The 104,625-nt window shown below is 41.1% G+C and overlaps 2 protein-coding genes across 5 annotated transcripts; one reads left to right on the top strand and one right to left on the bottom strand.

Annotated features, from left to right (window-relative positions):
- Nucleotides 1–41,411: 41,411 nt before the first annotated feature.
- Nucleotides 41,412–81,799, top strand: NSMAF (neutral sphingomyelinase activation associated factor). Of its 4 annotated transcripts, none has more exons than XM_075416107.1 (32): nt 41,412–41,470; nt 52,809–52,898; nt 52,997–53,075; nt 53,168–53,235; nt 53,325–53,361; nt 55,287–55,301; nt 55,963–56,013; nt 59,374–59,445; nt 59,798–59,845; nt 59,966–60,018; nt 60,525–60,654; nt 61,643–61,714; nt 62,559–62,667; nt 65,051–65,227; nt 66,158–66,237; nt 67,648–67,738; nt 67,831–67,894; nt 68,001–68,052; nt 69,076–69,196; nt 69,487–69,618; nt 70,078–70,120; nt 70,574–70,737; nt 72,188–72,296; nt 73,545–73,603; nt 74,688–74,755; nt 76,414–76,481; nt 76,711–76,834; nt 77,576–77,659; nt 78,692–78,842; nt 79,222–79,324; nt 80,339–80,448; nt 81,433–81,799. In XM_075416107.1, exons 1-32 carry the CDS (start codon nt 41,436–41,438, stop codon nt 81,525–81,527), a joined length of 2,754 nt encoding a protein of 917 aa, XP_075272222.1. In that variant the 5' UTR covers nt 41,412–41,435; the 3' UTR covers nt 81,528–81,799. The 4 variants fall into 4 exon arrangements, with proteins under 4 accessions (XP_075272222.1, XP_075272220.1, XP_075272224.1 ...); XM_075416105.1 differs by lacking the exon at nt 41,412–41,470 and adding an exon at nt 41,621–42,069; XM_075416109.1 differs by lacking the exon at nt 41,412–41,470 and adding an exon at nt 41,621–42,069 and having other exon boundaries at nt 67,648–67,708.
- A 2,251-nt stretch (nt 81,800–84,050) lies between these two features.
- Nucleotides 84,051–100,525, bottom strand: SDCBP (syndecan binding protein). Its single transcript, XM_075416104.1, has 9 exons — nt 100,414–100,525; nt 96,543–96,608; nt 93,234–93,312; nt 89,483–89,592; nt 89,010–89,168; nt 87,636–87,811; nt 86,253–86,424; nt 85,604–85,695; nt 84,051–84,777 (listed from the first exon to the last, which is right to left on the bottom strand). The coding sequence occupies exons 2-9, from the start codon at nt 96,591–96,593 to the stop codon at nt 84,723–84,725; spliced, it is 894 nt and encodes a 297-aa protein (XP_075272219.1). The 5' UTR covers nt 96,594–96,608; nt 100,414–100,525; the 3' UTR covers nt 84,051–84,722.
- Nucleotides 100,526–104,625: the final 4,100 nt, after the last annotated feature.

Here is a 104,625-nt window from a genome sequence, read left to right on the forward strand (position 1 = left end):
AAAAAAAGTGCATTAAAATTACTTCATAAATTTGATTTATGCATCTTTTCATACAACTTTTACGTGTTTGCAGTTTTCCATAAGCTTAGTTATGATTACTTCAATCTCTGCAAAAGTAGTGTATATGTTCTGTCAAACATAATGATGCAGGCCCTTTATCTTCCTTTTTTGTCTTGATGTCATTACTTTGGAGAATACATTCAGTGTGTGAAAACTGGAGAGGGTTCACTACTGGAAACCCTAATTGCTGTTACAGGCAAATCCACTCCCATTTCTGGAGGTAAGGAATTCCCCCTAGCAATGAAATTAATGTGGCTCTGCTATGCACATGCTGAGGGGATGTTAGGAGGGCATACATGAGTAATTTTAATCCTGTGAGGTCTTTATCATTCAAAGAGCTCGCTTGGAACCAAGCGGAGCAGGACACGGGAAATGCCAGAATCTCTTCATTAACACGGTCGTCATGGCTGATCCAGAACTGTCCCTATCTGCCATTTTCTCTTATTTCAGTAGAGCTCTCCGGGTGCCCAGGGGTGTCCAGAACCCAGCCAGTTGGTCATGCAGAGCACTAGGACCTAACTCCAGCACCCGATGGAAGCATGCTGTTAGGAACCTGATCCCGCTGGCCTCCTCCGCAGTCAGAAGAGAAGGATCAGCACCTCCAAGGTACATATTACGTAGGAAAAAAACTCCTCTCTCCTTCGCGTAGTTCTCAACAGCATTTGGAGAGCCTAAAAACCTGTGTCTGCACTACGCTAGGAAGTAAATCCACCTATTAGGAGATGATCAGCTGGCTGAAGAAGTGCAGGGGACTAAAGCTCCGACAGCTGCACTGCACCAAGTTCAGGGGTTTCACTTAGGACTAAATTTACTGTCCTCCCCTGCACTGTATCTTATCACCAGTTAACTCAGCAATTCACACACCAGAAGTTACGTGGCTGAACTCATATTTAGATCCTGACAGGTATTTAGCAAGTTAAAGGCATTAACTGTTGACACAGAGATTTAAAACAAACAAATAAACCTTATACGTGTTTTCCTGGATTGGGTACTTCAGCTACTGTGCCAGAAAAAACATTGGCAAGTAGCTATGGGAAGAAAGAAGGTAAGGGAGTCAAACACAAGAAAAGAAGGGGGAAAAGAAAGGAAATAACATCCCCATGTGTCTTCAAGATGAGGATTTGTGCAATATCACATTCTGTTGGACATTCAGAGAACCTGAGCATATGTTAATAGAAACCACTCCAAAGAACAAAACTCTCCACGCAAAAAGGGGATTTACAGTCATGAGTATATTGCTTGCAGGATTTACACCACAGGGTCAATACACTGACAGACTGTGACTTCATATATACATCACTGTATTATTATAGCTGTTAGGATGTTCAGGAGGTTGTAATTAGTGAGCATCAGGGTGTGTAAGTCCCCTGTGTGTGCTGCCAAGGCTAATCCATGTCAGTGCCTACAGGAAATGGTGGAAAATAAAACATTTCAATGAACAGCACCAGGAAAATCTAAGCCGGGCCAAGACAGCCACAAGGCCCTGTGATATGAAACAAAAGCAAACATAATCCATGGGTCTGAAATAACTGCTGATCCAAGGCTCATTTTTGTGGTGCAGCTCCTGCATCAAGAGAGAAATTTGGATAGGAAAATGGCAAATGAGATTGTTGTGTTGTTGGGGGTTTTTTCCTCCCAGAATAATCCAAACATATACCAGCACATCACTTAGAGCCATGGGCTGTAGCTGGGGCATAGGTGTTTGCATCTGTGGGCACTCAGGGCTGGATGAAGAGCTCTCTGCCCCGGAGCGGCTGTTAGACCAAAAGTGGGTAACTGCCACATCTGATGCTCCTCAATGGACTTTGAGATATGGATCCGTTTGCCCAGGTCAGAAGTTATTGATTTCCTTTTGTCATTGATGACACCTTCAGCTTTCCGTTTGACAGCAGCTACAGGTTGCACTTCCCATAAGGTCAGAGCCTGTCCCTTCCTCAGCAGCCCTGCTCCACCATAATGCCTTGGCCCGGCTCTCTGCCCTCCCAGAGATCAGTCCTGGGAGCACAGCACTATGGGAGATACCTCACACAGGCTGATAAGAAGTCTAATCATTGCCTTTTGGGGATTTCCACACTCAGAATGCTGCATCAACACGCCAACATAGCAGCAGGTGGGCAGGCAAAGGTACCAACCCACCTCTTCATTTATCCATCTCCCCCAGCATCTTCCTGCTCTTATCTCCACTCCCTTCTCTGTGCTCTGAAGCCAGCTGGGTCATCAGCCTTTGAAACAGGGTCATCAGCCATTGCCAGCTATTTCAGCCACACTTGAGAAACTGACCCTTATATGACTTGCAAAACATCTGAGATGGAGCAAGAACCATCACCACAGCTAAGATTGTATGGAACTGTGTTCCAGTTGTACGGACTTATGTTCCAATTGTATGGAAGTTTTTCAGCACCTTGCATTGGGTGAGCAGACCTTCCCTTCCACCATGCTCTAAGGAAAGGAATTGTCATCATAGCAGCAAATAATCATGACCATTATTTTGTCATAATGGATATTCATACAAGGGAGACAGATTCTAAAAGAATAATGTGCATCCAGTCAGGGAAAATGGACCCAAACCATGACCCATGTGCCTCAAAAGAGTTATGACTTGAATTACAATGAACCATTCATGAATAAGCTGCACAACAAGAAACAGCTAGTTCATCTCTCTAAACATCAGACTCATGGTGCATATTTGCAAACAGAAAAAAATGGAATTTGTCGTATGAAGAATTTTTTGTAATTGATTTGCCTGCATTGGTTACTTTCCATATGGTTCCTTTTATCTTGTTTGTGGGAAGAAATTTATTTCAAGATTTTCATGCCTTTCTCAAAATGAATCAGAAAATTTCTTCTTGAGAGACACATGCAAGTCAAGAAGCCTAAGAAGGTGTTCCTCCAGTAAGACCTGATCCTCTGCCATTAAGACTAAAGGAACTTTTTCCATTGTTTTGAATACAACTGAATTAAAAAGTAGAAAAACAATTTAGACCGCAGAAATACATGAGTGAAGCCAAGCACAGAATAGTGTTGAAAAAATGCTTTAATTCCATGCTATGCTTTTTTGCGAGAGAAAACAGATAAAATAGGTAAAAGCACAGAAGCAAACACTTAAAATGAATTAAGCTGTGTTTCAAGAGAGGGTTGAAATTCCCCTTTGTCCTAAAAACAGAGTCTTCTTTCCTTGTCCTCAGACAAGCCAGAGATTTAATTTGCCTCACACAAAGGAAGTGCTCCCAAAGGAATAAGCATCCAATTTGCAATATGACATGTGAATGCTCCACCTGCTTTGGGCCATGCAGAGAACCCAGCTTTCTCCCGAGGACACTGCTGCAGCAACTTCTCTGTGGAGATTTAAAAAATTACAGCCTGTGATGACTTCTGGATAAGAGCAAGTTTGGCTTGATCGGTGGTAAAAAAAACACAGGTAAATAAACTGTATTGCCTTTCAGCACACATTTGGGATTTAAATGGTATATCAGCACTGCCAAATATCTTAGTCCACCAGTCCACTCTAGGGCCTGATATCTGTGTTGTGTAAGCGGTAGCTCACTCCTGGGCTCTCTCTTGGAATACAGTTCCTCTTCACTCCAGACCTGTGTGTGGTTTAAAGATCGTTTCCCCATGGAAACCCCTTACTTTTGTCCTTGAGGATCTCCGTGGTTCAGCCTGGAGAAGAGAAGGCTGCGGGGAGACCTTAGAGCAGCCTTTCAGTTCCTGAAGGGAGCCTATAGGAAAGGTGGAGAAAATCTATTCAGCAGGGCCTGTTGCGATAGGACAAGGAGCGATGACTTTAGACAAAGGGAGGGCAGATTTAGACTAGATACAAGGAAGAAATTTTTTACCATGAGGGTGGTGAAACACTGGAACAGGTTGCCCAGAGAGGTAGTGGAGGCCCCATCCCTGGAAACATTCAAGGCCAGGTTGGACAGGGCTCTGAGCAACCTGGTCTGGTTGAAGATGTCCCTGCTGACTGCAAGGGGGTTGGACTAGATGACCTCTAAAGGTCCCTTCCAACCCAAAGCATTCCATGATTCTACAATTCTGTTCTGCACCAGCACTATACCTGAATGCCCGTCACCACAAAAAAGCCCACTCAAACACCCACGTAGAGGCTCTCTTTCCTGCTGTATGCTCCAAAGGGCTAAAAACCCTTCATCGCAGGTTTTGAGAAAAACCCTTTCATGCAAACTGATCTGTGCACTGCAGCTCCAGGGTACTACGGGAGCACCCAGGACACCGGGACGAGGGGACGCTGGCCCTGGGCAGGGGGGCTGGACCACAATAACCTGCCTGGTCTGGGGGCTGACCCGCTACACTGGGGTCAGCCACAGCATAGCTAAAGAGACATGGCCATCCCTTGCACCTTTTCCGTGCCTCACTCAGGGAATCATCAGGACCAAATGGCCCTACAGACACGCTGGTCAGCACTGTGAGCAAGGCATCAGCCACACAGCAGTGCTGGTACCACACAGGAAAGACTACTGAAATTTTTCTTGCTCATCCAGTTATGCTCTGGTCCTTGCCTATTCTGGAATTGTACGTGCATGTGAGGGGAAAGGAGTTTTAATTTCGAGTTTGCAAGCTATCTCTCTGAGACAGTAAAAATCATTTTGCAAATACAATAGCACTTTTTTAATGTAGCCTATGCTAAACATATTGTACAAGCTAAAGCAAACTCTAGATGGAATAAAATAGAACAGCTAATGGGAGAATATAATAGATAAACAGTGAGGCTAAACATTTGACAGTTTCCCACTGCTGAGCATTATTATCAGTAGCACTATATTCAGCCATGTGAATTATCATCACATGAGCCATGTTTCATCTCATAATATGAAAAAGGTCACTTTTGAAAACTCTGATCAACATAAATTATGCAGCTCATAAGTAATTTTTAATTCATGTTTTGTTTCATTTTGTGACTCATGGCTGTAGTGATATCTTGATCCCAAAGCACTGAAGAGTCTGCTGTATGCCAACCAGGAACACAGCAATTCTGCAAGCAGAAAATGGACTGCGGTGGGCAGGGAGGGCACTCCAGCACCCTGCTGCACTGGCTCATGTTACCAAATCACAGAATGTTTGGGATTGGAAGGAAACTCTGCGGATCATCTAGTCCAACCCCCCTGCCAAAGCAGGGTCACCTACAGCAGGCTGCACAGGACTTCATCCAGGCAGGTTTTGAATATCTCCAGAGAAGGAGACTCCACAACCCCTCATGGCAGCCTCTTCCAGTGCTGTCACCCTCAAAGTAACAAAGTCCTTCTTCATGTTCAGATGGAACTTCCTAGGCTTCAGTTTGTGCCCATTGTCCCCTGTCCCGTTGCTGGGCACCACTGAAAAGAGTCTGGCCCCATCCTCTTGACACCCACTCTTCAGATATTTATAGGCATTTATAAGATTCCCTCTGAGCCTTCTCTTCTTCAGGCTAGACAAGCCCAGCTCCCTCAGCCTTTCCTTGTAGGAGAGATGTTCCAGTCCCCTCATCATCTTTGTAGCCCTCCACTGGACTCTCTCCAGTAGGAGCCAGAACTGGACCTGACTGAGAGGTGAAAAGGTTTGCTACTAAGTCATACTCCTGTCATTATCCATAGATGTCTGAATAACAGGAGGAGAGTTTATACTCTTCGGGGACATTATCTGGACACCAGATAGGCATGTGTTATAGAGTGATCTGAGAAGATGATCATTTGGGAACAATGACCATTGCTCACTTTGGGGGTGAAACCAGTTGTTTAATTGTTGCCCACAGCTGGGTATCACAGCATACAACGCTGAGTGATACTCTCCTGACGATGGGTTTCTTTTCAAGCTTCCATACCTAGGATATGTGGCACCACCACAGGCCTTTGCTATCTTCAAGCCATGGCAATTTAGCCCAAAGCAGAAGAGTTGGCCTTTCCCATACAGAATGAGCCAGAGAAGCAGCTGCAGGGAGTGACCTACTGTCACAGAGCAAGACATTACCATAATAGCAGCCAGATGGTCAGGCTTTGCCTTTATTATTGGAATTATTATTCATATCACAGGAGTGCTGACATTCCCCAGCCAAGATTGGCATTCAACAGACTCATGATAAAATGCATCCTTTGCCCTACCCACGTTCCCATCTAAAACGTTGGGACAGGTAAAAAGGAAGGAACAGGTACACAGTGAAGTTAATGGTTGGCCGGTGACTCCACAGCAGAGCAGCAGCAGAGCCGGAGAGCAGGCGGGCGCAGACACCATGCTAGCCCTGGTGCCACGCCGCCTTCCTGGCCACACCGACAACCCCACAGCTGCGAGGGCTCACGGCTATCCCGCCTGCCAGAGACCCACACAGGTCCCAGTGTAAAAGGTCCCAGTAACTGCCCAGGCACTCCTGTGGCACAGTAATAAATGCTAGTGTGGTAATACCAGAGGGCAAAGTGAAGTTTTGACATGTTAAAGACAGATTGTTTCTGGAAAACATCCTATCCTGGCCACCCCTGGATCAAATACCATGACAAAATAATCTCACCAGCGTTTCCGTGCTATGTTACTGATACAAACTGGTTGGTTTTATCTTTGCCCACTCCGTTCGGAGGAAAAATATCTCAGTAGTTAGTAAGAGTGTAGAGAAAGATCCATCATAAGATAGCATGTGTGGTCTGGCTTTGTTTATTGTAAACCCACAAGGAGTCACATGCCATTTTGTTTTTAATTTTGCCAAGATCAGAAAAATCAGTTTAACAGAAACACCAAGAACTTACCCACAGAGGTAAAAGCCCTAGGGCAAGAGATAACCATATGGGATTTTATCAAGGTAGGTCACATTTTTTTCTGAAGTTGAGTAAACTCCTAGAATTGATAAAATCTTGCAGCCATACTTCATCTGATATGAGAAAGCATTTGTGGGAGGGAAGCATCTGTTCATTATCACTCATGGGCTTAATTGTATGCTTCTTATCACCCAGTGGTGTTTTCATACTTACCACATGCACTACCGTATGTCCAACTTCAAAGAGAGAAAAGAATACTGCAGCGCTGAGTGACTTGTTTCAAAAAGGAAGATAGTTTCAAACAACCTGGTTTTCTTCTAAGAAAAGGGAAAAGGGCATAATCTGGGGAGTGCTCTCTCCTGTAGGAATTAAACTGATACCCTGGAGAACAGCCGACTGTTCTGAAAGACTGTGCGGCTCCAGTAAGTTAGTTATCACTCTGCCTAGTGCTCACAGGAGCTAGTGTGATTCATTTTTCCCTGGAGAGGAAGACTTACCCTTTTGCCTTCCTTAAAAATAAAATATATAAGCAAAACAAAACAAAACAAAACCAGTTGCTATTTCTCTTGAAAATGCATATCGCAGCTCAGAAACAGAAGTGAATGAAGGGGAAGAGGCAAAAAGCAGTAGGAATACAGAAAAGAAATAAGAAAGGAGAGCAAATTGATATGAGGGGTTGATACTCAAGAGATTTTGTCCATTCTTGCTTGAAGTATTGCCCTCCCCTCCATGTCACCTCTCACTTCCTGCTCTGCTCCCAGACTCAGGTCTGCGGTTCGAGCTCTGGCTTCCACTCAAAACCTTCAATATCAGAAAATGGAAAAGAAGGCTCACCAGATTCTTTTCAAATAGCTTTTCCTACTTTCCCATGAAAAAAATAAATAATCATTGCAGGCCGCAGTAGTCCTCTCGGTGTGAGTTTAATTAATTGAAGCAAGAGAGTCCCCAGGAACCCTGTCATAATTCCCATCAAAAGCACTGTAGTAAGTAACCCCATAGCTATAGATGAGGGATTTTTTTCATTACTGTTTCAGTCCCAACTCTTCAGAAATCCTTTTTGCATTTCAGCCGTGACTCAGCTGATTTAGCCATTTTAATTCCTCCTTTCTTCCTTCATGCTTTCCATATTGTTCTGTATTTCCAAACCATAAGGACATGAAATTCATGCTGTGAAAGATGAGAGGTAATCTCTGATAGCTACTTGAAAGATCAAGTTTGAAATAAACTTGTGGCACAAAGGGCTGCTTTTTCTTGTTCTGTAGATTTATGCTCAATATTGGTCACATGCCAAGGAGTTTATTAAGATGTTTATTTCCCCACGTACGGCCAGCTCAGTGTGCTTGTCTATTGAACTACACTCAAGAATAGCCATCCGCTGCACTTCTATCACATACTGTGTTAAAAAAAAAAATAAGCAGACATATTACAGTGACATCTGAGGATTTCTTCTCCCTAATGCTCTAAGAAGTTTAACTTCCCAAAACTGTTTGTTTATCCAAAACCTCATTATCACAGACACTGAGAATTAGGTGGTTCAATCTCTCTCCCTTCTTTCTTCATTTGGAAACGCCTAGATTTGACTGGCTGTGGTCAAGGCAGTATGATGGAGAGTTTTGAATGTTCAGCTACTGTTGACTTGCCCTTCCCGGCCTCTTTCCTGCGCCCTCAGTCCTGCTGTTCCTGTCTGCTCCCAGAGATGCTTTTGTTTCTCCCCAGCAGCGAGGCATCATCTCTGCCTCTCCATCTCCCTTTCAGCCCCTGCTGCAGGCAGGGAGCTGGGCAGACTACACACAAGCTGGTCTGGGGAGCTTTTTTCTCCTCTTTCCTTTCCAGGATCAGTCCACCCCCAAGCTCACCATGTTTAGGCTACCTTGACTAAAGCTACTACAAATCCATCAGATTTTGGACCTGAGGAAGAAATTCTCTAAAATCTACTGGAGTATCCACTGTAATCAACACCTTCTTGTTGAGACGCTACCTTCATTTTCCTCTTTTCTCTGTCCTCTGAGTACAGCAGGACAGTGTCTCCTGCATATACTGACACTGGCTCGGACATAGACCTCCATGACCCAAGCCATCCCCCTCCTCTCCCACCAACCATAATTTCTTGCTGCTGGAATTATCAGAGATGAGTGTCCTTTAAGGACATTTCATTTGCTTGCTGGCCCTGGCTCCAGTGGTACTTCCAAGCTCACAATTAAGATAAAATCCCCAAACCAGGATTTTATAATCCCATGCTCCCTAACTTCTTCGTATTTCCTTTGTCTGTAAACTAGACCAGCATCACTTACAGGGCTTTGGCACAACTCATTTGATTCTGTGTCACTCCAGATCTTTATTAAATCCAAACAGCTGTAGTAATATTATGCTATGTTTCCACAGTTCAAATTTAAAAAAAAAAATAATCAGGGAATACAAAAGTGAAGCTGGTCCCTCGCTGACAGTTCTTGGTTCTCAAAGAAAGAGGGCAAAAATTTTGCTTGGGAAAATTTTCCTCTACTTCTCATCGAAGGGCAAAATCCAACGACCACCAGCTGATGGTCATTCAAACGATGGATCTCATTTACTTCATGGACCATGCAGTCCAGTGGGCTGTACCTCCACTCCATCTGAACACAGAATGAAAAAGACGTTCAGTCCCCATTGATAGTGCTTCAACAGGGGATAAATCCCCACATCTACCACACAAATCTGTTTCTTTATGCTTTTTAGAAACATAATGCAAATGAGAAAGCAGTCCCCCCAACAGCTGCTTAGAAGCACTAACTGGAAGCACAGAGAAGCAGTTCTCCTACTGACATTTAAAGCCACTCTCAGCGTTGGGAAAGCACAGCAGGGAGGCAGCAGTTGACACCATCGTTATACAGTTAAGGTACCAATGCCCCAACCAAGAGTATTAATAATTGTATTCTTCCGAATTAAAAAAATAATAAAAACTATCAAATCAAATGATGAAGGTAAACATGGAGCTAATCAGGAAGGAGATTTAGGAGTTACAGTATAATTCGTCCAAAGCCCATAGCCTAATTAGTGAAGAAGATAAACTGGTTGACAGATTGTACAGCTAGAAAAACATAAAGCAAAGAAGGTTATAATATTTATTATTACTATATAAGACAGTGATTAGACCCCCAACCTATGTACAGATCTAATCACCATCCCCTGGAAAGGATAATAGCCAGCGCTGTGAGTCTGGTTTGACAAATTAATCCAAGCCTGATCCAGATAAAGAGATTTGTAGTTTTCAATGAAAAATTAACTCCCTGGCTGTGCAGCAGGGACATCGCTGCATGCACTAATGGTATTGTTACCCAGAGACAGTGCTGCACCGTGTCTGTGCTCAAGGGTCTGTCAAACAGCACACAGTTCTGTGTTGCAGCAAGGGCAAAGAATTAATGTAGAAATTTGTTTATTTGCATTAGTCATCATAGGACATAAAACCTAATCCCAGGATGCAGACAGTAGTCTTCAAGGGGTGTGTCGACAAAGCCGGTCATTCTTTAATCCTTAGCCTTCTCAAAGGACATCCATATAACTCAGAAAGGTTAGGGTGACGAAATTGCTCACACTCAGTATCCCATAGTGTAGGAAAAAAATCACACAAGATATTGTTACATATTTGTATACTGATTTGTATACTGATAGCAACATGAGAAAGAAGCAACATGATTAGTAAGTGAGACAGCATATTGACACCTGTGTTTTGTCCATAAAAAGAAAGAGAGTACAGAGCTCGCGGAACTCAGGAAGCCTCAGAAAACTGCTGGAACAAAAAGCAAAATTGGAGCAAAGGATATATCCAGCAAAACAACAGTGGGGAAAGGGCAGGCCTGAATTCTTTTCCATGTAATGAATTAGCTTTCCTAGTTTGTGTTCTACAAGAGCTCTAAGGATTTCAAGCCCTTTGATATATTTGAGGAAATGGCATGGCCATTCATGTCAAGGCCATGGCCAGCATGGCACTGCCTCACAGAATATTAAGAAATGTTGTCCATATTATAGGCTTTATTTTATTCACCTAAACAGTACAAAACCTACCTGCTGATATCTCAAGCAAGCATGATTTCTGCTACAGTACTTTTAATGAGGTATAGAGGGAGACTGAGGCTACAAAGCTCAGCAGCTTGCCAAAGTGGATTTCTACTTTTTATGTGTCTAGACTCCTGAAATGAAAGCCTTTGTGTAGAGTTAGGCAGCTAAGCACTCTGTGCAATTGCAGGGCAAGTTAGGTGTCTCAGAACAGCTTTCACAGCAGTTGGCAACCTGAGAGAGTTCAGATAGTTACTCTGAGAAGCTGAGGACAGAGGTGGGTCTGAAGTCCTGCCCATCTCCTGCCCTGTGGCACATGCTGCCAGGAGACACTCCCCAACTTCCCTGGATTTTTCTCCAAACCACTTTCTAAAAGCACTCAGGTGAGACCAATCCCTCTTTTCAGGCAACAACAGCAGCAGCAGTCTTCTGGCCAGAAAGTGGAAAACCTGATTTCATTTTCTGCCATTTCCAAAGAAGACACCAACTCATTGTCCCACCCCATGGCACAATGTCCCAACCACAGGAATAAAACATTTTCCTCAGTAGAAGTAGTGGAGATGATGCCCCTGAATTGAAGCTCTAGCTCTGAAGATCTACTTTCGTAAAATGTGTAGGTGCCCTTGGGATTAGATGACACTATCACAATATTTGACTTCAGTGTTTAACATAGAAATTAGGCTGGAGTGGGTATCTAACACAATTTTCTACCTATATCTAATCTTCCCTTCCCAAATTGTGCAGAATTCAGTGTAATCTTCTTTTTCAATTTTCAGTCTGAAAGCTTTTTCCAGTTTTGGCCAAAAAGTAGAACTTTTCAAGAGGTCTTTTTGCACCTTTCTGAGATTAAAGTATCTACTAAAGCAATGTGGTGTGTTTACCATCCTTTGTGCCTGTATCCGAGTGATTTAGAGAAGCAACACTATGTTATTTTCCAGCTGTATTTTGAACGGCTGGCCTTTAAAACAGTACAGACAAATAGCTAAGGAGAATACAGGCATTTATAAAATCATGAACACAATATTCAGAAAACAGAAATCATGAAAGAATCTTCTTTTATTCCAACAGCTAAGTGTTTAGCTGAAATTAATATCTGATGGGACTAGATAACTAGCAGCAAGACTTTAATGTAACTGCCCAAAACACTGTTATGCTTGTGCTATACAAAGATTATATGTGGTGATAACTAGATACAGACACTGAGAGAGGAAAATAAATTCTCATAAAACACTTTCTGGAACTAGTCAGTAAAGAAAAATACAACAGAAGTATAAAGATAAAAGTGAAGGAGAGTTAAAGGTAGTTTTTTTCCCAGAAAGGGTCTGTCCACTGAATCTAAATCATCTCCTAAGCTACAGTTAAGGAAAAATTATCAGGAAAAATGTTGTTGGGGCTAAGTCTGGTAAGGTCATCTAAGGCCCACTGGTGCACTCAGAGTGCACTCTGATAAATATGAAGTAAATGTTTCATTGCATGTAAGGTTGTTCTGCTCTTAGGCTGTCTAAATGAGGCTGCCTTTGGTGCTACTAACTAAACAGACTTTAGTGTGCCATCCACAGTCCTGATAAAGAACAATACTAAATAAAGTCACACAGTCTTGTTTAACTAGACTCAAAGATTACGTAGAGAGAAGATAACATTGTGATCACTTAACCTGCTTTCCTTCCTGTACTGTACAAGCCTATCTGCTTTACGCTCCAATGCAGGTGCAGGCACAGTCCTAAGTGCTGAGCCGTGAGCAGATGGCAGAGGAGAGATGACTCCAGTACTAATTGCTTATCTCATGCAAATATAACAGCTCCTGGCTCTAAGAGGCTCTCTGTGTGCGCAGGAGAAGATACCAAAATGGTTGGTTTTCATCTCCTGCCAGACAGTGAAATAAATACAGTGGACTGGAAGGAAGCGTGTTGTGGGCAGGATTTGACTCACAACTCAGCGTTCAGATACTGGCCATAGGACTTCACTGTGTTGATTCCTGCCTAAAATGAAAAACACTTTAAAGAACATGTGATCTTAACTGAGATATTTCCAGATGACTTCACCACAGATTTTGGTAAACAATTGAAGTGTTTGACTGCCACAGAGTGTGTGTGTCCTCAACTTCTCGATGCTGGATCTTGTTACGCATTTACCTCAAGACCGAAGAACCCTCTGCTCTGACCTATTTTCCCCCCACAGTGAGCTGTGGACCCTGACCAAAGGCATCCTCCTGTCTGCTCCTTGTTGAGCTAAACAGAGAGAGCTCTTGCATTCCCTTTCTCTCTCCAAGGTATGTTTACTTGTCCTTTTGTATCTGTCATGGCTGTTCCCTGAATCCTCTCCAAATTGTAAACATCTTCCTCAGGCTGCAGAGAAAACAGTAACACAGGATTGCAGTAACAGTCAGATTCATGCCAGATGAAGAGGGAATATAATTTTTCAGCTCTTGAGATCACTCTGTTTACAGTACAAGGATCCCATCAGCACCGCAGCCCACTGCCACACGATAAGCACTTGTACTGAGCTGAGCTATTTCTTTACAACTCGGTGACTCCCTTTGCAGAAAGAGGGCTAACTCGAGTGATGTTGTATGTGACTGTCTGAAAAAGAAGACTTGCTTACACTGAGGAGCTCACCCTTTCCTCTTCATTAGTCGCCTTTTGCACCCTCTCCCTGTCATCTGCATACCCAACCATCAATGACAGAGGTAAGAAATGTTTCCAGATCCTCTGTCAGTGGAAAGAAATAACTCTGCCCAGCATGTTCCCCACATTGGCAAGGAGTGATTAGTAAGTTTTCTATCACTTATATGTGCCACGCTACTTTTCATCATTCCAGCTTTCACCTTGAACGTTGTGCTGAACTCTGTCAAAAACTTCAAAAAGTCAAGCATCATTATGTTTATCAGCCAACTTCACTGAAAAAACCTATCAGGTGGGTCAGACAGGATCTGTTTGCCATCTGTGCATGCGAATTGTCATTAACTAGATTAGTACTATATTAGCACTTAAAAGGAACTGTAGCACAGAACTATATTAGCTCTTAGGTTTGCTTATTTCATGTTAGCTGTTTATTATTTGAACAGGAAGAGGCTGATAGGCCCATAATTGCCTGGACTATTCCTCTTATCTATTAAAATACAATGGTGACTTTTAAAGACGTCTAACAGAATTTCTTTAGTGCTCTGAGACCAACTAAATTTCAGCATTAATGATCACTGAGTTCCTTTGCCAGCTCTTTTAAAACTCATTGCTATGGGATGACCAGATTGCTGATTTGAAAATATCTTCTTCTGCAGCTGTTCTCTAACATATCCTTCAGTTACAACTGGAGAGTACATATTTGACACTGACATATTCAACACTATATGCTTTACATGCATACAAATAGAAATGTTTCCCTTTTCTTACAATACTGTTGGACTGAAATAACTTACTATTTTTGCATTAATAACCTTCTGAAATAATCGTCTCTTTCTTTGATTTGTGGCTGTTCAAAAAATTCTCAGTTATGATTAATATTTATTACTAGCAATTTCTCCTTTCTTCCAATAAATAGAGGGACAATTTTAATCCTTTCTTTACACAAGTTTGTTTGAGTGAGATAGGCTTTTCTTTTTCGTTTGGGAAATGTGACTTCTGGGCTACTTCATAAAGTGTTCATAAACATTTGCAATTAATAATTCACATCAATTATTTACCACAATTATTTTTACAAATTTTTAGTAATTACTTAGTTCCATGTTTCTGGCTTCCTCAAACTGTACATTTACACAGTCATGCAATACAACAGGCAATGTGCAACATAACAAATTATTGGAATCAGGATCCATTTATTCATGACCTTAAAAAGAAGAGAATTTGGAGGGAGTTAGGAACACAAATAAAAGTATCTTATGTCCAAAATAATTAAAAAAAAAAAGTTGAGCCAGTGCAGCTATGCAAGAGGTACATGTATTTGAAATGCTATGTCAAGAAAGCCATTTTTGCACTCTGACTAGATATTAGTTGATCAGAAGTAGTTTCAGCAAACAGAACTTCTGAATGAAGCTGAATGCCTCTTCAGAACTGAAGATGATTTTCAGAAAAAAAATCTCCAAAATAACTCCCAGCCCAATACTGAGACTGCCTCTGGGAAGAGGTCATCTAGTCATTACATCCTCACACTATTAGTGTAGAAGATTTGGTCACTGTAAAGAAGGCATTATGGCTATCTCATCACCATTTATGGTCATGAACACATGGATACAAAAATTTTTAAAGGATTACAATTACTTTGTGTTGAAACCTTGCTGGCTTCCTGACACCAGCTCCTAGATGTTTCTAGATGTCATACGCTGGCCAAGGAAAGACCATCTGAAAGTATTCTCAGAAATTAGGTATTTTTCTGAATGCTCAGAATGACAATTTTTGATGACAAATGTTGTTAAGATTTAATTACACTGTCATTTTCAGTTAGACTTTACCATTGTAAAGCAATGATAATACTGACATAATTCATGAATGGCATGTTTTATAGCTCTTCTGGTACTATCTATTTGACTTTTCTTAGTCCAATTTTAATTATTTAGCTTGCAGTTTTCGCCATGGAATGTTGTCTATAAGCAAATAATTTCTTTTTAGCTTACATAACTGTTCTGCAATCTGTTTGACATCACAAGAAGAAAGGCTATTTTTTTTCTTTGTGCTAGTCAAAGCATAGAAATGAAATTATTTAAATGTTTATTTGGTTCAACATTTTCAGCTGGGCAGATGTTTGTATTTTTTCCTCTGCCTTTGTGTACAGGGGAACAAATTCTTTTTGTGATGGGAGAGAGAAAGCAGTAATACTGTCTTTGCTGATACTTTTCACATGTACATAAACACCTGTTATATGTTTATACATGTATATATATGTGCATATATACACATGTGATATACATTTATATATATGCATGTGTATAAATGCACACATACACAGACACATAATCCTTATTCGTGTGTTACAACTTTATGTGAGAACAGACAAAATAACGAGGTTCTTCTTCAAACAGGTGCTTTGGGATTGATAGCTGGCACCATGGATCCCACAATCATGTGCAAACACTGGATCATATTAAAACCAGTGATAAACAAGCATAAATGGAATCTGTGATAAAATATTTCATCTGTTGGATTTAAGTTAAGATTTTGCATCCAGATGGCTCATGGGCTATGGGTGTAAAAATGTCATCTCTCTTTTTACGAGGTAGGAGAGAAGAGCAGAGAGAAGATATTAAAAATCCAGCTGGCAGACCCTTGGGCAACCTGTTCTAGCTGACCCTGCTTGAGCAGGCGGGGGTTGGACTAGACAGTCCCCAGAGATGCCTTCCAAACTCAGCTAATCTTGTGATTCTGCGATTTTAAAAAATATAACGGTGACTTCAATTATTAAGCATGAGAAGGGTGGACAACAAGGGAGAAAATACGTCATGAAAAAGTTGGGATACTCTTGAAATGTAACATAAACTCCTAGCTTGTTGCAGGAGTAGTAAGCCTTATAAATCTTGATTTATCCTCTGAGATATGCTTTTCCAAACAGCTAAAGATCCTTAACCTCTTTTTGCCAAGAACCAGTCTTGATGACAAATTCATTGCTTGGGTTTGCTTTTTTCAGACAATATAGCAAGCAGCGAAATTGCACAACACTGCTATGTTAGCCTTAAATCAAAATAGGCAACACGGTAGAGCCCATTTTCTCAGTGCCTAAAATCTGCAGAGTATTAACCACACTTTCCTTTAAGCCCAGTGTACTGCTGATCGTTTGCATCTCACCACAGATCACTGATGTGTCCGAGCCACACGCGTACAGCAGCCTGTCTCCCGATCCTGTGCCAGACCAGGGCATCCTTGCTTTCAAGTGCTAAACTACTGTTATTTAGTTTCATCTGCCAGTATTGTCATTAATCCAGCTGTAGGACCTGTAGGCTACAGTTTTATTAATTGTCAGATGAAATTTTTGCTGACATTTAGACCCAGGCTTATGGTGTGCAGCTTGAACTTCTACTAATGATGCTCTCATTAACTTCAGCGGTGCAGGGTTAGATGCCAGTGTGAGACAAGACAACAAAGAGCACTGGAGGGCCTGTGAAACTTTAAATATCGGCTTAGCCCTCTGCCTAACCAAGCAAAGCCTCACAGCACATGTGTGAGCACCGTTGTCTTCATTCAACCAGTGGTGAAATAAGAGTACAAACACCCTACAAGATGCTGAAGGTCGCATTTTGGACGTGAGATCTGGCTCCCACTGTGAAGAGACAAGAACTGAGCATGCTGAAGAGTGAAGAGACAAGAAGCCTGTTTGCTGAGTCTTGCAAACGCAGGAAAGAGATGACAGCTAAGGCAGTTATTAAGAGTGGAGATCAGGGATAGCACTCACCGGCTGGAAAAACAAAGATCACAGGACAGCAAGTAGTATTCCCTGCTCCGCTTCATGCAGGTGTGCTACTCCCCATATTGCTAATTGAAGAAAAGAGACCCCATAGTGGGCTTTATGGTAAGAGACAGATTTCCAAAATTAAAAATGTAGTGATTTTAATGACCTGTGGGGATGGACTGTAATTAAGTGGCGACAGCAACGGTGAGACATGCAGGGAGAGGAAGGGCTGGTGTAAGTTCAGCATCAATGGCAACACTCTGATGTCCACAATGGTGTGAGAGGAGGGATGCCCAGAACTGAGTCATTAAAATGAAGGGGTGAGTAAAAAAGTGCTAATTATCCATCTGTAATTATGAAGCCTTTTAAGTGGGCTGGGGTCTTGCGGTCTGTGAGACCTGTCTGACAGTCTCAGACTGTGCAGGACTTCTCTACAGTGCCTTTTGCACAATGGGATTATCGTACAGTCCTAAAGTCTGGATTCATCCCTTCGGTATTCACCTACAGACTTTGACTTTGGACTGATTGCAGACCTGACGTATTTTTGAATAGGACTGTTTGCATGGTGATTTAAGGTAGTGGTTGTAATAGTGCTTATAAAGCTTGTTATTATCTATGATTGTCATCAACTTATTCATTAGATTTTTATGTATTCTTTTATGGTTTTAACTTATCAAATGAGCACTGAAATGTAGCGATATTCATATAAAACTATGACAAGCACTCAGTCTTTCTCTATTCCAAAATATGAGAAGAGGTTATATGGTGTAATTAATGGCAGTTAAATGAAGAACAAATTCAAGGAAACATTATTTCATGCAAAATACGGGATTTGCAGCCCCAAGAGACCTTTTGAGTGAAATAGCGAGTTCAGTGATTGGATTTTAAAAAGATCTAGACAATTATGTGACCGTTAGCATTTATAATTACACTAAAATAATTAAGTATAATGAAACCTCATGCTTCTTGGTATAAATGGATTACTTACAGAAGTCAGGAAGGAATAGGTTTTAGGAAATCAGCATTTCTCAGCTGGCCAGGTGTATTTTGATTTTGTCGTGCAGACTCTTTTTTTTTAAAACTTTTCCAATCAGACAACGAACACACCTGTAGGCAGAATGACAGATTGAATGGGGGAGCCATCTATTTTACTCTAGAATACCCTATCTCCTTACCAGTTGAAGATAATAAAGTTTCACTGTCTATTTGTGAAACTCTTTATAAGTGTTCAAAATTGACTATTCAAAATTGCCACGGAGGAAATCCTATTTGGAGATATGTCAGTAACCTTATCTGTTATATCACCTTCTTGTTGCTCTTTCACAGTCAGGAATTTCATTGATGGACACTGTAGTCTCAGAAGCCAGATGCATTTTTCAAAGGAAATGTCATTGGTGTAATAGAGGGCAGGCTTTTGGCAGAAGACAAAAAGTTGCTGTATGAATATTTTTAACCTAGACAAGATCTTAAAAGATTTTTTTCTTTTAATAAAAATAAGTGTGAATCAGAGACATGTCACTGTTGTTTACAAAGTCAAAAATCTGTCTTAATGTATTGCACAGTCTGGTTCTTATTTATTCATTCATTTTAAATAAGACAGTTACAACATTTTGCTGGTGAATATCTTTGCTTACAAGTAGCATGCCTGATTTATATAACCCTGCATGTTGCATAGATATCTAGAGGACCACGAAGTGAATGTGGTTTGACTGAAATTCCATTCTATTTCGGTTGTGTTTGGCATTTGCTTTCACATCATGCGGTCACAAAGAACAAACCCGATGTAGCCTAGGTACTTCTTGCCCATTTTGTCTATTACATGATAAGCAATACTATTTTGCACAGGTTGAGGTACAAATCTATAGCCATCTGTTGTTCTGAAAGAGACTGTATTTAAACTACTGAAGAGAAGTTTAAAAATTAGCTGGAAGTCAACAGACATGGCACATATTGCTGGTTTAAACAAAGACCTTCTTTGTCGGCAAGTTATGCAATACTTCAGTATGTTGCTTTCCTTAGCTGTAAAACAACAATAGCAGCATTTATTTCAACCACTCTGGAACTGCAAAGATTTATGAAGTTCCTTGAGACCCATCTGTCAAATGTTTAAAGGACAATGCTTAGACATTCAGAACTGTGGACGCTTGTAGGAATTATTTTTAAAAAAACCCCACAACTCCAGCAGTACACCTAATGCACTCCAGTCACTGACAGGTATTCAGCCTGTATGACCACAACAGAATTTGCCCAAAGGAACACCTTCTGAAATGCATATAATATGCATGTGTGCAGATTTGGTAATGTAGGCATAACCAAAGAGCTTTGCAGGTCAAAGGACAGTGTGAGTTATTTCAAAAAATAGGCAAATGCAAGAATTTTTTTGCACATACATGGTACAGAAAATAAAAATATCATTATAACATTTGCTCATTTAAGTTTCTGCTTAGATTATTTTTTCCAAGTAGAGACTGAAACAGAACACATTGCTATATATTGCATATATATGCATATATGTGTATCTGTATTTGTATGGGCATAACAAACTGTTCTAAGAGCTGAAAGGAAAAGTTACATTCCCATGACAATGGACCACCATAGTAGTTTATTCCCGTAGCTAGAGCTAAGGTACCAGTAACTGGACAGATTTCCCACTTCATTTCCAATGGCTATAGAAAAGCATAGCTCAGATTTCACCTCCCTTATGCTCTTCAGGACTTGCTCTTATCCAGTGAACATCCAGCCGCTCTGTTATTCGAGCCTGATCCAAGCAATCCCTTATCCAGACCACAAGCTGAGGGGAGGTTCACCTACATCAAATTGATGTCATACGCATTCTGATGGTATCAACTTTTGAGGGTCTTTTTTAGGTTCTGAGAACATTCCTATGTTTATCTGTCTGCATATCCATCTCTCAGACTTATACAATTCATATCATTGTAGTACCTGTAACTTTGCAATACATGAGCAAACATTCAACTCAAATTTCTATGTACTCTGAAGAGAAGGGAATCTGCAGCCATTTTAATAGGTTCAATGATCAATGGTGTCAGAGCAGCTGATGGGCCAGAATTGATTCAGATGGACTTCCCTTGTTTCTAAGAAAAAAGTCTGTGCAGCCATGAAATAGTGCTTTCTAGTCCTCATAATGTCCCTTGGAAGTTTCAGAAGAGTAACACACTACTGAAGTGTCAACACACAGGATCTTTAAAGACTCATTTCTTGTTAAACTGTCTCAGCTTCAGCCTGCCAACCGAGTCAGCCCAGCTTGGGTTATATTTCACTCACTTTTTCAAAATGCACTACTGCTGAGTCCTGGATTATCCCTGTCTAAAAATTCAGTCCCCCTGTGCCTGAATGTGAAATTTGGTTTAGCAGCGGGAAGGTGTTAACACAACTGCATCGTGGTGATTAATGTTATAGCAAATCATCAAAAGAACCAGAAATATGCAACACACTCAAGATATCTATTTTTGATGAAAGCTTCCAAGAAGTAATAAGAGAACAGGGTTTTACAGTAGGTTAGTTACTAATTTTTCTTGGAACACCAACAAGAGCTTGGCAAGAAGCAACATGTCTGCAATATAATTTTACTTTTATTTAATAAGAAGTTCCATAGACCATGTAACTTTCTTTGCTCAAACTAAGTATTTATTGTTTCACCTGCTTTGAACTAGGAACTGTGATCTCATTAACAGAAGGTTAGAAATCGTGCTCAGTTTTATTGTAGTTCCCGTAAGTATCCCTGTGTTAGTGCTGAAAAAGGAGCATGTGATACCTAGCAGCAGCATTCATGATGATTCTCAACTCATGGCCCTCCCAAGTCAAGAGCTTTATAACTACTCATGCACACAAGAGTGAGAAAGAGTGAAGAGGCTCTCCCTTTTCTGTGCTCAGGTCCTAAGAGGGGACACAACTTCTATCTTGCCACCTTTGAGCAGTGAAGATGCTCCTGGTTGTACTTGTTAACCTGCAAAGAGAGTAAGAGAGCCATAGAAGGTGGTAGAACCACCCCCTTCCTGGCCAGCCTCTCCAACAGAATGGCCACTATGCCAAAAAAATTGTTGCGCCCATCGTTCATGTGTAAAATGCACTAGATCTTGTGGTGTGACAGCATGGCAACATGACGGTACGATTATAGAAGGACTAGCCTTACTCACATTAGCATTAATGTAATAAAAGCTAAGGTAAAAAGAGCTGTGTTGATACCTTATCAGTGTTTGCAACTCAGCAGCGCAAGAGCTCATTTCAGACAAGAGTCTATGCCATATCTCGTGAAGCACGGTCCTCCTCGTTCTGCTAACATGTCCTGTGCTGCTACTCCACTACAGCTCTGTCTGCTCAGCCTTCTGGCAATACCTAGTTCTCACAAAGCTTGCTTAGTCCTTCACCATGCTAACAACATGTGCTAAAAGTGGTTTTAGCATAGACTATTGCCCCGGCTGATTTGGGATGTGTGAAGTTCCATTTCACCAGCAGTGACTCTGGAAGTGTTTTCAGGGGACTTCTGTAAATATTTTAAAGAACCAGTGGTTCCATCATCTTTCTAGCCATTTGTAACTATGCCATTTAAAGTCTGGTAGTCTAAAACAAACCACCAGACGTATACACTAGATGTAAGTGGATATAATTCTGGGAAAAGTAGTGAGCAACTGATAGAAAATGCATGATTTATTAAGGGTTTGCCAGCTATGATGTCTGTTACCCTAATCATTGATCCATATGGTTAAAACAGAACAAAACATTCGTATCCATCAACTACAGACTGCTTAGCTCACGTTGGCCCCACTTCAAGAGCATGTTCATGCTGTAGAATTACTACTTTTCCTATTTAATCTGTCAGATCTACATGAGGTAGATTGGAGGGGAAAAGATCGTGCATCAACTGCTAGACAGGAGCCCAAACAAATGGCTGTGCAAAGTGAAGTGGACTTGCTCATCTAAGGTTTCAGACACATATTTCATTGGTATCTAAACTTCACCAGTCTATGAATACATAGTCATTCATTTTGAAAATTTTCCCATCTGAGCTCAAAGATTTCACCCTAATACTTCTGTTACTGTAAGAAATCAAAGCGGGAAAGAAAAACACCCTTTTCCCTAAAGCCTCTTGCAGAGCTATCATTGCTGCCTCAGACACAGCAACAAAAGAAACTAAGATGTGTTTGGAACCACTGACTTAAAATCTGCAGTATGCGCACTCGAGTACGGGTGCTAGTCATGCATGTGCATAATCATGTTAAAACTGCAAACCCATGAGCCTAAGCTCAGACTCAAATCACAGTTCTCTGAAATGACTCGGACAACACAGGGAAGAGATTTTCCTGAGTAGCTTCTAGCTTTTCTACATCGTATCCACATATACTGTGTTGGGGGATGAAGAAGAGAAATATGATTAAGGTATTTCAAGCCTGACATGAATATTTTTCCAGTGGAGAGAGTTTTGATAATGTAGGCTTGTGGAGTGAATTTGGCATTTGCTTTGCTTCTGTAATTGGGCTTCTAATGCTGGCAGAAGAATCAAGGCCTGAGAAGCAAACTAAAAATATATTTTAAGGGAATGCACACATCTGTGGTACGGTAAAACTATTAGGCTACTGAATGCCTGTTTTGAATTACATCAAATCACCTGAAGACCATATGGCAAATGGAAATTTTTTAAGTTAATATTTGCTGCCTTGTACAGTATCAAGAAAGTTTTTTTTTATTATTTTAGCTAAACCTATACATATAAACTCTTGCTTTCAACTTTTGTAATCAATAACTGAAGGCCAAATGCAACCTGCTACAAATGCATAATCTGCAGAACAGTGAGCCATGCTCCAGTGAAGAAGCGTGTCTGCATTTTTAAAAATGCAGTGAATAAAGGACCAGTCACCTAAGCCTTAGACAGTATCACTAATTTTTCTTAAATTCACTGGAGGAACCAGGACTAAGAATCTTAAAATTAGATGCAGAACTGGGAACCCATACGCCTATGTTTAGGAGCCAATATTTGAAAACATTGACCTATTTGTCCCTAAAATGAGAAAACAGTCCAGCAAATTTACTTTCCTGGTGCGCTTTCCCACATACATCCCATACTGTATGTGGGTTGCAGATGAAGGGAGCAAACAGCAGTCCTAAGAACAGGTTTCTTGCAACGTGGCAGAAGATTTTTGATAAAATGTCAAAAACAATTTTGTCATTTTCTAAGCACATTTCCATATATACATGCAGCAACTAGCCAAATTATTGCCCAAACCAGTTATCTAACACAGCTAGCGAGCCTTCGCCTTTGTCCTTACATTGGCAGAATGTGACTTTGGCTCTGCATTAATGTCAAAACCATTTCATCAGACTTGTACCGTGGGGAGCAGTCCCATGGTCTCAGGTTGTTTCCCAGTTCCTAAGAAAATCTGAACCTTTTCGACTAGAATGTCCATCACGATAGAAACTAATTTCAAGTTCATATTGTATCTTAAGGCCATTCTGAATATATATTTCTCATTGCTGGGATGTTTTATGTCTCTCCTGGCCCAGGATTTGTAATATGCGTTCAGATATGCTTGAAGTGGGTTTTCTGTAGTAAGTCTTGAGCGATCTGTCTCAAGAATATTTATTCTCCATAACTGAATATGAATATGTAAGTGTTGTAGCATACAGATCAGCACTAAATACACACTTAAGACAATAGGAATTGAGCGAGCTTGCTGAGTAACAGCTACCTGGACATGAATGTCCTTGCACCTAATGTTTTCAAAAATAGCCATCTCTCACTTGCAAGATGCTTTTCCTGTATTCTGTCTTTCTAACTTCCATGAGAGAAAGAGCACTGATCTCTTAGAATTACCACTTAGTTTATTATTTATATTGTTACTTCATCCCAGTCCATCACCTCTTTAGATGGAAAAGGTTGCACTACACATTCTGTCCAATAAAACATGGGGCTGTATTATTGTTGTGTTCCTGTTTGTTAGATGCAATACAGCATATCAACGAGTTGCACTTGTCTAAAAATTGAGGACATTTTTTCGAAGAGACATGATTTAAAGAATTATTGTAATGAAAAACACATCACACTGATTTATACTTTGATATTTTATTTTTACATGCTTACATTAATATGCTTACCTAAAGCATGTATAGGATAAAGGCCTTTCCTGTGCTTGTACCTGCTATGTTCTGTGAGGTGACATTTCAATTCACAGAAATAAGTTACTCTGCAGCACTAACATTCATTATTTGAACCCGATACTGCAGTCATCATGACTATGGCTGTGCTGCTAAATAACACTTAGCCAGGCACCTGTCTCTAGCCTTGAAGCAATGTGGCCTGGCCTGATCCTGTCTACGCTAGGTACCACCTGTCCTTCAGGTCTCCTTCAGGCTCAGAGCAGCACCCCTGAGGCTCTAACATATAATGTCTCTGTGTGTGTGCTCATAATGTTCGCAGCAGTACAAAAGCACATTGCTTCTTACCAAAACGGTGCTTCTGCACATGAAAACAAAATCATAGAATCATAGAATCATAGAATCATAAAATGCTTTGGGTTGGAAGGGACCCTTAGAGGTCATCTAGCCCAAACCCCTGCAGTGAGCAGGGGCATCTTCAACCAGACCAGGTTGCTCAGAGCCCCATCCAACCTGGCCTTGAATGTTTCCAGGGATGGGGCCTCCACTACCTCTCTGGGCAACCTGTTCCAGTGTTTCACCACCCTCATGGTAAAAAAATTTCTTCCTTATCTCTAGTCTAAATCTACTCTCCCTTAGTTTAAAGCCATTACTACTTGTCCTATCGCAACGAGCCCTGCTGAAAATATTTTCCCCACCATTCCTATAGCCCCCTTCAGGTACCGTAAGGCTGCAGTAAGGTCTCCCCGCAGCCTTCTCTTCTCCAGGCTGAACAAGCCCAACTCTCTCAGCCTGTCCTCACAGGAGAGGTGCTCCAGCCCTTGGATCATCTTCGTGGCCTCCTCTGGACCAACTACAACAGCTCCATGTCTTTCCTGTGCTGGGGTCTCCAGAGCTGGACTCAGGCCTCCAGGTGGGGTCTCACCAGAGCGGAGTAGAGGGGCAGAATCACCTCTCTCGACCTGCTGGCCATGCTTCTCTTGATGCAGCCCAGGGTACTGCTGGCCTTCTGGGCTGCAAGCACACATTGTCAGCTCATGTCCAGCTTTTCATCCACCAGCACCCCCAAGTCCTTCTCAGCAGGGCTGCTCTCAATCCCTTCATCCCCCAGCCTGTATTGATACCAGGGATTACCCCGACCCAGGTACAGGACCTTGCACCTGGCCTTGTTGAACCTCCTGAGGTTCACACAGGCCCATTTCTCCAGCTTGTCCAGGTCCCTCTGGATGGCATCCCATCCTTCTGGTGTGTCAACTGCACCACTCAGCTTGGTGTCATCTGCAAACCTGCTGAGGGTGCACTTGATCTCTCTGTTTAAGTCCTTGATGAAAATGTTAAACTGCACCGATCCCAGTATGGACCCCTGATGGACTTGTCACCGGCATCCATTTGGACATCGAGCCATTGACCACTACCCTGTGGCTGTGACCTTCCAACCAATTCCTCATCCACCGAACAGTCAACCCATCAAATCCATATTTTCCCAATTTAGAGAGAAGGGTGTTGTGAGGGACTGTGTCTAGATAGACCACATCCATAGCTCTTCCCTTGTCCACTGATGTAGTCACTCCATTATAGAAGGCCACTAGGTTGGTCAGGCAGGACTTGCCCTTGGTGAAGCCATGCTGGCTGTGTCGAATCACCTCTCTGTCCTCCATGTGCCTTAGCATAGCTTCTAGGAGGACCTGTTCCATGATCTTCCCAGGCACAGAGGTGAGGCTGACGGGTTGGGAGTTCCCAGGGCCCTCCTTCCCACCCTTTATAAAAATGGGCAGAATGTTTCCCTTCCTCCAGTCACCAGGGACTTCACCTGACTGCCATGACTTTTCAAATATCATGGAGAGTGGCTTGGCAATGACATCAGCCAATTGCCTCAGGACTCTGGGATGCATCTCGTCAGGTCCCTTAGACTTATGTACGTTCAGGTACCTCAGGTGGTCCCTTACATTGGGAGGGGCTTTGCCCCTGTAGTCCCCATCTTGCAGTCCATCAACTGGGGAGGGGCAAGCAGAGAGGTTGTCAGTGAAGACTAAGGCAAAAAAGTTGTTGAGAGGCTGAGGCAAAACAATTATGGTTGCATGCCTTGGGTTTGATATGCTGACGTGATTGAGGGTACAAAAGCTGCTGGTACAATTTCAGAGAACTGACAAGTGTGGAGGGAGCCAAGTCTTCTCATTCTTGTTCAAACTGCCCTTTTGGGAATGGTCCTTAATGCCTCCAGACCCCAAATCTGAATCTCACCGTAGTGGCAGAGCATGCTAGCTGACAGAGGACAAAATCGTGCCAGCAGGTTACAGAGTAATCAAACAGCAGGGTGATCAGAGCATGAGTTTCCTCCATGACTCCTGTTACGTAGCCAGGCAGGCATGTGTTAAACGCCTCCATGGCTTCCTGTGGCTGAAGAGTGCAGGATTCTGGTGTGTATGTTTATCTGGGTATGTATATCTTCTGTTCGTTTTCCACTTGAGACCATTAACTTCAATTATTCCTGATTTCCACTGCTGACTGAAAAGTCAAAACTCCCATTTTGTCATGCTCAACCCATGATAACTGGAAAACCACCTTTTTTCAGCTCTGAGTTACAGGGCTATGCATGACATCATAGACGTGTCCAATTCATGACCCATGGCCTGGCAGGTGAGTTCATATTATCTGCGTGACATTTCCAGGGATATATTCTTCAGAGAGCTATCATGGCAGCCTGCCCTTAGCGCCAGCCTCTGCTGGGACCCTGCAGCCTCCCGCGCAGCTGGTACATGGGGATGCAGAGGGTGGGGGATCCCTCAGCAGGCAGAGGAGCTGCAAGGGCAGAAACGATGGGTATCGAGAAGGTACCACACAGTCAACAGACCCAACTCTTCAGTAAAGACAAAGCCTTTCCAAAATTGCTTAGACTATTCAGGGCTGGAATTAAGAGATTAAAAGGGAAATTAACAGTTAGCAAAGAGGGGGAAAAGTCTTTGCTACTGTTACCACACTAATTTGTGAGTGAAGACAGCTAAATTAAGGCTGACTTCTTGATCAGACCTTCATGAACAGAGCTGTTAATATGGGGTGCAGGAATGCACTTTGTGTGAACTCCACAGCTGCCCTTATTTTACTCATTTTTTAAAACTGTTCTATTATTTTTTCTCTTGACTTCACAACATATTTCTGTTTCTTTCAGGGAATAATATGAGCACTTTCCAGTGGCCAAAAATAATATGTCTAAATACCAGTGGATTTTAACCAAAGACTGCACAGACCTGTGGATAAAGTGTCTGCCTTATATTTAAAAGTGCAAAGTTCAAATTTTGTAGGTACTTATAGTTTTATTTTTAAATTTTAACTGGCCAGATTCTCAGGTTGGGTAAATCAGCAGAGCTCCACTGATGTTAGGGGAACTATGCCAAGCTGCATTAGCTTAGTATCTGGCTTCATAACATTTTCTCTCTTTGTATTGAATTCAGCTTTCAGTACTCATGCACTAATAAGTTGTTTGAAGTCTGTAATTAAATGGTTTTTTTCTTTCATTGTAAGTAAAAACATAGTCTGGGAATTTGTGAAAATGAGTAGACTCTGTAAAGGGAAGGCTGTGGGCACAAAAATATATTAGAGCTGGGCTTCCCCAATTTAGACTTCTATTGAAGTCAGTGGAAATGTTGACAGAGTAAAGAATGAGCAAGATCATACGGACAGAGTCTCTTCGGTCTCTACAAGGCAGAAGAGGATGCAACAATTTCCTTCCTTCTTTTACACTCAGACACAAGGTTGTTCACAATTAGAAGGTAACAGCAACATGATTTTTGCCATCAATCTCAACGCCCATGTCTTTCAAGAGGAGCCTGAGGCCACACCAAACTCCCTGATCTGGCCATTCCCTAAGTGTTGACATCTATGGATTGGTTTCCTTGCTGATCCAATTGCCATCCACTTCCTTGAATCTAATGATTAATTAAATCCTTGTATTTAATTGTGTTTACTGTTTGCATCTAACAAGCCACCAAGTATGATACAAGGTCGTGTGTATTCTTCATGAGCCACTGCTGGGGCCAGGTTTGCTGGATGGATGAGCTGCAAACTTGAGCCTTGCTAGGGCTCTCCCTCAAGATTCAACAGAAACCACTGAGACCAAGATTTTATCTTTTAGTTTTACTATGAAACTCTGACAATACATTCTCCAACTAGGAAGGTCTATAACTAAAATTGTTACCAAAGAGGAGTTAGTTAGGCTAAATATCTGTCAGATGCATAAATCTTAGTGCATCTGAATGTAAATAATTATAAGAGAGAAGACAGAACTGAATACAGCAGAGTTGTGGGTCTGCCCTGTTGGGTAGCTAATGGCTGATCAAGGCTAAAAGGGAGAAGTAGTGGAGGGAGTGGACGTGAGAGGTCTCCCTAGGAGTCTCCAGGAGTGTTTTTGATTAAGTCACTGTCATCTCTGTATTTTATTCTATTTTATTCAGGTAGAAATGTAATGCAAATCTGTTTGAATAGGGCTCATGAGGTTCCACGAAGACACAGAGGGGGAAGGCAGCCGTGCCCATGCCATTCAGGCAGCAAACTCGCCCCTCAGCCAGGCAGACCCATTGAGTCTCCCTGTGCCCATCTCCCTGAAAGTCCCTCTACTCACCCTTTCAGATGCTAGATTTTTGATTCAAATCTTTACAGACTGATTACTTTTGCAATGTTTTTAAAAGCCTTGAGAAATCTACAAAAGAAGAAATAACTCAGTTTAGGCTGTATGACCAAAAGACAATTTTGAAAATGATCACAGTTCAGCAACGTGTGGAGAGGGCAGTTTCTGAACTACATACAACCATAATCAAACCTTCACATGTAATTAAAATGACGATCATTTTTTACCAGGCCTACAAAGAAATTAGGCTTTGTGTTATGTGATTCCAGCTCATGTGCGGGGTGCATAAGAGACTAAGACATGTAATAGTGCAAAACTTGTATGACAGTGTGTGATATTGAAAGGACGATTTATTGAGCTTTTCTTCATTTCTTTGTTTCTCTGGCAATGATTTTGTGAGTTTGAATTTAGACTTAAGATCCTATGCTTTTATCTATCATGTAATAAATAGATCTGTGCCTAAAAACTAGACCCGCATCTATTATTTTTGAGAAGATTTTCATATATATTTCTGTATTTCTATATAGTTTTTAAATATTGTTTGACTGGTAGCATGCAGAGCAGCATGGTTTTTCACATGGTTTATATTAGCTTAGCTCACATTTATCCAACTTCACAAACAGAATCAGTTTGTTGTAGCTGGATTAAATTTGGTGAGTACATAATCAGATAACCATGAAAGCAAGATATTTTTAAGCCAAGAAGGCCAAATTTGTCCTCCCTTACCTCCTGTGGAAAACCATTAACATTCATGAATAGAAGGGAGGGCAGAAATTGTCTTTGCATACTGTGGAAATCACTGTAATGCTTTGGCCAACCCTTTTCCTCAAGCTTAACATGGTTAAGGACACATGACATGACAAACCCAACTGAAATTTTGACAATGGATTCACTGGCTGGCAAGTTGCAAATCTCCCACTTAACCAAAGACACTGTAAAGTCTGCAAAACTCCCAGAAAGAATCATACTTCTCAATAGCTGCAGAATCATTGAAGGTAAGAAAGTAGGAGGATATGAAAAAGTGAAGACCATCGTGAACCTCCCTCTGCAGCAGTTAGAAAATGAGAACATGAAAAAACCTGCAGATAAATGCTCCAGTGCTCCAAAAGTGGTGAAGTCTCGGAGGTTTTTTCCCCTCATCCAACCAAGCCTCCCATATTGCAAGTAAGTAAAAGTGTAATAGATAATAAAAGAAGAATTGAAACACATTAAAAAAGGCTCTAACTGTAAAAATTAACAAAAGTAAAAACATTGCCTTAAGATACAATGACCGTATTTCCTTCCCCTTGAGCTAGGACAGGCACATGCGACGTCATGGGATTTCCCATACTCAGCCCTATGAAAGTCCCCCTGTGCAAGCACCGTTCCGTCCGTTGGTCACAACTGCTCTTTCAGGAGTGCCGCGAGAAAGGGGGAGAGCGGCGGAAATCTGCAGCGTCATTTCTAGAGCTGCCTGGGAATTTTGTGCCACAAATTGTTGTGTTTATTGATTCACTAAAACCTATTTACGGGAAAGGCTTGAATGCAATCCCCGTTTGAAAAAGAAAAAAAAATTCCGCTCCCCGCCTTTTCAACTTGCTGAAATAACCTGCTTTAGGTTTCCAAAATAAGAGGTTGTCTTTGGAGGTTGTAAAGAAATCTTTCAGAACTGTTGGAACTTTTGAAATCTAAGTAACTTCCTGTTGAAAGAGAAGTTGAAAACATCCAGAGAAAAGGCATTATTGGAATAAAATACGTTGTCTGATCCCACAAAAGCATTTTTGATTGCTGATCTGTGAAGATTTTCAAAATTTTGTTTTTCCTCCCCTTATATGAGGGGAAAATATTTTGAAAGTTCAAAACCTCTGACAATCAAATAAAAATGTTCCCTTACTACTCTGATCACATCCTGAAAAGTCCCCCAAAAGGCTCCATTTAGCCAAGAATTTCTCAGTTCTCAGATTTCTAAGTACAAATAAAGACAATACAGATGTTCTGCTGGACAGCACATGACAAGGAGCCTTTACTGGGAGACATGGTGGGCTTCAACCCTTTCTTCAGCCATCTATCACACCAGGAGCTTTGGTGGAAGCACCACTGTGCAGTTTGCAGATATTTCGCTCAGATTTAAAGCTGGCAGGCTTGGTTTGGTATTTGGTGTGTTATGTTGGAAAATTGACTTTTGTTTTGCTCGGAAATGCTATGTATTCCACTACAACGTGGCATTTGTAGTATGTCATGAACTTTAATAAGACAGACTGAACACAGTCAGCCAGATTTCACAACTGTTTCTTGGTTTTATGTTTGTTTATTTTTTAATCTCTTTTATGTCTGAAATCTGCCCTCAGCAAAACAAAGCACTTTCATCAGGCCAAGCCTTAAAAAAAATTACACTGGCTCAGAAATATTCTTATACAGTTGGTGATTAATATGTATACAGTGTTAGTTTAGTGCCATCAAGTGACCAAAAATGTGAAATAGCACTTCTATTTTTGGTGGTTTTTTTCAGATTTGCTTTTTAATCCAAGGAAAGCTAACCTGTTATCCTTTTAATATAAGCACAGTGAAATAGCTTCACAGGCTTTTGATGGTCTGCTTCTAGAGCATTTCTATTAAGAATCCCAAAGTTAGCTTCAAAGTTGCTTGCATACATTGATAAATCAAGGCTGCCTCTGTTTTCAAGGTTTCTTCAAGGTTTGAAGAACTTGACCCACCTCTCTTGGCTGAAATATTTGCTGCGTAGAATTCAATAGGAGATCATACTTAGGTGAAAACTCACAACAATTTCTATCGCGAGGTATTATCCTCAGGGTCTGATAGAGGGTTTTCTTAATGAAGAACATCATAAACTGGGTAAATAAATCCTTCTTTCGGTTTCTGAAATGCAGAAGCTAGCTCTGTCAGAAACAAGCTTCCTAAATGGATTGACATGGATACACATCGAAAAAGTTTAGGCTTTCGTACATCCACTCATTATACTGTCAAACATTGCACAAACAACCATAGGTAATGTAAATGTCTAAGGAAACATTACTACAAATTATTTTCCAGATTTTATCTATGTAAAATATATGTTAATACATTTCAAAACACCCATTAATGTGAAGGCTAAATACAAGAGAAGTTTTTGACTCGTTAGGGTGGAACCACTCTCAGAAGGGCCATCCTCTCTCTGAGGCGAGCGGTTTCCTCCAGACTCTGACTGATTTCTTACCAGCAGACGGAGCTCTGCATCAGCCGCCAGGTAAACGCAAGCCCTGCGAACTGGCAGAGAAGCAATGCAAACACTACAGAACACACCTGAGAGCGAAGGGAGAGGTTGGCAGGGCTGAGCATCCGCGGACAGGACGCTAAACACAAGTATTTTAAAAATCCCAGGTCACGCCTTGGTGAGTAATATGCAAGCTTCAAGAATACTGGTCTGCCATGGCTTGCTGTGGTCGAGCGCAGAGTGGAGTATCACTGCAAATTATGCTCGTTATCTGGCAGTCCCAAAAGCAGAATAATATCACAGGTGATTTTGTAAAAGTCTTTTCTTTATAGTTCACCACATCCCTCCCTTTATAAATGAATTCCTATATCGTGTAGTCAGCTAGCACTTGTGGTTATAGCTTCTGACGAACTATACGGAAGAACGAACCTTTGCGGCGTTGCTATTTTACAAGAGCCTGTGGTTCACAGTTGGATCTATTTTGTGAAAAGCCAGCAAGAATTGAAAGCTCTGTACATACCTCCTAGCTTTTAAAGTGGTTTCATGTGTCGGCTGGGAGTTTCCTAAGCACATTGGGAGCTCTGTAATCAGTATCCATCTATTTAGACCCTATCTATGTTTTAAATGCATATTTAAATGCGTGATAACTTCCTGCCTTTCATTATACTTCCTCATCTTTGTTTCTCACTTTCCCATGAAGTTATAAAAATTTATAATTTAAAAACTATTTGCATCTTAATAAAGTTTCTAAATCTTTCTAGAGAAAGGCAGTGAAGAAAATAGCTTTTAGAGACATGTAACAGTGACAAGAGGACAGCTAGCAGCAGAGATGAGCCAGAAAAACATCTGTACCAGTTGCAAAGAGCAAGGCTTTTGCTGGCAAAAATTAAAAAACATTTTTGAAGAGACAAATTGACTTAAACATCACCCCTAAATTACAAGGTTTCAAATTCTGGATGGGTTTGGATGCTGCTCTAATGATTGACTGAGAATCAGCGCTCAGAGTAGAGGAGAACATGAATGTCAACCAAATGCTGTCAGTAATTTACAGGTAGAATTTAACCTTGTCCATCAAATGTTTCCTTTTGCTAATAGCATCTGCTTATGGTCTCATAACTTCATTAGACTTTTGGGGTCTTGCTGGTTTCCTTGATTTTCTTACGGTCCAGTTGCCATCATCATCCACAACTAATGTAGCTCTATTGTTTTAATTGATATAGCATCAAAGACCACAATATCCTGCTACATATTGTACAAACACAATCAAAAGCTGCTCCCTTTCACAAAGAATTTACTATTTACTTACATAAAGGCTTAACAAATCCTCATGGTCAGAGGAAGTAAAATAACCAGAGTCAAAACCATCCAACTCACAGGTACAGCTGGCTAGAAGAATGCATCCCACTTGTTGGACACAGATGTGGTGATCCACATAGTGATCACAAACCATACTCTTGGCTTTCTTATCTTCTGTTTCCTTCTTCCCAAACCACCACAGCTCATTACTTAAGTTGTCAACCAAAGTGCCGCATCCTTCATTGCCTGACCATTACAGATGCTGAGCACACAGGATCCTTTGAAGCAACGGAATTCAAGTTCAAAACCTAAGAAGAGTAGATGCCTTTCGCTTTAGACTTTTAAAAGTTCTTAGTACTTAGGAAATACTTAGTATGCCGTTGCAGCACATGAACTCTTTAATCTTTACCACCCAAGAATGACAAGCCAAATACTGCTTCAGTGTCTAAACCATCTTTCCAATATCCTTTTAAAAGAAGTGATCAGGTACCTTGCCGTTGAACAGTTTCTTCCATTAATGGTCTTTCCCTTTAGGAATTTTTAAAACATGTTTAAATATTGGAAGGCATATAGCACGAGGAGCTGTTCAAATTTTTTTCTGCATATTGCTGAGTGATGTAGTCCTAAGTAGCTTTTCACACCCTATTCTGTTCCAATTCTTTGAACAGCAGGCTATTGAAGTCACGCTGTTATAATGAGGCAGCAATATCAAATACTGGATTTTTCTCTTTCATGTCATACCAAGTGGGAACTCTATATGTGATACTGTAAAAATTACTATATGCTTATGAGTACTGAGTAGAAGCGCTAGCTTGGTTTTGGAAATTTTTCAGAGCACACAAGAACCCAGAATTTCACCTCTGCTCCTGAATTAAAAGCAGTCCTCTTAAAATGCAAAAGACTGCTTCTCCTCTCTCCTTCTAACCAGTCAGCTGATAGTAGCTGTGTTTCCATCACAATTAAAAGCACAACTTACAAACCAGCTACAAGAGCAGTGTGCTTCACATCCGGTGAACCCTCCCTCTACGATGCTGCCTGGTGGACAGGCTGTGCAGGCACGCCTGATCATTATAACTCATGAGATCAGCATGGCCACAGAGATTTTGACCTGCTTAAAATGTGCTGGAAGTTACTCCTGCATGCATGTGATATGACCATCTGTGAGTTTAATCTTTGGGGCAATTTTGGGGTGGCTGTTAATGAATAATGTAACATAACCTGTGACTTTTCTTATAAAGCACCTCCGGGCACATGGCTCTTTGTACCCAGCTGTAGTTACCTTAAAATTGAATGTCTAATTTAAGACAGTCATCTGGACTCTCTTTATAGTGAACGGAGATCCTACACGAAGCAATTCACTCTCCTTAGCTGTAATATCTGAGCTAAGAATGGTGAATCACCCACCTTTCTCCATGATGTACAGTAGAAACATGGAAGACTATCAAATAATTTGTTTATTTAGGCTTTGGCTGAGCTGATCTTGTATCTCCCCAGTTCATCACACAGTATTAGCTTTTATACAGAACTTATGTTATCATAGGTTTTTCTTTATCTTTGCTGAACTGGTTTCTGATTTATGGAAAGCAGAATACAGTCAACCAATAATTTAGAATATATATCAAAGAAATATTACATGCTTGCACATATGTCTGAAAATTAATCTAAATTATGGATTTATTTTACTGGAATAAAACAGAAGCGTGAATATTATTCTATCACAGCTCTTCTTTGCAGCAAGCATGCTGTTGGATACAGAATAGAAGTAGTTAATAAATAAATGGCCTAACATACCTGGGACTATTTACCTATGGAAAAAATACAGGCATTTAAAATATTTTTAGCTGAAATTTTAAAAAATATTTAAAGGTAACCTACCTATGCAAATTAAACAGTTTAGCCCTGCAACTCAGTTCTTCTTTTGCTTTCTCTTCCCCCTCCCACATCCAAGCAAACCACCCCCTGCCAGGGAAGGTACTTCCCAGCAGAATGCTGAACCTGTTGACCAAAAAAGGGGGACTCGTGATTTTAGCATTTCCAGAGTGGGATTTATACTTCCCTTTGCCATAGATTTTTATACATATATATTCTTAAACAGATAGTCACATGCATTTGCTCACAAGGAAAGAAATAAAACAATGTATGAATCTGCAAATTAATGTTCTGTCAAAAAATCAACTTTGCCCATACAAAAATAGGGAAAACACAAAGACATTACAAGTTACTTTTTAAATTTCTGTTTAAGTGATATATTATGGTTGCAGATAAAATGGAAATCAGAGTTTGATCTGTAAGGCTGTAGTTGTATACTACTTTTGAATAACGTATCTGTCCTCAAAAGATGCTCCCTCTCTCCCCGAAACTTTTTGGGTTTTCTCTCACTATGACTATCCATATTTATTTTCATTACTATTATATGAAATACAGCTCTACTGCCCTGTGGAATATATGTAACAAGTTTACTAAAAGGCCTTTCCTTAAAACACTGGCTATACAGAGACACGATTCAACCACTCATCCACTTTTCAAATCAACATTTGTGGTACCACATTCAGTAGCTACACAACAGAGCAGAGTGACTCTTATGCATCTAGTGACATGAAGTACGTATGGGTGTTGGAGGGGAGCCAGGTCATCAGCTTCAGGCAGTAGCTGGGACACCGAAGGTGTGAGGAAGGATCTTACTCGATGAACATAATCAGCTGGTTTTTTTCCAGTATAGTTAGTATGAGTTCTAAACCTGTTTTAATAAAGTAAATATACTATTTTCTGTTAAAATTTTGCCTCTGATCTTTAAATCTTTAAAAAAACTAAGTTAGCATTCCCCAGCAGGGTGGACACATAGAAGTGTACCAGATCATTTCTGGATTACCATACACCCTGCACTATTTTACGAGTCCTCTTCAGGACATGGGCATAATGAAGTGCAGCAATCTGTCTGAGCAGTGTATACCAAACCAGAGGCTGCGAATCCAGTCCTCAAATTCTACACGGCTTAACCTATGAAAAAGAGCTGTTGGTAACGTTACCAAAGGAATAGAGGGATCTAAAGGAGATGTATTAACTACCTAATACTTCAATGAGTACTAAAATCACAACAATTTGTAGTTAAGTACTCCATTTATTCATGAGTGTAGTTCAGAGGGATTTCACTAGAAACACTACTTTTGCATAAAATCATTAATTTAAATTGCCATGTAAAATACTTGTATAAAATTCTTTCTTCCTTCCCTTCATGGTTTTACTTACAGAACAGCTTTAAATGCTGACACTGCAAATCTGCCTCTAGGATTGTTTTGTTCTGGGTAAAATGGTAAATTAGGTATTTGTTTATTGACAAAAATTGGTTTAATTAAAATTGATTTAAAATCAGTTAAACACTTACAAACATCTTTGTGTACACATACAAACTGATTTACAACTAGCTCTAAAAAATTTAGCAGAATTTAATACGAATAAGCTGATTACAAACTAGTGTAAATGTGTTCACACCTGAGCTTGCAATGGTATAGTCAGGGCAAAATTTATATGATTACTTTTAAATTAGTGGAATTTCTGCATGTACCTCCAAGTCATCAATCAGATCAGAGCAACAGGTAAGCCATGACACATGTCATTATTGTTGTTGACGATGTTGTGGCTTCTGTTACTGTTACTGTGGTAGAAGCAAGAAGTACCAGTTAAGGATCTATTATTCTAGGCTGCAAGTACACACACAACGAAAAAACAGCGTATGTCATGAAGAACTTAGAGCTAGCATCTGCTTTGCAGAATTTAGCCTCCCCTATACCTTTGCTGAAAGCAAAACTATTTGCTTGTATCTTTTAAAAAATGCTAACTTTACAAAACTACAAACTTATTTCAAACAGTTTAAATGTCACTGAAAAACAGTGAAAGGTAACTATGCTATTTTCCATGAAAAAAACCATGCTTCTGTTTCCTCACTAGCTGTAGTAACAATAAGCTGAAGTATTCTTTACTGGCTTTGCTTTTGGTTAATGTGTCATGGGTTGGCCATTGACATGCCTTGCAGAATAAATATATTATTGGATGAATCCTTGAAATACACTCAGGAGTCTTTTATGCTCCCAATAATTCAGTGGGAACTTCACCACTGACTTCAATAGTTGAGGTTAAGCCTATCCTGAACATGTCAAAAAATTCTCAATATAATAGAACGGGCTAACGTGGAACACTTGAGCATTGTATTTCGTGACGCTTTTTAGATACCTGAAAGACAAAGCTTTACCGGATAAATACCCTGAAGAATATCTGCCAGAAACCCACTATTGTAAAAACCTTCCCTAATAAAACTGTTGGCACAGTAAGTATAGTACACCTGAGACAAGAATCTTGTATTCACAATTACATTAATATGTATGTTGGGCAGTATACATTCATATGTGCTCCCCCATTCCTGAAAGAAAAATCTATGTACTTCTTTAAGCTTGTGCCATTGCCTGAATTGAACCCTTTATTCATTTAAAGTGGCACTACCAGTGTGAAAATACAATAGAATCACAGAATTGTTTAGGTTGGAAAAGACCTTTAAGACCATCGAGTCCAACCATTAACTGATGGTTCTAGGTCTTGTCATTCTTATTCTTTCAATTATTTCCTCTGCACCAGTTTCTTCAGGAAAAGGAAAACAAGCAGGAGTGCTTACCTGAAAAATACAAGCCAAGACCAGGACATCATTAGCAAGCTGCTGGCACGAATCTACAATGGAGGAAACTAGCCAGATTGACAGGATTATGACACCACTTTGACAGAAGAAAAACTAATACCTATCTGGGGAGGACTGAGTTTTGGCCACTCCGTAACAAATACTGGGGTTAACAGCACAGTTTTGTGGATGGTTTGGCAAAGGGTCTGAACTACTTCACCATGGGGTATTGTTCCGTAAGTATTACTGGGAAGAAATTATGTCCATCCAACAGACAGGAAGAAGCATTTGAGGACAATGGCTCACAGACACGGGGAGGTGACCTTTTAACAATACTAGAAAGGGGCTTTGAAAGAGGCCAGTTATAAAGAGTTAGAAATAAAGAATCTTAGAGAGGAAGAGAGAAGAAAGAAGTATGCATTAAGAAAGAAAAGAAAGTCATGAAAAACATCTTGGGATAGTTGAAGTCAAACGCCAGGGATCTGGTGAACCTACGGAAAAAATACACTTTTAGTAGCATCCCAGAGATATCCTGGCACACTTCAGTGACAGTTGTATATAAGAATGATAAGGAAAATGGGTGCAGGAAATCAGAGGAGGATGATTCATTTTGTATCGAATACAGGAGGAGAAAAAAGATGGTGTTCTTGGTGAAAATGAAAAGGAGGAAGTCAAAGTATGTCATGATTGGGTTTATTTTTCATAATAGACTATAGCTGTATTCAAAAGGAGGAAGCTGAGGTTTAGGTATTCAAAAAGTTTGCCTATGAGATAACAGTGGATTTCAATTACTTCAGTACCATTTAGAAAAACAATCTTGCAGGACATAAGAGGTCCATCAACTTCTTGTAATATTTTAGGGACGATCTTTTGCTTCATGTGACAGAGGAAGTTATACGAGGCATCACCAACTCGAACTGCATGACAAGTAGGGAGGAGCTCGCTTTGGTTTTAAAGGCAGAAGGTAAACTGGGCGAAAGTGATCATGACGCATTTTACCAAAATAGGCTTCCCTACTCTAAGAAAAAGAGGAAGAAAAAGCACGCCTGCACTGCCAACTGTGGATTGCACTGTTATGGAGAAATAGTTAAGCTAGCTTTAGACAAGCTAGTCTGGGTACTAAAAGCAGCCTCATCATAACAGTATGCCATTCTATATGAGTTAATTAACCTCCTTTCTGTATGGTCTAGGCCTGAGCTCAGTCATTTAAAGCTAACCTAGATTTTTCACAGAGAACAATGGACTCATTTTTAATTAAACATACAACAGCAAGCTATCTTGATGTGAACAAAAGGAAGCAGGGGAAGCTTAAGTAGACTGTGCTAACATCACATAAAGAGCCCTATCAAGGATTTGAAAAAAAAGTCACAATACGGGGATAAAACTGAAGAGTAACATAAAAGAATATGAATAAAAGAATAAAATCACAAAGCCCACAGTACAAAATGAGTGACAGGTAAAAAGAGGTATAAAGAACAAGAAAATGTTCTGGAAATATATTAGAAGTGCCCAGATGCTCACTTACATTAATCTTCCTATAGAATTTAGAGAAGGAATGGGTTAAAAAATGTTTAGGTTATATGTATTCAAGTTAATAGGGCCTGAAGAATTTTACTTAATTATACAGCAAAAATTGAATTGCTAGAACACTATTTAGGCCCAAGGTGACTAGAAAAGCATAAAATGTGTCTACCTATAGAAAGCAGGCCCACAGCTATTCAAATCAATTTTGATCCCGAGGGATATTCTAGAAGAAATTCCATGATGAAGAGGTTAACCTAAGTGTGTCAGGAACAGCTGCTTTCACACTAATCTAATGCCCTTTTTTACAACCAATTTCACCAATTCAGTAGAAAAAGAGAAGCAGTAAGTATCATAGATCTTGAGTTCAGTATAATTTAGACATTGTCCCGTGACAGTTTTCTTCAAACAAAAAGCAAAGGAAATATCGTTTTCATGAGAACACCAACCAAGTTTTTTGCTGCTTGGAAATGGAGAGCATTTGCAGTGAGATCTCATAAGCATCTGTTATCATTTCAGTTCTATTCAGTATTTCCATTCATGACCTGCAAGGTGCAACAGAATATATATGTATATATATTTTAAAAATCTTGGTTTCCGACAACCTGGGAGCTAGAAGACAGGATCAGATTTCAAAACCAGTTTCCTGACTTTGATAAATGTCTAAAGTTAGCAGGATGAAATCGCCAAAGCTAAGGCAAAATATTACACCTGAGAACAACTCAAACGTACAAAATAAGATGGGGAAAACTGGGGGGCAGTATGTTAGAAAAGGTTCTGAGCAGAAGTAATTTTCTGTCACAAGCAGAAAAGCAAATTATTTCTGGGAGTTATTTATAGATGTTCCTCTCGTGTAAAACACCGGACATAATGACTGCACGTTTCTTAGTCTTGATGTCTCAACTGGACTGCTATAAGGGGCCTTATACCTTAAGATAAATACAAAAGTCATGCTGGAAAGAAGCCAGAGTAAAGCTGTGAGAATAAACCGTTTACGAGTACAGTCTATGAGAAAAGTGAACAAAATTGTTTAGTCTATGAGAAGATGAGACACATATATGCACCAATAAACAATTGTATAAATAAATATATATACTTGTTTATTAAAACACATGTGAATAACATAACAAGTATTGTCCATTGCCACTGGGAGTATGACAACAAGGAATGCAGCAAAGAAAATTCAGGCTGTATATTGGACAAATACATATTCATAAATGCTGTTAGAAATTGGTACAAGCTACATGCAAGTGTTGCAGGTTTCCTTCGAATAAGTGCTTTTACACATCGATCAGACAAATAGTTCTTGTGGACAGTATCACTGCTTTTCAGACTGTGATCTGTCACCTTGGAGCCTGTGAACTACTCGTAAGAGGCCCCTGAAAGACAATTAGCAAAAGCTAACTTCTCCTCAGCACATACGCTTCTCATTTTTATGGGTCCACAACTTGAATATGTTTCAGTAACACTGATCAACATATACCCGATTCAGCCTCAGCACAGAGATTAGATTAGGAAATCTCTTGAGGCCTACAAGCCTGTAATTCTTTTTATTCCTATGTGAAAAATTACATCCCCTCTGTGAATCAATTTTTTTACTTATAAAAATGCAGATAGCAGTGTTTTTCTACCTCACAAGACATCGTGTCAGTAAACACATTATAAATTGTTCGGATATAATGGCAGTTACACGAACTAAAGCGTTTTATATGAACTAAGGGATTTTATTTACCTCCCGCTTCCAAGGAGGATTTTTTAGAGAAAAAAACCGGGGGAAATTCTCCTCCAGCTGGGGCGGCACCTATGCCACACATTCTGGGCAGAAAGAATCTGACTGCAATGGCATTGTATGGACAATTTTTATTTAAACGCAGGTAAGTGGAGTCCTTCGCCCTGTAACAAAGCGGGCGTTTCCCTCCGTGCGCGCACGACGACGGCTCCGGGCCCCGCACCGCACTCCCGGGAGGCGGCCGGGCCCACCCCCGGCCCCCGCGGCCGCGGGTGGCATCTCCGTGCCAGCAACAGTGAAAATGAAGCGGCGGAAGCTTCAAGGAAAGGGACAGAGGGAGGGAGTGTGGGTGGATGGGCGAGCGGCCGCGCTCCCGTGGTGAGGGCCCCTACCGAGACCCCCTGAGCAGCCCGGGGGCCCCGGCCCGGCCCACCCCAGCCCCGCCGCCCCGGAGGCCCTGACGGGCCGCAGAGCCGCCGCAGCCCGGTGCCGAGGGTCTCCGTTCCCCGACCGCTTGTGCCGCCTTCCCCCGCCTCTCCGGCGCTATAAACGGGGCGGGCGCCCCCGGCCGGGCCCGCCAGACCGGCTGCCTGCCTGCGGCCGCGGGCCGGCCCGCTCTCCCCGCCTCCCTGAGGCGCGGCCTGGCCAGGCTAGGCCTGCTGTGGCGGCAGCACCGAGGCCGGGCGACTCCATGGCTTTCATCCGCAAGCGGCGGCTGGAGCGGGAGCTGTACTCCAAGGAGAGGTGAGCGGCCCTGCCCCGCCGGCCCCGGACACCCCCGCTCGGCCTCCGCCCCCGCGGCGGGGGCTGGGGACGCCTCCCGCGGGGTTGAGCCGGCCTCACCCGCTCCCTCGCCGGCGAGAGGGGCCCGGTACTGCCGTGCCCCGGCCTGCACCCCCTGCGGCCTGCCCCCTCCGCCGGGGCGGGAGCAGCGGGACCCCCGGGGCGGTGAGGCGGGGGGACCGGCGCAGCGCCGGGATCAGAGGGCGACTGCTGCGCTGGGCTTCGCCCTCCTCGTTGTTAGTGCTTTGATCAGGTGGCTGATGATTCCCGGGAGTCAAGGCTGAGGAGGCTGTAGGACAGACCCGGGAGAACGTGAATGCCGCTCGCCTCGCGTAAATTGCATGAAAATCGCGTCTGCAGAGCTTTATTTATTTGTTCTCAGTTGTGTGAGTGGCGGGGAGTCGCAGCTCTGCATCGCTATAGATGGAGATTTTTTTTTTTTGTCAACATTATAATTGGCTTATTGTCAGCCCTTAAATTACAGACTCTGTGACAGCTCTTTAAAGCGTTAAATTCAATTTCCCCGTTCCTGCTTTCTGACTAATCTCTGTTTCGTGTTCCTGTGGCTAACTGAACATTCAAAAAAGGCTCATCGCACGTGCTTGGGTATATCCTGAATTTACTATCTTGTTTTCAGCTAGTGTCCTGCTTTCTTTTATGTGGCTTATTTGTATTTGGCTTGTCACCAAGTTTCAAAACCCTCTGCAGTCTTAATATTGCCATGTAGGAAATCCCTATAAGGTGAGAGCAATGAGACAGCGTGGGTCACGCAGCGGAGGGATGTGGGTGTTTTCTCGGGGGCGAGCAGGGCCCCCCGATTGCCTCCCGCTGCAGGAACCGGGGGGCCAGCAGGCACAGGGGCCAGACGGCAAACTGCTCCCCTGCGAGCCCTGTGCCAGTTTCCGATGCGCCTCACTGCCAGTTGCACAGCCCTGGGTGCTGTTGGTGAGAAAACCCCATGACAAAGAGGTCGGCTCACTTTGTCCGTATAAATTCTGATTCATAGCTATTCAGCCCATGAAGCTGCTGCAACTCTTGGAAGAGTTTTTGAAGTACAGACATATTCTAGATGACTTTTTGTATTCTCATGTATCTCCTCCGTGTTGCTTTTGGGGGCTGCTGTGGTTTCAGTTGTGTATGAGGGGCTACAGGGAGAATGGGCAAACTTCCTGCGTCGAAGGAAAAGAGAAGGATTTTTAGTTTTGAAGTAGAAGATCTTCAGTATGGGAAAAGCCAGAAGAATGACTGTATTAGCCCTGTTAAGGATTTAATGCAAATAATCTCTTTTTTTGTGAAGCTGAGAAAAAGGCCAAAACTCATCAGACTTGTCCAAAGAACGCAAGTGGGATGTAAATCTCTTCTAAAAAGCCCTGAAAACAAACCCAACATATAAATGTCTGTGAGCATTACTGATCTGTAGTTCTTAAAAGTCTCTAATGAGAAATATTTTTCTTTGCTCATATTTGAAAGCATTTCAGGATCATCTGAGTTGGTAATTTGAGCACTGCATGAAAAGATGCCTCTTGTTCTCATTTGCACTGGTAGCTTTTCCTATCTAAATATGTGCAAACTCATTTCTCTGTTTCTTCTCCTTGCCTAACAGTTGATCTTTGTGTAAAATAAAAGTAAATTTGTCTGTATCTTGTACCCTGTCTTTTCCCCTCCCTCTCTTCCAGTTCTTTTCTGAATTAGGAAATCTTAAAAATATTTAGTGATTTAAAAGTTTGTTTGGGCTCTGAAATGTCAGATGAGAAATACCAAATTTTGTCTCCTGTTTTCCTTGTAGTCCTGCTTTAAAACAGCAGCAGCAAAAAAAAAAAAGCTGTTTATCACTTAATTGAAGGGGTAGCATTTAAGAGCTTTTCTTTTTGCCTTCTTGCTGGGTAGTTGTTACAGGGACACCAACTCCTCCTTCAAAGCTTCTCTTGATTTACATAATCCTGGTGTAGATATTTCCTAGTGAGATGACCAGGACTTTTTGGGACTTTGTGGCAACGGCAATTCATGTGTGGTGTTTTTTTTTTTCTTTGGTTTGTTTAGGTTTTTTGTTGTTATTTGTACATTGCGTTCTACAAAACTGTAAGCTATGAAAGTTCTGGTTATGAGTACTGTGAGATGTAATAGGTAAAAAGTTAATCTTATGCAGTTGCTTTGAAAGGAAGGAAGATCAGATTGGTTTGAAGTGATCTGAAAAAATTATTTACTCTTAACTAATTAGTTGGGCTGCTTTAAAATCTGGTTACATAAACCTGCTTTTCTGACTGTATGCAGTTTTCTAGAAGAAAATGAGAAAATATTGAAATGCCCTGTGTGCATACACAGAGGGCAAGTAACGGGTTTTACTTCACATTTGATTAAACAAATCCACATCCCTGCTGAGCAGGGTTCATTCTGGCAGGAATTTTCCCTTCAGATTCATTGGTATTATATCTCTGTTTCATCTGTGTTCACCTCTGTCTTCACTTTGCCCAGGTGTTCAGAGTAAAGAAAGCTGAGACATTGTGTTCTTTTTAATTAGCATTGTGTGCATGCTCACCCATTTTATTTAATCCCTAAAATATTCAGCATTCATGAACAGGAATCGTTTTTTACAAACAATTTCAGTTACAAACTCTCAAACTAAATGGTGCGGTGTTTGGTTCAGATTGTTGCTCTGTTTAGAAATTGAGTTCTCGGTTCTGCTGGCAGTGTGCCCAAATGTGGGCAAGTCTAACGCTCCGTGCAGAGGCTCGGTAGATGGAGTTCTGCTGGTTTGTCTCGCGCGCTGCTCGGCTTCCTGTTCGAGGGGTTCATCTCTGCTGCTGGGAACGTCACTCATGCAAGGCAGCGCACTGGCAGCATGCAGGTCCTTCGGATGGATCTTTGTGATCTGTGTGATGGTTCCTGGGGCATTTGGGTGGGTTTTTTAAAATCTTACTCTGTTGGGACAAAATATACCCAACGAAGGCTTTTATTCAAACATCAGCAAATGGGTCCTACAGTTGGCCTATAGATACTTTGCTCTTGTTAGGAGGAGGTTGAATTTCAGAATTGATTTTATGTAGCTGTGGGCTGCTGCTGATTGGGGCTGGCCTGCTTTTTCATCCCTGGCCGTGTCCTGATGTTATCAGGATTGTACTTCCAGTATTGGGTCAAGAGATTGTACAAGGTGTGTCGGATCAACCACTTGAAGCCCTGGTGTCGCAGCAGATTTCCAGCATGTACTGTTCTGATTAAGTGATGGAAATAATAAAAATTCAATCACAGATTAAGAATTTAAAGCAGGATCAATGGGGTGCCTTCTCTTCTGGGTGGTGTAAATGGGATTTTGCCAACACACATTAATTCCAATGTCTCATTTGAACAGGTCCAGTGCTTCCATTGGTAGGTGACATTAGTACATAAAATAAGTTGTGGGTTTGTTGGGCTTTTTGTTTTGTTCCCCTCCCCCCCACCCCATGTTGTTGGATCCCAGACGAGATCTTTTGAAACTGAAGTGTAGAGGGGCATGCAAATCAAGCAAAGTAACAGTAAAGTTCTCAAGTAGACTAAGCCTGATACAACACACTCTTTATTTGGAGGATATTTTATAGCATCTTGGCAGGACTTAAAAATACCAGGTTGTAGTTTGTAAAGTGTGATTTGCTTCTTTGTTGCATACTGTGAACAACACTAGGAACGTTTGGGTGCTATTTGTGTTGCCAAACCTTGTGTATAGGGGGTGACACCGAATGAGGTGAAGTTTTATAAGTGTTTTCCTACTATTTGGTGCCGTGCCTGGTTTTGCTGTGCATCTTGGGTGTGTTCTTGACTCATATTCCTCAGCCCTCTTCTGAGTGACAATTATATGGAAGCTTTCTGAGAAAGGCAAAAATAAACAAGATGCTTTCAACTTTGTATTTAGAAAAGAGCAACCAGAGTTCTTCACTGCTTTGTTCATTTTCCAGCCTTACCTGTGTCACCCCTTTCTGCTGCTGTACATTGAGTTCTGGTTTTCTTGGCCAGGTGTCTGCTTTTTTAGCCTTCCCCCCCCAGCTGCTTCTCAGACCAGTACTGGTTCCCTTCACAAGAAAATACCTCCCACATCACTTCCATATGTTTTTTTCAGATTTTCGTAATATAATTTTTCTGGGGCAATACAAAGACAATTTGAACTAAACCTTCAAGGAAAATTATATTCCCATAGTTTAATTTACCTCTCCCCTTAAGTGTAGGTGCTTACCTTTTAAGCTCAAACAGCTCGGTCGTACACTATTAAAAGATTAACTCTTTAATCTACGAAGTTGTGTATACTTCTAACACTGTGTGGGTGTTGAAGATGTTGCAACAGAGAAGCTTTTAGGCCCTTCATTAAATTTATTGGAGGATGGTCGTGTGACTGCTTTATACTGCTTATCCACAGCCTGCCCTTGCAGCATACACCCCCCAGAGAGACAACACACAAAAGCTGAACAATCTTCTTTCTTTCAGGCCTTGGAAAGTCCTTGTGTTCTTTAAAGTTGTCTGTTTTTTTTCCAGCTGTGTGAGTTGTTATAATGGAGTTCCCTTAGCGAGTGTGTTCTTCCCCCTGACCCCAGCTGCTTCTGCTGTTGCTTTCAGATACAGGGTTTGCATTAAACCTGAGCTGTTAACAGTTTAATTGCCTTTCCACCCACTCTAAAACTTAAGGCTTTGCCTTGGTGGCACTGCCAATTAATTTCATCCCAGAAACTGAAACTGCTGCTTACTCAGCATCTCTGACAGCGGAGCTGCTGTGCAGGCTTGCTGCCCTCCAAGGGATAAGGCCTTGTTCTTGCCCCTGACCCCTTTGTGTTGTACTGTCTCTGGTACTTCTTGTTCCCTTCCATGCAGTGATTAAGGTTACTAAACCTGTCCTGGGGAAACTCTGCAGCTCTGGGCGGAAGCTTGTGGTCCGATCTATCTGCTAATGTGACAGCTGCTTCTGTTAGAAGTGGATTGTCTTCATAACTCTAAGCAGTTTTTGAGACGTTACAAGTTGGTAGGCTAGGCTGGACCAGTGAAGCTCCTGAAGTTTTTTTTTTTCCCCCCTCAAGTTCCACTTTCAAATGTTCACATATATTAAGAAAATATCATCTTCTCAGATGTTTTCTGAAAGCTTGTTTGCTATTGGTGAGACTTTGAGGATAGAGACTAGACTGTTAAGAAGCTATAAGGCATTGAACATCGTTTGAACTCTCACCCCTTACAGGTACTTTCATGGGGTTTGAACTTTCTTTGAATATCTTGTTGAACTTGTCTCTCTTTGTCATTTTCAAAATAATATTTTTTTTTAAATAATTTAGTACGCCAAGTTCAATATACAGCAGAAAATGGTAAGTGATCCCTGCAGACAAGACTGTGGCTTACTAACTTCATTAGTCTGTTGTGAGCTATTAAATAGCATGGTGACCACAAAATTTGTGAACATAAACCTGTGAAATGTGTCTTTATTAGGAAGCCAGCATAAAAATATCCTGTAATACACTATAAGGTGTGAGTTTTATTGCTTGACTTCAAAGGATTTTGTGTCAACAGATGTTTTGAGTTGCTTTCCAAGAGAAGATATAACATTACCCTTCTCTAAGTAGATTTTTAATAAATGGTGAGTGAATAATATATACTTTGGAAGTGTCAAGTAACAATTGGGTTATACATTTTGAAAATGGATTAAAATGAACCACTTGCTGATGCTAAGAAAAACATCTTAAACTTGATTCTTCTCTGTTTACCTGAAACAGAATAGTTTCTGTTACTTGATTATTACTGTATTATAGGAATACAAAGTTTGAGAGCAGCAGGCACATGTAGAAGATCCCTTTGCTTTTTGTTAAAAACAACTGTTTGTGTTAAAGCCAGAATTGTTTTATCAGATACTAGTTCTTGCTAACGATTTAAAAGGACAAAAAAAATCTTTTATACTTTAGATATGATAGTATTTTTGTACATTCCTAGTTAATACTCATGTGGGTTTTTTTGGGGCACAAAATTATATTTGCTTTGATAGATTTATTTTTCAGGAGGGAGCCAATTGTATTATTGAAGTTGTCCAGTCCTTCTCACTTGGAAGATCGGTTTGCCTCACTAGTTGCTGAGATTGAGGGGTTTTTTGTGTCTTGTGGTCAGACATGAAGGCAAGAGGTGTTTGGCTGGGAACAGACTTGCTTACTCTTGCTTGGCTTGACATTGGCTTTCTGATCCTGGCCACTCTTCCAGGACAGTGTGGTAAGTCATAGACTTCCACCGTGTGCTCTTAATTACTCAGCACAGGGAACAGTACAGCTGCTCCTTGTCTGAAGACCGAAATACAGTGCTCAACTGTTACAGTTTTAATTAGTTTCTTATACACAGTATCAAGCATTCTCTTCCTACTGTTATTTGTTGGATTTTTTGCTGGTTGTTTTTTTTTTTCCTCCTGTCGTGCAGAAGAATTAAACTACTATTTTAGATCTGTACTAAGTGTGCGTACAAATTCCTGTCATATGACTGCATAGCAGTTGATAGCAGATAAATTTTGTATGTCGGTCATCTTGATATCAGAAGTGTCTTTGGAATACCTTCCTAGCTATTTGGAAGACAGCCTAAAGTCTAACTGCTTAGTTGCATGTTGAAGATCCCCATTGCTTTAGCTGTATAGTTATTGTGATTGATTTCCTATTTTTTCAGGGCCTCGCAACACTGTGTTTGCCTACTCATGCAACACAACAGAGACTGATCTGTTCCCTTGCTGTCTGTAAACGCTTGTTAAACCTCCTGGCAAGCCCGAAGAATAATCCTGTGCAGTGATGGTCCTCAAGAGGGACCCTGTTGATACAATAAGTATCAGTGGCTCCACTTACTTACGTGTAAGAAGTCTGTTCTGTGAAGATAAAAAGCTCTGACTGTACTCCAGACATCTGACGAAACTTGACTTTTCCTTTTTTTAAAAACCCTATGGGTCATTACCACAGGCAAATGAAATTTAAATAATGAAGCTGTAAGGACTGAGATGGGTTGAGAAATTGCAGAAGGTTATTCCAGAGATCATGCTTCATAATCCACAAAGTTAGTAATTAGCAGTGACTTGAACTGGTCTAGATTTGTTTGCCAGTGGTTGAGATGAAAGTCTGAAAGTTTTGATTCAGATTACGGTATCATAACTAGAACCTGAAAACATGTTTGTAGAAATGAAGGTAGGGGTGACTAACATCAGGATTGATTGAAAGAGAACTGCAAGAGAAAAGGAGATGCAAAAAGCTCCACGGAGCTGGAACACACTGGCAGTGTCATGAAAGAGTTAAAGGTAGACGTGATATGTGTATGCAAGCAGCTGGACTCCAGGAAAAAGAATAGCAATATTTCTTCTTAGCTAATGATGTCTTTAATCATATGTTCTTTTGTCCTGGTGAAGAAGCAGACAGTGAAATCATGTGGTTTCAGGGTACTTTATGGCCGCGAAAGGTGTAATTTTGAAAGGTGCAGATTTTGTGACAGAATCTTTGGACAGGCTCTAAGTTCATCCCTACTGCAATGGGTGCTTGAGAAGAGTAGAGATTGGTGATTGTATTTGTGGAGATTTGATGTCTGGCTCTGCCTGCCTGCAGAGAAATGACTCATAGCAGTCTGAAAATATAGGAAAATGCAGTCAGAGTAAATGGACTTGCAAGTAGGAGAGTAGCAACAAGCACAAAAATGCTTGGAAGAGACTGCAGAACCATCTGGAAGACTTTGTGGAGAGTGGAGGGGGAAAGACAGAATTTGGAAAATGCACTTGACCTATATGACGTACAATGTTTGGAGAAAAATGCTTTAACAGTGGTCAGTAATACAACCCTCTTTCAGGATGGCAAAGCTGAGATCAGAAAGAGACCACGAGGTTACAGCGCAGGAGGTTGCTGGTCTCTAGCAAGCAGCTCCACAGTGATGCTCTCTGTGAGACTGGATAGTGAGTAGTTGTGTGGAAGAGATACACAGAGGCTTATAGCAAAAGGGTGAAGTGGATATTGCTAGTAAATATAGTATTTAAAAAGGATAAAACCTACAACTTCCCACAGTGCCTAGTTAGCCCATGTGAAGCGTTTATCTTGAGTTTTTGTGCATACTTTGTGTATTTTTGGTGTTTTTTTTTTTTTCATTAAATCATCTGCTTCAGCAGGAGTGAGGGTGATACAAGGGAAAGCGTGTCTCAAATCCTTCCCAGTAGCCCACAGCTTCTGTTTTTAGGAAGGTGCATTGATGCATAGGGTGTTGAGTATAAAGATATAACAGTTTCTAGGGGATGGTTATCCTGCAGAATCTGAAAGAGAGCTCTCTTGGTTTATGTATTTTATCTTATGTAAGCACGTTATACTTACTGTGAATAACAGAGCCAATCTTTTGGTGCGAAAACATGGCTTATCTTGGATGTATGAAGGATTCCTCTATTTACCAAAAACATAAAGGAAGGTTTAGTAACTAATTACCAGTGCTGCCAACAGGTGAATTTGGAAAGAGTATAAAAACATGGGGTGTTTGTCAAAAGGATAGGCAGAGACAAAGGAAAGAGCCCAAGAATCAAGAGTTTCAGAAATGAGTTCTATCGACCAGGCATGACCAGTTTCCTTGGAAGAAAAATATGTGGGGCCACGAACATCATTGCCATGGAGCTCATTGTTCCCTGTGTCAATAGTGTCTGTTGTCTGCTGAAAGAGAGTAGAAGATTTTTTTTTCAAACAAATCTAGATGTTACCTTTGTTCTTAACTTTTTTATTTGAATATTTTGGCTTGTGGATTATAAGCTGAATGTATATGCTTATATATACTAGAAAGAAAAACATTCTGATGGTGAATTGCACTTTATATATCTTCATGTAGCTTTATTAAAAAGCTTTCAATCAAAATGTGATAGCACTTGCTAGATCTGAGTTAGCAAAATCCCAGAAATATTAAGTTTGTCCCAGATGATTTCAAATGGATGATGTGTTGAAAAATCAGATTTAATGGTAACTGCGTGGAAGCAGTTTCATACTCCTCTTTCCCCTTAGCTTGTATACTGTTCCTAGTGAAGCTTTTTTTTTTTCCCCCCCTCAAAAATACAGAACTAGATCTTCTTCTTTAGCTTCCTGAAGGTGGGTGATCAAAATAAATGTGCAAAGAATGATGTGGCACCTTCAAAGTCAACAAGGCCTCAGAAAATTGGAAATTCATTTTATACCTGTTGGTAGGATGTGCTTTTGTAGGTGGCAGTAAGTTTGAACAACAGATTTCTATGAGAAACAGAAGGCAACTGAAGTTACGTCTTCTGAGAAAGGGTACATGATGGCAAAGTCCCTAAAACCCCAATGGAAACTAGAGATATTAAAGAACCATACAATAGCAGCAGCTGGGGTAGAGGCTGAAGAGACTTTTTGTGTTGAATTTTCTTAGGGAGTTTTGTATGGTGTATGCTGTTCTACCTCGTATTTTCTAACATTTTAACATCAGTTGTTTCTTAATGGTGTCATAAAATACCTGTTTTTGAGAGAAGTAAAGATAATGCCCTTTTGAAAAAGCAGTAGAGCGTTAGGACAAGTGTCTTAGTCACACAGGCAGTTTTAAGTATGTGGTGACACTGTTGCTTGTAGGTACAGTAAACCTTTATTGTTATGTTCTGTTTAATGTAACAGACACAACACAAATCTTAGGTGAACAAGATGTATCTTCCAATAACACTGTTTTTTCTATTGTGCAATATCCTTTCTTAACGAGCAGACTATTCAGTACGTTTAGTTCATTTTGTGAACTCTCGACATGTTTACTGCTATTTGAATACTGTTCTGGGGACACTTGGCGTTTATTAGCATTGTCACAGACATTTCTCATGAAGCACCTCACAAACACAGTACAAAAAGCTGAAAGCGTGGATGTGAATAAATACAAAGTACTTCTGCAGATCAGGCCAGCGCTGCACACAAACAAGCTGTTGTACTTCCAGCTGAAGTGATGCAAGATGTTTCTGCTCCTCCTGCTGTGCCGATACCTACTGTCATTCCCCACAGCTGAAACGCATGGGTGACTGTGTGTTCACCCTGTTAGAGAAGTTGGTGAGTTTTAATCAGTTGGAGCAGTTTTTTAAGCTAAGTCATTAGAGAACACAGTTTCATGTTTTACCTGATCTAGCCAATTTTGATTCACCTTGTACCAGCACTGGCATTACTATGATCCCGCAGTTAAATACTTTAGAAGACTTTTTTTGTTGTTGTTGTTGTCTATTGGCTTAGTCCATAAACAGGCTTCCTGTGGGGTTGAACAAGCACGGGCACATTGGTACAGAGGAAGTGCATAAATGTGGTTGGAGCGGAAGGTAATGCTTCCTTAGAGGGTATCCATCAAGTGACTCAGCTGCGTTGTAAAATACGTGGCTGTGTTTCCACTGAACGCTTTAGACCTATGTAATTTGACTTTGCTTCAGAAGGATCTGATCTCCATTCCAAGTGATTAGTTCCTGCCTTAGATATTAAGATACTTCGCATCTGAGACATGTGAACAGAATCAAACATGTAACCTTATATATGTTGGAAGAGCATCAGTCGATCTTCTTCATGTGTACACAACTTTTCCAGATGGATTTGTTCTTTTAAAAAGTTAATTTAAATTAATTCATTCTTGGAGTATGGGGCATGGCACAGAAATCAATGAAGACTTCCCAAACACTTAATATATTTTATTAAGAATACTAACTTTTATGTTGTCTTCTTTTTGACTAAATAGTTTTTATTTGTTTGTAGGTTTTCACTGCTGCTTCTTAACCTGGAAGAATATTACTTTGAACAGCACACAGCTAATCATATTATAAATAAAGGTTGCAGAGATGAAAGGTACAAAACTCTTGCATACATTCATTTACTGGAGTTGTTCTAATCTCATGTATCTCTAACACATACACAACTACTTTGTTTTTTATTGCTCCTTTTAGAAAATTCAGAGGCTCTCTAAAAATCTGTTCAAAGTCAATAATTTTTGAACCTGATGACAATATCCGACCCATTATCAAGGTAGGCAGTGCAATCTTATGATTTCTTGGTAACTTCAGATTCTCTTTAAAAAGCTTTTAAGAAGGAGTATGTATTTTTATAACTTGCTGTAGATACCACTGAGAGACTGCATTAGTATAAAAGCCCCAGAAGACAATGAGGCGAACAGCCCTTTCACAAGGTATGTGAATTTGAGTTCCTGTATATATGTATTTAGCGCTTTTTAAAGCTGTAATGCCTATTTCTTCAAATATATTATTTACATTTTAGGGATACATCCGGAGGGATTTCTGTTGTATGTAATCAGGTAAGACCTGCATGTAACAGATTCTTGATAAATAAATGAGTGGGGTTATGTTCTTTAATGGTGTCTTCTGAGGAGCTGGAGTCTTAGGGTGGGGGGTTAACTGGAAACAAAACTAATTGCTGTCAAAAACTTGGCATTAATGTGAAGCTGTCGATGCTGGAAATTTCAAACTGTTAATGACTTCATTAAGTCATTAATTTGATAAAGTGAACTTTTTGCAGAATGCATTTTATAATGGAGCTCAGGGCAAGTTTAGAATTGAGTGAAAAAGAATAGAGGGAAATTAAAGTGGTTATTAATCATCTTTATTTTGATCTTGCTATATTGCTTTCTCCTGCTTTCTGCAGCGTGTAGTGGTAATGGCAACGCCATCTTGAACTTGCAGTTCAGCTTTGTGAAAACGTTGAACTCCGCTGTATGTCCACCAAATAATTTTCAGTAGCTGTCCTGAAATATGGGTTCAAGTTTCAATCATGAGTTGTGGTTAACTTGGATATCTTCATACTTAATGTTAACCGAGGGAATAGACTTCAAGTTTGGAAAAACTGCAGCTGATAGGTCTTCCAAAGCTGTAACAGTTTCCAAAAAGTGTTCATGTTTTCATTTCAGAAAAGAACAGAGATGAGGTGGGAAATATCCTTTTAAACATTCTAATATTTTTGTAAAATCTGTCTTTAGCAATACCTAAGATTGATAGCCTTGCTCAGCTAAGTACTGTTGCAGTCAAAAATGAACTCAAGCATTTAATGTTGTCAATGCTGGAGAAGTTTGTGGACTAGGTTAAAGTAATCAGTATATTTAATTTCATGTTGACACTGTTTCTGTGAAGAGTATTGTGTAGTCAAGGTTTCTTGTGTTGGCAGCTTTTTGTGAGCTGCGTGTTTTTAAAAAAAGGTATTTCTAACTGTTCCATGCAATTGTTCCACCATACATTATTAGTATATGTTCTGAAGAACAAATGATTGTCAAAACATCTCATAGGAAGGGAGAAATAACTTTTAAAATGACAAATGGGGTTAGCACCCCCCCCACTCCCTCTGCATGTGTAGCTTGCCAGTCAGCCGTCTGTCTCTGGGAAAGTGTTCTGAAATAGTTTGGTAGCATGATACATGCTGGTATTTTGTGTAAAAGCATAGGGACTTTTGAGTATGAAGTACTCACTAGTTGTACTTATGACAAATCATGATCTAATTATAAGTATTTTCTAAGTACAATTTCTACCTTGTAGAAAACTGCACATAGTGCATAATTGGAACATCTTAAACATGTTTGCAATTTCTTCAGGCTCAGAAAGATATTGTTAATGCATAGCGGGAGAAGAAACTTTGCTTTACATAACAGGCAACTCAGAAACTAATGGCTATAAAATACAGCAAATGGAAATAATAATTGGAGATTATTTCAATGTTCTTTCTGAAGATAAAATTGGGAAAAAATCCTCCAAAATAGTAAATGAATACAGTGTGCTAAAGTTTTTTCTCTGCTTCCATATTTTTTTTATTTTCTACTTTTTCATGTAATTTGGGGCTCTCAGTGTAGAATAACGTTTAATTATCCTGCAGAAGATCCATCTGAGTGTAAAGCAGGTTTCTCTGATTCTTACTCTCCTATGACCTGATTCACGTCTCTACAAGCTGATGTCAGATGAAAGGCACTAATTGCTGTGATTTTTTAATGTAGCACTTAGAGAGACATGCTGAGCTTGTAAGCTTCTAAGCATACCACTCGCTTTTTTCTGGCTGGATGGTGCTGTGAGTGGTTGTGTGGCTCTGTTGTCAGCTGGTGGGATGTGGAGTAGAAGACAGTTGGTAGTGCAGTTCAAAACCAGTTCTGAGTCTTATACTCAGGCCTGAGATTTAGCAACTTTGAGCTGTCCCTACAAACAGAGCAAAACCATGACTTATTTCTGCCTTCTCTTCTTTCAGACAGCAGATAGTAAGGTGAGATCTACAAACCAATGTGCTAGCAGTCAAGTCTCTGAGAGCTGAGAGAATGTTCTGAAGGAGAGTGGTTTCATGCGGATTTTGGGGAGGGAATATCCTCTCAGATCTGAGGAACAGCATCAGAGAAAGAAAACTGTTGGGAAACATGCTGTTGGATGAGAGAGGAAGTCTGGTGTTCACGGTGGTTGGAACTGAAAGCAATTGTTTGGCAGTGAAAGAAGGGCTTCATTTCAGAGCATTTGCACAGTAGTTTATGTTGTGAGTTCCCCATGTGGGGTAATTCCCATTGGGTCAGAATCCTAAGGGCATGAGCTGCCAGAAGAAAAGAGGAGGAGGATCCTCCCATTGAATGGGGTTAGACTGATGGCTGGGTTTACTGGCTTTAATCTTGCAACTCCTGGAAGGTCATATGATTAGAATAAAAACCAACTAATAAACTACAGGAGTAAGTAAGCCTCTGAACTAAATTGGATACTTGTGCTTCTTGCTATGAAAGGTCATTGTTTTTCTGCAGTTTATCTGGGGTAGCTAAAGCAGAATGTTGCAACCCAGTGTTTTGCTTGCTTAAACAGCGTTCTTAGCTTTGTCTTCATCAGTACTTCTGATTTATTTTGTTATTTTTTAAGGACTGAAACTGTAACTTCTCTTACTGTTTCAGGTTTTTCTCATTAAAGAAAGAAATGTTATTGCACCCTATAAACCAGTAAGAGTAAGTATTTATTTTTTTGCTGTTGCTAGCAAACTCTTCCGTAGTGGCTTTGTGATATTTCTTAGAGGACATACTGCAGTCTTGACACTTGCTATTTACCTTGATGTGCAGCTCTGTGGGCTCTACAGTCAGAGCTGTCAGCTGGCTGCTACTATTCAGTGGATGCTGCATCCTGGCTAAATAGCTTCTCCTCACTTCTGCTCGCACCTGAGATGAGAGACTGCTAATTGATATTTCCAAGCTGAGTGCTTCACAGTTCAAAGAAATGGCAGATAAGGCTGCTCACAGCAGAAATCAGAGCTCACTTCTGGTGGCTTTTTGCTGATGGGAGTGGGTCAGCTCTGATTCACAGCTTGGAGGCTTCAAGGCGTAGAAGGGATTTTCACCTGAAGTGTGAGATGGGTTAAGACACAAACACAAAATGAAAATGCAGAGTCATTAAACACCATATTTGCCCAAGAAATAAAACAGATGGAATTATATTATTCATTATTCAAGTAAGAAATTTCAAGGATGATGGAGTCCATAAATTTACGTTACTGTAATGAACAGGAAAGAGACAAGAGATGATCTCTGTTCTCTCAATGACTGCTTTGGGTTGGTGGTGTGATTAGATGTCTAAACTAGGATTTTTTTTCTTTTTTTTGCTTTATGCCACTAATTCTTCATGTGCTGAACTTGTTTTCTAGTCCTCCTATTTCCTCTTTTGCCTACATGTGCAATATGTATTGTATCATAATAATATCTTAGCACGCTGCTAACACAGTGAAAAAAGAGTCAAAAGAGCTGTTCGGAAGGCTTTTCACTTTGTCTCCTGAGTCAAGATTCACTCATACCTGAAACACTCCTGACAGTTAACCGTTACAATTTACTTCACAAAAGTGCAGCTATGTTTCTGCATATTAAAACAAGAAATCTAGTTTGCCTTCAGTCATTTCAGATTTTTTTCTGTTGCTGCTAAATATCTTCTGCTTGAATCATTGCCAGTTCTAAATGCATCACTGAGTGCTGGAATCTAGTAGTACATTATTATCTTTCATACCTTGCATTGATTGTTCCAGTTCAATTACAAAATACTGAGCTGTTGTCTTTGCGTATGGATGGAGAGCTAAAGAGAGAACTGCTCACAAAAGTTTTTGCATTGTTGGCTATGCACTAGGATTTCTGAGGGCTGTGGTGTCCGTGTTGAAGAAAAGTGGTGCTTTGGGTGAAATGTTACAAGGCTTTTATCTAAATTGCTACTGAATTTCTGGTCTCCCTTTACTCCAGCTCCATTAGCTTCCTGAAGCATGTATTGCTGTCGGTTCAGCTCAGACAACATACGTTACACCGATGATCACCTAGATTTCCATGTCTTATTTCCTTCGGTTTTGAATTACTCCAGTTGTAGCCACTGATCAGTCTTGATGCAGTCTTACTGATCACATTTTTTTTTTAAAGTCTAGCCTGAGGAAATACAAAACCCTACAAAAATGTGTTGCTACAGTTTTATACTATGTTCAGGGGTCATCAAGTGATCCCACCACCTTTACTAAGTAGGAGTTACTTATATACAGAATAGCTGTGGATGTGATCTGTCTGGACTTGTGTAAAGCCTTTGACACAGTCCCCCACAACATCCTTCTCTCTAAATTGGGAAAATATAGATTTGATGGGTGGACTGTTCAGTGGCTAAGGAATTGGTTGGAAGGTCGCAGCCACAGGGTAGTGGTCAACAGCTCGATGTCCAAATGGATGCCGGTGACAAGTGGTGTCCCTCAGGGGTCCGTACTGGGACCAATGCTGTTTAACATTTTCATCAGTGACTTACACAGCAAGATCGAGTGCACCCTCAGCAGGTTAGCAGTTGACACACCAGAAGGATGGGATGCCATCCAGGGGGACCTGGACAAGCTGGAGAAATGGGCCTGTGTGAACCTCAGGAGGTTCAACAAGGCCAAGTGCAAGGTCCTGCATCTGGGTCGGGGCAGCCCCTGTTATCAATACAGGTTGGGGGATGAAGGGATTGAGAGCAGCTCTGCAGAGAAGGACGTGGGGATACTGGTGGGTGAAAAGCTGAACGTGAGCCAGCTATGTTTACTCATAGCCCAGAAGGCCAACCATATCCTGGGCTGCATCAAGAGCAGCATGGCCAGCAGGTCAAGGGAGGGGATTCTGCCCCTCTGCTCCGCTCTGGTGAGACCCCACCTGGAGTCCTGCGTCCACCTCTGGAGCCCTCAGCACAGGGAAGACATGGAGCTGTTGGAGCGGGTCCAGAGGAGGGTCACCAAAATGATCAGAGGGCTGGAGCACCTCTCCTGTTAGGAAAGGCTGAGAGAGTTGGGGCTGTTCAGCCTGGAGAAGAGAAGGCTGTGGGGAGACCTTACAGCAGCCTTACGGTACCTGAAGGGGGCTATAGAAAAGGTGGGGAAAATATTTTCAGCAGGGCTTGTTGCGATAGGACAAGCAGTAATGGCTTTAAACTAAGGGAGGGTAGATTTAGACTAGAGACGAGGAAGAAATTTTTTACCGTGAGGGTGGTGAAACACTGGAACAGGTTGCCCAGAGAGGCAGTGGAGGCCCCATCCCTGGAAACTTTCAAGGCCAGGTTGGATGGGGCTCTGAGCAACCTGGTCTAATTGAAGATGTCCCTGCTCACTGCAGGGGGGTTGGCCTAGGTGACCTCTAAGGGTCCCTTCCAACCCAAAGCATTCTATGATTCTGTGTGTACGAGTTAATATCAGTTGATACATGCACATACTTTTAATATACTTAAGTCAAAACTAGAAATACGGGCTATGAAATGACATTCAAGAACACCGGGAAAACTTTGTAGAGGAAAAAACGACTGTGCTGCGTATTGTGGGTGATGTGTTACTGAGGTTTTTGTAAATGACTAGTCAAAACAGGTTGTGATTGGATTGGGATCTTTTCAGCTCAGCTGTTTGTGTAGAGGAGAATGATAATTTTTATAGCCTAGTCTTTGAAGATTTGATGGGCTGGTATCTTTTGTCTAAAAGATGTACAGTAGCTGTTTAAATGTCATTTATTAGCTTATGATACTAGAATAGACAGAGCAGATATTAGTTCTACATTTACTGATGTTTACACAATATTAATTTGTTCACTTCAAAGCTACTATGTTGCATTGTATTAAATAACGGACTAAATACCGCACAGAGCACTCACAGCAAGGAAAATATGTTTGTAGGCAAAAAAAGCCCATCAGGTTTAACATCTGCCTTTGGAATGCTTCAGGTATACTGCAACCTTTGGTAATGTGCTTTTGACCAGTTTTTTGAGTATTTTGATTTTAGTTTTAACTATTTTCATTGAGCTTTTTTTTAAACTTCTTTGTAGTAAATATACTTTTGGTTTTAGGGTAGAACAGAACACTTATTCCAACTGGATGTTGCTGGGAAAATGGGGGATGTTGTGCAAACTCTGCATCAGGTATGTGGTTACTTGATACCACTACACACTTCATCACAGCATCTTTTTTGATATTTAATGGAGAGCTTTATTTAAATATTTATTCTCAAGGTGAAATTCTTGGAGTATCTATTTTTAAACACCTAGTTCTAACAGCTACACATATTAGCTTTTGCTATGTAGGGTGGTAGTATATTGACAAAGTAATAGCATGAACAGTAGCAATGAATAAAGATGTCCTACTTCAAAAAGAAATAATAATAGGTCCTTTAGTACTCTGTCACCAAGAATGCTAAGGCCCTCCAAGTTTATATTGACTTCTGAGCTGTGTGGGAGATTTGTGCTATTTCATTTAAAGCTGGTTGTTCTTTAGCTTTACAGGGCTTCTTGTCTAGAGAAGATGGGAGATCAAGCTGCCATGGTAAGTATCTGACTATTTCTGTTATCACTGGTTAATAATGAAATTCTGATATCACTGTTTAATAATAAAGTTCTCATTTGAATCGTAGACCATATTAACTTTTTTTCCCCTCCCCATTAGATAACTGCTATATTGCAATCGCGCTTGGCTAGAACTTCATTTGATAAAAACAGGTAATTTTCTAATCACTTTCTACTGGGAAATTATTTTCGTCTTGTTGATCGATTAGTCTACTGCAACAGTACTTAATAGGTGCTTGTTTGGGGCAGCAGAAGTTCTCTAATTCAGAGGGTTATCTTCTTTGTATTTTGAGCCATATGGAATGGAGAATGAGAAATTCTCTGTTGTGAAGATGAACGTGTTACTTTTTTATCTCCCCAAACTGTTCCATTTATTTGTGAATTTGTTGCAGTTTGGGCGTCAGCGTTTGCCAAATAAAGCTCCATATAGAAAAGTCAACTGCCTCACTGCTCTGAGACTGGTGTAGAACGTAGCAACTTTCCTTTCTGGAGTGCCTTTTAAATTATAGGTCTCAGCAAAGAACTTTCTTCATGTTTAAAATAGGCTTAGTGAAGTCCGCATTCTGATGTCCCAAGGGTATAACCTTTCTAAAGAATTTAAGGGTAGATCTCCCTAAGTAAGAACCGGAGGTAAACTTACTCCCTTTCTTCACTTGTAGATTTCAAAGCATTTCTGAAACGCTGCATATGGAATGTAAAGCAGAAATGGTGACACCACTGGTGACTAATCCAGGGCATGTGTGTGTTACTGATGCTAACTTGTACTTCCAGCCTCTTAATGGATATCCTGTAAGTGCCTCACAGATGGTCTTGCGTATGATATGAGCACGCTGCCCCTCTAGTGGACAGTTCTTATTTTCTATATTATTCCTCTTAAATGCACATGGAGCACATCTCCAAGAAGACTCTGTTTTCAGGTGTAATCAAAAGCTCCTTAGTTTTCGATTGATCTCTGCTGCTCTATTGCCTTCAGTCTATCTCTACTTCTGAGGCTTTATTCTGTGCTGACTTGCTTAAAGCTGACCTACTGACAAAGCACAAAATGTCCTTTGCTCATTCTCTCTTGCTGTTTAAAGATCACTTTTTGCAACGTTTCACTGAAGACGAGTTTCTGAATCTTACTCTGTGATGCTGCTCATACCTAGTGAGAGCTTGTACTACATGTATATGTAGTTTATATTGGAAGATCTTAGTTAGGTTTGCTATTAAACTGGTAATTTCTTTCTTTAGAGGAAAACTGAGTGCATGTCGCAGACAGATTACTGCTTTGGAACTTTGTCACAGAAATAGCAGGGGTAGCCTTAGCAGGCCACTAATATACTAGAAGTACGTCCAGCAATGTGTTTCACAGCTGAAGGTGACAGGATGGCATTCAATTTCCGTCCACCGGGTGGCACCATTGGCAAACAGTTTGCCCAGCAGCCCCAGGGCTTCCTTGTTTATCTAATAGAGTTTGTTGTGTTCTGCTCCTCTCTCGCATGATTATCATAACTGGAGGCAGTCTTGGGTGATCGTGCGCTATTCTTTATTTATTCCTAAATTGCTTTACTATTCAGACAAGAATCAACAGCAGAGACAAGCTTCCTGTTTTTAACGGAACTGCTCAGCACTGCTGTTCCACTGCCGAAATGATGTGGATGGATATTGTTTTCGTATTGCTAATATCTCTAGTCAAGAGAAACTTTAGATTCACTGAAGAGTTTAAGGTAGAGGAACATATACCTTCTGGAATATCTTCATCTTTTCTTTTCCCTACCTCCCACCCCCTCCCCCCCAGAAACCAGTAGTACAAATAACACTGCAAAATGTGCGTCGCATCTATAAAAGAAGACATGGCCTAATGCCACTGGTAAGCTCAAATATTTTTTTTAACGTCTTGCTGTATATGTTATTTCTTAAAATGACCAGCTGAAACTGTGTGCAGTGTTAGGTAAAAGCTACATGTTTTTAAAAACTCTGGATCAAGTAGTGAACAGCATTCAAAGATCCTTTGTGCTTTCTAAATGTTTTAGTTCCCTGTGTTGTCAGAAAGATGAAGCAGGAAGAGTGAACCCTGTCAGGAGCGAAAAATTTCTTTCAGAAGCAGTGTAGGGGACGGGAGAAGGGAGTATCTCCAGGGATCAGTTCATTCCATTTATCTCAAACGTGTATCTTGGGATCGAATGAATTACGCTCTCATGGTGCGTTTTCTCTCTGGATTGGTTAATGGAGGGAGCTTGATCACTGGATCGAATTGAGACTAATGTGGGGGGTAAGTCCTGCTGTACATGACTGAGGGATGATGGGAGTGCTGCAGTGGAACCTCAGTTGTATGCTTCCAGTGTTTGCACTGAGATTTCAGTCTTGAACAAAACTTTTGTCTCAAAACACATTTAAACTAAGTAGACGTATAACTCTTTGTTTCACTCCATTCTCTTAAGACAAAACTGTATATTACCTGTGCTTAATCCAGACAGAGCCAATCTGTGGTCAGCTATAAATCTGTATTTGCTCGGTTGGGTATAAACTGAATGCTTTTATGACTGGGAATAGGAAAGACCAAAATGTTAGACTTTGTGGGCAAAACTGCTACCCAATTTAGAGTCTTAAGTTTTTGGATACTAGTAACTGGAATATTCTGTTAAAAAAAAATTTAATATTGCAGCTGCTCAGCAATTGCTCTCATTTACTTACCCCCTCCTTTAACTTCTAAGGGACTTGAAGTATTTTGCACAGAAAATGATCTATGTTCTGACATCTACTTGAAATTCTACAACGATCAAGATCGAGATGAGCTCTATTTCCTTATTGCAACATACATAGGTTTGCAGTATTTATTTATTAATGTAGTCCGTAATACCTCGTGAGGGAAAAGGGGGGCTTGTTCTGTTGATTTGTGGGAAGAATGAGAATAAACAGATGTGTTGGCCGTTAAAATTTTTGATAATAGTAAGCGAAGTTCAGAATGAATGTTGCGAAGTTGTGTGTGTTCTGTGTTTGAAAAGCTGAGCGTGAAAGCTGAGATATCATTATTACGGGGAAAATAATTCTTTTGATTTTCAACTTGATATGCACTGTTGTTTAAAAAAAAAAAACACACCACAAAACCACCAAAACAAACAAATGGAAAAACAAACAAACCAATGCCCCCCTCCCGCCCCCCCAAAAAACCCCACCTCCAGATAATCATAACCCTTGAACTTCAAAGCAAGGGGTAAATAAAATCCACTCAGCTAAATTGTGTTTTGCTTAAAGAATATAGACTGACATGTGTGTAGAACCCCCTGGCCCCTGGTTAAGTCCAAGTAAAAATCCTTTTGAGAAGGTTCTTGTGATGGATGAAACTGTTTCCAGTGCACACACAAGTACCTGAACTTTCCTTAGTCTTAGCAATAGTTGATAAAAATTACCATTCTGAAACAGTTAAATTCTCATTTCTATTAGAATTTTCTAAAAGGCTAGCGTGTGTCCTGAAAAAAAACAAGGAGAAAAAGCTCATTTTTCCATAATGCTACTACAACTGAAACATTCAAGCTCATGTTTACTGCCAGTATTGAAAATGTTCATGTAAATTTTATACAATTTTGTTACTGTACTGGAGCTCTAGTTCTGTTTCAATGAATTTGCCTAAATATCAGTTAACATTTTCCCCACTTCACAAAGCAAAGGAAAGGCAGTAAAGGAGTGATTGCTCCTTTTAGAATCATTTTAGCCTTTTAGATTTAGAAGAAATAGATTCTGACGTGATTTTCTCTGCTATTGAAATAACTGCATGCTGTTACCCTGCTTCAGACTTTGATTTCTGGATAACTTTCAAAGATAAAATTTCAAGGTGCAGATGAAGATGATGATGTTGCTGGAGCTTAGAAATAAAAAAAGGGTGAGCCCTTCTTCTAAAGGTGTTTGTAGCCTCTCTGTAGCTGTCTCTGACAGCAGAAGATCCTCTCTTTGAAGGTGATAAAGCTTTTTATTTGTGGAGTTTAAGGTACTAAGGTTGGAATATGCTTTTCCAGCCCGTGCTGAGCTGAAATAGAGGCCCGCATATTCTAATCTGAATTCCGTTCTTTCTAGTTAATAATTGTGGTGGTAATATCTGGCTAATTTGATGTTCCATAAAAATGATAGTTCTTTAGCTTTGTATTGTAGCCTTCAGCAGCAAATTGTGGTAAAGGTATTTAAAAACTTTTAAGTAGGAGGAGGAGCAGCCTGTAACACAGATGCAGTAAAACAAGCACGCAGAAGCGTGCTGTATAACGCTTTGTATGGCATGGATGTGGTTTCACTGTGATTACTTCGTGAGGGGGCTGATTGGATGGTTTCTTGCCATCATGCCATGGTTGCAGTCCTTCAGTTCTGCTATTTCAGGCACTTGGCTAAGGTGCTGCAGACTGGATCAATGGAAGGAACAATTAAAAAAAAAAAAAATAATAAAACACCCCTCCATGCAAAACCACTTCCCCCCTTCTTTTGATAAACCTGCCACTCACAAGACAAAGATAATGATGATGCCTCTTTAATTTCATTTTAAAATGGAGAGGCAGAATGCATCAATATTCCCAGGTGATTGCATTGTCCAGCAGCATACCTTGAGTGTAGCGCAATTTGGAATTTGTTCGGCCCCTGCCTAATGCTTCAAACGGAAGCTCCAGGTGCATAATTTTGACTTTCTTGAGTGGTAGTCAAGTTTTATCTTTCTCTAGTCTCTCTGTTTCAGTGGTTTTGAAAATGGATCCTACTTACATACAAATGTGACTTCTTTCCACAAGTTATTGTTAGTGGGCGTCCTTAGCTGTCCGGCAGGAAAATATGTTTAATTTTTTTCTTGACTCTAGCAGAGCTACTTCTAGAAATCTGAAATCTTAAAGGCTGGTGATTCGCCAAGAGAGCTGTTCACGGTCTGCAAATATTTTTCTTTACCTCCGTAGATCTTCAAGTTCTTTCCCATCCATTAGTTCCATGTTTGGTTTCAACACCCTTCTGCGTGATTTTTTTTGTTGAATGCAATTTAGGCCCTTTTGAACAGATCTTAGAAAGCGTGTCAAGTATGGTAGCTTTCGAAACACAAAGTTACCACTTAATTCTGACTTGTTCTTTTAAACAACTTTGCCTTTAATTATTTTATAGTACCTGGTATCATGTTAATCACTGTACAATTTGGGGATGGAACTTCAAACTTCAAAACTCTTAATGTTTTGTTTTATTTTAGAAAATCATATAACAGAGCATACAGCTGAAAGCTATATGTTGCAATGGCAACGAGGACATATATCAAACTACCAGTATCTTCTTCATCTCAACAACCTGGCTGACAGGAGCTGCAATGATCTCTCCCAGTATCCTGTATTTCCATGGATCATAGCAGACTACTCTAGTTCAGTATTAGGTGTGTGTATACAAAAAGGCATGTTATTTTATCATGCCCAACCTGAAATATTGGGGGGGGGGGGGTGTTACACTGTATAAAGTCCATGGTACATCAGAGTGCATCTGGTGCTACTGATCTTGGGTGTTTTCTTGTGTGCTTACCTTTACTCTGGAGTTTAGCGGACAAAATATCTCGCCTTTGTCTGTTACATATTTCACTTATCACATACAGAGTATGTACCAAGCATCTGCTTGGTTACTTTGAAAAAATCTGCTGTCCTGAGCATTCAAATACTTTCTGTTCTAAATGCAAAATAACCAGTAAAATGGCCTTTTACGGAATAAGCTGGATGCATCGAAATGTGTAGAATCCGGTGTTCTTTTGTAGTTCTTAGCATTGCAAGTTGAAAGAAAGAGGCTAACAAGGCTTGGGCCTAAATCAATTGTCTTTGTGCAATATGTGTTGGAAGCCTGTCCTTTGGAGGATTCTGTTGCTCTACCAGGAGCAGAGGAATCTCATGGTGTTCGTCATCACTGGCTCAAACATACCAGTCTGATTGTTCGGTGATGCCTAACTGTAGTGGGATGGAATAGTTAATGCATAGAAAGAAAATACCAGCTGCTTTTGTGCCTCAGGTAGCAGGATCTATATTGACTAGGTGATGTTAGTTGCAATAGCTATCACATCTGTGTAACTACTAGTTCTTAAGCAAGAGGTTTGAGATTAAGCCTACTTGGAAGGAAGGACATGAGTAGCCATTTACAGTAAGACTTCTATTCTTTTGTAGTTAGGGAGCAGAGAAAATTACTGGAGGGGTTCTGTGTTGGTTTTTTGTTTGTTTTGTTGTTTAGGGTTTTTTGTTTGCTTGTTTTTAAATACTGATTAGAGTATATTGCTGTCTAGTAGAAACGATTGATTTAACTATTTTTTTTTTTCTTTTCTTATTAGATCTCACAAAGCCTGAAACATTCCGTGACCTTAGTAAACCAGTTGGTGCCCTGAATAAGGAAAGACTGGATAGATTATTGGTATGTGTATCTTGAATTTTATGTGCTGCATATTTTGGGCCTTGTACATATTGATAATAAAAGGAACTTTGTCAAGCAAACTTTGAGAATTATGTAGTTATCTAAAACTAACCATATACCTTACCAGAATCACACTTACCTGTAAACATGTCACATGTATTTTCAGCTTGATTTCATCAGTACTGATTTTGTCAATACTAATTTAAAGTGATTTGAATCTGTTTTCTCTCTCACTAACATTTCACACGTATATGCTTTTAAATGTTTTACACCATTTTTAAAATAAAAGCCCCAAATCTGTCTAACTATTGTAACTGCATTTGTATGGCAGGCACTGAGATGCTACAAGCATATTTGGAAATACAAAATTTCAGGACCAATGGATTTAACTGCATAATATAAAAATACGTGTATGAATTAAACAAGACAAAGTAGTTGAAATCTTAAGTACTTCCATTTAAGAAAAACGCTGAATTTGAGGGAGAGTACTTCAAATGAAAGAAATCTGGATCCATGGAGATCAGAGCACCAACCTGAAATTTCCACAGGCAGATAACAAACTTTTTCTATTTCTTGAAGTAGTCAGACTTTCTGTTCATGAGTAGTCAAACACATAGTTACAGGCTTAGAAAGTCCTCGGTTTCTTGGCTTTTAATTCTTCATGTAAAGTCATTTTCTCCTATGGTAAGTTAATTAGTCCAAAGTTATTTACAGAACATAACTATATTTTATGTTTTGGAACCTTTATTAGTTCTTCATGAAGCATTAGAAAAAAAATATTGCCAGATTAACTGCATTATATTGACAAAAAAAGATCAAGTATTTCAAAATCATAAAGCTTCCTAAGGTTGTGGAAGGTAAGAACATGATCAATGTTATGTTTTCAATGACAGTAAATAAAGTATTCTTTTGAAGATCTGTTTCCTCAGACTGTTACCTGCCTCATACTTACTGCAGTAAAAGTCATTATATTTAGATTATGATAGGTTTTAGGGATAACACATAGGAGGCAGACAGGAGGGAATCTTCCAGGTTGAATTAAATCAATGTGTTCTTCCATACTCTCATTAAACTTCGTGTGAGAAACAAAAAGGAAGTATTTATTTGCACTCCTTTGAATTTGAGTCACTGCAGTTACATGTGAAAGTGAGAGAGGGGAAAAAGCTGAAAGCCTGAAAATTCTGGATAAGTTATAACAGCTTTTTTGCCTTATTGATTTACTGATCTGATTAAAGCTGCATGGTTGTTAGTTTGTTTTACTGTTAGAAAAAAAAGATGAGGGTGGTCCTAATCCGTGTCTTTAAAAAAAAAAAAAAATAGAGTGTATGTGTTCAATATTGAAGTCGTGCTGATTTTAAAGACCTCTTTTTTTTTTTTTTTTTTTTTTTCCTCCTTCTTCATGCATTGCAGACACGTTATCAGGAAATGCCAGAGCCTAAGTTCATGTATGGGAGCCATTATTCATCTCCAGGTTATGTTTTGTTTTATCTTGTTAGAGTCGGTAAGACAGCTTTTATGTGCTCTCTGAACAGACATTTACCTCAAAAGTGGACAAGGTTCAGAGCAACATGATGACTTTTTCTTTCCCCTCAGCTCCAGAATACATGCTCTGTCTGCAGAATGGAAAGTTTGATCACCCTGACAGAATGTTCAACAGGTTTGTTTACATTTTGTCTGTCACTAAGTTGGTTTTGTTTTCAAAGGAGCAGAAAGCCTTGAAAAACATTTTTTTAACAAAATAATCATTGGTATGTGTTATCTAGTCTTGCAGAAACCTGGAAAAACTGTTTGGATGGTGCAACAGATTTCAAAGAGGTAAATGGCTGGAAAATGATTGAAGTCCTTCTTGGTGTCTGCTAAGCTTTCAGCTTTCTGTTCTCAGGTGTCCTCTGTTGATTTGACAGTTTTGGGGTGGGGTGTGTTTGGGGTTTTTTTGTTGTTTGTGGCTTTTAGTTGTGTGGGGGATTTTTTTAAGGCTGTTGATTGCATTTTATGAATCCTTCAATGTTTTTAACTTCCTCCTCTGTAATTCCATGATTGCATGTCTGTGTCTGCTTTCTGGCTTTTAGTTTAACAGAAGTGTCATTGTGAATATGTTAATGAAAGAAGTCAGAATTATCAGAGTGGATTAAGGCTGAAAAGATGCAATTTTATGTCTTGTCTGCTGGAGTCTCGTAAGGCTTTGGCTGCATTACAACAGTACAGCTGGAGAGGTTAAATTATGGAAGTTTTATCTTAGTTTTTTGAGCCTTATAGAAACCATAACTTGTAGAATATGTTGAGAATTATTAATTGTCAAATAGTGACGCTGTTAAACTCCTTTATCAAAGAAGCATTCTTTAATATAGTGATACTCTTTTAAAAAAAAAAGTCTATAGTTAACACTAATGGAATTAAGGTTGGTTAGCTATAGTGGTCTTTAAATAATTCACTTAACCTCTGAAACTTTTGTCATCATTCCAGTTTTATTCTAGATTTTTGTCTTGACTCTTACCTGCTGTCTTAAAAATGAGAAGGTAGCTATGCAATTAGCCTTCTGAAGATACTCTTAGATGTTTTGGATTCTTATGCCATGCATTATATGTTAAAAATCTTTATGCCACTCTGATTGCATTTTAGGTAGTTAGGAAGCCTAAAAGTAGTTGGCAGAATAATGGGAGGAAGTTTCCAGTGCTTCTTTACTCTCCAGAAAGCCTGGAAAAATTACTACCCAACTTTACGGCTCGACATATGAATTTTGATAACTTTAAGTTTTTGCTGACTATGATTCTATTTAACTGATCAAAGCTAAGCTAATCTCAAAACTTCTTTTTTTTTTTTTTTTTTTTTTTCTTTCAGTTGATTCCAGAATTTTATGAAAACGATTCTAGTTTTCTAGTAAACAGTTTGAAGCTGGACTTGGGAAAAAGGCAGGGTGGAAAGATGGTTGAAGATGTAGAGCTTCCCCCTTGGGCATCAGGTAGTAACAGTCAAACTTCTTGTACTATGAATTAATGCAAGATTATTTAGCTTCCTGGGATGGTGGTTCTTCTCTTAAAAATGCCCATTCTATTTTCTTCTGAAGGAATTTTTGCTTTAAAACTTTGACATAATTAATGGTTGCATTTAATTTTTACAGCAAATTTGACGTTTGGTGTAGGGTGTTGGGATTGGGGTTTTTTTATTTGATTGCTTTTTCAAGAAGGAACAGAGATGGATACCAATACTGAATGGGATATCTTCTCCTTTAATTAACCTTGCTTTTGCCAGGTCCTGATGACTTCCTTCAGAAGAGCCAAGAAGCTTTAGAAAGTCAGTACGTATCAGAACATCTTCATGAGTGGATTGATATAATATTTGGCTATAAGCAGAAAGGAAGTGAAGCAGTTGCAGCTCACAATGGTAAATACGCATTCCAGAAAAAGGAGGGGGGTAATGTTTTAATTAGTCAGGAATGGTAAATAACAGCATATCTGTAATGCCTGATAATACAACTGTGCTTTTTTTTTTTTAATAATATCTGTGGGGGGCGGTATGGGGGGGTGTAGGTAGTTAATGAAGCTTAAATTTGTCAGCCTTCCTTCATGAAAGGACTGATTTCATCTGAAACTTTCTCTGAAGTCTCTTATAAATGTTATTAGAAAAAATAAGTTTCTTAGAAATCCTAAACTTTTTTTAAGTAAGAAATGCAGGGTTAAAACACAAGATCCCAAACTCTGTAGCCTGCTGAAATAGTTTAGTTTCTTAAATATAACGAAGTTGAGTAAAAAATACAACAAAATTTTTTGTAGTAGATATGCCAGACAAAGAAAATGATCCTTGTATATCTACATGGTACAAATAAACTTTTTTTTTCCCCAGTGTTTCACCCATTGACTTATGAAGGAGGAGTGGATTTAAACAGGTAATTACCAAGAATTGGAATGTTTTTGTTAAAGCAGTTAGCTAAATTTCTCAGTATCCCTCCAGGTTCTCTGCTGGCTGTAAAAGTGCTCTGTACATGAATGGTGTAGCTCTTCCATTTTATACTCCCAATTTTGCAGAGAACCAGCATCAGCTTGTCATTTTTACCATGCATTGAAAGATTGTTACCTGAACAGTTCTTCAGTCTGGATTTTGTGAAATTGTCTTATTTTTGTTTTAATTGACGAACATACTGTCATCATACATAACCAGAATTATGAAGCTGCCATATTACTGTCCGTCACATCTGTGGTAAATCAATTCTGTAAGAATTTGTGATAGCCTGTAGTGCTGTAATAACTGCACATGCAGGGTCATGCTTTCAAGGTAGGGGAGGGAAAAAAAAAAACGTACTCACCTACTTGGCTTAACTAAATATCTTGTTTTTGTAAAGTATTATGGACCCCAATGAAAAAGTAGCTCTGCTGACACAAATCTTGGAGTTTGGACAGACACCCAAACAGTTGTTTACAATTCCTCATCCCCGAAGGATAATACCGAAGTGGAAAAGCTTGTCTCGAACATCCAGTCACAGTGTTTCTATAACTGAGGCCCCAGGTAAGCATATAACAGATAAACGGACGATGTAATGGATTTGTAATTTTGACAAGTTCTGTATCTTTCTCCCGCAGGATCTCATTATACAACTCTCTTGGCCGCTTTCCCTGTAAGCCAACTCAAAATAGATCCATGAACTAACTGTTAAAGAAAAACTGGCAAGACCAGTTTCAAATTCACAGGTGGTGTTCTGCACTTTTGCCTTCTGTTCCAGTGGTCTCCTCTGGGACTGTTCAACCTCTGCTTTTGAAGCTATGGGAAGGCTATCATTCCTGGCCTTTAATGACACTTCAAAATCAAGCGGATGTGACGGCAGCTTCAGTGACCATATCTGCAGGCATTCTAGATGATGTAAAGATTTGTTCAGTTTTTGAACAGGGCTGTCTTTGGGGTGATTGATTGATTTGGTCTAAATAAACCCTAAGAACTGAAGTATCCAAATTTTTCTCCTTTTCCATGACCATAATGAAAATCTGCAAAGAAATTACTTTGTTTTCCCTACATGCTACAGCAGGGACAATGTAGACACAATGTTGATTGAATAACTGTCTTCAAGAAAAGGATATGTAATGCCGTCGTAGGCTTCTGTTCAATGTGGAAAGTAGACAGCTTTTCTGACACGAAGATGCTATGGTCCTCGTCATATGTATAGTGGGCTACTATAAATTGGACTGAATCTTCAGGCCAGGTATTACATGGAAAGGTTTTTTCGGTTGTCTTCAATTCACTTACCTTTTAATGGCTTTCATTTTTAAGCAGAGAAGTGAAGATGAGTGCTACTTAGCATGGTATCCTGTAGCATTCAAATGGGAAGAGTGGCTTTGAAAGTTGTATATGATGATAATAATGTTCATGTGTGTTAGATATGGTGGTATGCTGTCAAAGTCATTAACTCATAGATCAACAGCTCCTGTTGGGTTTGGCCTTTTTGTAGTAATTGACATCTGATTGTCTCAGTTTTTGTTGTGATTTTATCACTTCATTTTTTGAAACAGTGCAGTGAAATGAAGTTATGACCTTCCTAACAGATTGCAGTAGAATAGTAAAAATCAAATGTTGTATTGTAGCAGTAGGTGGCTTCTCTGATACTCTTCCATTTGGAAAGCTGTAGACGTCTCCATGGAACACGAAAACATCTGTGCAGAAAAAATTTTTGTTTTGTTTTTTCCATTTTGGAAATGTATACTGTAAAGTCTTCAGTTTAAAAGCCCTGGTTTTGGGAGAAAAATCATATTTTTGACTGTGTAAGCTTATGCATTCAGGAAGAGATTTTTGAAAAAAGTTAGTGAACTTATCACGCTCTGCGTTAGCCAAAAATTTTTATGCCTGGAGCTCTGCAAGATTTCTGTACTTTCATATTTATGTTTGTGGCTTCAGCTACCTAGTTATTTGAAATCTATCTTTTTATTTTCAATTTGTGATGAAACTTTATTGTGTCATTTTATTGCAGTTTCTCCAAATGAAGAATCATTTGAAGATTTGACAGAAGAAAGTATAACACTTGCTTGGAACAATATTGCCAAACTAAAATTAGATGAGCAATACAAAATTCACAAAGAGTAGGTACTATTCTCTTCTTTTCACTGTTAAAATTGTTCCATTTAATTGGGGAGGTGGGAGTACCTGCATGCCAATCTAAATGATGGGTTAGGATTTAAGGTAAATACCTTTCTTTGTTAGACGGCTCATTGATTTGATTGCACAAGATGATTTTGCATATATGATGGGTTATCAGTCCAGAAAAGGTATTTGTCAGCTTGATTTTTTTCTTTTTTTCTCCTTATTCAGATCTAGAACCAAGTTTGTTATAATTTAAGTACCTGAAGCAGATACTGATTACCCTACTCTAAAACTGTGATAGCAGCAGCCAGGTAGACTTCCATTTATTCATTTATTTACAACACCAGGATCATCGAACTTCTTCGTCCCATTTGATTTGAAAGGTTAACCCGCTTAACTTTAACTACTGTACACCTCAAGCTGCTGCTGTATGAGCAGTTTGCAAAGTCTCCAGCTCCAGGTTTTCCTATTACCTATGTTTTAAAGAACAGCTTTTCCTTTGGCCCCATCCCTTGTCCTAGTGGCTGGGCGAGTAGGAGGATTTCTTACTACCTTGAGTGCAACTACTTTCTTGGTGACTGTAACCCAGTCTAGAAAAGAAAAATTCTCTTGTCCAGAAAACAAGGTCATATTTGTAGTGAGAAAGGACCTCTGTTACTAGATTATTAGGATTAGGGAAATCCTGATCCTGAAAACAGACTTGAATTTCAGCTTCTGAGTCCTTCCCCCCCCACCCCCTGAAGACTGCTGAGAAAAAAAAAATAGAAGTAGTTCTGCATAAAAGAATTTTTGCTGTGCAGAATGCTCTGTGCTTCCGAACAACTAACTCCCTGGCCCTGTATGTCTAAATTTTTAGACTATAGTGACTTTGCCAGTGTCAAATTTCAGGAGAAAAAACACGCAAGTTCTGATTCCTGATACTTGAGGTATTCGGTATCTGCTCATAGGCAGGTTCCTGACTCTTTGTAGCTAATCCCAGATTGGGAAGACTGAATGTGAAACTATTTATCCTCTCAGATGGGCATGTCCTTTCTGATGGGGATGAAGTTCTCGCAGAACAATATGGGGAACCTGTACTGGTATTTCACATACTATAATCAAGGTGTATTTTTTTTGCCTGCAGGCATATAACACCACTGTAGTACTTTTAATCTCCTTCAATGCCTTGGCTCTTACAGAGATAAAATTACAAATTTCAGCTGTATTCAATTTACAGTATGGTGGTTAAATTTCCTTGTATTAAACAGGGCAATTACTGGAATAGCAGTCACTCGCAATGGGTCTTCTGTTTTCACTACATCCCAGGGTAAGTATTATTGCCGAGGTATTTACTAGAACCAGGAGTGTAAATGCAGGTTAATGTTTTGTGAACAGAATAGCATGCAACTCTGAAACGTAGTTCACAGAATCACAGAATGTTCGGGGTTGGCAGGGACCTCTGTGGGTCATCTAGTCCAACACCCCTGCCGAAGCAGGGTCACCTACAGCAGGCTGCACAGGACCTTGTCCAGGCGGGTCTTGAGTATCTCCAGAGAAGGAGACTCCACAACCTCCCTGAGCAGCCTGTTCCAGTGCTCCGTCACCCTCAGAGGGAAGAAGTTCTTCCTCATGTTCAGATGAAACTTCCTGTGCTTCAGTTTGTGCCTGTTGCCCCTTGTCCTGTTGCTGGGCTCTGCTGAAAGGAGTCTGGCCCCATCCTCCTGACACCCACCCTTGAGATATTTGTAAACATTTATTAGGTCCCCTCGCAGCCTTCTCTTCTTCAGGCTGAACAAGCCTAAGATTGAATCCTGTTAATATCTTCACTGAGAGCAAAATGAAGACAACATTAAATGGGATATTTGTAGAATTGGTGAGTTTTGGGATTTTTTTTACAGTCAAGAAAGGAGCAGCCCTAATCTTGTGCGAAATGCAAGATTCTTGTTTTCACTTCATGCTCAATTCCTTCTTGCTGTTTGAGGGAATTTCAGTATTTACGTGCAAAGGCTACTTCTGTTTGGCTTTTGCTTTTTGCAAGTCACCTATTATAGAAATTCAGTTAAGTACGTATTTTCTGTAATTGAATAGCTTAAGTACATTATTTTTTTAAGTTTTAGAGCACTTTGACTCAAGGATTTAACCGTATCTAGGCTTGGGAAGGGGGTAATTTCTCCCTTGAGATACCAGAGTTCTCTTAGAGTTTGGGCGTGGGCGAGTCCATCTGTAACTGGTACAAAACAGGCTAGTTCCAGGTTTCAGTCACCTGCTTTAGAAAGAGTTTCTCAAAAACTATGAGAAATCTGTAGCTGCTTTTCATAGTAAGGTATCTGAATATGCAAATAGGAGCGAAATTACTAGCTTTTATAATATAAAACAGTCCTTTTATCTTATATTTTGTCCATTATCCCCAGATTCAACTTTGAAGATGTTTTCCAAAGAATCAAAAACAATCCAGAGAAGTGTATCCTTTTCAAACATGGTAAGCTGCTGTCAAAGTAAAAACAAGATCATTGGGAATCTTCTGAAAGCTACTCAGAGAAATGGCTCTTAGCATACATCAGTGTCTCTTTTCTTCCCCTGCCGACTCAATTGTATTGTGTGTGAATAATTTAGCGGAGTGAACTGAGACTCTGTCTGGCTTCCAGGGAGACAGAGCGCATTCTGCAGGCTTGGGAAGGGAGCATTAAATGGTTGCACTTTACTTCTGTGCTAGCTCTGTTCTGAGTTGCCCTGCTGCCCAGGGAAGGGTGTGCAGTAGATGACGATAGTCTGGCATGAGCAGAGGAGTCTTCCTGAACAACCTTGAACTGCCACAGGGACCAGAATCGCAAAGCTTAAATTCCACCCATGTGCTCACATCCAGCATTGCCTTACCGCTCCCAAGGGTTTGAAGGCTATGAGTCATCTGCCAGAGGAAAACCAACCACAGGGAGTAGAATCTGTGCTGGCTAAACTTGAGCCATCCTTCCTCAATGAGCAGTGATCTCCGCAACCTCTGACCAACAGTTTTCCCCTGCTTGTAAAACAGAACTTGGAAAGAGATTCTGTACTTGACTTTCTGTGCTTGAGCACCGTGACCAGACCTGGATCAGAGAGATTCACTCCCAATTGTCATGTTCAGGGTCCTTTATTAAGGCGAGACACTAGGATATGTCAGCCTTCTCTACCCTCATCTCTAGGGGGAACAAAAAAGGCAAACAAGTTGCCCAGACAGAAGCCATAGCATGCTCTAACAGGTCCCCAGATAAGTTGCAGGATCAAGACCCTGTGGCCTGCCATGGCACACATGAGCAGGTGAATATAGATGCAGCAATTCCTAATGCTGTAGCCAAGGAAACTTAGGAATGCCGCTTCTTGGCACTGTGAAAAGGGAGCTCTTTGACTCCTAGGCCAAAAGTCAATTTTGCGTGAGGAGGCTTTGTATACTCTTTTTTTTTTTTTTTTAATTATTACTCTCTCTGTAGTTCTAGTGCTGATCTGTTGCAGCAGTGCTAGAAGCAGTAGTCTGTTTTACGGTGTAGCAGCTTACTGGTTTTTAGAGCAGATCTAAAACATGACCTGTAATTGATACTAGTAGAAGCACTGGGTGGATTTTTTTTTTCCTTGCTGCTTCCAGTGATCATAATGTAACTGAGCAGCTGTCTGTGAAGAATGACTCTTGTTGAGAATAGCAGAAATTAGGTGGTTGCACTTCTTGTTTTAAAGAGCTGAGCTGAGAAGTAGCTGTCATGGAGAGCAAACATCAAAGGAAACCTTTGTTTTTAGTTTCTGTTAGCTGTTTGCATCTAGAATTGGCAGTAGCTTACAAGATGAAGAGCTGACCCAGTTTCTACTGAGTAAGGAATTACATACCACGTCGTTGAAATACCAGCGTTTTGAAAAAGGAGATTATCAGTTCTGCATGTGTTTCTGAACTTAAGTGCTACCTTTGTATTTACTAGGGATTAAGTATTCTTGCTGTTCGGTGTCCAACCTGTAAGGTTTTTCTTGGTGTTCATATAAAACTTGTGTGTCGTGTGTATAGAAAATTAAAACGCTTCTTGTTCTCCAAAAGCATGTGAATGTATTTCTATTTGATTTGGGGTAAGAAATTCAAAATACTTTTTCTTCTTTCTTTTTTTTTTTTTTTTCTGACAGGCTTTGTCATCTTGCCTAATCTTACCAGGAGATACCACTGTCATAAGTTCTTCATGGGACAATCATATGTGCGTATTTACTTCCTGTTGACTTTATTGCATTATATTGAGTGCCTTGGTCATTATGGTTTTAGATAATGATACAGAGACTTGTTGTTAAAACGCGTTGTCTATACTTCTACTTGTTTTTCAGTAGATTTCTGTTAGAAACTGTAGAAGCAAAGTTACTTTCGTCTATTTAGAAAAAAACATGGAAGTTTTCTGGAGACATAATGCTGTTATAACCTTTTCCTGTTAGATATTTTTATTCAATTGCATTTGGAAGACAGCAAGACATCTTAATGGGACATGATGATGCAGTCAGTAAGATCTGTTGGCGTGATGGGCGTTTATATTCTGCATCTTGGGATTCCACTGTGAAGGTTTGTATATGGGTTTGTTATACTCCAATAACTATTTATAGCTAGCACTTTTTAATATTTAGCTAGCCAAATGCTTGGGAGTGCATGTACCTGTTGTACTAGAATAATGAATTAGCTAGCATCACAGTAAGTTTTTCTAGAACATCTTCATTTCCCTTTTATCTCAGCCATGTTTCAAAGCTGAAGTGTTACTTCCAAGAAATTTCATTCATTCTAAGTTACTCTAAATGCAGGGGTTTTGGAGGCAAACTGTATTTGTTGGAATGTTTTATGACCTTGACTGGTGATTCTGTTTGCTGAGTGGAACAGGTGTCTAAAATGTTTAAGTTTTAATAGCTGAAGAGCATAAGCTACAAAACTAAGTGGTCCAGGAACCTGCTAATCTAAAGAGCATGTCTGTGGTTAGGTGGAAAACTAATTTGGAAGTTAGAGACAGGAAGAAATTTTCCAAAGCCTTCTGTGAATGGCTTTTTGGTAAGTGTCCGTTCAGTGCAGTGATACACCCATACTTAGGCAGGCTTCTGTAAACTATCTGGAATTGGCGTAGTGGTATTGAATACGTAGCTCTGCTTAGGGTAAATGAGTGCAGGAGCCATTTGTTGTTGCTGTGTTCTGCCACGTAGGCAGGGCTCACAGTTAGCACAAGGAGCCCTGCTTGTAAGGCGAGAATTCAGTACTGAAGAAACTCATGCAGAATTGTACTAATGCTTCCTTGAGCAAACATAAATATCTGTTTTGTAGGTGTGGCACTGTGTTCCTGGAGAGACCTTGAGCAATAAGAAACACCACTTTGAACTGCTTGCAGAGTTAGAACACGATGTTAGCGTAAGTATGTGGATAGAGATACAGTATCCCAGAATATGAAGATAAATTGCTCATTAAAATCAAAGACAAGATCTAGTGGTAAAGCACAAAGATTGGATTAGGGGGCTGAGGGGGTGTGTTGTTCTGGGAAGTGTGTGTTTAGGGTTTTCTTTGTATCATTGATTTTTTTTGTTTGAGATGCATCCTGTGCCAGTGTTCCCTGTGTTCCCGGTTGAAAGGTTCGCTCATGGGGACTGAAGCAACAGTATTAACAAAGGTTTCTTAATTTGCCTTGCTCAGTCCGTATGCACGCAGTTCCAGGGCGGGCAGGGTTTTTTTTGGTAGTTCCTTTGTTTTTGAAAACAGAGTAATGTTTTTCAAGTGTTTTTATTGTTACATCTTCTTCGTAATATATCTTTTTCCAAAGGCAAGCCAATGAAATAGTATTTGTCTAAGTTGTTTACCACGCTATAAAATATATTACTGAATTTCACTGTAAATATGTACACATTGCGTACACTAAATCATAAATGTGTAACTGTACACCCTTATTTATAGCCTCCAATGTCACTCCAGCAGGATATTTACAATTACTGTGTTTTAAACCTTCTTAGTAGTTAGTTTTTTAACAGGTCACAACATAGACATTTACTGAAACAGTTCTGATAACATTTAAAAACTGTACCCAAGAGAATTAGAAACAACCAATGACTAGGAAGCTCTTTACCCTTCCTTAAGCGTGGAAATTCCTCTTTTAAAGTCTTGCATGTAAGTGGAGAGTATGGGTACTAAAAGTAGTCTGAAATGTCAGTTTGCATTTCTGATTCTGCAAAGAGAAAGCATTTTAAAATATCATCAAAGGGACCTGTCTTTTTATAGGCAGGATTTTTAGTAATTGTACTGAATTAGGGACATTGCAGAATTAAATGTAAAAGCTTTTTGTAAATAAAATGTCATCTTACGGATAATGGGCTTGCTTTGTGTATGTTTAAAACCTGTCTCAAGATAGCTCACATGAAAGTCCAGGTAAATCATGGGATGTTTAACTTCTAGGTAAATACAATCGACCTTAATGCTGCAAATACTATACTAGCATCTGGAACCAAAGAGGGTACTATTAGTGTTTGGGATGTTGCTACAGCAACAGTGTTGCACCAGTTGCCATGCCATTCTGGGACTGTGTTCGATGCTGCTTTTAGTCCTGGTACGTTGGATTTCAGTTTCTTAATATGCACTGTTGGGAGTTTCAAATCTTATTGGGAATCTTATTCCCCATTTCATGTCCTATACCCTTGTGATTGGGATTACAACTTTGATGGTGAGATGTTTTGGGTTGACACACATCTCCGTTACAAGGAATTTATTAATTGTACACAAGGCCACACAAGTGGTCGAGACTCTAAAGCAATTTTGTTTATCATTGCTTGCTTGGAGACTTAATTTACAGCACGTTATCTATAAATCAGTGGGTCAGGCAACGTCACATCCAACGTGCTGTCTCGCAGACTGCTGCGGTAACTAGAACTGAATGTCTGAACATGCTTTTTTGTTGTTTCTTTTGTTTGCTTTTTTCTTTCTTACAGACAGCAGACATCTACTCAGCACAGGAGAGGACTGTTGTTTTAAAGTAATAGATGTACAGACTGGAATGCTTATATCTTCTGTAACCGCTGACGAGCCACAGAGGTAATTCTGAGAACACACAGTTCGTGAAGCTGTGTGGCCAACTGGAAATGCTTGATGGTCGGTGATAGCAGAATGGAAAGGGCAGTAATACTGGCAACTTTGTTTTATTGAATTCCTTTCTGAAGTGCAAAGGCTGACATTCTGGCATGTTGTGTGCATCATACTGGGACAAAACCAAACAAGTGTCTAAGTAACTGACTCGCATTTTTTCAACAACTTTAACTTCCATAAAAGATGATGAGAGCTGTAGCTAAGCAGCTCTTCCAGCAGCTACTGAAATTTTTACCAAGTAGACAATTCTCTTACTTGAATCATCTCTGATCTGACAGTAATATTGGGGGATTTTGGGGTGTCTGTGGTGTGGGGTTTTTGTTTTTGTTTTTCTTTCAATGCTTCCTTTTTGATAATCTGAGAAAAGATTGGCTATTATAATTAAGGAGCGATCACTTTTTTTCACCAACCCAAAATGCATACAGTTCTATGTGGTTTGTCAGGTAAACAGATGGAATGCTTACTCAGTTACTGGAGTAAAAATATAGCAGCTGTACATGGAATACACTTGTAGACTTTGTGTGTGTATATACATAAATATATACATATATGCATGTGTACATATATGTTTTTTTTCTTCCTTTATTTGCCTGAAAGTTCTCTTTGCACTTGAAGGGATTGTTTCAGGAACATGAAGTGGTGGAAGTGAAAGCGGTGGTTCATGAGGGCACCTGGGTACTGTATGCATGTACAGCTGACTGGGTCCTTCTCTGTTACGGGAAGACGTTTCATCCTTCTGCCAGGGGGAGGGTCTGGTGGGGTCCAGGGTAGTCAGAGAAGCAAGTTTGGGTCATGATCCCTGTCAAATAATTTGAGAAGAACCTTTCCAGAGAGACTGTGTTAAATGGTAGTGTTTTCTTCAGTTTTGTACCTCCATTTCAAGTTCTTCTTGGTTTAATCAGTTTGGAAATGTTCAGCTCTATACAAAAGCTTGAAGTGAACTGATTCCAGACTTCCTTGCAGGTGTTTCAAATGGGATGGAAATACCATCTTATCGGGAAGTCAGTCTGGTGAATTGCTCATTTGGGACCTTCTTGGAGGAAAAGTTATTGAAAGAATCAAAGGACATACAGGTATGCCTGAACTATCCCTGTTCTCAAATTGAATGGAAGATTCCTATTTTCTGGTTCTGTTAGTATTGAAAAGTTTGAGAGTCATCTGCTCTGTCAGTGCACTGTTCCTGATGTCTTACCTGGAGCACTAGAACTAAAAGCAGATCCACATGAGCCTCCTAGGAAAATTAGTAACAATGGAGGAATAGTGCTGTTTACAAGACTGACCAAAGGTAGATGACTTGGGGCTCTTTTGATTCACACAACATGATAAAAGTCAACATTTTTCTACCTCATAGCCCTAATAAAGTGCAGTGTAGCCTGCACTGTACACTTTATCAAAGTCTGTCCAGACTGTAAGTCTAACAACAAGTTAAGTTCACTAGAGAAATTGTTTTGGATGGGGATTTATAGGCTTCTTAAATGTATCTGTACAGTCTTCAGTACATTAGCAGCCAGGATCTGTGAAGGAGAAAAACCATTTCAGTTTTATCCAGTTTGTTTTTTAAGGCTGCCTTCCAGAACAGTTATTTCAAACTTCCCTGCTACAAGCTTGTACTGTAGAACTTGACCTGTACAGAGAACATTCTGTAGCTAGGGGAATCTTTAGAAGTGGGCTTCTAGGCGTATGCTAGAAGATGTGAATACACTTCTAGTAGGAGAAGTCCATATGGCAGACTGAAAAATCTCACTTTCTAGAGAACCTTCCTCCCCTTGGCCCCATGTATCTGTCTGACAGTGTGCCATCTGCATTGTGCGCTGCAGCTGACGCTGTCCCGCTAGTACCCGAACCCAGCTGCGGCAACGTAGCAGGAGATCACTACTGTGAGTAAGAGCAGCCACCTTGAGGCCTACTAAAGTTGTTCTTAGCAGATGTGGTATCAATGTAATCCAAACTGATGATCAGACAGATCCTAAACTCCCTTAAAAAAGATGTGTTCCCTTATCTCGAGTAGCACTTTTATTTGCATTTGGATTTACTTGTTTGGGTTTTTTTTCCCCCAGGTGCTGTAATGTCCATGTGGATGAATGAACAGTGCACCAGTGTTATTACAGGAGGGGAAGACAAACAAATCATGTTCTGGAAACTGCAATACTAAGTGCCTTTCCCTCCAGATATTTAAATGAACTCTTATTTTAAACCAAACCTTTTAAAGGAACTTAACTGTGTGCAATGATGGCTGCTGAAGTTTGACCAGACAGGAAGATTTGTTCAACCACAACTTTCTATGTTATGGTGACTTCGCTGAGAGCTCTTAACTTCCATGGCGTGTGCATTTGTTTTTCATGGACTATTGTACTGAAAATGCTTGTCTAAAATGATATCTGAGATAAAATTAAAGACCTATTTTTCTGTAATTAGAGCTCTTAACTTGCAGTCATTGTTTGATTTACATAGAATGCATCATACCTTGCTGTTTGCACGGGTTTCAAAGAAGCATTGTTAACTTAAGAAGTCTTTAAGGATGCTTGCAATGTAGTGCCATCTCTCATGCCATAATGTCTGTACCTCTTGTGTAGTCAACCTTTTTTTCTAGTGAAGACACATACAGTGGTAAATACTACTTGTAACACTCTTTTGAGCTGTGGTCAGTCTAGTCTTCTGGCTATTGGCAAAAGCATAGAGAATAATAAGAACATATTTTATATTGCTTCTTTCTGTTGAAAACCAGCACTTTTTTACTGGCCTGAAAGGAAACCCATCATAAAAGTGATCCATTAACAGAACAGTTACACATACACGTCAACATGTAAATCTTCCCCTAATAATGTACCTGAAGTTAGGCTTATGCTCTACTACTACTGCCTTTCATCACTTCTGTTACTGTCCTCTGAACCTTCAGCATCGTCATGTTTTGTTTGGTGTTCTCAACTTCTTGCAACTCAAATCATCTTTGAGATGGAATTTAAATATAGCATTTAAACAGAGCTCTAGCTCCTGGGTTTATCTAATCCCTTGTTGTCTTAACCCAGTAACAAAGCAGTGTTGCACTAGGCTTACTTTCTCTGTAGGACTTCAGGATATAATTCCTGCAAGGAGCTGTTCTGAAGTCAAAGACTTGAACTAGTCTTTACATGGCTTATTACAGCAACAAGCAGCTGCAGTTGTCATGTTGCCCTGACATGACCTAAGATCAGTACTTATTTCTCTGGTGGCATTCTCTGCTGCTACAGGAGGTTTTTATTAGTTCTTTCACTTCTGGTTGCTATGTGCTACAGCTGGAAGGAAAACACTAAGTACTTGTACTGATGTTCTACCTGTCTTGGTTCCAATGGCTCTCTACTGGCCTTGCTGAATCATCTGCTCCTAAGTGAAAACTGGTTAGAGGCAGAGATCAGCATTTCAGTAATACAGTGGTTTGTGCTCCAGGGATTTCATAGCTACCCAAACTAGCTTGCCAAGAAACTGAGAGATGACTGCTACAGGCCACAGGTCCTGTGCCCATAAGGCTGAACCATGAAACACTATGTACATGAAATCATCAATTACTGCCAGTAAGTGCTCGCCACAGTGGTTTGAGACATATCATTTAGTAACCAAACAATCCAATTAAAATGGCTCTCAGGATGAATTTGATCACCACTACAGCCTGAAGTAGTGTAATGGTTTTCCCTCAGTTACCATAACTGAGAAATTCATTTGCAAAATGGAAGCTACAAGACAGACTCGTCCTGACAGACACAGCTGAAACCCAGAACAGAGCATAGAAAAAGGAAATCACTCACCAGAACTGGTATTTAACTTCAGATCACTTAAGTCTCAGTTGAGCATACCTAGGACCTAGTCTGGTGGGTTGACCCCAGCCAGCAGCTGAGCCCCCACTGAGTTTCTCACTCATCTGCCCCACAGGAGGATAGAGGAGAGAATCAGAAGGACAAAAGCTAGGAAAATGTGTAGATTGAGATAAAAGATAGTTTACCAAGTGAAGAGGAATGAAAAAACAAAAAGTGATGCAAAGGCCATCAACTCACCCCCTCCCACCAGCAAACCACTGCGCAGCCACTCTCCCAGCAACAGCTGCTTTGGAAAGATGCCCCTTCCCCACATTTATTGCTGAGCATGATGTCAAATGGTGTGGAATTTTTCTTTAGGCAGTTTGGGTCAGCAGTCCCTGCTGTGTCCCCTCTAAGCTTCCTGGCCACCCCCTGCCTACTCAGGGACAGAGTGAGAAGCAGAAAAGTCCTTGACACTGTGCAAGCACTGCTGCACAATAGCAAAAACATTGGTGTGTTATCAACACTGCTTTAGCCACAAGTCTCAAGCACAGCACCACACCAGCTGCTGCAAAGAAAGTTAACTCCATCACACCTGGATCCACACACCCAGCAAGCTGCCAACAGTCTTACAATGAAACTGCCACTGTACAATTACTGTCTTGTAGAACAGCTGGGCTGCTAGCCCACATGTTAAGCTGAAGGCATGAAGAGTTAAGCATATCTCATCTGAAGTATCCCAGCTCTCCCATTTTAAAACATTCCAACGCTGTAGGCAGTGAGCTTATTCAGAAGGCTATTTTAAACTGCATTTCCCATCTTGTCTGCGTTGTTGGTTGAAACTGACCTCAACTACACAAGCCTGTCTTAGCTCATCTTAACAAGTATGCACACACAGGCAGAGTATCTAAAGTTTCAGTCATTTATTTGGTTATTTCTGAATCCTTAAGAACATAGTTAAGGCGAGAGATAAGCATATTAGTTACAGTTTGTATAACAGGTAATAAAAAGATTTGAGTATCTGTACACTACTTTGATTTAATATGCTTACTTACTGAATGATGCCGTCAGCTATATTCAGCTTAGCTGGCATTCCTGTGTAAACAGTATTTACTAGAACAAAAAAATTAACTAGTACTAGCCATATTTCTAATACACTATTTCAAGTCTACTCTTGCAAACAGAAAGCAGTAAAAATACTCATTTGTCTTAAAACATGCAAAGCATAGCATTGTTCTAGGTAACAACACGTAACTTTGCAAGTGATATCTGGTTCCTCTAGTTGCAATGGCTTATAGTAGTAGTAAACTAAATAAAAGAACTACGAAAAGAAGTCATAAACACAATTGGAATTTCACATTTGTCAAGCATATAAGGCTACAAGTTTTACAGTTTGTGAATAAACGAGATATGTTGAACTGTAACATTCCCAGCCATTACAGATGCAAATGCTCGATGCAGCATATCTTCTCTTAGCCTCCAGGAAGGCTCGTGTGCAGAAGAAAGAAATCACTGAGTGTAATAGCCCAAGTTTAGTGGAATCATCATTATATATGTACACACACATACACGGTGCAGGTTTAGACTTCAGGAATGGAGTGATCCATCAGGCTTTTCATAATGCTAGTCGCCATCCTAAAGGAAAGGAAGAGGCATTCAGTTTTGCAAGACAGCTGAAGTTTCCGATCACTGTACCTTTGTCATTGCTAGCCCTTTAATACAATTTAGAAATGGGCCTTTTACTCCACTATTTTTGACAACAAATACGTTGCTACAAAAAAGGTGCACCACACTGCAGACAGAATAGAAGCCCACGATACTCAACATTTTTATTAGTGACTGAGCTGTGTTAACATCTTTCAGGACGCGTGCAAGCAGAGTCATATCACCAGTGCGAGGGAAGGCAGGCAGGGGGAAAAGTGGCTGTGAGGCTGAAAGCTGCTTTGTAGAAAGAGCATACCCAGGGCAGAGACTCAATCATACTTGATGCATTACTAGTTTCCAGCAACTTCAAAAAGATTTTTGCAGGAGATTTAGCTGTAGAAAGCCAGTACTGCCAAAGGATTAGAAAAAAACTATATCCGGCCAAGAATCATGTTTAGGTCGACAGAATTAGCTGCACTAGAAACAACATGTTAGTTACAAAGTAACTTGTGTTATGGGTGTACTTGAAAGGTCTCAAACTCCAATTTAGTCAAATTATGTTTAAAAAAGGATTTTTCAAGAGAAAACGCAAAGGCACATAACCAACATACGAGTAGTTTTAAAACAGAATGAAAACACACTGGCTTGACTGAAACATCGGATTAAGCAAGTTTTCAGACTCCCCCCACCTCCTCTCCAGCTTTCACGTGAAGTTTGTAATTAGCTCTTATCATGAGCACACTTTATTTAACCTACAAAAACAGTCACTGTCAAATTGATTATAGTTAACACCATGGCTGCTGTGTTTATTACCTACCTCTTTATTATATACTCATAAATACTGGAAGGCATGACGGTAATGGTCACTACGTTTCCAGCTGTTGCCAAGATGTCTGCAATCTGGGGGTCCTGTTATTAAACAACAAGTCCTATGAGCAACATTACTCAAGCTGACTCGAAGCAGCAGTCCGAGCACTTTTTCTAGAGACATTTCATGCGGCTTGAGACACCCACACCTGCTTGCCTGGAGTCTTCAACCTTCACGGCAAATCCCTGAACCTCAATACCACTTCATGGATGTTTGGTCAGCCGTATCTTACACAAACTGACTAGAGCAGGGACACACACAGACGTCCCACTGGAATTTGATACAGGCTGGCAGGGGCAAGCTTATTCTTTCATTCTGCCAGCAAAGTTAAGACTAAAGGTATGAACTGAGGGTCAGCCTAGCCCAGGCAGAGGCAAAGAAGAAGAGAATGAGTTGCCCTGCCAATAGATACAAAACTGCAGAGGCCTCAAAACATGATGTCTCTCCAGTCAAGTGAGGTTACCTCTCATGACTGACTTCCATATTTTATGAACATTAAACAATATATTACAATCCTTTTTCCCCTCTCCAAAACACAACTATGATACACACACAAAGCTCACAGCTATCCACACCCACCACAGAGTATTTATTTTACCTTCAATCCAATTACGTTCTGGCCATTAATTTCACAGATGTTGTGCTCTGTAAGAAGTCCATTTCTTGCAGCAGAACTGTCTTTCACTATTGAGGTTATTTTTCCATTCTTGAATATGAAACCAACATGCCCTGTGCTGTCCTTATGCATAGTAATAATTCGTTCAAAAGGCCTATGAAGAAGTAGTAAAAACATGTTTCCAGTCTACTAAACCACAGAAAGCACCACAAACTATTTCAGCACCTTTGATTCACCAGAAGTAATTGTAGTCTAAGGGACTCATATCAACTACAATGAAAAGTAGTTTGGTTTAACTTCATTTTGTTAATGTTTGCTAGTTTAATCTCTTCTTTCCAGGCTGAAGTCACAATGTGTTTGTAAACTTGTTTCTAAATCTTACAGGTTTCCCCTGTTCCACAGATATTCTACCACCTGTGATTAATAATAACACAAAAACTCACACAAGATCCACACAAACACCCATTAAAAAGTAACTTTTAGCTACAAATGTTAAAAAGGCAGCTAAAATAGTGCAGGCAGTTTTAAAAACTGTAGGTAGACCACAGGATTCTGGAGTACAGACAATAAAACTTTAAGCTGTGTATTAAAATATTAGTAAATCCATCAAGGGGCTGGGGAGTTGGGCACAGAAGGGGTAGACAGAGCAGGCAATCTACTACCCCAATATTTTGATTCAATACATGACAGAAGTAGCATGCCCTCCAGCTGGGTCAAACTTGGTTCTTAAACAAGAATGAACATTAAAAAAAAGCTTCAAGGCATGTACCTAGTTGTATGATTTGTCTTCTCATGGCCTACAGACCTTCTGTTGAATCTGACGTATTATTACTACTACATACAACTAGCTACAAGCTCATTATTTAATACAATTAAAAATCTGTACTGGTTTATCACATATACTTTTAGCAAAACTGGCATTAATTCATACATAGCAACAGAGTTCACAAGAAAACTATCATGCTAAACAAAAAGGCAAATTATTCATTATACAGCTAGTATTTTGGTACCATCTTTTATTGCTTTTTCAATTACTATAAACAAAAGTCAAGTTGTGTCCAAACAAAACCACGTAACTCTTGAATTTAGATTTTAAATTTGACTTGCACTATCACTCATTAGTTTACCTTGGAAAATCTTATGCCACATCACACCCAGGCAGGCTTGCACTGGGAGCTTACAAAGTTAACAACTATTTTGACTGTTCCTTACAAAAAGGACATTTCTGAGTATCTTTAGTATTGAAGTACATGGACAAACAAATTGTCTTATGCCTGCAAGTGCTGCTCAAGCAAGGGGAGACCCAAATCCCACAGGATTACTCTGAGATGGATAATGACAATCCGTATCTGCAGGTGGCTTTACCTGTCCCGAACGATCATCGAAATCCTTTCTCCAGAAGCCTGTTTCAGAATTTTATGCGCTTTATCAGAACTCCATCCGGCACAGTTTTCACCATTGATCTGCAGAACTTGGTCCCCAAACCGCAGACCAGCAAGGGATGCTGGAGAGTTTGCCTGAACTAACTGGACAAATATACCCTACAGAAGGAAAAGAAGAATTGCTAATTATATCTCCTTAAAAGGCATTTTGGAAATTTCAGTCTGTTTCTAGATGTCTTTAAGAGACTGACAGATAACTAATGCTAGAATGAAGACAGGAAGCAGGCAACTCTGTTCTGTCTAGATCTCTAGACAATAAAGACATGAGCATAACATTAAAGCCTTACTCAAAGGGGTAAATACTGTTCCATTCTAACAAGAAGTCTGAATGACTGATTAAGACAGACTAGTAGTAAATTTGCCTTGTGGAATTAACTAGTAATTCCTTTGACAGACATAAGAGTTTATATCTAGCTGGAGAAACAAACCAGCAATGCTAGGATCTGTGCCGTATTTTTCCTTCTTTTGCAATGCTGTTAGTTTTCAGCTTTTTATCGATTATGACTTGCTAGCACCTCAGGGAAAAAACCAAGGTGTTAAAAAACTATTTCTAGTCAAAGTACCCCTAAAAACCAAGTAAAGCATGTCAAGGCAAACTGTAAATAATCCCTTTGGGGATGTGATTTAAAAAACAAACAAACAAAAAACCTCACACATCAACAAACCTCCTACTTTAAGAAAATCTCAGCATTTCCTGGATTAGGAGAACTACAAAACGCACTTTCACCCCACATGAAACCTTGAGTACAATTTTTTTTTTTTAAACATTCAGATTAAATGGCCTTGCCAAAGATAAAAAGCAAAAAGAACAGAGCAGCAATTTCCATGTTGAGAATCAAAAGATACTGAAACAGAGAGGCTCCAGAGCAGGCTTAAGGACCTTCTTGCAGCTATATTCATGTTAAGGGAAACTCAAAAAAAGCCTACTTCTCTGCATACTGCTGAACTTCAAGTACTGCACAGTCTTTCCACAAAGACAGAGACAAGAAGTCTTGAACTGCTAACAAGTATCACAGCAGCTCCGCAAGGAAAATGTCACGCTCTAAAGTGAAAAAAAAAAAATCCCAAGTATTTTTCAGGTGTCGTAAAACATATGGAAGTAAATTGCTGCTGTAAATTTAAATCCTGGTCCAGGCAACTGGAAATCTAGTTACCAATCTAATGAAGGATTTTAAAATCCTGATAATGGATAAGCAAGCATTACACAGAGGACAGTTTTGTGACCATACACTAACTTTTCTACTAATTTAATCCAGCAGTAAGATCTCTTCAGGCAAAAGCAAGCTTCTATACTTACATTGTCAACAGACTTAAGGCGTAGTCCAATCTTGCCATCTTGATCTTTACATAAAATTGCTTCACGAATGCCTTGCTTAATTTCTGCTCTGCGAATTCCGATATCATTTCCGGTCACTGGAGCTACCATGTAATTAGTAGAAGGTCGAGTTACCAGTTGCTGATTAAAACAAAATAGCCAGAAAACTTAGTTTCAACTTTTTAAAATAGCTACATATCAGTTTATATGAAGTGATATTTAAAAAAAAAGGAAAAAACCACACAAGTCACAACATCAGCTCTTCCCCACCCCCCAACAATGGAAACATACTGCTCAGTTTAAGACCAGAGAAAAATAGGCACTGCTACTTAAAACAACCAATTTATCATTCAAGTATGGTACTTAAGACAAATAGTAGTCTATTCTCTGGAATGCTAGATATACATTTAGTCTTTATACTTCTGCTTTCTAAAACGTGCTTGACTGGTACCCACACCCTGTGGCTGAGCAGCTGCTGCCACCGCTAAGTTTCTCTGCACCTCTTCCTCATTGAGGCTCAGGCCCATGTACTGAGAAAGTTCTGGATACAATTTGGGGTATAAACCTACAGAAGAAAAACAAAAAGAAAACATCAATACAATTGATGGTTTAACAGAACAAGCAGTTACTGCTTTCATATGTACAGTTACTTCAACAAATCTTGTGCTATTTTAATGTATTTAATTCAAAAATCACGACAGAAGACCCAGTTGAATCAGGACTGTTATTCTAGCCCAGTTTAGCAAAGTGACTAGACAAGCAGAACTTTTGAGATAAAGAGCTTACAGAGAACTTTTAGTTTCAGTTACTCCATTCATCCTTTACAGCACAAACATCAGACACACGGTGGCAAGTTCCAAGAAGAACGCTGTCCTGCAGTCCATGAAGACACGCCCTTGCTCCAAAGCTTTTGGGCAATTAGGGGGAACCAGTCTCCCTCTCATCTCCAAACCAAGTATGCTGGAGAACACACACAAACACAGAGTGACCTTCCACCAAGTGCAAGACAGCGCTGGCATCGATGCCAAGGACACTCCAGGTGCCAGGCGTGGTAACGTTTCTGCAGAAGACAGTCCCCAGGCTGTAGGGTCCACAGTGCAGTCTGCTCTAATAGCCTTCATAAGAAAGTAGCTATCATTTTCTCATAGCTTCAAAATGAAGTAATTTTAGACATGCTTCTCAACAAGACAAAACAAACACAGTCCTTAAAATATCCAGCAGGAGATTCCTCTAAGCCCAAAAGAAGTGGAGTGCAGGGCACAACAGCAAAGGAAGATCAACTGACAGACTTGTCAGTCCTCGAGTCGAACCACTCTGGAAATAAGCTTGATACTGCTCTTGACATTCCACAGATAATTAACTGGTAGGATTTAACAAGTGGCAGCTATGAGAATGCTTAAGAGTCCACACGCTGTTCTCACTGAGTCGGTGGGGACAGAACAGACTGCTCGGAAAGCGAGGTGGTGCAAGGAATGGTCTTGGAAGGAAGCCAGCTCCCCCACTCAAAGCTTAGTTTCTCGTGTTTATTTATGGGTATATTATAAAAACCAGCTATTGTAAGAATCTGCATTTGACCAGAAATGGAAAGTAAGTTTTGTGGGAAGGAGCACAAAGGTCATTGCAAGGTGAATTCCAGTACAACTGAGAGACTTTTTTTCTCCTTAATACTTTCAGTGGTGATGCCTGCATGCTGCTTCACATGAGAGCTGTCCTGTCTGAGCTCATTTCCAGATTGATCCATCAGCTTCTAGTTTCATCAATATTGATTAATAAGCTTTTAATGAATATTTCTTCTATGGCTTTCTTCTGCTTCTGTTTTCAAGTCTCTAGGATTATACACAACTAATGTTGCACAAGACTTCTGCAGCTGCTCAGTTTTAGCTCAGGAAGTGTGAGCTGGATGAGTGGTCGGTGAAGTGGATTGAGAACTGGCTGAATGGGAGAACTCAGAGGGTTGTCATCAGCAGCGCTGAGTCTAGTTGGAGGCTGGTAACAAGTGGTGTCCCCCAGGGGTCAGTACTGGGCCCAGTCTTGTTTAACTTCTTCATCAATGACCTGGATGAAGAGTTAGAATGTACCCTCAGCAAGTTTGCTGATGACACCAAAACTGGGAGGAGTGGTGGATACACCGGAAGGCTGTGCTGCCATTCAGAGTGACCTGGACAGGCTGGAGAGTTGGGCAGAGAGGAACCTGATGAGGTTCAACAAAGGGCAAGTGCAGGGTCCTGCACCTGGGGAGGAACAACCCCAGGCATCAGTACAGGCTTGGGGTAGACCTGCTGGAGAGCAGCTCTGCGGAGAGGGACCTGGGTGTCCTGGTGGACGACAGGTTGACCATGAGCCAGCAGTGTGCCCTGGCTGCCAAGAAGGCCAATGGCATCCTGGGGTGCATTAGGAGGAGTGTGGCCAGCAGGTCGAGGGAGGTTCTCCTTCCCCTCTACTCTGCCCTAGTGAGGCCTCATCTGGAGTATTGTGTCCAGTTCTGGGCTCCCCAGTTCAAGAAAGATGAGGAGCTACTGGAGAGAGTCCAGCAGAGGGCTACAAAGATGATGAGGGGACTGGAGCATCTCTCCTATGAGGAGAGGCTGAGGGAGCTGGGCTTGTTCAGCCTGAAGAAGAGAAGGCTGCGAGGGGACCTTATGAATGCTTACAAATATCTGAAGGGTGGGTGTCAGGAGGATGGGGCCAGACTCTTTTCAGTGGTGCCCAGCAACAGGACAAGGGGCAATGGGCACAAACTGAAGCAGAGTAAGTTCTGTCTGAATATGAGGAACAACTTCTTCACTCTGAGGGTGATGGAGCACTGGAAGAGGCTGCCCAGGGAGGTGGCAGAGTCTCCTTTTCTGGAGATATTCAAGACCCACCTGGACAAGGTCCTGTGCAGCCTGCTGTAGGCAACCCTGCTTCGGCAGGGGCGTTGGACTAGATGACCCACAGAGGTCCCTTCCAACCCTGAACATTCTGTGATTTTGTGATTCTTTTGTTCTTCATCGAAGACCACAACACAGGATGCATCTTTGCTGGCTGTATTACACTCACTCAAAACAGAGACACCTCCAAATAGCAGAAAACATCCAAAAATTCTTGATGTTGTATATTCTCCAGGACAGATGTATTCCCAGCAGGTTTGGTACACCCTATAGATTGTATAGGCCTCCCTTCCTTTGGGATATATTGAGTGATTAATCACTCTTCAGCCACACGCAGATCCTGATCAATTCACACACAGTGCGATGTCAAAATTATGTCACTTGCCCAGAAGGCACAAACACTGCAGGAATTCAAGCTCTGGACAGCAGGAAGAACGCTGCCAAGAAGGAACTGCTGAAGCAAACGTAAATCTGGTCTGTGAGGTTAGGCCAGGTAAGTATCTGTTCCGGAAAGGATCTATGAGACATGGCGCTCTGGCGAGCTACACAAATTCCTGCCTTAAAGTCATCTTAGACACACCAGCACCAAGAGGAGAATTGGAGACAAAGTTATACCCACCAAGCTCTAATATCTGATCCATGAGCATTCTTGGCAGCTGTTCCAGCACTGCCGCTGGTCACGCTGGTTAGAGGTTTTAGGCCTTTTAAACCAAGCATAAGTTACTAGCCCAGAGCTCTGAACTCAAACATACCTATGCACCTTTGTGGATGCACATGTGCACGGGAGAAAAGGAGGAGAAATGGGTACACATCATTCAGCTTTAGTTTTGATGGATTTCCCACCAGAGATCTGATCCCAAAATAACCTGATAAAACTAAGTTCCACCTTCCTCCGCCCTTCTCTATTGACAAAGATCTGTGTATATCTTTTCCCAAGCAAGCTCATATGGAGAGGAAAGGCACTCAGACTCATGCTGCCCTCTAAAACTTACAAAAATACACTTAATAAACATGGACAACTAAGTTTTTGAGGTAAGAGTTAAAAAGAGCTCAAATGGTACCAACAGCAATGTTATGTTATGCTCACTTGGAAAAGGTTTTGAGAAGTTAGTTGCCACAACTTTCTTTTATAAGCAAACACTGTTTTCTGACTCCTATAGCACCTGTACCAAGGCGGTTTGGGGCAGGTGGGGGGTGTTGGCCCTTCCAGAAAGCCACGGTCTCACCCTTAGTAAACAGGATTACACATCTATAGGTACTTTTGACTGTACTCTATCTTTAGGCTTTCATAACTGCTTTCCACAACGTTAGGGTACTACACAGTACATGAACTTACCTCCATCGTGAGCAACAGGAGCAGAAGCTTCAGACAAGATTGCTGGATTAGCTGGATTTGAAGAAAAGGCAGTCTGAGCCTAAAAGCAAAGAAACTGACATACATTATCTTATACAAGAAAAATCTATGAAATCTTTATTATGCAGCCAGGAGACCAAGTATTTTCTTTTTTCTTGCACATGCTAGTTACTATTCAGCTTGAAGCTCTGAAGTCAATCTTTTTATTTGAAATAAGTAACTTCAATACAATATGCCGTAGTACTTTGAACTACTTTGGTAGATCAACTTGTATCTTCCTCAGAGACGAGGCTGCAGTAATAATACAGAAAGGCTTTACTGTGAATCTGTTGTGGTTTTGTCATTAAGACAGTTAAAGAGCATAAGATCTCCTTAAAAGACATATTAAAGTTAAAGATTTATCAGCCACGTTTAAGTTTTAAGATACGACTTTTGGCAGAGTGTTTTGTGGTTACTTTTTTCAGCTGGATAGCAGCTATTTTTCTCTCTCCACCATTTACAGATGTTATTCATGAGTTCTGCCACAGTCCCTTATAGGTTGCAAGTTAAGTTCCACACAATCCAATGCTACTCATTTGATACCTTCTGAAAGAAATGGAGCTTCTATGACGGATTTTCCTACAGAAGCTGCCACTACTGTGAACACACTCAGCTTAGTTTCTGTATTGCATACTGACTCACAAATAGAAGAGACTGTACTAAAGCAAGCCAGTTTCCTCCCTTCTCAGTACCTCAGCTACTACTTTTTTGGTCTTGTGTAATCATGACCAGTGAAAAACACTGCCTTACAGAGGCCTGTTAAGTGTGATGGAAATAGCTATCCCAATAGCTTTTCTGAGGTTGAACACCAAAGGTGGGGGGAAATTACTAAATGCACAGTGAAACATCATGCTGAACAGGACAAATAAGTCATCTAACAACACAACAGTCAAATTACTTAGTGTTTTTAAGGAAATCATGCTTAAAAATAGAAGACTTCCTAGTCCTGTACTCTCCAGGAAGTTGTTGTCAGAAAGAAGTTTCTGAGCAAGAATGTTTCATTACTTTTCAGTATCCAATGTATTTAGAACAGCCTCCAACTCAAACGATGGGCAAAAAGAACAGATTTGACTACTTCATGTAACAAGCCTGCCTGTTTTAACCAGCAGTCACTTTAACCTCACTCCCTGGTTGTGGATACAGACTTTGTCTTTCAGTACTATGCCCCCTTTTCTCCTAAGAGTGCTCTCAGACTTATTTAAAAAGAAAGCATTTTTATAACGCAGTATTTTGAGAGAGGCAAATAATTTAGGCCTTGCTACGAAAAATATCAGACAAAAAGGGATGGCTTACTCTTGAAATAATGGTATTTAGCAATGACAGCATTTACCTCCCCTCTCTCAACTACACTCCCGTAGACAGCCCATTATCCCCTAGTTACTACTACCGTGGGTAGGAGCAAGATACTGTCACATAACTGCTGAAGGGCAATTTCCCCCACTGACAATGGCAACAAGAACACCCAAACCTCTCCACTGGGGACCTGCAGCCAAATGCTCTCGGCTCTACCTCCCTTCTCGCCCACTCCCACATGAATTTTCTCATAGGCTGTCTTATTTGACATCCCACTCATCAAGGGGTAGAACTTTGTGAAAGCCCAATTTAAGCTTTGGGTGGACAGTCGTCTTTAAGTGTGACAGCAAGCATGTGTCCCACATGAACGGACTTCTGGAAAACTGACCTTTAAGATTACAGCGTCACCAAGGATTAAACTAGCTTAACAGAACAAGTTGTTATGCTCCCTTTAGAAACCTCTGTAGGGTTTACTCTTCTTTGTGAAACAACACAACACGCTACAGGCATAGGCACACAAACAAGGCACTTCGGCTCATGTCCATAAGCCCTGCTGAGCGTGCGGGCAAGACAATGTACAAGAAGAGTCCCTGCTCTACAAAACAACAGAACACATTCAACATTTACAGGACTCAGCAGAGAGGTACCCTGCTTCCATTTCCTCACTGCTTCATTCAGTGGTCACAAGAGTTAAGTAGTAGAAAGACCACACTTAGTATTTTTAACTGTAATACGTAAACTCTAGAAGTTGATCGTTAAAAGGCTGAAGAAGCGCATTCTTGGCTCCAGGCTAGGGTTTTTACTGGTCATGATTACACAAGGCCAAAACAGTAGTAGCTGAGGTACTGAGAAGGAAGGAAACTAGCTTGCTTTAGTACAATCTCTTCTATTTGTGAGTCAGTACACAATACAGAAACTAAGCTTACTGTGCTGGCTCGTGCACATATTAGTAGATAAAGGACTTTGGTAAGACAAGAAGAATGGTTTGAGGTGGGCAGACAGGACAAACAGAAATCCCAATACAGTGCCCACGGCTTCCAAAGCCCCACCCCACACATACAAACACGGGTGAGACTGAGGTACTCTGCTTCGGTACAGCATAGGACAGTTAGCAACTCGTTCCATGCAGTTTGCTTGATTGCTTCCCAATAAGAAGGACAAGCAGAGAAGCAGCAGCCACCTTAAAATGCAGTATAACTCATTGGTGTTGTTTAAACTGGGAGAGAATCCAGTTTAAGTTTAGGAAAGAAAAATGGAAGCTAGATAAAATGCTGAAGAGAGCAAGGAAATTCCTTCTAAAATACGTTCATGTCAAGTTTAATGGATAAAACTCCATGTGAGAGTGTTGTTCATTATTTTTTTTTCCCACAATTTTTTTCCATCCACGTCCTGTCTAATAATAAAGATATGAATATTCTTACATATAAAGGGTTTTACACAAACATGACAATATAAGAAGTATTGAGAGAACTGGTCACCATCAGGAAATAGCCAGAGGACAAGTCTGTGATTCCAGATGACGTTAAGAAAGTCAGTGCTCTTTTTTCGTGCGCAACTGACCACAAAAGCTTTCTGCCACAAGTCTGGACACCAGGAATGAGACACAGCAATTGTATTAGTTCAGTCAATACCTATTCATCACATCAGAGCTGAAGTAGAAGAGACTGTGTTTGTCTACTTAAGACCAAGTATCTATTCTTCAAAACAATGAAACATATCAACACATTAAAGACAAATTACTATAAATGAATATATAAAACAAAATAAATACACACAGTGGTAAAATAAGCATTAATCATACTATATCAAGCTACAAAGTAAACAGTTTGTCTTTTCCCTTTTAAGAGTACGACAGCAAAACATGAACTCACATTTGTAATGAAAGTCTCCCCTCCTCTAGATTAAAAATCATCACATCTGTTAGTGTCATCAAAACTCATTTATTAAAGCCCAGCATACCTGAATAACTTTGTCCACCTTCAGATCTTCTAGAGAAGGATAGAGAGACATTTTGATGCAGTCTCACTGGGTAGAGGGAAGACCAGCGAAGGGGGGGGGAGAAAGAGGGGGGAGGGGAAGCAAACAAACCACAGGGTTAGTCAGAGATATTTACTTAGCGCTAAAACTTAAACAAAGCAAAAGAGAAAGCAGACATAAAACATTAAATAAATTATCTATGATCTGTCAGTTTTAGCACTACAGATAAATTTCATTAAGACTACCCCTGTAATCTATTAGCAGTAATAGCCTTTGTGTAATAGGCTTTATTTAATAAATTTAGTGTTGTCAAAGTTTAGGTCTCAATAATGAGAAAGCTTATACAGAGAAAACCATTTCACAGGAAGTGTTGAGAAGACAGACTTTAGGAGGCCAGGATGCAACGATGAGGAGGGTTAAGAGTAAAAAAATGTAATCCTCTTCCTCCTACTCCCCTCACAACTGACAGTATTTTGTATACAACTGCAGAAGCTTTCAATCCATTTTACAAAGTATCTAAAAACTTTCCATCAGTTTCTGATGTTGCAGTAAGAAGCCGTGCGAGAGAACTGGCTTCCCGTGTCCTTTCGCAACACATTAATTGCATCAAGAGACCATGAACCAACAAGATTGAGCCAGTGGTGAGTTTCAAAACACATGGAGGCTTCAGGCTGGTGCTCATGTGATGCTGGGAGAGCCCTGTGACAACTTATCAGGAAGTACTACAACAAAATAAAACAAAAAAAAAAACAAACCAAAAAAAAACCAAACCAACACACACACCACCCACACACAAGCAAAACCAAAAAAACCACTTCATGTGATCCTCTAAGGCACCACGCTGACATCCAGCTCTGCTAGAGCCAGGCACCCGACGCTTCAGGAAATCCCATTTTTCCCTGAGCTCTTTCGCTCACATTCCCAGTGACGTCAGCTGAGCTTTTCATAACCGTAATAAAACATTTCACATGAACATATGGGAATGTTTTAATGGGCAAGTAGGGGGGAGGGGGTGAAGACAGAAACAGAAGACAGCAAAGTGTGAAATAGTATTGCAAGTTATACAAGACACCGAGAACACAGTTAATGAGGCAGCTCATTATCAAAAGCTTTTGGTTTAGAGATTCATTTTCTCATCCAAAGAACAGAGGTCCTTATTCGTGTAGCAGTTTAGCAAAAATTCCAGACTAAAAGCGACCACTGCATAAATCCTTGAGCTACTGCTACTCTAAGTGCAGATAGTAAGTTGATTGTTGAAAAAAACCACACACACTGATGCCTAATGTGATACTGCAGTAACACAATAGACATCTCTTCCTATTACACTAAGCTCATCAACATCTTTTCTACTTGTTCAGCCGAGTGCCCAACAGCTCCAGAATCATGTCAAACTACAATTAAAGTTTCAAAAAAGCATGCCCTAAGTGCGACAGAGATCTAAACTATGAACTCGTGGCCAGTTATGTTGTAATAATTAAACTCCCACTGAAATATTTGACTAATTGTTGCAACTAAACCAAACATAGTTGAAGTCTGGAAGCTTTATAAATGAAACACACACATTTAAAACCAGTTTCAAGTTCTGTTGTAATCCAGCATGGACCTGAAACAATCAGGTGCTTTTGCTCATTCAAAATGGGTAACATCAAATCCGAAGCCAGCACACCCTCAGCAGCGCACAGGCACAGCCTGGAGAAGAGGGCAGGCTGAGCACGACGTGTCCCCAAAGGAGTTACCCCATTGCAGGGCGACGAGGGGCACGAGAGCAGCGTTGTGCCGATGGAGATGTCCGAGAGCCGCAGAGCGCAGCGCAGGGTCTGCTGGGCCCCTCGTCCCAGCGACCCACTTCCACACTGCAAACCCCAGCATGTTGCCACCTTGGCCTGCTTTAGCTCTCCTCCGCAGACCAGTCTCACACCGTGATTACTGCTGACATGTCAGACAGGCAACCTCAACCTTCCTCTAGTTTACAGAGAGGAGCACAGTGCTTTCTGCAGAAAAGCATTAGCAAAACTAAACATGTATTAGTTGTCGGATCACACAAGACGACACTCCAGCAGCGTATCCTGCCGCTTTACACTCCCCCAGCCACCTCCCCTCCCCAGTCCAGGGCTCACAAACCCAAGCGTTTGTCACCGCTACCAAGGAGCTGCCTGGCTAGCTCGCTCGTCACAGTTTCCTCAGCTACTATTTTTGGTTTTCCAACTAAACAGCCAGAATAACCGTCACCGCTGTAATTGTATTCAGTGAACTCGTAACTTCGCATACAGCATTTTCATCTTCAGCACAGGCAGTTGTAGCAAATAACCCTCATTAAGTAAAGCAAGGTCCACAAAAGCACTGTATTTAGTTTAAAATATGACCTTTTAATAACAATTGCCACTGTCAGGGACCACCAGTAATCGCAGGGAGAAGTTGTCCACGACTTCTGTGCAACGTTATTCACAGTGTAAACAAGAGTTTCAGCAGATGCTGTAACAGTTTTAGGACCTGGGCAGGGGCTACCACAAAACGCGAGTCACTACAACCTCCTTTTCTCTCTTAAAAGTCTACATTGACACCAGAATCATTTTCCCTGATCATTTCCACATTCCTACGCCTTGTAAGGAACACAAGTTTTTAAGAAAACAAAAGTGAAAACCAAAAGGAAGAGTGTGGGGCAGGAGGGACGGCCGTAACTCAGCCAGCGACCTGCAAAACCCAGGGGTGAAGACCTCTCCCCGCTTCTCAGTACTCTTGGCTGGGCAGTCCGACCATGGGCGCTCATCGGCGGACCCCGTCTGCCAGAGGAAGTGCAGGGCCACGGGCTGGAGAGCAGTGGAAAGGTGGCACTCGTGACACCCCGGGGCTGCCGGGAGGAAGCGATGCTGAACTGCCCTTGGCAGCACGGTTGGGAGCAGAGCGGTTGCCCAACAGGCTCTCCAGGTCAGAGAACACGGAGCCGAAGGCAGCGCGGGGATCCGGCTGCACCCCAACGCTGGCCGGCCTGCAGTGGCTGCTGCCCCTGAACCCACCAGCAGCCAGCACTGAGAGAGGGAAAGAAACCAAACCAAAACAAGAAACACCACACAAGCGTTTCCAGATTTCGGCCGGTGGAGAGATCACAGCAGGCCACAATGCCAGCACCGAAACTGTGGCTCCCCCTTCCAGAAGTCAGAAGCAGCTTGCGAACCCAAAGACTCATCTTCAAAGCAGACCCAGGACAAAGCCTCCCGGAGGAGGGGCTGGGGCACCAGGAACCGAGCAAGAGGCGCATTCTCCACCCCTAACTCAGGGTTTCCCTTCCGACACGTATCTAATCAGCTTCCCAGCAACTGCTCTCGCTACGCACTTCGCTCTGAGACCGGCTGCCTCCGTCCCAGGCCCGACGCGGGGCTCTCCGACCCGGAAAGCCACGGCGCAGCCGTCCCAGACCGCCTGAAGAGCGGCAACGTCCGAGACCCCTCACAGCAGCCGGCCCGGAGGCGCGGTCCGCACCGCAACGACCCCGCAGCCCGAGCCGGGGGTCAGCAGGCACCGCCGCGCCCACGGCCGCGGGGAGGGGGGGGACGCGAACACAGCTGGGCACACGGGCGGTGATCCCGGCCGCGGACGGAGGAGCCCCGCGGGGAGGCCGCCCAACACAGCCCTCCACCCCCGGCCGGCGGCGGCGAGCGATGGCCCCGCAGCAGCGCGACATGGCTGCCCGGCGGCAGCGGGGACCAGCACTGCCCCCGCCAGCGGCACAGCCAGGCCGGCTCGGCACCGGCCCCGCGCCCCCTCCCCGCTCCGCCATGCCCGGCCGCCGCTCCCCCCCCCGGCCTCCCTCCTCTCACAAAGGGCGGCGGGGAAGGGGCCCCGGCCGCTCCCTCACCTCCGGCCCGGGCGGCGGCGGCCGTTCGTCGGGTCCCTCGGCGCGGAGAGGAGCGGCAGTGGCTGTGGGTCCCGGCAGCGCCGCTATGAGGGGAGCGGGGGCGGTGGCGGAACTGGCCCGGCCCCGCGCATGCTCTGGCGGCGGCGGCGGCGGTGTGGGCCGGGCCGGGCCGGGAAGGGAAGGGGAAGGGGAAGGGGAAGGGGAGGGGGCGCGGCGGGGCCGGGGCCGGGGCCGGGGGCCGTGGCTGGCGGCGGGGAGGGAAGCCGGGCGGCGGTGGCCCATCTCCGTTAGACAGGGCCCCGCTGCCCTGCGGCCGGTGGCTTTGCTCGTGCGGTGGCTCACCGCTGGCGTGCTCGCCGCCTCTGCATCGCTCGTTTGCCTCGAGTGGTTCAGAGCTGTCACCTTCGCGAAGGGAAAAGTGTAATTTTCCATTCCTGTTCCAACTTCTTTTTTTTTGTTGTTCCCTGTAAATAAGCACGCCCCGCTAACTGCCTTGGATCAGCTGGGCTTGCGTGGCTGCCCACCAGGCAGAGCGTGTCGCCTGGGGAAACCGAGGAGTGAAGCGTGCCGGCGACAGGGAGAGCCCACAGCGAGGTGGGAAAGGGAAGGGGCTGTCGGACGCCATTACCATCATTACTCCACCTTTGCCTTAGCTACAGCATGGGCATCGCTAGCGTCAGTTTTCAGTCTGAAATCCTTCTGCACTAGACCGTCTGTTGTCAAATGTTGTTCATCATACGGGTAATTAAATGTGCTGAGCACCCTAAAGCTTCTCTTCAGCCAAGAAACCAGAGCGTTCACTGGAAGAGTCGAAGAGTTCGCCTGCACTGAGGAGGGAGGTCTGCTCCTGCCCCCAGCCTCTTGCTCCTGTCCTCAGCCAGTCCCAGCAGCTGCCGGTCTCTTCCACAGGACAGCTCGACCCATGGGTGCAGCAGAAATCAAATCCATCAAAAAACGTGAATGTTCTTCTGCTGGCTTTGAGTGCTAAACCAGCAACGAAAGGATCTGGCAAGGGCCAGTGCCAGCCAGAGCATGGGAAGGGAGGGTGTGGTTGGACACAGGAGAGAGGAGAAGGAGGAAGGAGAAATGGGAGTGAGAGGGACTGGTGAGTCGCTTCCTTCTGGCGCTAACAGGCTGTTTCATCATTTGAGCTACCTGCACAATTATAACCTTAGTTAAGCTAAACAGAGATTTTGTTGCAATGTGTATTTTCCAATCCTCTAAGCTTCTTGGTCCTCTCCAGTTGCCAGCGTATTTGGTGAGCACAATGGTGGTGCATAGGGTTGGGGTAGCAGCCGCAGCAGTGCTGAATACAGCAGTAAGGCCTCTCTCCGGCTACTCAGAAGGCTTCTCTTTCTACGGCCAGCGATCCACGGGGCCTGGCACCTTCCTGCATGAGCGTCTGAACCGCTGGCCACTGAGTCATGCGACTGCAGGTTATTAACTACATACTCAGTGCAGTTTCGGGCTGAGGGTATGAGTTCACAAAAACCCTGTTAGGTGCTTTCTGGGCCCGGAGGGAGGGAATCTTGCTCTGGTTTAATAACAGCAGATGATTACTGCTTTTGTAGCGTTACATGTTCTGCGTAGCCAAAAGTGATTTTTAACATAAGTGCAGTGAAATGTTTAAAACTTTGCATGCTCAGGAGGAAGGCGTAACTCTTCATCCTGCAACGAGCTCAGTGTGGTGAAGCCCTGTACCCACCCTGGACAATGAAGACTGCTGTAGTGCCCATATTGCGTGGAAATTGTGGGTGTGCGATGGACACAGTTGTCCAGGTGGTGCGGTTCTGCTGGATGCTGGTGCTGACAGCTGAAGGGGAATGTTTTCTTTTGGTTTGATGTTGAATGCCCCTCTCATTGCAAAGACACTTCTCTTTTCTCCAGAAGGCTAGGTTGTTCTTTGCTATTTCTGCATTTCTTTATCTCTTGTGATGGTCTTTCGAGATAGCCTGCTATCAAGGTAGCAGCGTTTCTCGGTGGATGTCAGACCTGCACTGTCAATGCACACTCCCTGCTTTTACCCTTGAGACTGTAATGGACGTTCATTTTCGCTAGGACATCATCATAAAGAAAGTGGCTTCAGATAGTCTGTTACTTGCTGGGCATACTCTATGTGCGCCATTAACAATGTGTAACCTAAGAACAAGAAAAGTCCAGGTTACAGGCAGTAGCTCTCGCACCACGTCCAGCTGGGGGACATCCACCTTGGTAACAAAAGTGATTCTCATCATCTTCATCTCCAACCGTATCATGAAACACGATTTCAATAAAGATTATGAAGAACAATATGAGGATGTATCCGTGCTAAAAACAGCTTTCGGACACAGAAAATCAACCTTGCCGTACTGAAAAGCCTTCTCAAATTATTGATCATTTAAATGTAGGAACAAAACATAGTAAAACAGAAAGCTAATTGCTAGAAAATGGCTATGTCTAATCTGCAACCAGTGCAGTTTGGCATGGCTCAGGGCCCTCATGCTTCGAACACATGGACAAAGGCAATTCCAGCTACTCTTCTAGTCTAACCCACTGGTCTGAGTTTCCTTCCCAGGCAAACCAAAGCTTGGAAGGGGATGGCACACGCCTCCCTCGCTCTGTGACGTGACCTGAGGATGTGGGACAAGGGAGATAACTCTGTGGCCTCACATTTGGAGAGGGCAGCAGAAGGGCCCAGCTGTACCTTTCTAAGAACTTCACCAAGATTGGGGAGCTCCAAGGAGTCAGAGGTCAATCACCCAAACAAATGGCTCTTGGTTAGTTCCCAAGGTGTTTGCAAAAGGATTATCTGTTGTTTGAGAGAGATGCAACAAATGGCCAAGTTATCAGATTTTGCTTGTTTAAGTTAGAACACCCATGGTAATTTTCCATAGTCAATATACTATTTGTGGGGGTTTTTTTTAGAAGACTTGTGCCAACTTTCAAAGAACAATAGAAACCACCTACTGATCGGTATCAGTCTCAGCAGTTGCAAAAATCTTCATAAAATAATAGATGGTCGTTATGCAAAAATTCACATCTCCTTTGATGCTGGCAAACAATTGTGCTTTTATTCGTTAGGAAACTCTCCACCCATTGAACAATGAGACGTTACCAGTGGTCACTCAAAACATGTACAAACTGTGCAAGAATAGCACCCTGTCGGTACTGGAAGCAGAATAGTTGTACTGGAGCGGTTCGGTACCTGGGGTGGTTATGAGGGAATTAACAGGTCCTGCTCTAAGCCAGGCGCAAGGAGTGTCCTGACGTGTTGTCTGTATTTCTAGAACAAACCCACCCCAAACCAGCTTAAGTAACTGCTGCCTTGCACCCAGCACCTCTAGACTTTGTAAACAAGAATTTTTGGAGTTTGCGTATAGAAAGAAGAATTTCAGCATGAAACCCTGTTACACAGAAGAAATTACGTGACAGGAGCTTCGCTCCAGTAAGGTACTTAACATTAGAAACAGCTGAAATTAAAATTGCCTGGGTCACTTTGCTTGTATCTCCCTGTTCATAAACGTTTGATCCCAGCTTTTAAGGGCAATATAACACATTACTGTGATTGTCCCCTCCTCAGCCCACAGGGTGGATGGCGCTCAGGGAGTGTACAATTTTCCACTGTTCAGCTGGCAGTTTCATGCCTGATTTCCTGTCTGCTATTCAAACTCCACTCCAAAGATGGAAATACTAATGTTGTCACCATCCTTTCTAAGTAACACTCTAGTGTCCGAGTGCTGTGCAAACAATCCAATCGCTCATTTATTTTCTGTCATAATTCCCAGGATACGGACAGGGAATTCAAGCACTTCACTGGAACACGCACATCATGCATTATTCTGAGCTCTCAGTTCTACAAACCTGTGTTTCATCTTTGTGAGAATACAGACGATTTTTTGTTAAATCACCACCTCCCTGACTTCACTCACGGCTGCGTGCGCCCAACACTTCTGCAAATTGGACCCTAGGGTCTCTGTGGAACAACTGGAAAATGAGGAAAACACAGGAACCGCTTGTGGAGAGCCTGGTGAGAGGACTTGTTTGTCACCACAGGAGAGGTGGGTCCAGGTGCCGGTCCAGGGCGTGAGCGGTAAGATGTTCCGTTCTCCTTCTCATTCATTAGACACATTCCAACCTTTACAACTGATGAAGCAGAGGTCCTGCAGACAACAGGCTCCTTCACGCACGACCCTGAGTCAGTCCTAGGAGAGAGGAGATGGGGAAGAGAGCTGA

The sequence above is a fragment of the Opisthocomus hoazin genome, chromosome 3 (assembly GCF_030867145.1).
Source record: "Opisthocomus hoazin isolate bOpiHoa1 chromosome 3, bOpiHoa1.hap1, whole genome shotgun sequence".
NCBI lineage: Eukaryota > Metazoa > Chordata > Aves > Opisthocomiformes > Opisthocomidae > Opisthocomus > Opisthocomus hoazin.

What these genes read in the sequence shown, in the direction of transcription:
- NSMAF (XM_075416105.1), top strand. Translation starts at nt 42,017, where the DNA reads ATGGCTTTCATCCGCAAGCGGCGGCTGGAGCGGGAGCTGTACTCCAAG. An exon ending in TTGTGCAAACTCTGCATCAG is followed by an intron (nt 59,446 to 59,797) that starts GTATGTGGTTAC and finishes GTTGTTCTTTAG; the next exon opens with CTTTACAGGGCTTCTTGTCT. An exon ending in GTTTTATCTTGTTAGAGTCG is followed by an intron (nt 67,739 to 67,830) that starts GTAAGACAGCTT and finishes CTTTCCCCTCAG; the next exon opens with CTCCAGAATACATGCTCTGT.
- SDCBP (XM_075416104.1), bottom strand. Translation starts at nt 96,593, where the DNA reads ATGTCTCTCTATCCTTCTCTAGAAGATCTGAAGGTGGACAAAGTTATT. An exon ending in GCCTTAAGTCTGTTGACAAT is followed by an intron (nt 87,812 to 89,009) that starts GTAAGTATAGAA and finishes TTCCTTCTGTAG; the next exon opens with GGTATATTTGTCCAGTTAGT. An exon ending in TATGAGTATATAATAAAGAG is followed by an intron (nt 84,778 to 85,603) that starts GTAGGTAATAAA and finishes CCTTTCCTTTAG; the next exon opens with GATGGCGACTAGCATTATGA.